The 144,179-nt window shown below is 39.2% G+C and overlaps 1 protein-coding gene and 2 long non-coding RNA genes across 4 annotated transcripts in view; 1 reads left to right on the plus strand and 2 right to left on the minus strand.

Moving 5' to 3' along the window:
* Nucleotides 1-12,666: 12,666 nt before the first annotated feature.
* Nucleotides 12,667-89,035, plus strand: ELMOD1 (ELMO domain containing 1). Of its 2 annotated transcripts, XM_054592543.1 has the most exons (12): nt 12,667-12,805; nt 38,392-38,492; nt 48,974-49,119; nt 49,257-49,285; nt 50,248-50,345; nt 53,391-53,520; nt 61,019-61,152; nt 63,982-64,050; nt 64,799-64,822; nt 67,788-67,838; nt 69,470-69,603; nt 87,547-89,035. In XM_054592543.1, exons 2-12 carry the CDS (start codon nt 38,476-38,478, stop codon nt 87,717-87,719), a joined length of 1,005 nt encoding a protein of 334 aa, XP_054448518.1. In that variant the 5' UTR covers nt 12,667-12,805; nt 38,392-38,475; the 3' UTR covers nt 87,720-89,035. The 2 variants fall into 2 exon arrangements, with proteins under 2 accessions (XP_054448518.1, XP_054448519.1); XM_054592544.1 differs by lacking the exon at nt 64,799-64,822.
* A 45,236-nt stretch (nt 89,036-134,271) lies between these two features.
* The window catches only part of LOC129086022 (uncharacterized), a 16,495-nt gene continuing 6,587 nt past the window's right edge, over nt 134,272-144,179 (minus strand). The window contains exon 2 of the long non-coding RNA XR_008530778.1: nt 134,272-134,883. This is a non-coding gene — a long non-coding RNA (uncharacterized LOC129086022). The remainder of the gene's footprint in view (nt 134,884-144,179) is intronic.
* Nucleotides 143,333-144,179, minus strand: part of LOC129086021 (uncharacterized) — a 7,216-nt gene continuing 6,369 nt past the window's right edge. Inside the window, exon 4 of the long non-coding RNA XR_008530777.1 lies at nt 143,333-144,034. This is a non-coding gene — a long non-coding RNA (uncharacterized LOC129086021). The remainder of the gene's footprint in view (nt 144,035-144,179) is intronic.

Raw genomic sequence — 144,179 nt, forward strand, 5'->3', positions numbered from 1 at the left:
CGCACCAAACTGTTGATTCTTAAATTGTGTCCCTTTGAGCCATAGGGTTTCTTAGAGTTGTCTCAGGTAGTCATCACAACGCACAGTGGGAGTGGGGAGAGGAGACGGACACTGGCCGTGACCGCTTTATTGAGAGCACATCTGCCTTTGTTGGTTTTACATCTTGGGGTTCACAGTTAAAAGTCATTTATAGAGGTTCAGTGGCTAAAATTTTAAAAAATTACCTGACTCATTTATTTCAAAGCACCCTTTCATTCTAACATGACATGGTTTTATAATTCCATTTTAAATCCTTCCCCCCCCGCCCACATAATAATGTATATTTTATTTTTTTATTTTTCAGTTACAGCTGGCACTCAATATTATATTCATTTCAGATATGCAGCTTAGTGGTTAGACACTGATTTTATAATTCCATTGACATTTACACGGGATAAATGTCTTATTAAGTAGTGCTCCCTCCTGGTTTAAAAACTGGGTGACCTTTTATCCTTACCAGCTTCTGATGACATCTCCCACTCGGGCAAAGAGGAAATAAAGATAGCTGTGTTGTTTGTGTCTAACTGCCTACCTCTTTCCTATTTCTCAGCTCAGTCATTTCAAATGTATAGCCACCTCCCTTTCTTTCAGTTTCCTCTGAACCTAATTCGTGTCCTAATTGTTAGGAGAGCCTCCTGAGGCATCCCTCCCTCCCCGCAGCTTGGATACATCCCTAGCTTTTTTTTTCCCCACCTCATAGCATTCTTACTTCATAGTTCTTACCATTCCTTCTTTGCCTGGCATAATGTTTGGCTTTTTTCTCCCCTCTGTCTACACCTGAGGTTTCCCAAGGACACTAAGAAATTTTTCTGTAGATGATGTCTGTAGACCTAAGCAATGAAGAAGGAAAAGTGATGTGGAAGAAGAAAGGGAAAAGATAAAAGGAGGGAAGGAGAGCAATAGGAGAGAGGAGGGAGGTGTGTATGGTCTCTTGGCATATCTACTCCCCTTGCCCCTTTTCTAAAATACATCCAAATTGCCACTCTGCATGAGGCTGCTTTTTACTAACAATCAATTAAAAAAAATAAATAAAACTTGCACTCTTTATTCCTTCTCACCAAACAGCAGCCAATTACTATAACTTTAAGACACAATATCACGTAGCAGTCAAACGTGGGCTCTGCCATTGGACTGCATGGAACCTTGAGAGCTTTGTGACCATCATTACTATCTTTGTGGCCTTGACCTCTCTGTGGCAGGTTTCTCATCTTTAATGTGGAAATAATAGTAGAACTCACCTTTAGGGTTGTTACGAGGATGAAATGAGATAACGCAAGCAAAGTGTTCAACAGACAGCCTGGCACCATATAAGGCTCTGTAAATGTTGGCTGTGTTCTTTTAAAAAATATTTTGCTTTAAGGCCTTACTTACCCTCATCACTGCCTGCTTCATCTTGCTCCTTTGTAAAGGAATTGGCCCAGTCTCTTGTGGCCTTACCATATCTACCACAGCCTTGTAAATGTTAGTGGCAAACACTGTTTCTCTCTGTGGAGTGCCTATTAAATGCTCTTGCTGTTGGGCTCATAAAGAACTAGTTTCACTTAGGCAAAGAAAGGAAATAACCACATTGCAGTCTATTCACAATAGTCCTGTTTAGAAGGTCCAGCCTAAGGTAACATACAAATTTTATTGCAAGAGTATAATAGAACATGAAACAAATGAGCTGCAGTTGATGTTTTTATAGAACTTGGCTTACCTCCTGGGTTTGTGGTTTTTAATTAGCTGTGCACGTTAGAATCACCTGGGAGAGTTTTCAGAAAACATATACGTATATGGGCCCCATCCCCCAAGGATTCTGATTCACTAGACATAGGTGATGTTTTGGCAAGTTTATTTGGAAAATGTTTACCCAAGTAATTCTTATGAAAAACTACTGTTCCAAGTATTTCTGACCCTATTCCTCCTATTCAATGAAAATCAGTTTCAACTAGAATGTAAAGACCATCCACAATTTTGAAGACACTCTCCATATAACTAGGTATACTAGAAATTTCTTCTTATTCTCCACTTGCAGAATTTTTATTTTTCTCCTGAATGCTTTCCCTCCTACTTTCCTATTTTAGAATACTTGTCTACTTTAATATATGATAGGTGTCCCAATCACTCAGCACTTACCAGTAAATATAAAGACAAGAGCAGAACAGGGACAGAAAAATATATAATTGAATCACTTACTGTTTAACTAAAGCGTGCTTTTCTAGTTTCATAAAAGGATAGATGTGATAAATAAAAAAGACATTGGTTCACCTCTTGTGGCTCTGAGCCTCAAAAGTTCCCCCAATTATTATTGACTACTTCTCTGTCTTTACCATTTGTTGATAATTCTGCCGTCTGTAACAGCTCCTTCTGTATTGGTTCTAAGGGAAAACTGGCTCAAGTGATCTAACAAATAAGAAGGGGATTTTAAAAGAGGACTTTATTCCCTCACACATTTAAACACAATTTCTCGTCTTACTTATTCCTAAGTTCAAAGAAATCAGTGAAATCAGAGACTTGTGAGAGCCCCCATGTTGTTTTAGTTGAGTTAATATGTAAAGTGTTTACAATAATGCCTGGCACATAATGAGAGCAATGTGCAGGTATTAGTTATTTTTATCATTATCTTTATGATTGTCAGGTGTTATTACCCTTGAGCTACAACTAATTTTTAGGATGTAAATATGTGGATTCTCCCCTATAAACTATGGGTCTTACTTATAGTAGACTCTCAAGAAATTCTTGTTGAAGTGAAGGAAATTAATGGATTGTGAATATAGAAATGTTTTTGCCTTTTCAAGATGCTTCATAGAAGAAATGCCTTTCTTACAATAACAAAAGAAAGAACAGGTACTTAAGCCTGGCTGTTATGTGGAATTGTAAGAGCTGAAAAGTCAAACTTTCAAAGGCACATCACTCCAGGCTGTTCTATGTTGTAACTATGTGATACACTTTAACACATGGTGCCATAAAATGTCATGCAACAGACCTTTACGTGACATGCATGCCTGTCGATGCATGCATGAGTAACAGGGCACTGCACTGACATGCCCCTGAGCCAAGAGGACACATCCTCTTCAGTGGAGTATTTCTATTGTGTGTAGGAAATTCCTGGGCATACTAAAGAAGGGTATGTCACAGACAGTCTTTCTAGTGGGCTCCCATCAGAAATCTATTTATATCTCTAGGATTCTTGCATTAAATTTACCTATTTTCATGACCTTTTCTGCTAATAGCCAGTGGGCTTTTTGAGGACAGACTCCACATCACTTACCTTTATACCGTCATTGCTCACCAGAAGCTAGTACATAGCATTCAGTGAGTGCTGCATAAAGACAGGATGTTATGGTAATCTTCATCTTTTTTTGGTTTGCATATTAAATTAGTAGGTGAAGTGTCTCCATATATATGGCAACATATTTTCAGGGGAAAAAAACTGACACATTATATGAAACACAATTTGGTAATGAGAGTAAATATTTGAAATGTGGATAGTCTCAGAAAATTCAGGACCAATAAATGCTCTATCCATGTTATTTGTTCATCATCCTTTCCTCCCCTCCATCTATTCACTCATAAATCCATTCATCTTCTTATTTATTCAAAGTACACTACCAACTCATACTTCCAAACCAGGAGGGAAATGTGTTGCTTTTTTCTTATTAAAATAAATGCATAGTCACAGATTACTTTTTTTCCTAGTGATGAAAACTATCCCTTTTTCTGGGAGTGGAGACTTCTATCCCCAGTGTATTAGAAAAAAAGAACACCTTTGCCTTGCTGGCCACAGCCTTCCTGACTACATCCTTTAAGTCAATGCCAGAAATGACAAGGAGGTGAATATTGTTGAGTATGTTCTGAGACTCCAAGACAGTAATTCCTTCAAGTCTGACCCTCCAAGCCATGAGTTCTAGTTTTCAGCAGCCTCTGATGCTGCCAGTTAACAATGACAGGAAATCTCATTATTCCACCTAAAACAATGTTGAGAATGGTTTCAACCTTAGGATCAGCCACAATCAATTTAAACATTTACTACACCTGAGCTTCCCTTATACCATTAGCGAGATCCAAAAAAACATGGTACGTTTGGACCATTAAGGGAACATATGTCACATGGAGTCATGTCTAATCCAGCACCATTCACAAAGCAAGTGGTATTCTCATTTAGTTTTATGTATTTGAGGTCATATCTGGTGACTTCATTTTCAACTGATGCATTTTTTTATTTGTTGTTCATAGAAAATATCTCTTTTTATAGTTATCTTGAATTGTCCTCAAAGTGTATCTTGGTATCCAAACAGATAACTTGTCCTTCCAAAGTTTCACCAAAGCCTTTCTCTTCAACCTAAATAACATAGATTTCCAGGTAGGAATTACACAGCCTCTTAGTTTGGTTCAGAGCCTGATTTTTATAGACTCACAGAAGCCTAAATTTTCTTCCATCTACTAAACATGACTGTTCTTCAACACTGCATTCAAAATTGTAAAACTTGCTCCTTAAAAAATACATTCTGTTATAGTAGCTGCCACCCATTAAATGTCAGTACCAACCCCTCACCCTCGACCTTGAGACTTCCCATCAGTAAAGGCCATTGCAGGATGGGCTCATTAAAATTTTGAACTTCTACCTTGATGTCTGAGATCACTTTCTTGCTCTTGGATTGTTGCAGAATCACACATGTTTTGGAGATTACTAAAACTCCCTTGGTTAAGCTGACAGAAGTGGGGTCCTGAGCACCAGAACTCACAGATGATTCTGGCCCACACTGTCATGGGAAAATGACATCTTAAAAACCAGGCACATAGAAATCAGACTGGGCGATTGAGGTGGAAAGAGGAGACTTCATACAGATTTAATTCTATAATGGAAACAAACCTGGAGAAAAAGACCACAGTGTGTGTGAATGTTTGCTCCTCCATCTAGATATGAGTTTCTCAAGATCATGGACAGCTTTTTATTCATCTTTGTAACCCTAGTATTTAGCATAGTGCAGTATCTATACTAGTTGCTCAATAAATGCCTATTAGATGCATCGCATTTTGGACCAGTCTAAGTCACTGGAAAACCCTCTCTAGGTCATGTTTTGAGATTACTGCCACACCTGCATGTCTGAGTCTTAGTTTATTTGTTTTGGTTTAGTTCTCTAGCATGATGATTAACTCTTGCATAATCCAGTCATAATTGCATCAACATAGATATTAATAGACATATTGGATTCAACCACCACTTCAGTTCTGTACACAGAACTCCATAGGCCTATAAAATTCATCCTGTTGGAAACAGGGTGGCCTTGTATTAATTTTTAAACTTTATACAACAATTAAGCAAAATTAGACAAGGCCCTAATATACGTTTTAGGCCCTGAGGTTTCTTTTCCAGTTTCATTATAAAACCAATACATACATCTCCTGCTACCAAAGCTTTAGGCCAGACACTTAAGACCAGATTAAAAATAACTAAATGGGCCATGACTTCTACCCCACCCACAAAATGATCTAGGCAGGAAATTCCTACCTGCTTGTTGCTCAATCTAACCTTGCAAAAGAAAGAAACCTCTGGGTGGGGAAGTTTTTATTCAAATAAATTCCTAGGGATGATATTCAATGACAGATCTCTTCAGCAAAGCATCACATCCATATGTCTGGAAAAGACCCAAAACCTGTGTCACTTGTAATGGGCCGTGAGGATTGCCAGTAGATAGAGAGACAGCATCTCCTAGGTCTTTCCCTCCTCCTCAGCTCCACTGCTGTAATTGGGCAGAACTTAGAGGTACAACTTATTCCTCTGTGGATTCTCCACTCATTACTTTTAAATGCTATATCAGGTGATCTCAGTTTCTTAACTACCCCATCTCTTGATCTCACAGTATTCTGTTAAACAGGCTTTTTATCAAGAAATATGCATCTGGCTTCATGGCTAACATTTATTGAGCACTATGGGCCAGGCACTATGCTAAGTATTTTCAAAATCATTACTAATTTAATCGAGCCAGCAGCACTGTGAGGTAAATATTTCTATTATTATCTCTGCTTTAGAGATAAAACTGAAAGAGGTTAAGCCCAGCTCCCTGAATTTACAGATTGGTGCTTTCACAGTATGTAACATTGCTCTAGCAAATGTCACCAAAAACTTTATTTCCCTCATTCAAACAACTAATTGTTCTGAAATATTAGTTTCAAGCTGGATTCCTGCCCGTTTGGGAGCCTGTGAGGACTTCCTGGATTATTTCAAAAATATACTAGTCTCAGGCTTCTGATCAAGATGGTAGCCTAGGCAGACATGGCTCACCTCTTTGCACAACCACATTAAAATTACAGCTAAAATACAGAACAACTATGTCTCAGAACCATCAGAAATCGAGTTGAATGAAAGTCTGACAACTACGGAATTAAAAAACCACATCATTCCAGACTGGTAGGAGGGGCACAGATGGGGAATGGGCTGGTCCCTCACCCACATGTGGTGGATAAAAATTCAGGAGGGATATCTCAGGAGTGAGCAGTCCCAGCCTCACAGCAGGCCCCAAGCCCAAGGTTCCAGTGACAGGAAAATAAGTCCCCACAACTTCTGGCTGCAAAATCCAGCAGGAATTGAGTCAGTGGAAGAAACTTCTGGAGCCCCAAGCAGTTCCTCTTGAAGAACCCACACACTCGCCCTGGCTGGTGTGACTCAGTGGACTGAGCACCAGCCTACAAACTGAAAGGTCGTTGGTTCAATTCCCAGTCAGGGCACATGCCTGGGTTGCGGGCCAGGTCCCCAGTTGGGGGCATGCAAGAAGCAACCAATCAATGTTTCTCTCCCTCTCTTTCTGCTTCCCTTCCTCTTTCTCTATAAATAAATAAATACATAAATAAATAAAATATTGAAAAAATAAAATAAATAACCCACACACAGACTCACTTACTCAAACTCACTCCTTCTAAGCTCCAGCACCGCAGTGACAGCTTGAAAGGCGCGAGTGGTGTTCAGGGAGAAACTGAAGTGTCTGGCATCAAGGCGAGCAGAGACCACTGTCCCTTTTCTAAACTCTTCCCGCACAGAGCTGGCAAGCTGGTGCCATATCTGAGACTCCATCAACCTGGCTAATACTGTTTGGCTTACCTCGGAGATCCCCAGAGACTCAGCCCACCCAACTGACAGGCCCACCGAAGCTTCTTTTCCAAATGAATGACGGGCCATGGCTCATGCTTCACAACTTCTTAAATCCTATCAAACAAGAAACAGCCAGCCTGAGTGAGCCCCAGGCCCGGCATTAGCAGGAGGCAGCCTAGTGTCACAGCTTGGCTTTACCTGGGACTCTCCAAGCCCCGAACAAGTAGTAGCCATTTCAAATTGCTTTATAGCTCAGGAAAGTTGGCCCCAGCAAAACACAGGTAGGCCTTGGCCTGCACCACCCAGGATACCTCAGGGCCAGTGAACACATGAGACAGCCACAGGTCACAGTGGAGCACCGCCACCCTGGCCCTGCACAGCTGATCCTCCACCGACCATGGCGTTTGGTGGTCAGTGGTCATAGCCAGTCCTTGCAGCTCACTGGCCTGGGTAACTACCTCCCATTCACCTGCCAACAGCAACCTAGGCTCACCTACTCAGCCCACATGAAAGACGCACCTCAAGTACCCCACTTGGGTGATAGGGGAGGCTGTGCCACTGGACCCTACAGGACACCTACTACATTAGGTCACACTACTAAGACACAGAGTAAAAGCAGCTCTACTTAGTATATAGAAACAAGCACAGAGAAGCTGCCAAAATGAGGAGACAAAGAAACATAGCCCAAATGAAAGAACAAATTAAAACTCCAGAAAAAGAACTAAACAAAGTGGAGATAAGCAATCTATCAGATGCAGAGTTCAAAACACTGATTATAAAGATGTGCAAGGAACTTAGTGAGGACCTCAGCAGCAAAGAAAAGGTCCAGTCAGCAACAAAGGATACACTAATTGAAATAAAGAACAATTTACAGGGGAACAGCAGTAGAATGGATGAAGCCAAGAATCAAACCAATGATTTGGAATATAAGGAAACAAAAAACAACCAATCAGAACAACGGGGGAAAAAAAGAATCCAAAAAAACGAGGATACTATAAGCAGCCTCTGGGACAACTTTAAGAGGTCCAACATTTGCATTATAGGGGATCCAGAAGGAGAAGAGAAAGAGCAAGATATTGGAAATCTATTTGAAAAAAAATAATGAAAGAAAACTTCCTTAATTTGGTGAAGGAAATAAGCATGCAAGTCCTAGGAGCACAGAGTCACAAACAAGATGTATGCAAAGAGGCCCACTCCAAGACACATCATAATTAAAATGCCAAAGGTTAAGGATAAATAGAGAATCTTAAAAACAGCAAAAGAAAAGAAATTAGTACCTACAGGGGAGTTCCCATAAGACTGTCAGCTGATTTCTCAAAAGAAGCTTTGCAGGCAAGAAGGAACTGGCAAGAAATATTTAAAGTCATGAAAAGCAGGGACCTACAGCCAAGACTGCTCTACTTAACAAAGCTATCACTTAGAATCGAAGGACAGATAAATAGTGTCCCACACAAGAAAAAAAACTAAAGGAGTTCATCATTACGGAACCATTATTATAGGAAATGTTACAGGGACTCATTTAAGAAAAAGAAGATCAAAACTACAAACAGTAAAATGGCAATAAAAACAAATCTATCAACAATTGAATGTAAAAAACAAACTAAGCAAACAAGAACAGAGACAGAATAATGGAAATGGAGAGCATTTTGATGGTTGCCGGATGGGAGGATGGTGTGGTGGAATGGGTGGAGAGGTGAGAGGATTAAGAAGTACAAATAGGTAGTTACAGAATTTTATGTAAAGTACAGTATAGGAAATGGAGTAGCCAAAGAACTTATACGCATGACCAATGGACGTGAATAAGTGACTGAGGGAGCGGGGGTTGCTGGGTTGGGGCGGGGCAAAGCGAGACAAATTAGAACAAGTGTAACACCATAATCAATGTAATATAATTTAAAAAAACAAAACAAAGATATATTAGTCTCCAATAAATCTATTAACTGATATTTTAAAACCTCTCTGTATGCCATCCTACTAGATTGTCTATTAGTTGTATTTTTCCAGTGTTTATTAACTAATGAGAAATGTCTATTTGTTTGCTGGTGACAAAGGTGCATATCATAGCTTTTCTTTAACAGTACGTAGTACTCTGAAAGTTAAAAGATGTTAGATCATGGGGATATTTAGGAAAGGCACTTCAGGTTAGTAGACTGTATTTATTAGAAGACGGAAGGTGGTTGGGAGAGAGAGAGAAAAGAAATGTTGGTGATAGCCAGAAGAGAGGGTCTTAAGATGGACAAGAATAGTTTATTGGAATAAAGAGAATTAACTACTCTGCTGACACTAATAATAAAGAGGAAGGAAAAAGGAGAATATATTTATAATAATGAGCTAATTCCTAGGGTGATGGTACTCGATTATCTCTTCTCTGGTGCAGTAGTGAGAGCCAGATGTACATTGTTAAAAGCATGGTGGGTGGGAGAGATGGAAAAGAAAAAAAAAATGAAGATAGTTCATTGTGGATTGGAGAAAGCAATAGTGACACTGATTTATAGATGATACAATGTGTCTTCAGATGAAACTCAAATTTGTAATGGATTATGGCTAAGATTTTCTTCCACAGTGGTCCCTGACATGTAGAAATCTGTGGATTTGTAGCTATAGGGAAATTAGCGGGTTAGGAAAGGACAAAACTGAGACAATCCTAGGGTTAGCAGGAGGACCAATCAGAAAATAACTATGGTCTGATTAAGCAAGAAAGGTTGAGAACCTGTATACATTCATTCATTCATTCATTCATTCACTTTTCAATCTTTTATTGAGAATCTATTGCTTACTGGTTGTCGCTGAGTTCTGTAATACAAGAATGAATGAGAATCTGCCCTGGACTTAAACATTAAACAGCAGCAAGGTTGTCACTAATTGCTATGGAATACCTGTTTACAAATATATTTTGGAAAAGCAAGTTCTAAGTGGTGCCGAGTCTGTCTCACACTTAAGCAATAAGAGAAATAGAAAAGATTAAGTTTTTCAGACAGTAGGTAGACACAAACTCTCAAATGATACAGCAGAGAATAACTATTGACATAAATAAAGGCCAAAGGTTGTAAAAGAGTGAGGGTTTGGGAGTGGTACATGATTCTCGAAGAGATGTTTGGGATGGGAGGATATGAGAGTCCAGGTTGAATCTGACCATTGGAGAAATTGCTATTCCTTGAGGTTAGAGAAAGGTTATCATTTAGTGTGGGGAATAAACTCTAGAGCCTTCTCCCATCAGCTTACATTCATCATATGGACTGCGGGTACTACCTAGAGGAGTCAAATGAGCTGAGGGAGTAAAACAAAATGATTAATACCATTGGTTCAGCAACAAACTGGCAGGAACTCAAATCCATGTAGTTTGGTTGTCCTAGGACCACTAGTAATATTTTTATTAATATTTTTGGAAAGATGAATCAAGGTCATCTAGATTAACTTGATGAACTACACAAAGACCAAAAAGAAATACCTGACTTGTGTTCTTGGTGATTATTTAGTGTTTATGTGTTCATTGCCTATCTTTTTCAAATTAGGTTCTAAGTTCCATGAGGGCAGGGACCCTGCCTATCTTGTTCCTTGTTGTTTCCCAGTACCTACAACAGCACCTGCACATAATAGCTGCTCAGTAAGTTGTTTTATATTGCTTAAATGATAGCAATGGGCTGTATTAAGTGCTGTGACAGCAATATTTATTAGTGGTATGGCAGTAGAGCACAAACTCTGCCTTGGGGTTTGGGGATGCCTTTAGAAAGACAGTGGCATTTGAGCTTGGAGAGTGGGTAGGACTTTGTGAGATAGAATGGAAGGATAACAGAGTATTTCAGAAAGGGCATAACACCATAAATAAAGGTGATGCATTATGAAGGGCATGGTGTGTTTGGCAGACAGTGAGAAGTTCATTTTTTGAACATTGAACATTTTTGAGCACTTTAATATGTGGGTGGTATTAGTGGAAAGTGGGTTTCCTTACTTACAAGCATACCTTACTTTTGTAATTGTTGTGAAACAAGGACCACAGGGGAATGCACATGAATTAAGTTACTTTTGAAAGACTACAGAGTGAAATTGTTTTGTCATGTGGATAAAATTGCCCAGAGAGCATCTCTCCTGAAAATCTTTTCCCTCCAAAGAGGACAGACATATGGTCTTGGTCTAGCTTTTTCCAAGAGATTTATTCAAGGAAGGAAGTATGAAGAAACTGGTGAGTTGAAAGAAAAGGTAATAGTGGCCAATGCTTTTAACAATGACAAAAAATTAGATCAAGGGTTTAAGGTATTTAATGCAAGGCAGGAATGTGATAAATGTTCACTATTTAAGGATTATCACTAACCAAACTTTTATAAAAACAGAATAGTGGAGATGGAACCTGCAGAGACTTTTATTTAGTGAATATCTACTATGTAACAGGTGCTTTGCAGACATTGCCTCACTTAATCCTTACAACCTCCCAGAGAGACAGATAACCACCCTCCATTTTACAGAAGAGGCAACAGAGGTGCAGAACAGCTAGGTAACCTGCTGGGGTGGTAGATCAAGGCTGAAATGAAGGCTGACCTCTAAGCTCACCCACTTTCTCCAGCCCTATGCCTCGTAACATAAGAGGGTTGGTTTTTGTTTTTTTAAATTAGATGTAGGGAAAACGTTCTTCATCAAACATGAAATGCGATGCCAGAGAAAGGCACAAGTCTGTGTGTGTGAGTGTGTGAAAATACGTGAGTTCTGGGCCAGGCCTATTGCACTGTGAAGCAATGTTTCCCAAATGGCCCCCACCACGCCGTTTATAATTCATCCATTATAATTAACCCCGGGGTTAAGGTATTGTTTCTGAAGCCCTAGTTGAAATGCAGATATGTGACCTGAGAGGACTGACACGATCTCTCAATTACACCTAATTAAAGAGCTGGCTCTTTGAGAACTTAACCCGACTGGTCCAGGCATCGGTCAAGGCGGGGGCTGCCTGGGCACCCTCGCAGGGGAGGTCCCCAGGCATCGGAAAGCAGGTGATGGGTGGGTGTCTGTACTGGGGAGATCACTCTGTGAGTCTGCAGAGGTTGAGACTAAACCAAAAGCAAACTTTGACTTTCATACAATTCTCTGAGGAAGGAGCGAGGAACACCCCTTGCCCTCTTTTTCCGGGACTCTTCTGGAATCCCATTGGCGAGTCCCCTGAGGGTCACCCTCTTCGGTCCCCCGCGGCTCCGGGGGGATCAACTCAGGAGCAATTAAACTGGGCCACTGCAGCCAAATCCCGGCTCTCCGCCCTCAGCAGCCGGGTCCGCAGATTTAACCCTTTCCCCACAGACTCCCGCGCGGGGAACCGCGCTCCCTCCGCAGCACCGCGCCCGCCTCCCGGCTCGGGGACTGGGCATGCTCAGTCGCTGCCCGCGTCGTGCTCCTGGGGAAACCTCAGCGCGCTCTCCCTCCCCCGGCGGGCCGCGGTCGCCTCCTCGTCGACAGACGTCCCGAGTGCATCCCGGCCTGCTCCGCTCCACGCGACCCAGATTCCTGCCCCGCCCCCGCCCCCGCCCCCGCCCCTCCCGCGCCTGCAGCCTGTGCAGCAGCGGCGGCGGACACCCCTGTCCAGCCTCCGCGCCGGGGACCGACCGCGTCGACCGCCGCTGCGGAGCGCGCAGCCGGAGCGCCTGGGGAAGGCGGAGATGGAGACCCTTCTGCCGCGTGCCAAGACCTGCTGATCTTCCTGCTGCCGCCGGGGTCCAGGTGAGTAGTGGAGCCTGGGACCGACTCCAGAGGAGCCGAGGGGCGAGGGGAGAATGCCCTTGGGGGAGGAGAGAGGTGGCGGCGAGGACGCGAGGCGCCGTGCGAGCTGCGCTGCTTCTGGGGCGAAGCCGAAATGCAAGGTTGTGGACAGTGAGACTTGGATGAAAGTGCACACTCTCTTAGAGCAGGGGCTTTGGGGTCACCTAGGACCGTAATACCGCCATCCTGTACCCAAAACTAACACCCGCGGAGCGGCAGGTTGGCGCGAGAGGACGTTTGCCTCTCGGCCCCCCGGAGCGGGTCACCTAGCAACTGAACGCCGAGGGCTGTGAAGAAGGCATTCTCGGTACAGGCCAAAATGGGAGGCAGGGACGTAGGGCAGCCTGGTCCAGGTCCTGGGGTGCCCCTGCCTCGTGGCCCTTGGGGCAGTGCGGGCTGCGTGTTGGCGAGCAGGGGGCTGCCGGTCATCCGCGCTGCCAGCCCGGAGGAGCTGTCGGAGGGGCCGGCACGCGGTTCCTGCTGCAACTGCTGGGGAACTCCTCACTGCTCCGAGCATCTGTCTTTCCTGGGCAGGTAGAATTGTACAGGCGAATGGGGAGCGACTGCCTAAGAGCTGTTAAAAGCGGAATAGTGGAGTGAGGTTGTGGGGTGTGCTGTTGTGAGTGCCTTCCCCCCCCCCCCCCCCGAGTGTGGGTGCGGGCTGCTCCTCCTCACTGTGTCTCTGCTCTACCTCTAAGTGGCGAGTCCGGTAACACACCTTATGAATATTTCAGGGAAGACCTCGCAGGCTCGCTAGCTTCAGATCAAGTTTAAGGAATATGTTTGTCAGCCTTTCTCTTCTACACAGGCAGGTGGAAGCGCCATGCTTTGAGCTTTCCAAATTTCATCCCTTTCCCACACCAACTAGGCAAAGACGCTCCTAGCCCCCAGTGAGTTTTAGATTGGAAACAAACTGAGTGTCACTGGAGAGACCAGTTTCGGGCAGACATCCAGACATTGTTCTGCATCTCTGCAGTGTGTGCGTGTGTGCGGTAGCTTGACAACCGTCCTTAACTGGAGCTGCCAATATGGTGGCAGGCAGGTAGTGTGCTTGTGTTGGGATAAACGCCTTAATCCATTACCGTCTTAGGATATCAAGAAGTTACAGAGGACTTAGTCATTCTTTCCCCAAAATTCGTCGGAGACCCGTCTAGTTGAGGTATTTATTTCTCCTTGATTCTTTCATGGGAACGAGAAATGAATGTCTTTTCTGTAACCACTGTAAATTGCACTGAAAGAAAAATGCATTAATGTAGGGAACTTTCAGGATTGGAACTAGTTGTAGGGCATGTTTCCCTCCGCTCTCGGTTATAACTTCCATTGCACCATCACTATCACCATTAATCAAGTAAACCGGCATACAACAATTTTTACTCTAAAATGGTACTCCTTTGCAGAAGAAACCTGCTTTTTTCTCCATTACTGAGACAGGTATGTCTCTAAACAACCTGTGAGGAATTCCTCTGCTGACCAAAATTTCAAGCCTCCAAAATTGACAAGATTTTAAAGGAGGCAACTCTTTCCTATTGCCAGCCCATACATGGTAAAGCTGAAGCGTTTGGATTTACAGATGTTTCAGATTTAGGAAAGGCTTTTTCCAACAAAGAATGATTGCGGTTACATCACAGGCTCCACCTCCAACAGTCAGGCAGCTTCTCCCCAGGCTGTTAGTGTGGACTGCATGTCTCCCTCTGCTTGATTAAGGAAGAAAGGAAATTTCAAAATGAAACACTTATTTATTTCCCTTACTGTGTTTTGCTGGTTTAATTAAAAATATGAAATTTTCAAAAAACGGTTAATTATTAGTACATGTAGCTAGGACTTAACGCATGCATAATAATAACTCTATGAGAATACCAGCTTTCCAAGAGATCATCTTTTTGCGAAAATTATTAGGTGTTAGAAGACAATTTTTATGAAAGAGCAAAATAAATGGAAATTTAGTATAATAAACAGCTTTTCCTAAAAGATGTGACTGAGATGCTCAGAGGGATGCCCAGCTGCATTCACAGGCATAACACCTGGCCAGGGGAGAAGTTTGCAGAGCTTGGATACAAACCTCCAGGAGCTCTAAAGCAGTATTCTCTGAGTTCTCTGAGAATTTTTAGAGTTGCTGGCAGAGTTGAGAAATTTAGCAAATAAAAAATACAGGTTGCCAGTTAAATTTGAATTTCAGAAAACAATAAATAATTGTTTTTAGTATAAGTATGTCACATGCATTATTTGATACTTGCTTATACTAAAAAAAATTATTTGTTGTTTATCTAAAATTCAATTTTTACTGGGTAGCCTATATTTTACCTGGCAACTCTAGTCACTGGAAATTCCTCATTCTTCTTCTTTGGGTCACTTAAGGGTTGAAAAATAAAGTGGAGCAGAAATGATATGCTGTTTTGCAATCTGGGGCAAGCTCAGTTCTGGTTCAAGCTATTGAAAATAGCTCATGCTTAAAAGTAAGTAGTTTCAGCTCAACACATTATTCTTGAGTGCCTCTGCTTGCTAGGCTTGGTGAAAGGTGCCAAAGATACAAAGATGAGTAGAAAAAGGGAGGGTCTGTATCGTAAGATGTGAGACTTGCTATGCCAAGTATCTGTGGGTCCACAGGAGTCTGGGAAGGACATTGAATTCTGCTGGGCAGCTTGTGACAGGTCTGGTCTTGAATAACAAAGTAAGGTTTTATCCTGGAAGGAAGGGAGGAGGAAAAAACCCCATGGATTTAGTCTTCATGATGTGGAGCTGGAAGTTGAAGGATGTTCCTGATGGCCTCAGTTAGAGGGCAGAGTGGCCTGCTGAGAATGAGGGAAGTGAGAAGGGGATTCTAAAACAAAGGCTTTAAATAATTGCTGGTGGAAGTGGAAGAGAGAACTGAAAAGGAACAAGGGCAGGGGTTGGTGAATGGTACTTGAATGGATGCATCTCATTGCATTTTAAAAAGCAGCTGTTCTGCCCTTTGACTGATACCCAAAGTGTTCGTTTATGGCTTTGCTACCATCCTGGCTTCCTCAGGTAAAAGGTCAAAGAATACTGGAAAACAGTATTTTAAAATCTTACGATTTTTAAATTAAAGTAGATAGTTAAATGTAATATTTGAGATGCTGATCAATATTCAGTTGCCTGTGGCACAAATTTCCAAAATAATTTAATCAGATGTTTTGGTTTTAGCAAACCTACTACTTCAAGTAGAAAAAGATATTAAATTTCAATCACCTGATTTGGTCCAGCTGTCCCTAAGGAAGCAGCTTCTGATGATGGAAGGAATGTAGATTTTATAGGAATAGCACTGTGTAAAAATGACCATATGCTTGTAGCACCAGCGAGTACCTATTGAGAATGTTCCAAATGCAATTATATTTTTAAAAATTGCATGCCGGTTACATTTGTGTCTTTGAAGACCCAGCAGATCCTTTCACTACTAATTAGCATAGGAAGTTTCCAGGGAAGTTGAAAATCAAACCAGTGCAGTCCATGTAGAGAACAGCTCCTCATTTCTTGAAGATTCCAGTTTGCCAATCTCAAGCAAATGACGATTGAATGCCATTATAGACTGCACTTCTGCCAACAAATCTCATTATTTTAGGGATCATCTATAGAAGAGCCATACATATGTATGTATGGTGAAATTTCTACTTCATATTTACAAGTTCTTTTAAAAAAAAGATTTTATTTGTTTTTAGAGAGAGGGAAAGGAAGAGAGGAAGAGAAACATCAATGTGTGGTTGCCTCTTGTGCACCCCCTACTGAGTACCTGGCCCGCAACCCAGGTATGTTCCCTGACTGGGAATTGAACCAGCGACCCTTTGGTTAGCAGGCTGGCACTCAATCCACTGAGCCACACCAGCCAGGGCCATATTTTACAAGTTCTTAAAATCATGAAAATTACTCTGTAATAAAATGTATAATGAAGTAGTTAATTGGGAACTCTCTTAGCAAATGATTATCCTTTAAAATACAGCAGAAAACAGTTTTTTACAAAAGATTTATTTATTTATTCTTAGAGGGAGGAAAGTGGGCAGAAAGAGAGGGAGAGAAACACCAGTGTGTACCTGCCTCTGGTGCGCCCCTACTGGGGTTGTGGCCCGCAACCCAGGTATGTGCCCTGACTGGGAATGAAACCTGTGACCCTTTGGTTCAGAGCCTGACACTCAATCCACTGAGCCCCACCAGCCAGGACAGAAAACAGTTCTATTTCAGGTATTTGCACTGTTCTTCCTTATAGTTTCTACCAAACATGTCCTGCTTTATACCTCTGGTAGTATATGAGAAAAAATAATGATCAAGGACATATTGACATTGCTAAAATTTCAAGGCAATTAGACTATAGGTTTTATTTTCAGTGAGATTCACCTGGATATGGTTTGTTAAAGAAAGGCTTACTGCAGTGATCTTTAATAACAGCTTATAGACTATCACCCAGAGAGAGCTTTAACCAAAATTGTGTGCTCAATTCACATTCTAAATCCTCAGTAAATACTCTGAATTTAAAGAATCTAAAGACAGTATGTTCTTGCATCTCAGGAGCTTTTAACCCTTCAGCTCGCTTATACTAACTACGAGCAAGTTTCATTATACATCAGTTTCTGTGCTTTAAAATGGAAGACATGCACATCTTAAAAAAGAATATTGTGCCAACAACTCCAATCCTCTATGTCCATAATTTAAACTTTAGTTGTTACTACTATTCTAAGGGATAAATAACTTCTTCGCAATGTAATTAGACAATTTGTGTATTGTCTGTGTACTCTCTATGATGTTTCAGATGCCATAAGAATAAATCACAATTTGTTGTGTTTGATTTTTTTTTTTTTTTTGCTTTTTTAGTGCAAAGCAAGATGATTGTTGTAAATGCTTAAGGAGAGCTTGTTAAGTCCCTTTAAAAAATCAGTCTCAAGCAAGCTAATTAATACCTGTAGATTCAGAGGTCTTTACATAACTTTTAAACATAGTTTCCATTTTAGTTATTGGAATTAGGACTTGGTTAATTAGAATGCTTTGTATAAAAGCTTATTTCAGATATTGTAACTCTCCTTCCTATTTCCCTTGTACAAGTACCTGGTGGAAAGCAACCATGTGTTTTGAAGGTCTCATTCATGATGAAACTATAATGTATTTATCCCTCAGCTGCTTTTTGGTTTAGAAAATATCATCAGTGACATCATAACTCTGTTCCCTAATTTATTTTTATATCTCCAGTTGACATAATAAATACTTTAAGTGTGAATCAATCACTGGAATGGATTTACTATGCAAGTACATCTCTTCCTTTTCTCTTTAGAAATTGAATAAATGTTTTACCCTTCAGAATTTGGAAGGCAGATTTCCTGAAGATTCTATATTCCAATAGAACATTTAGATTTTAATTTCAGATTTTCTTTGGTCTTAGGATCCATTTAAATTAGAAAGTTAAAACAATTGTTTCTAATCAAAAAGTTTAATCATACATATTCTTAAAATGGTAAACATTTATCAAAGCTGCTCTAATTAAAATGTACATCATGTAAATCATTAGTCATAATTTTTAAAGCTAATATTAAAATACCTAGTATAGAACTTTTATTTTCGTACTCTGTCTTATGTGTAGTGTATATAGCCCAATATGTGAACCCAATATAAGAAAGTCAAGACTTACAAAACAGAAGGATTGGATTATGGTATTTGCTTCACTAAAGAGTTCTGTGTTGTAGCAAGAATTTCTCCTACTATTCCTTTAAATTGTAGATAACCTAGGTTATTTAAAATAGGCCAGACATCAATGTGTGGCTGCCTCTCGCACGTCCCCTGGGCTCGCATGTGCCTAGGCTGGGACTCGAACCAGCGACCCTTCGGTTCGCAGGCCGGTGCGCAGTATACTGAGCCACACCAGCCAGGGCTTAAAATAGGCCAGACAAATCAAGTTTTTACATCTACACAATTCTTCTGGTACACAGTTGTCAACGAGGCTCTTGAGTAATATTTGTGGGCGACATGCAGCAATGAGGTCTGGGATGTGCTCTAATAGCTGGGTTGATCAGCGGTACCCAAAGGATGTTCAAAGGTGTGGAAGCCAATATTGAAGGTGGTTTCTCTTGGCCTGTGTCATAGCTCTTCCCTTGACCCTAACATTTCTACAATTTTATTAACAATTCACATACACTTAGCTCATACATGTATCAGATTTGTTGATATTGCAAAGCTCAAAGCACTAGTGAATGTGGATGGCAATCGTGATTAAATTTGATATCCCTTATCCCAAAGCAAGGGCTAAAACTAAGATTATATTTTAAAAAGAATAGATGTTGACTTCATTTAGATCCACTCCCAAGGACAGGGAGTGGACATACTTGCTTAACAGCAGTTGGGGCTGTAAAAATAATTTTATTTCCTTGAATGTTAACCAACAGTACAGAAGAAACTAATGCTATATTTGGTTGGATTCATAGATGAATAGAATCCATATCAAAAAGGTCAGAAACAAACAATATAACAAACTGTACTGAACATGATGCCTTTTGGGCCACCTGTCAGGAATATAAAAAGAGGGAGCGCTTTTACTGGGTAGGAAGTTGGCTCACATGCCCTTAAAAATACCTCCTAAATCTTATTATGCAGTTTAAATTGAGCTCCTAGGCTTATACTCACCTCTGCCAATGTCTAATTCAGCTTAGTAACATTTATGAAACATACAACTATTTTACATCCTTTTCTTTATTTCCTTCATGATTATTCCCTAGATAATTAATCAGTCATCAACTAAAATAAATGCATTGACTCTGTGAGCATCACTGGGTTAAATTAAACAAGGTATTTTCCAGTTATTCTTTAACTCTCTCAGATCATACTTTAAATTAGTTCAAAACTACATGTATTTTTGAATAGCCATAAAATAGGCAGGTATCCAGGTTCTAAAATAAAATTGCATAGTACACTACACTAATTTGATTTGTCTAGTCAAATTAGACAAGGATGAAAGGCAAATGTACTCTGAACTCTGTGTGTACTCTATTCCCTCATTACTCTGCATTGTATTTCGGCTTTCAAATGTATTTGTTTATAGTATTGAACAGACACTTGTCATTCCTTTTAAACATTGCCCTCTGAACTCCTTTCACACGTTGGGGGCTCTCCCACATTATGGGGTAGAGCTCACTGCCCACTATAGGAGCTAAAACTGCCAGATGCTTTCTTTCCCAGATATCCTTGCATCATAGCCATAAGCCCATGACCCAGACTCTGCCCCAGATATTCCAGCCAGCAATGCCCCATGACCAGTGCTGAGGGCAGGGGGGTAAGCAGTGGGTCCAGCTTCAGAGTGTGGACCTGGAGGCAGCAGGAGAGGTGTCTATACTGGACCAGCTCTGTGTCATTGTTCCAAGAGTAATTTTTGGTTATATAACCTCTAAACCCAGTTCTCTAACCCTCCTGCAGATTCTGTGGGTTACCTTTAGAACAGTCTGTTCTGCTTAAATAGGCAGAGCTAGTTTCTGGTTTCTTTGTTGTTGTTGTTGTTTTTTGTAGTTATAAACCCTGACTAGTATAGGGTGCAAGTCCATGCTCATGTTGGCATGTTACTCAATGGGAACTATTGAGCACAAGGCACTCTGAAAGGCATAAAAGGAAATGTTTATACATTCTCTGAGTATATCTGGGACAAGTCACTCTGCCTGGCATTACAGAGGGTGAGGCACACAAATCTGGTATTTTCAAATTAGTGCTATGGAGACAAGGAGGAGGAGGTGGGAATGGTGAGAATACAGCTGGTAAACTAAGATGTAGGCATACATCTTTATGTGGATCTCCTGATATAGTGTAGGGATGAAGGGTTGTGATAAGAAACGATACTCTTCTGGTCAAGATGGTAGCATAGGTAAACACGGTTTGCCTCCTTGCACAACTACATCTAAATTAAAACTAAAATATAGAATGACCATCACTTGGAACAATCAGAAATCGAGTTGGATGGAAGTCATTCTACAGAATTAAAGAAACCACACCCATCCAGGCTGGTAGGAGGGCTGGAGGTGCAGAACAGGTTGGACATACATTCACCATATATGTGGTAGATAAAAATTTGGGATATCTCAGGCATGAGGAGTCCCAGCCCCACACCAGACCTCTAGCCCAGGGTTCTAGTGTCAGGAAGATAAGTCCCCATAAACATATAGCTGTAAAAACCAGCAAGGACTGGATCGGTAGGAGACACTGCTTAAGTCCCAAGCAGTTCCTCCTAAAGAACCTACATATGGACTTACTCAGACTCTCTCCCTCTGATCTCCAGCACTGGAGTAGCAGCTTGAAAGGCACTGGTGGCATACAGAAAAGAACTAAAGTGTCTTTCATTAAGATGAGAGCTGGGAAACAGCTTTCTCCCAGGCAGAAAGGCAGAAAGAGGCCATTGCCCCTTTTCTGAACCTTCCCCCAACAGAACCACAGAGACAGCAGGCAGGTGCAATATCTGAGACTCCATCAACCTAGCTAACAGTGTTTTCCCATCCTAGAGATCCTCTGAGGCTCCCTCCTACTCAAATTACAGGTGTTACAGTGGCTTTTCCATATGACTGGCTGGCCTTGGGTCATGCTTCGCAACATCCTAAATCCTTTCAAACAAGAAACAGCTGGCCTCAGTGAGTCCGCAACCCCCTTGCCTCTTGTTAAGTGGCCCAGGCCCGGCACTAGCAGCAGCCAGCCAAGATTCACAGTTTGGCTTTGCCTGGGAATCTCTAAGCTACTGGGATGGAAGCTACTTCGGCTGGGAAGCACAAGTAGCGGCCATCTCAGATTGCTTTATAGCTCAGGCAGGGGGAGCTTGGGCAAAACACAGATAGAGGCTTACCTTGGCCTGCACCTCCCAGGAAACCCCATGGCCAATGCACACATTAGACAGCTACAGACCACAGTGGAGCATCACCACTCTGCCTCTGCACAGCTGATGCTCCACAGAGGGAAGAGGTTGGCCTTCAGTAGTCATAGCCAATCCTTGCAGCTGACTGACCTAGGTAAATCCTTCCCGTTGACCTGCCAACAGCAACCTAGGCTCAGCTACAAAAGGAGGGTGTACTCAGACCAAACAAAGGGTGCACCTCAAGTATCCAGCTTGGGTGATGGGGCAGCTGTGCCACTGGACCCTACAGGATACCTGCTATCTTAGGCCACACTACTAAGAAATGAGTCAAAGCAGCTCTACCTAATACATAGATACAAACACAGGGCAGCTACCAAAGTGAGGAGACAAAGAAACATGGCTCAAATAAAAAAAAATTAAAAAAAAAACAGATCAAAACTCCAGAGAAAGAGCTAAATAAAATGGAGTTAAGCAGTCTATCAGATGCAGAATTGAAAACACTGGCTATAAGGATGCTCAAGGAATTTAGTGAGGACCTCAACAGCATAAAAAAAATCCAGTCAGAAATGAATGATACACTAGTTGAAATAAAGAACACTTTGCAGGGAAACAATAGTAGAGTGAATGAAGCTGAGACTCTAACTAATGATATAGAACATAAGAAAGCAAAAAACAACCAATCAGAACAACAAGAGACACAAAGAACCCCCCAAAACAGGGACCATGTAAGTAGCCTCTGGGACAACTTCAAGTTTTCCAACATTTGCATCTTAGGGGTGCCAGAATGAGAACAGAAAGAGCAAGAAATTGGAAATCTACTTGAAAAAATAAGAAAACTTCCCTAATTTGGTGAAGGACATAGACATGCAAGTTGAGGAAGCACAAAGAGCCCCAAACAAGATGGATACAAAGAGGCCCATTCCAAGGTACATCATATTTAAAATGCCAAAGTTTATAGGTAAAGAATCTTAAAAGCAGCAAGAGTAAAGCAGTTAGTTACCTACAAGGGAGTTCCTTAAGACTGTCAGTTGATTTCTCAAAAGAAGCTTTGCAGGATAGGAGGGATTGGCAAGAAATATTTAAAGTCATGAAAAGCAGGGACCTACAGCCAAGACTGCTCTACCTAACAAAGCTATCATTTAGAATTGAAGGACAGATAAATAGTGTCCCAGGCAAGAAAAAAAACTAAAGGAGTTCATCATCATGAAACTATTATTATATGAAATGTTACAGGGACTTATTTAAGAAAAAGAAGATCAAAACTATGAACAGTAAAATGGCAATAAACACAAATCTACCAACAATTGAATTTAAAAAACAAACTAAGCAAACAAGAAAAACAGAGACAGAATAATGGATATCGAGACCATTTTGATGGTGCCAGATGGGAGGAGGGTATGAGGGAAGGGGTGAAGAGGTGATGGGATTGAAAAATACAAATAGGTAGTGACAGAATAGCCATGGGGATGTAACGTGCAGTATAGGAAATGGAGGAGCCAAAGAACTCATACACGTGACCCATGGACATGAACAATGGTGTGGGGAGTGCCTGAGGGAGTGGGGGCAGAGTGAGAAAAATTGGGACAACTGTAATAGCATAATCAATAAAATATAATTTAAAAAAATTTTTTAATTAAAAAATGTTATACAAACCTAACATGTAAATAACCTTAAAAATAAAAAATATACTGCCATTCATCCATTTCAAGAGGCAAATATTTTTCTTCATCTTAACATTTATGAAATTAGAGCACACTGTTAGAGTGTGTTATGTTCTTTAAAAAAAAAAATGTTTAGACAGAGGGGAAGGGAGGGAGAAAGAGAGGGAGAGATACATCAATTGGTTGCCTCTCCAGGACCCAACCCACATCCTAGGCATGTGCCCTGATCTGGCATCGAACCAGAGACCTTTTGCTTTGTGGGATGATGCCCAACCAACTGAGCTACCCTGGCCAGGGCAGAGTGTGTATTGTTTCGGTTGTCACTTTTTTCTCCTCATCCCATCAACCATAGTTTACCAAATCTATGATGTCACTGATAGACACCATTATATATTTTTTATCAGTAAAAAAAAAGCTTGGAAAGTAAGTATTTAAAAAATGATGATACCTAACATCATATTGGGGGCTTTAGAGTAGAGAACTTAAAAAAACTGTAAGAGATCTAAGTCAGTCATGCAAATGCTGTGGATTAAATACCAAATACCTTTCCATTGTTGTTAAACATCAAAGCTATTAAACAGTAATAGATTTACCTCTAACTTCTGTTATGAACAAATTCAGATGCTAATCGCTGTGGCCTTGCTTGGCTATAAAGATGGCTTGGTATGCTTACAGTGATTATCAAATTTGTGGATGGCACCTTTTTTTGGTAACTTCTTTTTTTGAAAAATTTCAAATATACACGTAAGTAGACAGAATAGTATAATGGATCCTAATATTCAATAGTCATGTACTCATGACCAGTGCTGTTTTGATTTCTAATCCTACTGTCTATTCACCCCTATTTTATTTTGGGACAAATCCTAGAAATGCGTACTACAGTTTGTAGGTATTTAGTATGTAATGCTAAAATATAGTGATTTTTCAAAGATGTAATCACAATATCACTTTCCTGAAAAAATGTCTATAACTTGTGGCACCTTTTTTAAAGAAATAAATTTTGTATTCATTGTAATTAGGCATTTGGAGGTTTTTAAAAAGAAAATCAATTTCTGTCCACTCCAATGTCCACTGATTTTAATAATTTTATATGATGCTGGTAGGTATATCACAGCTCTGTAATATCTATCTTAATTTTCCATTTTATAGATTTCTTTAGATTATGTTCTCTAGCTACAGATTTGCATAAAGAATAAACTACTGTTCTTGCCATTTCCAAATCAATCTTCAGAAAAGTCATATATATTCCTTTATTATTTTTGTTCACAAAGGGAGGATTCATAATTACATTATTGTTTGATTTGGGCATTCTGTTAGATAATGAGCACATATCACATTGAACTATGTCAACATTTGCTAACTCAAACTGTTGCACTTTCCTATTAAAAATATTCCCAGTGCATCTTCATCTACGTCAAATTCACACACAACCTGCAATGCGTGGCTTGGCCCGTTACTGTTCGAAAAGTAGATGAGCTTTTCAAATCTATCCACTTGTCACCACCATGATTCTCTGGCTCCCTGAGCCTTAGTTTCTTTCCCCCCCCCGCCTTTTTTTTTAAGTGTGGGTTCACAGTGTTTAAGGGTACTGGAATTCAGGAGGTTGAAGGTGCCACCCTGCCTGTGTCATCTATTTTAAATTTAGGTTTTTGTTTTTAGCAAGGTAATACTTACACATCATATAAGACAGCATCCAGCTAAAAAACATTATAATGAAAAATAGCAGTCCTCTTGCTTTAGTCCATCTCCATTCCAGATTTGTTTCTGAGAACACCCACTTTAACTCTTTTACCTGATTCTTCTGGTGTTTTTTTTACCTTCCTTCTAACTAATCTGCTTATGCTGCTATTTCCCAATATTTTTAACTATCAGATCCATTGATTTTTTTCTACTATATAAGTGAAAATTTAACTTCTATACCTTATCTTTCTCCCTATACACATATACTTCTATTTCCTCAATTCTCCTAATATCACTCTTTGTGATTAAATATTCGATGTTTAATTTGACAATGTAAATTTTATTTACTATTGATTATATTTTTGTACAATTTTTGTCTTCCCAATAATTAGTAATTGATCTGTTTGTATTTGCTTATTTTTCTATTATGTGTGTCACAAAATTATCCCCAAACCAATAAAACTGTAAATATTTTCTCTATGGGTTCATGTATGACAAATAATACCAGTGCCTGTCTTTTTCATGGAGACATTTTTTTTCTTAAGCATTATTCACCATCATTCTGAGAATTTCTTTCACCTTTTTCCAATATGGAAACTTCTGATTCCTGGGTCCAATGTCTTTCTCATTTTCCACCTTCATTTTGGTGGAATACTTCTCGCACAAGATCCTGAAAAGGTATGCTTGGAAGGAATATGGAAGGCTTTGTATGTCTGAAATGTTCATCATTCTCCCCTTACACTTGGTATTTTGGCTGTGTATGGAAATCTAAATTCAAAAGAATTTTTCTCAGAGTTTTTATTCTTGCCTCCATGTTCCTTTTGACAAATTGGATGCTTCTGGTTCTTAGCCCTTTGTATATAACGTCTTTGTTTTCTTTTCCTTTCTGGAAACTTCTACATTGTGAAATTTCTTTATGACATACTTTGATGAGGATCTTTTGTTATTTAAGGAGCCGGGTATCTATGGGACCTTTAGATCTAAAGACTCATGTTCTTTAGTTCTTGGAGAGTTTCTTGTATAACATAATCATATGACCTTCTTAGCAAAATATTTCATCTAACACATACTACTATAAATAATATGTACCCCCAGTTGTAAAAGATAGAGATGAAGAGTTTCATACAATCAATAATCAAAATTTTGTTACAAATCTGTGAAGAATCCACAAAACTGTGACATGTTGGTTAGGAACTCTTGCCTTACAGTATAGTCTGGTTCTGTGGGACATGGTTGAAATTTGTTTTCATTTGAGACAGCTCAGACTTTCTACACTGGCTTCAGAATGGCACTAGATTCCATGTATTAGATCTGCAAGCTTTCCCACTCCTTAAGAGCAAAGACTATGTCTTACTTATTTTGTGTCTCCAGTGCCTAGAAAGAACTGAACATAGTAAGTACACAATAAATGTTTATTGACTAGAATTAAGAGCTGAGGTCTTTTCCTACCAAGTCTGTCTAGCCTTGGACAAGTCATCTGTTGGAAAAGGTTGAGCTAGACAGCCCCAAGAGAGAAGTTCACTTAGGAGAGCTGTAGAGGAAGAAAAGGGTCAAGAATGGAACATTGGTAAATGACCACACTCGAAAAGCAGGAAGAGGAGGAGTAGGAGGTAGATGGAAAACCAGGAGAACATGGCATCATGGAAGACAAAAATGGGCCTTTCCAGAAGCAGCATCATATGAAATCATGTCAAATAAGATAAGGACAGGGCCCTGGCCAAGTAGTTCAGTTGGTTAGAGCACTGTCCCATACACCAAAAAGGTTGTGGGTTCCATCCCTGGCCAGGATGTATACAGGAAGCAACCAATCTGTCCATGTTTCTCTCTCCCCCGCCCCCGCTCTTTAAAAATCAATAAACATATCCTCAGATGGAGATTAAAGATAAGGACAGGAAAATGCAGCTTGGACTAGACCATACTACACCTTACACCAGCATTTACATACTCATTCTTTGTGTAATAACGAGTACTTACCACTCCTGAAATGCTTACTGTTAGAGCTGTCTTTTTAGTGTAAGGAAATTGTCTTGAATCCTGTGTATATGTGAGAATGTGTATGAATGAGAATTGTGTATGTTGTGTGTATAATGGAGACATTGTGATAGGGGAAGGAAACCAGAGTCCAGAGACTATGCAGTAAGTGGTTGGGAGGATCTCCAGTGAGACTAAGAAGGACATGAGTTGCTAATATATAATCAACCTATAACATATCATGGAATTACTTAATTAACCTGGTTTAACGTGAATGTTTGAGTCAGGGAAGAAGAATCTTCTAGTGTGACTTGCTTCAGGCTTTCAGTTCTCTTTGTCATCAACCATTGGATTCTTCTGCAGAAACTTTATAGCCTGGAATTTGGAAATGAGTAGGCTTCAGTCTTATTACATTTCATAAATTCTAAGGTGCTTTTTTTAAATATCACCGAAACAATATACATCATAGTTTAATTAATCATCATTTTATTCTTCTTTAAGGGCACATGACATAATGGTGCATTTTACCACGATGACACTGGTGGAATGCCATTTGAAAGAATAAAATAATTTTCACTTAGTTTAAAACTATTTTTTTTTGTTTTACAGTATAAGTTATTGTAGAAGCCCAACTAAATGGTCTGCTTCTCATAATAGCATGCCTCGCATGCTATTGTCTTATCTGCGAGGTCAGGGTCAGCAGTTACCTTATGGGCAGGGTGTCATGCTTGCTTCCGGGCCCTGGAAATGCGCCCGTTTGCTTGGATTTTCCTGTCAGATGTTTTTAGGTAGATTGCCCTTACTGTGCTCTGATTCTATGAAAATGAAAATTTTGCAGAAAGAATCAGCTTAGATTGGTAAAACCATGTTCATTTAATGTTTGTGCAAACGTAAGTTTACCATTTTTTAAACTAAAATTTATAATTTAGAATATACAGCATCTAGATTGAGTATTTTTGTGGAAAAGCACTAATATTTAGATTTTTGAAATTTCCCTATTCTTTTATAAAGATGAGTTTCATTAATCCTACTCTCCCCGCCTTTGCTCCCTCCATGAAAACAGTACATTCATGCAGGTGAACACAGTGAAAGCCAGAAAATCACTGCACTTTTAAAGCAGATCATAAGTACATTTGCAGGCAGCCCTGAGTCCTGTGGCTGGTGTGGACCTCCATTGCTATAAATCACAAAAACAAACCCTGGATGAGTATTTTATTCCTGAAGAAGGGGGGTAAAAACCCTTCTTGGTTGTCATTTTGGTGAGTGTCAAGAATATTGTTCAAACTAATCACCAGCGAAGGAAGAAAGGAGAGTTCTGGAGCGTGGCCTCAGGGAGATTGTTATACATGAGCATTATACCTCTAATATGATATTCTGGATAGCTGGTGTGAAATGTAAATGCACAATTTGAAAGATTTTTCATTTCTCTGGAATGGTAGATTTACATATTGCTTGTTCTCTCCCCTCATGTGCATACATTTATAACAGCAATTTTCAATCTTTTTCATCTCATGCCACACATAAACTAATTAGTAAAAATTCTGCAGCACACCAAAAAATATATTTTTGGCCGATCTAAAAAAAAGGTATAATTTTGATTCATTTATACACGATGGCTATTGTGCTCGCTATTGTCAGTTTTTTATTTGACAATCTAAGGGAAAAGAGGTCAGTGACCCTGACTAGTGAGGTATTGCATGTTTTAAAATTTTTTGCCACACATTGGTTGGAAATCGCTGCTGTATAAAATAAAAAATTATATTTTATGCATGTTTCAAATGCCCACAAAAGTCCTTAGAAATATTTCTTTCCCCTCTATTCCTTCCCCACCCGTTCCCTCCTATTCACTTCTTGTTTCATGGGGTAAGTCTGATTGTAAATGTTCTTTGAAGACTGAGTCCCTCATCTGTTTAGGCTTCCCTTGCACTAACACTGTGCTCCTTAGGACTTGACAAAATATGAAGCATGATGCACAGTTAACCAGTATCTGAATTTGCTAATTCAAATTTACTTATTTTTCTATTTTGAACCTGATATGCGGTCCACCTGATTTAAAAAGACCGAGCTCTTTCTGTTATCTTGTGGGACAAGTCAGCCAAAGCCCAGCCCCTTACATGGCAGGTGGCTGACTAGCTACTCCTTACCCACAAGCCACCTGTGCCGTTGCCTGGTGTTCCCAGTGACACGCTTCCTGATGAGAGCTCAGGCTCATCCTAGAGAACTTTCTCTAACTTCTTGAAAACCATCCACAGGCATGCTTACATGCAGAGGACAATAGCGAATTAATGGGAGCTGTAAACTGATTTAATCACATCTTAAATCATCTTGGCTCCCGCTATCAGTAAGTTTTGGCCTTTGTCAGGATAGTTGCCCTCCTCCTCCATTTTACCTTCTCCACCTACATACAGCCATGGCTGAACACAGGGTGGAAAATGAGAGGCATCTATCAAGTTTTTTCAAGTCCCAAATCTCTACCTGACTGACTGAGGGATGTTACTATTACGACTCCGTTAGACTCTAGCAGAGCACAAGTGTATACAGTGAGATCATTTGAAAAGAAAACTGAAATTTCCACATAAGTTAAGAAAATTTACTTGGCGCTTATTATTGACATCAGGAAATTTTTTCAATTGCCTTTATAAAGTATTTAAAGTGTTATAGTAACCACACACAATAAATGGAATCAAACCAAATTAGCCGCAAGCTTCCTTCTGATACCCAAGGAAGCTTTGGATCAATCTGATTTTTAGGGGAGAAAACTATAAAAACTATTATTTATGGATCTTATTGTTCCACATATCATTGTTTTCTTTTTTTTCCGCCTGAAATGAGACTAGCCCAAACTGAGAAAATTAAATCAATGGCAAATAATTTGATATTGCTGATCTTGAATTCATTATCTGCAGAGTAAAGTTGTGTGTGCCTCCTTCCCAGAACTGCTAAATGAAATTTTCTTGTTTCACTACTGCTAAAAAATGCTGCCCCAACTTTTTCTTTTTAATCTAGATTCAGGGGAAGGAGAGTGGAAAGTGTTTTCATCTTCTGATTATTATTAATTACACTACGTTATATTTTGAAGTTGACCCATTTGATTGAATTTTTCTCTCCTTGTGGGGTTGTATCATGAAAAGAAACCAATAACAAGAAGGAATTAGGGAAATCAAAGAGAAAATGGAACTTATTTTGCTTTTCAATGAATTCAAGACAACTCATTCAAGTTAGTTTATGTCTTCTAAGTAGATTTGGAATATTTTTCCAACCAGTAGATATATTTTATATTTGCTTTAAAAAAGTAAGCAAAAATTTTTATCTACAAAGGAAAAGATATAATGTATTATGACAACTGAAACATAGAGGTAAAGTGAGAGAAAAATAAGGGAAAATGCTCATTTGAAGACCCTATCGCTCTGACCTATGATTCAGGGTAATTTGGGGAGAATGAAAGCATCACACAAAGAGCAGAGTGGACCAGGAGCTTGAGTTTCATTAGATTCTCTGAATCCAAGGGAGCACTAGATTCACATGGGGCAGGGGCATAATATTTTCACTATTAGTTACTTCAGAATTACACTGTCAAGGATTCTTATCACCTTGGAAATAGACTCTGTTATATACCTTCTTCCCATGAAATTTTATTGTTTAGAAAATTTCAGATCTTCTAGTCCATTTGCTTTGGGAAAAGAAAGAGGTTAATTTTTCAGTAACCCAGTAACCCTTGTTAGACAAGAGTCCTCCAGCTACCTCCCAGAAGAGCACTCCTAGGTTTTGAAGGACAGGGATATATCCAGGCCCTGATTATTCCCGGCACTGCAGTTTAGTTTGAATTGAATACACAGTTTATGCCTTTTGTTCTTAAGTTAATTCCAAGTTTTATCTCTGTGGTTTCCAGAGGCGGCAGAGGAGAGTAAATGGTAGCACTACCTCAGGAGCCAGGCTTCGAGGATGAGAATCCCTGCCCAGCCGAGCACTAGCTATGTGGCCTTGGAAGCTTTCTCAGTTTTCTCAGCTACAAAATGGAGATAACTTTTATTCACTTCATAGGATGACTGTTAAGTGAGCTATAGATAAAACCCATAGAATATTGCCTGGCACATAGTAAGCACTTTGTAAATATTAGCTATTATTTTAAAACCTTATGCCAAGATTAATTTTTAAATTTTAGTTTTAAATATGTTCCATAAACATTTTTTAAAACAGGGATAATCTCAAGTAAGGCAAGATTTTAAAATGGAATAGAATTTACTTCATGGGTTGTCTTTTATTTATGTATTAACAGTATGAGTCCACAAGCATTTTGCTTATTAAACGGGAAGTAGTCATTTAGAATTTGCAAGGGCTACATAGGAAATAATTTTTCTCATCTCCTGTCAGGATTAAGACTTTAAAGAAAGCAGTTCTGTCCTCTCTAATTCACTCCCAGGGATGCTCAAAAGATAGATCACCTTCTAAGACACAGGGTCACCCTGTGGTACTTTATAAAAGAGCTGCAGGGAACCTCTTGCTCAAAGGAGGCAGGGCAACTCCTTGATGCCAGGCAGAGGACGTTTTCAGAAGGAGCAGACCACTCCCTGCTGCCCCTTTCCTCCCACACACAGCACGGAAGTGTCCATTGATCTCTGGAGGTGTCTGATCCATCAAGCACAATCATTTGATCCTTCCTTTGGGAATAGGTCAGGGCATTGTCCCCATACGCATAGAGAGAAATTAGTGCAGATAGGCTGAAAGTGTCAGGAAACCCAGGTTTATTTACAATCAGACTCTTTATTTTGGTTAAAAGGGAGATCTCCATGTTTTTGGGTTTTTTTCCCTTTCAGTGGGGAGATTTTTAGTTGGCTTGATTAGTGCTGTTAAAGAAGTGCATTTCTCTCAAAGTGTGCAGAGTTCATTTCAACAAATCTAAATTGAGCCCTGGGTGTGCTGGACATTATGTAAGTCCCTGGGGCTTCCCTGGTGCCTTGCAGAGCTTGCAGTGCAGAGAGGAAAGAAACATGAAATAGATCACTTTAGAACAGTAGGAGAGATTTTAGATACAGCAGGTAATCCCGATGTCCGCACAGTTACAGACCCCTGGAGAAAGGCAGTTACAGGGGAGCAACAGCACTCAGTGTCTTCATGTTCTCCTTGCATGCTGTGAAACAGGTGGCGTTAAAGTTCATTTCTGACCACAGCAGAGCTAAACTTTATGAAAATAATACCTCAATGAATCTAAATTAAACCCAAAGTTAATATCTACATTTTTCAATTAGTGAGACAGATATAAACAAGGCAAGTAACTTACATTTAATCCAGTTAATGTCAAATGGCTCTGTGTAAAATACTTGAGCATTCTATCAAGGCTACTGCTTTGTTAGAGCATTGGGCAGGCAAGAAGCAAACTCACATTTTCCCTGAACTTAGGCACTGCCCAGCCACTTAAGAAATGCTGCTTTGGCTACAGATGAGGTCTAATACAAAGAGTAGATGAACTCAGCACCACTCATGGAGAAACAACTCAAAGGACATTTCTTATCAGTAGTGAGTGGCTCAGAGTACTATTCATTGCACACCAACTGTGATTTGTTGCATGTTCCTGCCTTTTACCATCTACTTAGCAGTAAATAGGACATTAACAAGTGTGCCTCTTTTTATTTTTATTTTTTTATCCTCACCTGAGAACAATTTTTCATTGCTTTTAGAGAGAGAGGAAGGGAGAGAGGGAGAGGGAGGAAGGGGGAGAGAGGAAAAAACATCAATGTGAGAGAGTAACATCGATCAGCTGCCTTCTTGTATGTGCCTTGACCAGGGAGGGAACCCACAACCTGGACATGTGCCCCCGACTGGGAATGGAACCTGCAGCCCTTCAGTTACGGGGTGATACTCCGAACAACGGAGCCACACCGGCTGGGGCATAGTGTGCCTCTTTTAAAACAAAGCTATATTTTAAAAATAAAGTAAGCAGTACTTCTTTTTGTTTTTTATATAGAAAACATTTAGAGAAGTTATTTAATACCCAGTGAGCAGTAAGTTAAATAGTAATTGCACAGGCTTTTGTCTACCACCCAAAGCCATTTTTGGTGTGTCCTATTTGGGGGACCATTAGAGCTAATTATTGTCTTTGTTTCCTGTTTGGGGGACACTAAATTGGAGCTAATTGTTATTTTCTTTCCCTTCAGTTTTTCCATCCAATCAGTAAGTCCAAGTGATTCTACTTTCCAAATATTTTCCACCTCTGTTCACTTCTCTCCATCACCACTGTCATTATCCCAGTTTAAGTCACAACTTGCTGGAATTTATTTTAACAGTTTTCTAAGTGATTCTTCACTTAACAAAATGACCTTTTACTTTAGAGGAGGATATAGTAAGAATGGCAAAATAATAAACTAATAATGAGTACCAGTTATTGAATGTGTATTACTTACCTGTAACTCTTTGAGCAACCCTACAAGGTGGTTATAATTGCCGTACTCCCCATTTAACAAGGACAAAACGAAACCCTAGGGAGGTTAAGCAGGTTGTCTAAAGCCACTCGGCTAGTACTGGATCCCAGATGTGAACTCTCTCTCTCCAAAGCTTGTGCTCCTAACCACCATGCATGCTTTCTGCCACATTTGCCCAATTTTCTTAAATTGTAAGGCTCCTCTGTGGTATTAAACTGTGTTGCATCACCCAGCATAATGCTGTGCACATAAGCAGTCAAGAAAAATTTTTTTTTAAGTATAGTCTCAGGAATCTCTATATAGAGGGCAAAAAGCTGAAGTATTATATTACTTAATTTACCCCACATCACTATGAAATGAGTTTTTTTTTTTTAGGTAAAGCAGTTTTATATTGAACTAAAATTAAATCACTTAAAGATTTTTCTTAAAATATTGGTAAAATCTTCCTGAAATGCATTCCATTCTTTATTGCCTTCATAGTATGACAATTCTAATTTAATATTATCCTAATGACAAAGAACTAGGGTTATGAACAACAAGTGTTATATATATGCTACTTCTTGAGTACTTCCTTCTGGGCTGTGTTTTTTTCCCTCTGCTTTATTTTTTTCTTGTTTACTCTATTACAGCTGTACCAATTATTTTTTTTCTTTTTGCCCCCCTCCACCCAGCCCACCCCTGGCTCCCATGGTCAGTCCCCCCTCTGTTGACCATGTCCATGAGTCATTCATACATGTTCTTTTGATTAATCCCTTCCCCTTCCTTCTACCATTCCCCACCCTCAACCCCTCCTACAGCTATCAGTCTGTTCCTTGTTTCCATGTCTCTGGTTCTATTTTTCTCATTAGTTTATTTTGTTCATTAGATTCTAGTTATAAATGAGGCCATATGGTATTTGTCTTTCACCAACTGGCTTATTTCACTTAGCATAATACTTTCCAGTTCCATCCATGCTCTCACCAAGGGTTGGACTTCTTTCTTTCTGCTGTGTAATATTCCATTGTGTAAATGTACCACAGGTTTTTAATCCACTCATCTACTGATGGACACTTGGACTGTTTCCAACACTTGGCTATTGTAAATAGCACTACTATGAATATAGGGATACATAAGTTATTTTGAATTGGTGTTTTGGGATTTTTAGGGTATAACCCCAGCAGTGGAATCTCTGGGTCATGAAACAGATCCATTTTTAGTTTTTTGAAGAGATTCCAAATTGTTTTCCACAGTGGCTGCACCAGTCTGCATTCCCACCAACCGTGCGCTAGGGTTTTCTTTCTCTGCAACCTCACCAGTACTTGTTTGTTGATTTGTTAATGATGGCCATTCTGACAGGTATAAGATAGTATCACATTGTGGTTTTAATTTGCGTCTCTCTGACTGATGTTGAGCATCTTTTCATATGCCTATGGGCCATCTGTATGTCCTCCTTGGAGAAGTGCCTGTTCGGGTTCTTTGTCCATTTTTTAATTGGGTTGTCTTCCTGGTGTTAAGTCACATGAGTTCTTTACATATTTTTGAGATTAAACCCTTGTCCAACATATCCTTGGCAAGTATGTTCTCCCATACAAGTGAGTTCTCTTTCATTTTGATGATGGTTTCTTTAGCTGTGCAGAAACTTTTTAATTTTGTGTCGTCCTACTTGTTTGTTTTTTCCTTTATTTCCTAGGGCTATGGTTTTAATCACCATCTATATGATAATGAAGCTCAAATCTTTGTCTCCCATGGGAATTTCTTTCCTAACCATACTACCACTTGACCCTGCAAATTCAAGATGCTCCCAAAGACCCCCAAATACACCCAAACCCCAATTCTGCTCCTCCAGAATTCTGTGTTTTAGTGAAAGAGCCAACTGTCTCACTCATCTTGTGGCAGCCATAAACATGGGCATAACGCTGGACTCTTCCTCTATTTTCACTAACCCATTCCCCAATCAATCCTCCAAAGTCCTATTGATTTTATTTCTAAATAGCTCTAAATCCCGTCACACTTCTGTCTCTGTAAATTGCCTTATCCTGCATTACTATGTTTGCCTAGACTATTATAACAACCTTCTAAATGGTATCCCTTCCAATAATTTTACCACAATCCAATTTATTCTCCATACTACAATCAGAGTGCATTCTTTAAATCCTCACCCAAGGATATGTTTACTGATTTTAGAGAGAGACGAAGGAAGAGAAAGGGAGGGAGGAAGAGAGAAATATCAATCAATGTGAGAGAGAAACATTGATCGCTTGCCTCCCACACATGCGCCGCCCAGGGATGGAACCGCAGCCTAGGCAAGTGCCCTGACTGGGAATCGCATCCAAAACCTGTTGGTGTGCGGGATGACACTCCACCCAACTGAGCCACCTGGCCAAGGCAGAGTGTGTTTTTAAAACTATTGGATCATCTCACATCTCAGTTTGAAAACTTACCATAGTTTCTCACTGTTCAAACTTCTTTACTATTGCTTACAAAGCTTTTTATAATCTAACCATCCCTTGCTTTTCCAGGCCGTGCCATCCCCGTTTTCACGTGTCCCTCTAACCAAACACGAGGTTACTAGGTCATGTTGAACATTTTTCATTCTACACGTTCTGTATTCTCTTGCTTCTAGGACTTTGCATGTACAAGGAGACCCCCGACCCCTATTTCTAAGATAAGCATCTCTTATATGCACTCTCACAGCACCCATTTCCACTTGTAAAACTGTGTTTAAGTACCTATTTGTTTTTCTATATCATCTTCTCTATAATCCTTCCTCAAGACTTTTGGGTCTGGAAAGTGGAACTAATGCCTCTCTTATTCACCCTGTATCCCTAATGTCTAACTTTGTGTCTAGAGTATAGTAGGCATTAACATATTAGAATAAATTTTTAACTTTAAAATAGCTTTAGATTTACAGAAAAGTTAAAAGAGTGCAGTGTTTCTTTATTGACATGCAGTTTTTTTGTGTTAATATGATACATTTGTCACAACTTAGGACCAATATTTATATGTAATTAAAATCCATACTTATTCAGATTTTTTAGTTTTTATCTAATTTTTTCCTGCTCCAGGATCCCATCCAGGATACCACATTATATTTAGTAGTCATATCTCCTTAGGCATCTCTTGTCTGTGATAGTTTCTGAGACCGTTCTTTTTTTTTTATGATCTTGAGAATTTTGAAGAGTACTAAGTAGGTATCTCATGGAGTATCCCTCAATAGAAGTTTGTCTGATGTTTTTATCATGATTAGACTGGGGTAACAAGTTTGGAGGGCAAAGACCACAGAGGTAAAGCACCATTTTCATCACAGCATGCGAGGAATACATTCTGCCACCATGACTTATCACTTTGTTATACTTATCACCTAACTGAGATAGTACTTGTCCGGTTTCTGTACTATAAAGTTACTCATTTCCCTCCCTTCTTCCATACTGTATTCAGAAAGTCACTATGTCCCGACTCCACTTACGGGATTAAGAATTATGTTCCACTTCCCTGAGGGCAGAGTATTTACACTATTTGGAAGTCTTTTGTACAGGAGATTTATACCCAATATATTCTCCATTTATTTATTCGGACATTTATTTATATTAATATGGAATCATAGATACTTATTTTATACTTTGAGTCATAATCCACTACTACTTTATTTGGAACTCAGATTGTTCCAGCTTTGGCCACTAGGAGTTCTTTCCGTTGGCTCCCCAGTTGATTTGGCACATCCTCCACTGCTTGTTCTTTGAGCACTTCCTTACTTCTGGCACAAAAAGACACTATAGGATCACCTTGTATGTTCTCTGCCCTTTTCCTATAATCAGTCATTTCTCCAAGGAGCTCTAGTTCCCTGTCTTTCAGAATATTTTAGAAACTATAACCTGGGCTTTGGGTAGACACTAACAGTTACACTTTTTAGTTAAAATTTGATTTATCTTTAAAAACCACAAAAGTACAAAGAACAATATATATTCCCACCACTGAAAATGAACAAATGTTTTCCCCCTTTATTTTGCTTAATATATATTTTAAGAAATAAAACTTACCAAGTTGAAGGCCAGTTTTCCCTTTCCCAATCTTAAACCTCTCCCTGCCCCCAAGAAGCAACTACAATCTTAAATGGATGTGTACACTTTTTTTTTCCAAGCATGCATGGAATATTTACAGAAACAAAAATATGTTAAAGAAAAGGCTGACTTCTGGGTTGAGCGGCCAACATTTTCTGGGCTGTTCTAGAGTTGTGTCTCTTCCCTCAGTAATTTGTCCATATACTCAGTCCCTTGCATTGTCATTGCAACTGGTGTTCCATTTATCACTTCTCTCCTGTGGTAACTTCTCTCGGCTATTGTTTCCAGCCTCTTTCTTCTCTATTCTGTTTCATCCCAGCTTTGAAGGCAGCTTCTGCTGTCCTCCTCATCAAAAGGGAGAAGAAAAATAACCTGGTATTACAGATTGTGAAAGCAAATTGTAAACTGGAAAGTGCTAGACAAATACAAAATCTCACTGTTGTATTCACAGTACAAAAAAAAGACGGTGGGGGGAAGGGGACAGAGCATATTCATTTCTTTGGAGTAGCTGGCTTTTTACCAGCTGTATTTACCTTAAAGACATTAGCAGCTGCTTGTAGGTATTTGGGGGTTGTACTTCTGAAAGGTTGGGGCTGCCAGATTTAAGACCATTTGGTATCTGGAAACTGGGATTGTTAATGTCACGGTTTGTCATTTTTATTTTATTTTTTAAATAAATACTGTTCTTTCAAATTTAGGAATACCCAAAATAGAGAAAAAGCTTACTATTGAAGAGCTTGCTCATGAAACTAATAATTTCTCCAGTAGGTGACTTAAAATGAAAGGCAAATTGTTTAATATGAAGTGAAAGGCTTTAGCTCTAATCTCCATTCATATAACTGAGTTTGCTTCGTGGGCAGTTTGGTCGATGCTGTAACATTGTCCACCTACTGAGGTAAACAGAAATTTGCCGTTGGGATTTCCAGCCCCCTTAATAGTAAATACATCTATTTTTTTTCCCCCACAGCTTGCATTTATTTTGACAAAAACAAACTTGAAAGTAATTACTTGAGGACAGTTGGATAACATCTGGATAATCAAAACAGGCACAATGAAGCACTTCCTGAGGTAAGTGTTTCTAGTTCCCTGGACAAGACCTCTAAAATGGAGGATCTTCCTTGCCAATTAGGATAATATTTCTGTTCACCATCTGTGATCCAATAACCAAGTCTTACATTGTATTTTGGCTAAGAATAATTTGGTCAGGAGGTTCCTCTGCTAACTCTGTGTGCACACTGATGCTAAAAGAGAACACTTACAAGTGATAGATCACAGGCAATCACAAAAGTGTATGAGCACAAAAGAGCGGGGCAGGGAGTACTTCAGACCACCTTGATGTTATCTGAAGAGTGGTATGAGTGGTATGCTGCTGGCCTTAAAGTTGAGGTCTGAGGATTAGTCACAGAATCAATATAACTGGTGTAGAATCATTTTCCTGAAATAAGTAATTTTAAACATCCCTCAATTTAGATTTTAGGTTGGCTGGCCAATTCATACAGGTATTTTCAAGTGTTCCTTTTTGGTATAAATAGATATTCCAAGCCTCTGCTCTTCCTGCCTCAGCGATGTCCCTGAAAGGTGCATTAATTGCTGACTCCCTGAAGACTCTGCTGTGTAGAGTACTGTGTATGTTGGTACATGTTGGGGTGATCTTGTTTTGCTCTGAAAGCCATTTGGTTAGACCTGTAATTTTAATTATTTCAAGAGTATTGACCACCATTCACAATGTATTAATGAAATTGTTGAAGAAACTTTACATCATATTAAAATATGACAAAAATAAAGTTAGTCTGGCCTGGAAAATTAGGGGGAAAAAACACACTTTCCAGAATATTGAATTTCTTTCCCTCAATATGGTGGCCTACCTCTATTACACATTCTTTTCCCTTGCTGTGGCTTGTTTTTCCTGAGCAAATAATTCATGGGCTTGCTTGTTTTAGGCAATGTTTTAATTCTTTCAGCGGCTGCAATTTAAGATTTTCTTTTCCCCCCTGGTTTTGTTAGCACCATTGTTCCTGGAGCCGCCTAGATCAAATTGTGTGGGATTCACTATGTTTTGATGCAGCTGCTGATGTTTACTGGGTCTTCCAATTGTGAAAACCTCCCTGGAGGTCGCTATTAAACTGTTTACAGGCATTAGCATTTATAAGCATATTCTTCAGCCTGTTTTTCTCGGCTGAGTAAAGAATAGCCTTTGAAAAATCACTAGGAGATTTGCCAGCAAGGTATTTGATCTGATATGCTTTTGGTTGCCATGGTAATAAACCCATCTGTTTACACATTCATGAAAAATTGGTATGTATGAATCCCTCCTGCATATGAACGTGGTGTCTTTTATTCGTAAAATCATGTTAACTGAAAGCTTTGGTGTTAGATGAAGCTTGAACATCAGGAGCTCTTTTGTGAAAGGGGAGATGGTAGTGGTCAGGTTTGTGCCAACACGTGTGCTACTGGATTTCTTCAGCGTCTTACTGGGTTTTAGAAAATTTGAGCAGCCTCAAAACCAGCCATTTTGGAAGGAATAGGAGCATTTTTTCTGTTAGTTCTTTGTTAAGTTGAATAGGTGTAACATTGTCTTTGATGCAGATGTTGGCATTTTAAAATTAAGTTGTATTTGATGATTTCGAACTGGTGTGGGGAAAATCTTCCACTGTAATTTCACACAGACTAGCATCAAGGATAATGGAGCTAACACATTTGTCAGTTATGTGTTCTGATGCAAATTTTTCTCTTTTAACTTGGTTCATACATTTTATAAGTGTTACTTGATCTTGATTGTTTGTGTGAAAGTAGGGTAGTAATTACACATCAAGAAAGAAACTTGAGGATTTTTATTGAGCATTGGTTTTGATAATAAAAGGAAGCTCGATCGTTGCTCCTTCTTAGTTGATTATTACTTTTGGCTTTGGTTTCTCTTTTTAATGCTTTTCATTAAGTTATAATGTGTGTGTATTCATTGTACATTATATGGAATTTGAAAGGTTAAGAGGACAAGGAGTAATGATCCTGCATTACAAGTTGTATCAGATCATTTAAATTGCCTTTTATCCCCTGTAGTCCATTCCCCCAGATATTGCACAATTTGGCAGTCTTTTCATTTGAACCAAAGAGGTTATGCAAACATAGCCTGGATAAATATCAGGTGTTAATTCCTGAACTCAGCAAATATATTTTGTACAATAAGAAATTGACTTTCACTGAGAAAAACTGAGCATTATTTAAAAGCCTACAGAGTGATTAATCTGTCAGCTTCTAAGTTGCTCAAGAATGAAATGCTCCATGTATAGCCACAGAAGAAATGAGGTTGATCACAAAGAATCCAGGTTGTGGGAACGAATGGATTTCAACCTATATTTGCGATACATGGTATCCACACTCAGCTCTCTCCAGTTTACTGTTACCATCAACTGTATTAATGGCCGTGGACTTAACTGCCTATTTTTCTTCCTGAGGCAGAAGAGAGGAAAGGCAAGTGTCTGCTAAACTTAAACCTCCATGGAAGACAGTTTGAGCAATACAGCAGACTTGTAACCATGTTCTGGCTGTGAAGCAATCGAGAGGAAAAAAGTATTTTACTATTATAATTAGGTAAATAAAGGTTTCCAATGAGCAAAAATATCTGTAAATTGGGTTTTCTAAATCATTCACCCTGGATTAATATCTTGGTTCACTGACTCAGTAAGCATTTACTGCTAACAATTGTAGTACTATGCCACATTTTTAATTATTATTGTCTATCAATAACAATTATAAGAAAGCAGGAATTAATATCCCATCTTACAATGCAGGGCACAAAGGTTTAGCAAAGTTAAGTTACTGACCCGAGGACACACTAGTGTTTGAATGCAGGACTGTCTGACTTCAAAGCTGTTTCTCTTTTTTTCCGCATTGCCTTACTTCCTCAGTGTGTGTGTGTGCCTACTGTGAGCTCTAGTGGGCGAAACAAAAGTGAATATGTGGTGGTCTCTGCTCCAAAATAACATACCACCCAGTAAGGCACACATGAGCAAAACTAAGATACAAAAAGGACTGGGATTAGTGACAGTCTACAGGCATTTTGTGACAGGAATATTCAGGGCTTTGCTGAGGTGATATTGAGGAAAAAGGAGGATTAGGATGTTCATATTTTTAAATAAGGATAGAGGGTTTGGGAGGTGGAGAAGATGCTGTGAACAAAGCCTGAGAAAGTGTGACTAGCTGCCCCAAGCAGCAAATGGTCCAGGTTTGTTGACTGCAGATCCTGTTAGTGCGAGTAGAAGATAAGATGCAAAGATTAAGTTGGGGCAGTTCTTGGAGACCTTCATAAGCACAGCAAACCTAATGGAGACCTTTAAGAGAAGGGAGAGTCACATAAAAAAATCTTTTTCTCTTGCAACCTATATCTAGCCTTTCCCCAGAGCTAGAAATCTAGTCCATTCCCTTCACCTTGCAAATGGGAATGCAGAGGTCCAGAGAAGCAAAGTAGCTTATCCAAACTCATACGGCTCATAGTGGCAAATTGACACTAGTCTTAAAGTCAGACTTCCAGACACCTCCCTTTTTAGTTAGGCAGTATTTCCAGTCAGTGCCCACCAATTCCATTACTTTTGAGGAGCAGAAGGTTCAGGGTCTTATCGTTGTTCCAGAATTTTATTAGCATTGCTTGAGGCTTTGACTGAGCTTGTGAGATATAGAGTCTAAATCCGGAAAAGGGGTTTATGGTCCCAACATCCAAATACCACTTTCACTCTAGGCTGATGCATTTAGCCATAACCTTTCCTTTTTAGGACACACACACACATATCATGTACATGTAGGTATATACACATATAAGTATATGTGTATACACACAATTATATGTATATGTGTACACACACAATTACACATATTTGTATTTTAACTTATTTTGTTCCCTGCATTTAAACAAAAACTTTGCACATTCTTGTTGACATATGTTAACCTCAATAGTTTCCTAGGCAATATTCGGTAGGCGACCTCACCGCAGCCTGCCCATTGCCATCCGGCTGCCATCAGAGACTGATCCATTTAGAGCTTGATCTTCGGCACCCTAGTTCTTCTGCTCCTGGGTTTTCTCTGAGCTCTTTAGGGGCAACCCCTTGACACTTTATTGATCATTCAGCCTCTCCTATAGAGCATGAGATAAGTGAAAACCCTGGACACTCAGTAAAGGTTAATTTGAACTTCATACATTTAACTACTGCATTTTTCACTTTTGTGCTGAGGCATGCTGATTTTCCTTACCTCCTTGTCAGGATAATCAAGGATTGGCTTTACTGTCCAGTCTCAAAGGAAAGCACTCTCTCCTCTGCCTCTCTAGCACTCTAAGCAATTTCCTTTATAGAATTATCACGGTATTTCTATTTTTTTGTTTTTATTGTCATTTTCCATACTAGACTATAAGTTCCTTTGGACAGAGATGGCATATGGTTGCAGTAAAACTAAGTTCTTGACTAATGTTTACTTTTTTCCCCTCGCCATAGTCCCCACACTTTTTCCTCCTATATGACACAGCCAGTCTTCTCATTTTGTATTTGTTCAGTTTAGTGAAGGAATGAGTAAAATATTTTTCAATGATCACATTTAATTTTTTCCCCAGTGCATGGGAGGGGGATATAAGGTGACTGAATGGGAATGGAAAAAATATAGTGAAGATTAAAATCTACTTTAATTCAACAGAAATTAATTTATTCATAATACTGAGAATATCCCCTAAACTGGTATGTGTGTGTTTGTGTGTCTGTATGTGTATAAATTATAGTATGTAGTGTATCTATAATACTAGAAGGCCCATTCGTTATCCCCTATAGAGATTTTGGGGCTCGTTATGGATGATTACTTTCTTTTTTTTTTAAAGATTCATTTAATGTTCGTTCTTTTAAAACTATTTTGATTTACAATAAAAGTTTATATTTCAGATTACATTTAAATACTTTTTAAATGTCTAAATGTAATGCATTTGCTGCTTCCTTTATAAATCAGTTAATAAAAATATTATCCAAATACCAAAAAACTTATTTTAAAAAATAAAACTTGTAAAATGTGTGTATTTAAGCATCAAATTTTTAATTGAATTGTAATGTAATTAATAAATTAAGATAAACCTGTGCTTCCTTTTCTTTGAAAGAAAAAAGATAAGCCATTAATTAGATTTTTAGTCGTGCTGCAGTCAGCTAATGCTAATTCCTCAGATAAAATTTGCATGGAATGTAAAAACAGTGCCCTTTGCTAAAGCAATAGAATTTGGAATTGTGCCCATGATAGATTTACACCCACCACTTTTCAAAGCCAGTGTGGTCTCTTCAGATAAAGAATGATGTAAAAGACTGCAGGGCCCCCACATGCCTGGGCACAGTGGAAAAAATATACTCCTCCTTCCAGGGACCCACAGTTTCTCTGCGTGATTTCACAATTCTAGTTCATGTATCAAGTCTTCTGCAGCTTCTCTTTCTAGTAGGAAGCTCATTACAGAGAGGGTCCCATTTAGTAGGCCAATTGGCAAGTAAATTTCCACTTGAAGGCCAGTGCCCCTGATTAGAAATTTCAATAGAGCAACTGAAATTTTTTTAAATAAAATATTGATATATTTGACCACAAAACAAAATTGGGCTCTCATCAAAAGCAACTGAAATTTTTTAAAATGTCACTTTAAAAAGTGAATGTAATGCTGGAAATGTTGAGCAGTTTGCTGTTGTTCTTCATGGCCATTTGGATGAAAAGTGTTTTGTTTAGGAAACTGTGGTTTGAACAAAGAACTGTGATTATTTTGTACGTTTCCTTCCTCACCAATAGTGCATTTTTATTTATTACAGGATTTCTTCAAGCAAGAATTAACTTTCATTAGCAAATTCATTGAAACTGTTCAAAATAAACCACTTTTCTCTTATTATTCCAAAAGAAGATATCAGAGTCACAAATTTAAGATGATGGAGTAGTGTTTCATGACAGGTATTCACAACCCTTCACCCCACAGGCAGGAGGCGGTATGATTCTAGGTGCATCTCCTGTTTCAGAGGCTCCATCCCTGCTGAGTGTATTCTAACAAAGCATAAGACAGGGACTCATTTCTTATTTGGTAGCGGAGATGTGATCCATTTTGAATAATTTACATTGGGTGACTATTCTGGTTCAAGCTAGAGAATGAAAGTTAAATAATAAAAGTGATCATATTGTCTGAAAGAAGCATACTGCTGTGAACTCAGCCAAAAACTTCACTCTGCAGCATGCTAGTAAATGGCAGTAAGAGAAAACATTGAAAGTAGAAAATGTATAAATAGCTCTTATTATTCAATCAGATTCTCCCAATGCTGAAGCAAGTCATTCAATTTACTGTCATTTCCTTTACTAGACTATAAGTTCCTCTGGCAGTAACTCCTTTTGGGACACTGTCCAAAAAAAAAACCAAACTATGATTAAAAGAAACTGAAACAAATACAAAAAACTTCTGTCTATGCATGTAGTAATTAAAAATAGGAGATGGTGATCATATTTTCCGCTCATAGTATTGAAAATTTGAGTATTTAATTCTTACCAAATATAGCACATCTTTTCAGTAGTGAGTTGAGAATCTGCCATCAGAACTAAGAAAACTAAGTCTAGTGTTACAAAGAAAAAAAGCAAAATATTCCCCTAATTAAAACTAAGCTTATTGGTTTGATGATCCAGGACAGGAGTTAAAAACAAGCAGAGCTACAAAGCCCCTAAACATAGGATTCAGACGCTGTAGAGAATGTGGCTGTAATTCTTATCTTGAGAGTAGGAAGGGAATGGGCAAGTCAAGGAACATATAGCAAGGACTCATGGACAAAGCCAAAGTGGGGAAGGACTGAGTGGGGGAGGGGGCAGGGGAAAATGGTGGGGGGAAGGCAGAGACAAATGTATTTGAAAAAATAAATTAATTAATTTAAAAAAAAAGTAGGAACAGAAGGATAAGATTAAAGCAAATGAGATCTGCCTCATAGGTACATTTGAGGTGCCTCCCCTCAAGGCATCCCAAAATAAGACAAAAGAAATTCAGAGGAAAGGTACTATAAATCCAAAAGCTTTTAAACTCAGATGAGAAACAGGCCTGCCCTCCCTACCCCTCCTCCTTCCCTCCCTCCCTCCCTTCTTTCCTTCCTTTCTTTTCTTTTTTCTCAACCAACCACCAATTAGCTTAAGAGGATTTAAAGATCCATTTCTCAATTTCTTCCTTTTCAGGGTAGACCTGCCAAACCAATTTAACATTCTCACAAAATATTTAATTACATTTACTGCTCTCCTCTGGACGGACCTTCAGCAGTTTTTCCATAAGCTTTACAATGTAGGGACTTAAATAGATGCAAAAACTTAAAAAGTGAGCTCCTGCCAGCACTTGATGGCGGAGAACAGACATTCTGAGGCACTCATATGGAGGTTTTGCCGCTCTGGTCCCTTCATGAGGAAGCAAGCTAGGTACTGTTTCTGTCATCAAAATAAGACTTTTAAAGAAAGCAGGGAGTGCTGGTATTTTCACCTCTGACCATGCCTTAGGTTTATAATCTAAATACAAAATAAATTATATCTGTCAAAACATTGCTTGATCTGATAATCTCGCTCAAAAAAATATAGTTCCTAGCATAGCATGAAAATACAGTGCCTGGCATAGCAAGCTGGCCTTTAAATGAAATATTTGTGGGTATGTTGGCCCATTGGAAAAACAAGGAAAAAAACAAAAATATATCCTTGATAATAAATAGCATTATAAGGACTACTGGCCCAGAAATTACAAAAGGGTAAGGAAGCAGTCAGTGTGTAAATGTCACTCATAATTGAAATGGCATTTCTCTCTCATGATTTGTGATGTTTATGTGACTATATGAGAGGGATGTGAGATATACCTCACAGAGTGATGAGTCCTGAGAAATGGCTGTAGCATCTCTAACCCCTCACTGTAGATTTCTACCGGGTTTCCCTGTCTTTAACAATTTGAACATACTCAGGGGAGCTGGAAAAAAAAGATAAAAACAAACAGAATATGATGTCTTTTCTCTCCTTTTATGTAAGGCTGTCTTGATGCAAAACAGTCCCCCAGGCATTTTTTTTTCCTCATATACAAGGAGGCCAGTGGGAGAAATTACAGATGGGCTCCAAGTCATTACATCTGGACACTTTCTGCCACCTAGGATGACACATCCAGGTCTCAAGCCACATCTTTGTATAGATCTGATGGAAAAGTTGTATGGGGAAAGCTTTCTGTAGTTTAATTTAAGCTAAAACGGGGTCTAGTGGTTTGAACCCTTAGTAGGATAAGTATAAGAATTTGCCTTAAATATTAATCAGAACCATCTTCTCTTGGAAGAGTATAGAACCTAATTACACAAGAACCTAATTATCATGGAATCCTGACAGGCTTAAAAGAGGCTTCATTTGTGGAGCTGGCCCACATGTCAGGCAAAGTTAACTGGAAATTGCACAACACCACAAAGATGGATATCATGGAACACTTTTTATCCTAGACTTAATAATAGGAATAATGCCAAACAGTAATTAACATCATTGCTATTTGGTTGGTGACCAGTTCAGAGATAGTGCTCAATTGTTTTCTCTGGCAGAGCTACCCAATAGTTGGAAAAATGGAAAACTTTTCCCAAGAAAACCAGTTCAAGTTTTATAAAAATTTCTCACTCAACTAATTAAAATGTTCCACTAAATTTATTTTTACAATTACATTGTTTTGGAAACTGATAACCTAAATCCTAATTGATCTTGAAACATATTTGACTAAAATGGTAGAATTTCAGACTTTACAATATAGTAAATTTGTCTTTCAGCAGAATCTAACTGACTGCACATAGATATTGTATATACACTTTTATAATGGCTTGGTGATCACTTTATACACCTTAATTGTTGTAATTTTCTTTTTTAAAAATAAAATAGCATATACTTATTATAGAAAAATTAAAATATACTTAACCAAAAGAAGAAAATAAACATTACTTATAATTTTATTACCCCAAAATACCACTGTTAACATTTTTTGGTGCATCCTGCCATTCTTTTTTTTCTTGTTTATACATCACCATTTAAATTTTTTGTTTAATTTTTAAAGAAAATATAGATCATTCCATATTAATTTCTTTCTAATTTCTTTTTATTTTCTAAGCATCATATGGACATGTTCTCATGTTATTACATATTCTAGAACATAATTTTATTGCCTGAAAAGGATTCCATTGTGTTATCTTAGAGTAGCAGTTTGTTTACTTATACTCTTTGCTCTATCCCCTTTACATTTATTTGATACAGAGCCTATGCTTTTGTTCAAGTTAGCCTTTGAGAATTTTTATTTTTAACACAGGCTGTTCAAGGTATTGGAGCCAGAGCAATTTGAACGAAGGATCAAGGTGTTCGTTCATATTCAGGGATGGATCACATCGTTGAGGCTATTGATTAACTACGCTAATTCACCTGAATGACCCTGGATCACCTTATGTTAGAGCTGGAGGAAATTAGTGAATATTTCAGAAGAAGAAACGTTTTTTAGAAATGGCACCAATAGGAAGTAATATAAATAATTCTGCCTACTAGGAATGTAAAATGTTAAGAGAAGATGGGTTAAATATAACTTTTTGGCTATTAAGTCTTCTTTATTTCTATAGCTTGAGTCATTTTGAGACTTTGAACAGTACCATGAAGTAGTAGGCACTGACATATTAAAAATAAAAATCAACATAAAACCCAAATTCACATGCCAGAGACATTGTGAAAATATGTGTGATTAGTGATTATATACTCCATAGTCTGCTGAGGTATTGTTGGAGTGAGATAATGTGCAATTAAGAAAACTTTGTTTAGCAAGAGCCAAGAACAAACTTGTGAAAAGGTGGAATTCAGGGAAGGTTTAAGTTAGAGGATATTGAAGAACCAACGCGTTTGTCCAGTGAACTGATGAGAAGGCCTCTTGCAAGTCCAAGAAGTGCTGGGATTGGTCAGCAGAGAAGACAGGTAGCCACACAGCCAAGTCCTCAAGGAGAACAACTGTACCTAAAGGAGGGCAGAGGGAAGGAGGAGGGAATGGAAATAGGAGAGAAATAAAATAATGGCCAAAAGGCGAGCACTAAGGATGGTCTGGAAAGCAACCAAGGTGAGCTAAGAGGCTATCCACAGAGGCAGAAAGAGGGCAGTTGCTGTGGCATGTTCTTTCCCAATTTGTAATGGAGCAACAGCTTCTAGATACTATTTTAAAGCTACTGATTTATTTTTAAATTGTTTTTAGGCAAAGATAGGAAAGGAAAGGATTCCTGTGCTTTGTGCTCAGTTTGTTGGAATACCATATTTACTAGAATAGGGCATTCTGGAGTTGCTTGCAGTCATAGTAAATGTGTCCTCACAATCCTGGGCTTCCCTCCCAGTGACGGGTTTGTAGCTACCTCAGATAAAATAACATGGGATTAGACTAATGAAATAAGTGTGTAAACCGGAAGTCTAATGGCTGATTTTCTTCTGGGCTTCTTTTCTTGCTGGTGGTGGCTGCTTTCTGTTCTCTTCCAGAGTTCTAGTGGAAGCGTGCTATCTTTTTTTTTTGACAGAATGTTGATCCAGGTGTGCCTGTATTTTTACTGTAAATTTTTGTGGCGCTGCCTGAAATTTGTAATGAGGAAGCTGACTGGAAGATGTGAACTGCAGCGGATCTGTTACAATACCAAGCCTGGAGCTTCTAGAACAATGAAGATCGGTAAGCATAAAACAAGGAAGTAAGCAAAATGTAGGCTTGGTGGCACTGAGGATACAGTGTTTTAGTTCAGTATAGTAATTTTAAGCCACATGTAAAGGATAATTTTTGAATGACTTTTAAAACTATCTCTTTTATAGAAACATCACTGAGGGATTCAAAAAGTAAGGTAAGTAAAATTGATTCTGTATTTTTTCGGCAACTTTTCACTTGGAAGCTCACCTCCATCATCAAAAAGTAAAAATTTCAAGAAACAATATACACCATTGACTATAAAAACTAATTAAAACTGAGGTGGCTTTCCCTATATAGTATACCCATGCCCTTCGCTATCCCCCTTCTCTCCCCTGGGTGCTCTCTCTCTCTCTCTCTCTCTCTTTCCCTCTTCCTCCCTCCCTCTCTCCTTCCTAAGAGAAAAAAAAATTGAAAGAAAGAATTGCCATTGCTTTTAACATGGAAACAGTCCTATATGTGAATTTGTAGAGAGATGTAAGGTGCACTTATTACTCCCCTTGAATCATCCTTTTTTATACCTTTTCCCAAATCATAAAATAAATATTCCTTGAAAATAAGAGCAACATTAACCCTCAATATCTAAATCATTTAACTTTATACTCAAGATTTTCCAAGAAAATCAAAGAAGCCACCATTCTAGTTTTTATAGCACACAGTTAAGCATCCACGTAAGAGAGAAAATGTTTTTTTCAAGAGTCTTGAATGTTATTTAATTTTGGCATCCTTAAGACTATGCCCCCCACATACTTCACTCAGTCATAGACAAAATGCTCAATAACAATGGAAAGCAGGTATGTTGAGAGAGAAAAATAAAATCTAGTGTTTTAATATAAGTAGTTTAAAACAGATGAAAATGGCAAAAAAGACTTATTATTTCTATTTTATCTTAATTACCTTAATCAGGAAAATTGCACTCCCGTACCATCATTATGAAAATGTCAAATTTACTAGAATTAAAATACCAAATCAATTTTTGCTCTTAGTTTAGTTTAGTATAGTATCTTCATAGAGAAGCTTTAAACATATACTTGAAGCCCCTATCTAAATAGACCCTGAATAGACCCCTCTTAAGCCACTAGTGTTCATGACAAGGAAAATGATTGAAATGTTTTCCAGCTGTTACAGACTTCAGTGAGTGTTCACCCTGATGCTATTGAAAAAACTATAGAAGACATCATGGAACTGAAAAAAATTAATCCTGACATAAATCCTCAGTAAGTATTATTTTCATTATTTTGTAAATATAGAACACAAGTCATGGCTCTGTATTTATTATTTATATAATGCGCTTGCTGTCTCTCTCAGTCTGTCTCTCTCTCAATCTGTCTCTCTCTCAATCTCTCCACCTCCCCAATGCCAAATCATCTGCAATGTTTTGACTTTCAGATGAAGAATAAAGAAAAAGGGTGCCTTTTTCGTGTATGTAAATAGCAGCAGCCTTGTACTTTATTGTGATTTATGCTTTGCTTTGCTTTTGCTTTGATATGCAATGAATGTAAGAAATATAATGGATGCCTCTGGTATCATATGAACTAAAGGGAGTCTATTTCATCAGCAGTCACTTCATGCAATGCCTTCATTTTACTTTACAGTAAAAGTTCAAATTGTAGATGTGCCCAGGCTGATTCTGCTCCATCAGTTGATGACAGGCTGAAAATCTTGGAGACAGCTCCTACCTGCCTGTCAAGATGTCAGGCACGTGTGGGAGGGAAAGACTGTTTTTATATCAAGACTTTAGAACTTTGTACTTTATTCATCTCATCTTGGAAGTATTAAAATGCACTTGGCAATGTATGTGACATTTAAAACTAGCTTTATATTTTCCCTTGGGAAGAGGAATTTTTCAGTAAAAAATAAGGTAAGGATATTGGGTAGAATAAATTCTGCATGCAGATATATTTGGAGGCAACTTAGGTAGGTAATAATCAAACTGTCTTTTAGACATGCATGAGAACTTCAGATGTTGTCACTGAGAAAGGCTTTTAATTGCCAAAGACTGGGAGCTGTAGCTGAAGGGAATTTCACAGTTCACTTTGCATATGTCTGTCTCTTGGAAGGAATCTAGGTACTTGCTAATTAGGGCTTATCACAAAACTCCATTTCTACATGGTCTCCATAGCATTCGTCTGCAGACACCAGCTAATTAACTGCCTTTTTCTTATTCAGCCATTAAAGGTGATTTAATTATGCAGTAAGTGTCTTTTTGAAACCTTTTGACATATATTTTATTTCTCTGGGAAGGTGATAATAAGACAATTTATTTTAAATTAAGTTGAACAAAAAATTTAAGACTACCATCAGACATGAAGGACATATTAGACCTATAATCACATTTAGAGATTGGATTAGATTTAATAGGAAATCTTTTCTGTCCCTTCTATGAACATTATATGTTTCATTCAAGAGCATTTCCTTGCCATATATTCTTTTGACTTCCTTTGGCAGGGGTGGAGGGGGAACTTCATAGGTAGTAGATTGTGTTTTGGTACCTTTTTTTTTCCATACTGACATTGACAAAATGTGATTCTTAAAATTTAAACCATTTTCTGGAAAAGGTCAAGAAATAGGGAGGGCATGAGGAAATATTTTACAATTTATCAAGCCATTGCTACTATTAACCTCACTTTAATTACTTTTTTTTTTCAAGTGCTGCTTATGCTGCTGATAAGAATTACTAGAGTGAAAATTGAATTGGATTCTCTTGTTCCCTCTTCTTTCATTTTTCCACTCTCTTCTTTGCCCTCAAAATTAACCCTTTTCAGTCCTGCACTGGTTTCCTGGGTAACCAGTGCCACTGTTCACTTTTCCTATATTAAAACATCCAATTTAGTTTTGGGTGCTATGGCAACAAGTAATGATAAGGGTCATTTAATTCAACACTCAGTTTTATTTAAGTTTAGTATTCTGGGTTATCTGACACTGTCCTCTACATCCTAAGACATAATTTTCTATTGCCCCTAACTTTAGTCTTAATTTTCTATACACCCAATTCCCCTTTCCCCCAGAAAAGATGATGACACTGTCATCGTGATTATGATGACCATTCTGACAGCAAAAATGTTCAAATTTAATGAGCGAATTAGGGATGAGAGTATATGGGAGAGTAACGCTTGGGTTAAATCATATGAAATTGCCAGTGTTCTCCTATTTTGAACCACAGAAGCTAATGACTGTAAAGAATTTAGCAGGAACAAATAAATGTAAAATGCTACCTTTAGATTTAAAAATGCCAGCAAATGAATGTAGGAGAATAATTTATGTGACACAGTTTATATGAAAAAAAGAACCTTGGTGATTAGTTAGCCATCTGTTTAGTAAACCTGTTACGTGACTGCTGAAAGACACCCTATTTTACCTTCTAAGTTATAGGCAAGAAACAGCATTTAGACCACGAGAGTTAATGATCCTCTCTGTGTCACGCTTGCCAGATTGTTTTCTGTTCCGGTCAAATATTGGAATGGGACTGTTAAACATTGTACATTCAGAGAAGATTGAGAAAGATAGTAAAACATCTCAAAACCATGTTGCATGAGAAGGAATTGAAGGAAGAGGATTTTTTTTTAACCCTGGAGATGAAACAAGAAGAAAGAATCACTATCCTAAAATAAGTAGACATGGGAAATGTGGAAAAACATTTGCTCAGAGAACAGAATTGGAACCACTTGGTGATAAGAAAAGCAGATTTTGTTTCAGCCTAAAAAAAGTGTTCAGACAACTAGAGAAGTTGGAATGGAATGGGAAATCTTGTAAAATAGTGAGTTCTTTCTCTTGGCAGGACCTCATCTGTTCAGGAATGCTCCCAGAGGTGTTTTTGTTGTTGTTTTGAACATTTTTTTTACTCCTAAGCCCCTGAGGGCTACTTCCTCCCTCCATCGCTGTCTCTAAAACACACACACCCCCTCTTCTAAAGTATTCTCACATACCCATCTAGTGAGGTCTACATGATCCCTAAGAACTCATTATCACCTTTATTTTCTACATCTCACTTGCAAGTCACCTGCATAAAAAGCTCCCTTGTTTTTCAAACCACATTGTTGCACATGGCTTAAGAAAAAGCCAGAATGAGAGGGAAGTTTTAGCCAAGCTCTACAACTGTCTATGAGCTTCAGTAAGAAATCATGCTTCTATTAGATCCTAGTTGGGTAATTTCCTAAGTGTTAGATGAACAGGAAAAGTCCTGTTGTGCATACTGAAAAAATGCCAAAGCATGTTTGGGGTTTTTTTTTTCATGTGTGTTTCTTCTTTTTTGAACACCTTAGGTTGGGAATCTCTCTTCAGGCTTGCCTTCTGCAGATCGTTGGGTACAGAAATCTCATTGCAGATGTGGAAAAACTGCGCAGAGAACCCTATGATTCTGATAATCCCCAACATGAGGAAATGCTTTTGAAGGTTAGTCTTCAAACACATTCCAGGCCTTCGCTTAGGTCAGCTAATGTCTGCCAAGCACCTTCTATAGGATAGGCACTCCATCCTAAAAAGCATCTATTTTCAGAAGTGAATTTAGAAAACACTTTAGATTACTAGTCTAGTTCTAAAGTTTGATTTAAATTTTTTGTCTTAATTTTTTAATTCAAAATTCGCTGCTTTGAAGTAATGTTATATTAACGTTTCATAATATATCATCAGATTGTATAAGATTCTTAAGGTCTTGTTTTGATAGCCAGAAGGAGTATTTATAATTGCATATTAGTCTTCCAACGGTTTTAATACTCCAGATATAAACCTTCACCTCTTCTTCTAATACTCTCCAAGTTACATGAATAAATAATCATCATTAAGGTCTTAGGTAATTTCCCAAGAGAGCTATTGCTGAAGCAGAAACCAACTTCATCTCCTCTGATGTTTATTAAAAGTCATAAATGGAAATCCCAGGTCACCCTTTGAAAAATGCTGTTTCTCCTATGACTTCCAGCACAGTTAAACAATCTAAACTTGTGCCAAATGTGAAAGCCCACAGAAATCACCTCTGATGCTTTCTCAGATTACAAAAGAAAATCGGCTTTGCGTCTAAAGTCTCACATGAATTTTCTAATGAAAACTTTACCTCCAACATCTGAAACAGCAAGAAAAGTAGCCTTTACCAACTATTTCATTACCTGTGTCTTAGTCACCATTGTGACCCCGTGTACAGAGGAGTGCCTAAAATTTTTCTCCTTACTTTTCTCTTCTGCATAATTTTAGCTAAGCCACTAACTGAGCTTCATCTCCTTTTATTGCCTTATTTTTCCATTTCTAATACAGGTAGTTGAGTTCAATAAAATAATATCAAGGTGGGAATTAAGAGGTGAATTCAGTTGGTTGGGTGTCAGCCCACAAAGTGAAAGGTCCACTGTTCAATTCCTGGTCAGAACAAATGTCTGGGTTGCAAGTTCAGTCCCCATTTGGGGTATGTGCAAGAGGCAACCAATTGATGTTTCTCTCTCACATCGGTGTTTCTCCCCCTCACTTTTTCCCTCCCTTCCCCTCTCTAAAAATAAATAAAGAATACATTTTTTTTTTAATGAAAGAAAAAGAAGGTGGTATAATTAACAGACTAACCACAAGCACCTGAAGAATTTGTTAGAATGACTGAGATGCCTACTGAATCAATGACATTTGGTACTTGCTATGTACCATCTTAGTTGATCTGTTGTATGTGTGCTGGCACATAGTAGGTTTTTAACAAGTATGGATGAATGCATGAATTATTGTGGTTCATTAGATATATGTCAAGAACTTTTGTGATATGACTCATCTGTTGTCATGATTTGAGTATGTATGTGTGATCATTTTTATTGTCACCAATAAGATGTAGGGAAAGTGATGGTTTTCATCTGTACTTCAGAGGTGAGCAAACAATGATCATTTTAGTCCAGGCTTTGATTTACACAGCAGATGATAAGCCAGGACTGACCTCCTCTGCATTAGGCACTTTGAGAAAAGGCATCTTTTCTACCCTTAGGTGGTTTGCAATCTACTTAGGGAGATACAGCGCATTTACAAAAATCACTAAAGCTTACTATAGATCACCCCCCAAATACCTCTTGAATATTTTCCATGCCAACTGCCTTATTCTAGCCATTGTCTCCAACGTGGGCCACTGATGCTTCCTTCCTCCTGGCTCCTTAAACACTGCTGGAGAGATTATCTAGCCATGTCATTGGTTAAAAACTTCTAGGTTAAAAACTGTCAGATACCCTGTGTCTAAAGAGTAGAAAGTCCACGCATCTTAACATACCTTTTGGACCCTTTCCAGTTTATTTTTTTAAGATATTTTCCCTGCATCTGCATCACGTATAGCACATTTCCACCATGCTCTGTCGTTCACCCTGGCCCAAAATAGGTCGTGTCGTCCCCTGTGCCCAGGAATTTGTTCATGCTGTTGCCTCTGTTACCCATTATTTTCACAGCAGAAGCTGCTCCATATTTTGAGTCCTTATTTATTGAATTTAGAAATCTTTTCTATCCTCCCCAAGCAAATTAGTAGTAGGATCGCTATTCTCTTCTTCAGTTTATCTAAATCACAAGTATAATAACAAAATCAATAATAATAAAACATTCACTGAGTGTTTAGGATGTGCCAGTCATATCAGTAAGTGTCATAGTAGTCTTATGGTGAGATATTGGTATTAACCCCATTTGTAGGTGAGGAAACTAAGGCTTGGCAGTTATGTGACTACCCAAGCTCACACAGTTAGGAAGGGTTCTGTGCCACTCTACTGCACTACCTCTTGAGGAAGACACGATGTCTTGTTCATATTTGTATTTCCAGAGTCTGGCCCGTGCTGTGTGTTGAGCTGTCTGAGCTTAGAATTCTTCATCTTAAAATGGCTAGTAATATCCTTGTTGCTTACTTGATAAAATGGTTCAGAGCAAGGGTCAGCAATTAAAGTCTGTGGGCCAGCCCTGGCTGGGTGGCTTAGTTGGTTGGAGCGTTGTCTTGTGCACCGGAGGGCTGCGAGTTCGATCCCCAAGGTGCATATGGGAGGCAGCTGGTAAATGTTTCTCTCTATCAGTGTTTTCTCGCTCACTGTCTCCACACCCACACCTTCATCTCTCCCTAAAAAATCAATGAACACATCCTTGGTTGAGGATTTAAAAAAATAAAGTCCGTGGGCCAAATCTGGCCAGCCTCCCATTTTTGTAAATAAAGCTTTGTTGGAACACATCCATTCATTCATGTAGTGTCTGTGGCCACTTTTGTGACCATATGGCCACCAAAGCCAAAAGTATTTACTGTCTGACCCTTTACAAAGTTTGCCAACTCCTGGTTTAGAAGCTTTCATATATTGCTATAATGTTTAAGTGCTTTGATTTGTAAACATAGGAGACCATTATCAGTGTTTCTTCTTAAAGGATAAAAAAAATTGGACTTTATGATCATTTAAACATTGGCTGGAATGAAACTGAATATCACTTTATATTCATGTAGCACTATCCATATGAATTACTCAAATGGATACCTCTATTAAATATTTCTAACAAAATTGATAATAAAAGAAAATTTTTATGGGGATTCTATGACATAATAGGAAAAATATAACCCAGAATTAAAAGATGTTCTCCTAACGGGAAGAGGTAGTGTCCTGGAGACTTCAGTGAAAAGCTGCTTTTGAATGATTGCATGGGTGAATGGCCCTGCCTTTCTGTTCTGCAGCAGACCCGACCGAGACTAGGCAGAAGTGTTCAAATAAGTTTGCAGTAAAGGCTCAGTGCAAAGGGAACAGAATTAAACAGAGCATGGGCCGTGATGGATAATAGTGTGATTCAGCATGCTGCCTGAACTTTGTAGCTTGTCATCTGCCACAGGAATCGCCCTTTCCAGCTCTGGTCTCCTGCACTTGGCAGGTGGCTTTGTAATAACTCTGCTGCCATAGCACAGTCTTAGATGGCTGACTTCTCAGAGGCCCCGATCAGACACTCACCAATGAAGTTCAATTTCCAGTCAGCTTCCAACGTGCAAGAAATCACCTCACACTTCAGGGGCACCTTGCCTCTTACCCTTAATTTTTTCAGGGACTGGCCTATCTTTCGGAAGAGAATCCAGTTATTCAAGCATTCTTATAGGAAATATATACCTGGTAGCACTTCGTATGAGTATTTTAGCATAATCAACTTCCACTTATCAAGAAAGTGACCCTTATTAAAGCAGTTAGAATTAAGAACTTAATAAAGGACACTTTTTAGTCAGTAGTCTAGTATGTCTTGGTACATGGAATTATTAAAATGAAATTTCTTTTAAAAGCATTTTATTATTTAATCTTTTCACTCCCCCAAACTAAATATCCTCCCAAAGAACTTACCTGTAGGAATAAAATGCTTGCTTTTGCTCTTTTATTTCACTCACTTGATGAAACCAGATATGTTTTACTATGTAGGGCTCTGAGGTTACTTCAAATTCTTATCCACGTGAATGTGATGGGATTTACAATCTGTTTCCTTTTCTTTTTATTTATTTTTTTTATTGTGGCATTATCCAAATTAGTTCATAAAGGAATTTTTAAAAGAAACCTTTTCTCTCATTTTTTTTAGTACTTTTCTGATGAACTAAGAGATATTTTCTGTTTTGATGAATGCAGAGCACTGGCAAATTCTTACATGGATAATATAAAAAGAGATTTCTTATGCCCATGTTTCACATTTTTCTTTCAAGTATGACATAATTTACTCTGAAATTTTCCTCTCACTCTTAAGATTGAATTTACTGGTTGTGCTACTAAGATAAAATACTGTATCATGTGAATATTGGATTAGTACCTAAATCAGTACCTAATTTTGGATTAGTACCTAAAATAACTTTGATGAATTACAGCTCTTTTTTGTTAGTATTTCTTGTCATTGAACACTGTTTTATATTGTTTCAGATATGTGACAGTTCATTATAAAGCAAGGTGTTTATATATTTCTGTTGTGCTTAAATTTTAAAATCTACATAACATAGAACAAGCAATTTAGAAGTTGAACTATGTTGAAATAGTAATAGGGAAATTTTACTTTCATTTTTGTCTCTGTAGTGAAAATATAATATAAAATATTATTAATAGTCTTAAAGGGAAATTTGTTTGCATGCTCATCTCTGTTTATTAGAAATAACTAATGAAGCATTACATATTTATACAGTTGTTATTGTCTCACTTTCTCAAGTAATAATATGCATTAAATGTATGTTTCTACAGAAAACTTAGAAAAATAGAACCAATTTCTTTTTTATAAATATTTTTAATATATATTTTATTGATTATGCTATTACAATTGTTCAATTTTTTTCTCCCCTATATTCCCCTCCACCCTGCACCACACTACCCCCAAGCATTCCCCCCCCTCCTTAGTTCATGTCCATGGATCATACATGTAAGTTCTTTGGTTTTTCCATTTCCTATACTATTCTTAACCTCCCCCTGTCTGTTTTCTACCTATTTATGCTGCTTATTCCCTGTACCTTTTCCCCCATTCTTCCCCCTCCTCTTCCCCTCTGACCTCCATTTCTATGATTCTGTTCCTGTTCTAGTTGTTTGCGTAGTTTGTTTTTGTTTTTGTTTTTAGGTTCTGTTGCTGATAGTTGTGAGTTTGTTGTCATTTTACTGTTCATAGTTTTGATCTTTTTATTAGGTAAGCCCCTTTAATGTTTCATATAATATGGGCTTGGTGATGATGAGCTCCTTTAGCTTTACCTCATCTGGGAAGCACATTATCTGTCCTTCAATTCTAAATGATAGCTTTGCTGGATAGAGTAATTCTGGATGTAGGTCCTTGTCCTTCAAGACTTTGAATACTTCTTGCCAGCAAGGTTTCTTTTGAGAAATCAACTGATAGTCTTACAAGAACTCCTTTGTAGGTAACCGTCTTCTTTTCTCTTGATGCTTTTAAGATGCTCTCCTTATCTTTAACCTTGGAAAACTTAATTATGATGTGCCTTGGTGTGTGCTTCCTTGGGTCCAACTTCTTTGGGACACTCTGAGCTCTCTGGATCTTCTGAAAGTCTACTTCCTTTGCCAGATTGGGGAAGTTCTCCATTATTTTTTCAAATCAATTTTCAATTCCTTGCTCCTTCTCTTCTCCTTCTGACACCCCTATGATTTGGATGTTGGAATGTTTAAAGTCGTCCCAGAGGTTCCTAAGCCTCTCTTCATTTTTTTGAATTCTTGTTTCTTCATTTTTTTTCTGGTTGAATGTTTATCTCTTTCTTCTGCTCCTAATTGTTTATTTGAGTCCCAGTTTTCTTCCCTTTACTGTTGGTTCCCTGCATATTTTTCTTTATTTCACTTTGCATAACCTTCACTTTTTCCTCCATTTTGCGACCATACTCCACCGATTCAGTGAGCATCCAGATTACCAGTGTTTTGAACTGTGCACCTGATAGGTTGGCTGTCTGTTCACCACTTAGTTCTATTTTTGGAGCTCTGATCTATTCTTTCATTTGGGCCATATTTCTTTGTCTCGGCGAACCTTGGAAATTGTTGGAAGGGATGGAGCCTTAGGTATTCACCAGGCGAGGCAACCCAGGTCACTGGGTTGTGATGCTGTATATGGAGGAGGGGTCCGAGAGGGAACAAAGGTGCTTGCTCGACTCTTTGCTGGCTTTTAGTCACTTCCCCTGATACCCACAAGCAAATTAGGCCCTTCTAGTGCTGATTCCCGGGTCGGTGGGTTTGTGTACTATGTTCTAGGACCCTGTGGGTCTCTCCAATGGACCCTCCTGTGAGGCTAGGAGTTTCTCCTGTTTCGGCAACCCCCATAGGTTTTTACCTCCAGAGGTTTTGAAGCTTTCTTTTCCAGCACTGAAACCCTGGAGTGTGTGTTCTGTCTCACTCTCCACCTGTTCCTCATGGTTTATCCACCTGCAAATGTGGGACTGCCTAGTCTTCCAGCTGCCTCCTTGCCTCATGTCCTCTCTGTCCTTGCTGCCTGTCTCTGTCCCTCCAGCTGTGCTGGATGAATGTTTCTTTGTTAGCTCCTTGGTTGTTGGACTTCCATATAGTTTGATTTTCTGGCAGTTCTGGTTATTTTTTTGTTTTTAAATTCGTTGTTGTCCTTCTTTCAATATGCAAAGAGGCGAAGTGTATCTATCTATACCTCCATCTTGACCAGAAGTCTATATAGAACCAATTTCTTAAGCTGTGAAGAATATGGTGCTTTGAATTTATATTTGTCCATTAATCTAAAGTCGATTATAATTAAAACATTTTTAAGTAAGTCTTAAAGATAATAATATATTTTGAGGTTATTCATGACCATTACTGATCTTTTATTTAGCTATGTGATGTTTACTCTCGCCTCAGTATAGATGAGCCCTAAGAAATAAAACCCAAGTCTGTCCATTTTTTTTTGTTGTTAGTAATGCTGCTAAAAGTTTTGCTATAAAGTAAGATAAACATTTTCTAAGGATTTGAATCATACATGGCTTCAAATTTTTCTCTGTTCTCTCCTTCCCTTTATTCTTTTATATATTTTTGGAGGACTCCAAACAGCTTTTGTGAGAGATACATTATTTTCTGAAATAATGTATTAGAAATTAAACAGAAATATTTAAAACACTAAAATACGAGAGAACATGTTCCATTTCTTTCAGAGGGGTGATGTCTCCACATGCCATGCAGCCTCTGGGAAATCCCACTGTATACTCATAAGAAGATGAGAATGAAAAAACACATAACCTATTAGTTATGAAATAGTTTTTATGTGCCAGACCCTCTGAAAAGGTCATGGTATCCCTCCAAGAGTGTTCAGACAATACTTTGAGAACTGCTGTTATAGAAACTTGAAAGATGATCATATCTTTAGTTGTAATATATTTGTATGTATTCAGCTTTTGCAAAACTTCTCCTACTGATATCATTTATAAAATCTGAGCCAATAAGAAATATTTTTGTGTGCATATCAGCAGGCAAATTTTCTTTCTTGTCTCCAGTTATGGAAATTCTTGAAGCCCAATACTCCACTGGAATCTCGGATTTCTAAGCAGTGGTGTGAAATTGGTTTCCAAGGTGATGATCCTAAAACAGATTTTCGAGGAATGGGACTTCTGGGACTGTACAATTTGCAGTAAGTATAATGAAGAATAGGTAAGTACTAAAGAGATGTCTCCTCATATTGAAATGACAAAATTGAGTTATTAGTTCCAAAAGCCACTTCCAAGTAGACTCCAAGAAAACATTCGAGTCCTCTGAGAGATAACTCTGGTGCGGAAAATTTAAAAAGCTACTGCCATCTTACTTTTATCTGGCAAACTTCATAGATCATTTTAAGCAAATCTCAAGTTTATTTATTTTTTATTATGAAAAAATTTAAGTATATCCAAAAAGCAGAAAGAAGATTATTAAAGAACTCCCCTTTTACTAATCGCCAAGACTCAGTAATTATCAGGGTTTTGAAAAACTTGTTTGTGTTTTGGGAGGTAGAAGTGTGTTAATAAAAATCTTATGCTGTTTTTCATTTTGCCCTTAAACTGTAAAAAACATCAATATTATGCTACATTGACCCAAATGCCATCACACCTAACAAAATTAACAATATTCCTTGGCGTCCTCTGTATTCAGTCCACGTTAAAATTACGGTTCTCCCAAAACCTCTTTTTGTAGCTGGTTTGTTCTAATCCAGTTTTAAACAAGATCTCCAAATTGTACTTACTTATTATGTCTCTCAGTCTTTTTTTAATTCAAGCAATTTTTCTCCCTCTGTCCCCTCTGCACCCTCTGCCCTGTTGTTATCTTGTTCAAGATTCCCAGTCAATTGTCTTGTAAAATGTCCCATGGTCTAGACATGTCTATTTGCATTTATACCCATCCCTTGTATGTCCTGGAAATAGCAGGTGTTCAGGAAGGCTTGAGTCAGGTTGGCATCACAGTGAGAGACCTGCCTTGCCCCCACTCTCATTCCTCGGTGAGATGGATCAGAGACATCGCAGTCTGGTGTCTGCATTGTAAAGGCCGCATTAGCCCTTTAACTAATCATTTCCTCCTTCAGTGGTCTTCACACAACCAATTACCTAATCATGCAAAAACTGTTTTTTGTAAGTCTGTTGTTTGTCCCATAGTTTTTGGCTGGAATTCTGTCAAGATTCAATTTCCTTTATCAACTATGGTTATTTGGTTTCTCCAAAAAATCGGCAGGACAGATATTCACTGAATAAGTTGTGATTTTTTAGCATGAGGACTTGGTGCCCTAGTTTCCATGTTAGTAATAGAAAAACTTTTTTAGGCTTTATCTCTCTATGTTTTAAATATTATTTTTAATCCTGGTTCTTATATGTTTATTGTGATTCAACTAACTTCACTCATTACTTTTTCATGCTTAAATTGAGTAATTTGTGGTCATTATTTTTCAAGCCAAAGGGAGTCCTTTTAGGTCGGTTCTTATATCCTTTGACACACCCTATTAGTGAGAGCAGTGATGTTATTTTTTAAAAGATATTAAGCCTTAGTCATTTTTGATGGCACCCTATTTCCCCTTAGATCTTTGCTTTTATTTTTTAAGAAGTTTTATAACCATTCATTATTTTATGAAATCTTTTAAATGCTACACTATTAGAGCCCTTGCCATGTAACTCAGTTGGTTGGCTCGTTGTCCCATACACTATAATATTGCAGGTTCAGTCACGGGTCAGAGCACATACCTAGGTTTCAGGTTAGGTCCCCAATTGGGGTGCTTATGGGAGGCAACCAATTAATGTTTCTCTCTCTCCACCACTTCCTCTGTCTCTAAAATCAATAAACATATCCTTGGCTGCGGAAATAAATAAATGTTACATTGTTATGTAATATAAATAAAACAGTATTGATAAATTTTTATTACAAAGGCGATGTTACAAATTAATGGGTAAAAGATGACTTTTGAATAACTAGAGCTAGAACATTTGGCCTTCCATTTGGAAAAAATAAAATTAAATCTCTACCTTACCTCTGTGACAAACTATAAAAGAAAAATCAATAAATCAATAAACTTCACACATTAAAATTGAAAACTTCCGTAAGACAAGCTACCATAAATAAAGTGAAAAGACAAGCCAAGACTGACACTCATATAAATGACAAAGGACCCATTTCCAGGACTACATTATTCTCTACAGGGGACTACATTTATCTTTACTTGGGGACATTTTTAGATATATAGGACCAAGAAATATGAAGAGACAAGACATGAAAGAAGAAACCTAGATGACTAACGAAAGTATGAAAAGAGACTCAGTTTCATTAATAGTCATGGCCGTGTGTGTATTATATATGCTGACTTCGGTTTGAAAATTTCTGAGACAGAATTCAAGAGCTTATTTTACTGTTTAGATTTTTACAGAAAATATATTCCCATCAAATCAAATAACATGCTATAGTTTTATTTTCTAGGAAACTTCTTTTCTCCCTTCTCCCCAGAATAAAATTTTATTTATAACATTTCTAAGCTCTATATTTTCCATTTTTTCAGGATTCTAATACCCCATGAATAATCTCCAAGAAAAATGCATTTGAAACACGCGTCTGTCCTCTAGCCCCCTCTCCGTGCCCTTGGCTATCACAGCCCCTCTCCATGGCCCTTCATCCATTATTTTCTGCCTTCTGAGGAGCCTCTTTCTGCCCCCTCACTCATAACTCCTCTTAATGATGATATCATTGGCTCTTTGGGGAACGGCAAAGTTCATAATTAAATTTTCAAACCTACTGGAATCATTCCTAAATCTATATGAGGTTTACAACTACCCTATTCTACTGTCATTATACTTGGAAAATTCTATTACGGAGAGCTGTTCTCTGACAGAGCTGGAACACATGATAATCTTATGCTAGTGTCCATCTTTGAATCCAAATGGCCCCAAAATGGATTAAAATGAATATATTCAACAGGTATGGAGTTATGGGGTTTTTTTCCCTCCAACTGCAGGTATTTTGCGGAAAGGGACACTACAGCAGCTCAGCAGGTCCTCTCTGACTCTCTTCATCCAAAATGCAGGTAATTGTTGAAAATAAAAGGTGGATTAGGCTTTGTGAATGAGGTAGAATTAACTTCACCTTCTACATGGGTCTGTTGATGAGATTCTTGGGAGTCAACCCACCAAAAGTGAGGCTTAAAGTTCTTACAAACAAACCCTCTGACAAATTCGGAATAGGACAGTTAAAACTTCAGGTACTTATTTGCATTGGCTATATACGCAAAGGATTGTTCGTTTAGCTAGCATGAGGTAAAGTTCTGCCTTGCAAATACTATAGAATGACTTGCATTTTTAAAATATATTTGCACATTTACACATTATGCTATACGGTTGCCTTAGGGTTCTCTGCCCAGACTTTTTTGCAGCTATTAAATGGGACCCTAGGCCTGAAACATGCTGTTCTTTGTGAACTAAACTTATATAACCTACAAATAAGAAGCTTCAGGTACTTAATGGGATTGAGGATATAAAATGGAGCTATTAGAGTGAGATACATATTTAAAGGGACTGATAACATCACTGGTGTCCAGGAAGACTGAGGAGGTAGGTGGGCATAGAAGAAGGAGAAAGTAGAGTCTGGAAGAAAAAGTTCAGAGCCAATGGAGCATGACGGAGAAATAGAGCGGAGAATGCAAGTCAAGAAGTCATGGACTCACTGAAAAAGTCTGGAGTTGCTAAGGCTTATTTAAAAATAAAATTCTAGATTCTAAATTATTTGCATTTTTATTTACTTTTCTACATTTTTTTTCTTTAACTCATTACATGAAGGGATATCACTAAAGAGGAAATAAGGTATTTTTTCTTTGCTTTTGTGTTTTGTTGCTTTTATTTTCTTTAGAAATATGTATGGCCAAGAATTTTTAAGGAAATAAGAATTTGTGAAAATTTTTTCAAAAGCAAGCATTTCCTGTCTTTTAATTTAATATAGTTTATTATATTTGGGCTCTGTTTTAGGGAGAGAAAAACCAGGTTAGACCAACCTGACAGACGATGTCAAAAACCTTTTCTACAGCCATAGCTGTGCCTGGTTGGAGAAATGTTTTGGACACTTCATCTGAAGGCTCTCCACACCTCCGCACATGCTCTTACGCTGTCTGTTCCCCAGAGAGGGACATTTTATTTGGGAACTATGTTCCACAGAGCAAATTTGCTCTTCTATTAATGTAGTTCTCATTTCCTTATTATATAAAATAGTTATATATGCTTCAGTCTTTCTTATTATAAGGAGTTCTGCTATTTTGCAATCATGGTTTTGTATCACTTTTTTCTCCTCAGTATGACAAGTTCCTTGTGAGTGTTCATGTTTTCTAAATAAGTGCCAAGTTTTATTATACCATTCTCAAAATACAGAAGCAGATCGCCCTTGGGGCCTCCCGCCCACCTTACTGTTATACTTACTCTAGCTTCTGTTGGTTAAAACTCATTTAATTATACTATACTTCTCAAATTTATATTTATAATGTTTCATAAGATTAAATTATTTTCTTTATCTTTTATTTACTCTGGAAAAACACTAAAATCGCTTCGCTCTTTCTTGATTACATTATATGGTGAAAGTCAAGCTTTTTTAATTTTTAACTGGGTTTTCTGAATTGCATGTTTCTGTAATGCAGAGACTGTGAACTCCCTCTAATTAAAACTGACCACGGGGTCTGTGTGCACTATCAGGTGGCATTTCCTGGAGGAGCATTGGCCAGGACTCCTCCGTGGTCCTTGGGAAGAAACCATAAGCTTAAAATATTTTTGATTAAGCATTGGAGGGGGATTAATTCTGTCTATCAGGCATTCTCAAGAAAGGCCTTATAGTTTATCTCCTGTGTCGGCCATCAGAGAGAAAGTATTTGACAGTTTGTGTGATTGCTCCTATTTAAGAAGAAACTTACGTTTGCGTGTGTGTGTGTGCACACATGCAAGCCATGTAGATTAAACTACCATGCTTTGTCCCTCAAGCTAGAATAAAATTGATTAGATGGAGTTCAAGTATTGATCACTTCAAATTGATGGTAAATGTTACTGAATACAAGTCAGAATGTTTTGTAAAGGTTACTGCCCTTCACTGACCTCTGAAAGAAGTATATATTGACTGATTGTGATATAAACATAGATTCTGTCAGGCCCTGACTATTTCAGGCATTCAACAGGGAGAAGCCTATATATACTAAGGAAAAATCTTTCCTATCTGTCCTTCAGCAAGCATTACATATTATTATTGCTCTTGTGAATATCCATCCATTGAGTCCTGAAGTAACTTGAGGGATAAAAGTAGGTTCAAGTTTAAAAGGAGAATTTTGACTGTTAGGTTTTTTGTTTGTTTGTATATGTGTGTGTTTCCTGAAGAGAAGGATTTATTCTTTTGGGGCCAGGATATTGTCTGGGTAATCAAATGAGGGGAGGTCGTTCGGCCTTTTCTTATGCTTTCAATACAGAGAGAGATTTAACAAATATGGAGAAATTATCTATTTACAAATCTTTGTTGAAGAGAAAATAGGTGCTTATAAATTCATTTATATAAAGTTTCTTAAATTTCACACACAACTCATTTTAATTTAAATGTGAGTCTTTTAAGGTAAAAAACTCCTGATGCTTCTTTGGCTGGTTGGTTGGTTTGTTGGTTTGACAGTTACGCTTTAAAAAGAGGTGGCATGTTTTAACATGAATTAAAGACAGTTACTTTGAATTATTGGTAATCATTTACAGAGTAGAAAATACACGTAGTTAAATAAAAGCTTTGTATTTTGTTTTTGTGGTCTTGTGCTGTGTGTTTACATGTTTGTCTTTTAAAGTACTGTTTGCAGTGTGCTGTAAAAAATTATCTCTTGTCTGGATAGAAGCTAAATGTTCATAATAACTCTAGTTTTAAATTTTTATTTAGTTCAAATGATAACCACACTTTTTAGTCTGGTTACACTGAATGAAGGTCCCATTAGCCACAAGAAAGAGTGGAGCATGGTTTCTGCCTACAAGATGTTAGCAGTGCAGAGAGGGACGAGAATGGGGGATGAGCAAGGACACATAGTAATAAAATGCAAGGCAATATTATTGCTTCTATGATACAATGATACAATGCTTTCTATGATACAACGCTTTCTTCAGTCTTATTCGGAAGCTCAAATTATAAAATGGAATAAAAGTGGAACTGCTGTGGTTTAACTGTCCTAGCTTAACCAGAGTAAATGCCATAGCACTTGTAGAAACAGAATTTTTTAAACCTATGTAGTATTCCTCCCTCCCTCCTTCTTCCCTTCCTTCCTCCCTTCTTTCATTCCTTCCTTTTCTTCACTAACTCATTATTCATTTATCAATAAATATTTATTTGGCATCTACGGTATGCCAGACATCACAAACAAGGCTGAGTAGGATAAATGCTATGAGATAAAAACCGAGCACGGGCAATCAGGGGAGTGAGGTGGCACCTAGTTAGAGGGAAAGGTGCCAGAAAAGGTTTCATGGAAGCAATGTTGTTTGGTAATTAATGATAGTATAAAAGAATATCTTAATGTTTGGCCTTGAGGGCAGTCTCCCACAGTTAAACTAAGGGGAATAGAGGATAAGTAGCATGGCTTTAAATAATTCCATTTCTGAGCTCCATATAAACTGTATTGTAGCTTTTTAATTGATAACATTTTTCATTGGTTTGTGTTTGATAACTGAGTTACAAACATCCCTGCATCTAGTCAGCATTTTAACATGAACATTAAAAGGGAATAAATACCAATTAGAGATTAAATCTTACTTATTTTTTTATTCATTCTTTCAGTAAATTCAGCAGAGCAGAATGGGAGCAGAAAAGGGTGGACACAGCAATTGGGTGAGTGTGGGATTTCATAATGAAGATTGTCAGTTCGAGCCGGGACAGAGGTGTCCCAAGAGCACCGTGAAGGATGACGAAGATGAAAATATACTTGTCCTGATGAAAATATGCAATCCGATTAAATTTTTAAAAGGACACATTTATGTTTATGGATCTCTTTGTATTTGTATGATTACATATAACTACTTTGCCTGTCACCAACTGCAATGTTTAGAAAATTATAGCTACATGGAAATCATTTTTGGAAATTGTCATTTAGAATTGTATTTGGTAGTTTGTTTTATTATGGATATAAGCATCAGGCTATTCCATAAAAATTTACTTTAGAAGTTTTTTATTTTTATTTTTTAAATTATTTTATTTTATTTTTTAAATTAATTTATGTTTCCAAATACTTGTCTCTGCACAGGGGAAAGTGGTGGGGGGAGGGCAGAGGTAAATTATTTTATTTATTTGTTTTTAGAGAGGGGGATTGGAGGGAGAGAGGGAAACATCAAAGTGTGGTTGTCTTTCGAGCACCCCCTACTGGAGACCTGACCTGCAACCCAGGTATATGCCCTGACTAGGGATCAAACTGGCAACTCTTTGGTTCACAGACTGGCACTCAATTCACTGAGCCACACCAGCCAGGATTAGAAGTTTTATTTTTTTTTTCCATAATGCCTGTTTCATCTAAAAATATTTTGAAGAGAGCACTCCTTTTTTTTTAATGTACTAGATGTATATTACCATATATATACTACCATGATAGGCATGTAGAAAAGGGACTAGAAAATATACCCTGATCATTAAGATACTTGTTTATATTTTTCCTTATTTTAACAGTAATATATGATTCACGCCTTGACCGGTATGGGTGACATTGTCCTGTAAAGCAAAAGATCATCAGTTCTATTCCCAATCAGGGCACATGCCTGAGTTGCAGGTTCAGTTCCCAGTCAGAGTGTACAAGAGGCAACCAATCAATGTTTCTCTCTCACATTGATGTTTCTCTCCCTCTCTTTGTCCCTCTCTGCCCCCCTCTCTATGAATAAATAAATAAAATCTAAAAGTGCTGTATAATTTATTATAGCTACTTTAGAAAATATAGGAAAGTAAAAAAAATCACCCCTTGTTACTATAACATACTCACATTAATATTTTATGGCATTTCATTCTAGCTTACTTTCTGTGCACATTTGTGTGTACATATAATAAAACTTGGTTGGTTCAATACATAATATGTTATATTCTGCTTAGTCTTTATGAATATAGTTTTATTGGCTAAATATGTTACATGAGATTACCATAATTTATTTCACCAATCACATTTTTTAGGATATTTGAATAGTCTCTATGTCTTTGCCATTATTAATAATGCTGTAATGAATATCCTTGCATATGAAGCTCTGTCAAGTATTTACTTTTTTTCTCTCATATATTTGGAAACAGAATTACCAAGTCAAAATATATGAACCCTCAATTCTCTTTCTGGTAATTACAAAATTCAGAGTTTAAATAAGGTGGAGAGGGAGGGGAAACCTGCCACTCTAATCATTTAGTAATAATTTAAAAATCAGATTAGTGTATTTTTAAATCTTGTTTCCCATATGTGACACAAAATTGTTTTTGCGGCTTACACTTTACAGGTACTCCTTTGCAATCGTGGGCATCAATATAACTGATCTGACATATAATCTGCTGGTGAGCGGAGCTCTAAAAACTCATTTCTATAACATCGCCCCAGAAGCTCCAACGTTGTCGCACTTCCAACAAACATTCTGTAAGTGTCCCGTTGCTTAATTATAAATGTAATTTTCTATAGAACACTGTAGACAGAGGTTGAAGCTGAGATATCTTTGTGATTTAGCTGCTTTGGGGACTTAAATTTCCTCTTACGGTTTTGATTTTTGTTGTTTTTCTCATTTTAAAACCTACACTTACATTTTCAGGCATTGTGGATTTGTCATCATCCCCAGCCCTTGAATGATATCCAATGTATCTGTTTCTGGTCAGACTTAAAGACATCATGGGTGTCTCTCTCCCTTTGATCCAGCATGGCCTAGCACTTGAGCGCAGATTTTGAAGAAACTTGAATTGGCTCCCAGGTTAATGTTTACTAACCTTTCTAAGCCTCAGTTATCTCATCTATGAAATGAGTCTTTTTCTTACAGAACTGCTATGAAGATAAAATGAGATGATGGATAAAATATTTTTATTAGCTAGCCCCATAGTTAGTGCTCAGTGAATATTAGAAAGAGTAGGTATTGACTTAGTGGGTGATACCGGCTCTGGTCTCCCCAATAATATTGTCCAGCAATAACCCTCTACAGTTATGCTCATAGTCACCAACTCCTATCTATGTGCTCAGAGCTCCCCAATCAGCTTTTAGTCCACCTAGCTTTTTATTCAGTCAAAAACATCTACAGACAAAAAGGATTATCAGATGTCTGAGTGTGATGGTTAAACACATATCCTCAAATTTTTTGACACTCCTCCCACTAAGAAGTAAGGTTTATTTGTCCCTCTCACTCCTTGAATCTGGGCTGACTTGTCAGTTGACCAGTAGCATATAGCAGAACTGACACTATACGACTACTGAGTCTAGATCAGAAAAAGCTTTTGCCTGGTTCTCTGGGACCGAGCTGCCTTTGGAGGCATGAACCACTATGTAAGGGATCTGATTCCTCTTGTCATGAGGAAGTCCAGGACACATGGAGCAGCATATGTAGGTCATCTGACTGACGGCGTCAGAGGAGGTCCCAACTGCTGATATCCAGCATCTGTCACCAGACATGTGAATAAACATGCCTCAAAACAGTTCCTGCCACCTGCTGTTAAGTCACCCCAAGTGTTCAAGTCTTCCCAGTTGAGACTCCGAACTTTGTGGAACCATCCCTCTGATGCCCTCTCTGAATTCCTAACTCACTCAATTCATTAAAATGATATTTTAATGGTTGTTTTAAACCATTATTAAAATGGTTGTTTTAAACCGTTGGGTTTTGAAATTCTTAAGCAGCCCTTGAAAACAAGAACAGTAAGGAAAACGTCAAGCATGAAAGGGAGTGCAAAACAAGCAGGAATAAAGCCACTAGGAGGAAATAGAAACTATACAGGGAGGGGAAAAAGGCAAAAATCTGTATAATTAATATCCCCAAAGTGATAAGACATTGCAACTATGAAACAAGATTCTATAAGAAAGAACAGTCCAAGAACAAAAGAATATACTTAGAAACTAAAAATCATGAGATTTCCTGTCAAGGTGGTGGAGTAGGCGGACATGTCTTGCATCCTCCCACAACCACATCAAAATTAACTAAAATATAGACCAACCATTGCTCAGAACCATCAGACATCGAGTTTTCTGAATGGAAGTCTGACAACTATGGAATTAAAGAAACCACATCCACCCAGATGGGCATGAGGGACACAGTGGTGGAACGGGCTGGTCCCACACCCACATGTGGATAAAAATACATGAGGGATATCTTGGAAGCAAGAGTCCAAGCCCCACACCAGGCCCCCCAGCCCACGGTTCGAGTGCCAGGAAGATAAGTCCCCACAACTTGAGCCAGTGGAAGAAACTTCTGGAACCCCAAGGAGTTCCTCTTAAAGAACCCATATATGGACTCACCTACTCAGACTAACTCCCTCTGAGCTACAGCACCATAGTAGTAGAACAAAAGGCACCAGTAGCACACAGGGAGAAACTCAAGTATCTGGCATTAAGGCGAGCAGATACCACTATCCGTTTTCTGAACCCTCCCCCACAGAGCTGGCAAGCTAGTGCCATATCTGAGACTCCATCAACCTGGCTAACACTGTTTGACCAGCTTTGGAGATCCCCAGAGACTCTGCCCCACCCAATTTACAAGCCCACCCAAGCTGCTTTTCCATATGAATGGCTGGTCTTGGCTCCTGCGTCACAATGTCCTACATCCTCTCAAACAAGCAACAGCTGGCCTCAGTGAGTCCCAGGCATGGTGCTCGCAGCAGCCAGCCTAGATTCACAGCTTAGCTTCAGCTGGGAATTTCGAAGCCCAGCACAAGCAGCAACCATTTCAGATTGCTTTATAGCTCAGGCAGGGTGGCCCTGGGAAGAATATAGGTGGAGACTGAACTTGCCCCGCGCCATCCAAGAAATTCCAGAGCCTGCACACCCAATAGGCAGCTACAGGCCATGTCAGAGCACCACCACCCTGCCCCCGCACAGCTTATACTCCACGGAGGGTGGTCAGTGGTCACAGTCAGTCCTTGTAGCTCACTGGCATTGGTAAATCCCTCCCATTCACCTGCCCACAGCAGTTAAGGCTCAACTACATGAGAAGGGTGTACTCATCCCACACAAAGGGTGCACCTCGAGTATCCAGCTTGGGTGATGGGACAGCTGTGCCACTGGACCCTACAGGATACCTACTACATTAGGCAACACTACCCAAACTCTGAGTCAAAGCAGCTCTACCTAATGCATAGAAAAGATCCAGTCAGAAACAAAGGATACATTAATTGAAATAAAGAACAATTTACAGAGAAACAACAGTAGAGCAGATGAAGCCGTGAATCAAATCAATGATTTGAAATAAAAAGAAGCAAAAAACAACCAATCAGAACAACAAGAAGAAAAAAGAATCCAAAAAAGGAGCATAGTATAAGCAGCCTCTGGGACAACTTCAAGCAATCCAACATTCACATCATAGGGATGCCAGAAGGAGAAGAGAAAGAGCAAGAAATTGGAAATCTATTTGAAAAAATAATGAGAGAAAACTTGCCTAATTCAGTGGAGTAAATAGACATGCAAGTCCAGAAAGCACAGAGAGTCACAAACAAGATGGATGTAAAGATGCGCACTCTAAGGCACATCATAATTAAAATGCCAGAGGTTAAAGACAAAGAGAGAATCTTAAAAGCAGCAAGAGAAAAGAAGTTAGTTACCTACTGGAGAGTTCCCATAAGACTGTCAGCTGATTCCTCAAAAGAATCTTTGCAGGCTAGAAGGGATTGGCAAGAAATATTCAAAGTCATGAAAAGCAGGGACCTACAGCCAAGATTGCTCTACCCAGCAAAGCTATCATGTAGAATGAAGAGCAGATCAAGAGCTTTCCAGACAAGAAAAAACTAAAGGAGTTATCATTACCAAACCATTATTATATGAAATGTTGAGGGGACTTATTTAAGAAAAGGATCAAAATATGAAGAATAAAATGGCAATAAATACTTAACTGTCAACAATTGAATCTAAAAAACAAACTAAGCAAACAAGAACAGAGTCAGAATCATGGATACAGTGAGTGTTTTGATGGTTGCCAGATGGGAAGGAACGTAGGGGAATGGTAAAGAGGTGAGGGGATTAAAAAGTACAAATAGGTAGTTACGGAATATCCATGGGGATGTAAAAGTGCAGTATAGGACACAGAGTAGCCAAAGAACTTATACACATGACCCATGGACATGAACAATCGTGGGGGGATTGACTGAGTGAGTGGCATTGGTGGAACATTTAAAGTTGTCCCAGAGGTTCCTAAGCCTCTCTTCATATTTTTGAATTCTTGTTTCTTCATTCTGTTCTGGTTGAATGTTTATCTCTTTCTTCTGCTCCTAATTGTTTTTTTGAGTCCCAGTTTCCTTCCCTTTACTGTTGGTTCCCTGAATATTTTTCTTTATTTCACTTTGCATAGCCTTCACTTTTTCCTCTATTTTGCGACCATACTCCACCGATTCAGTGAGCATCCAGATTACCAGTGTTTTGAACTGTGCATCTGATAGGTTGGCTGTCTGTTCACCACTTAGTTCTATTTTTGGAGCTCTGATCTATTCTTTCATTTGGGCCATATTTCTTTGTCTCGGCGCACCTTGGAAATTGTTGGAAGGGATGGGGCCTTAAGTATTTGCCAGGGCGGGCAAACCCAGGTCACTGGGTTGTGATGCTGTATATGGAGGAGGGGTCCGAGAGGGAACAAGGCCGCTTGCTTGACTCTTGGCTGGCTTTTAGTCACTTCTCCCATGACCTACAAGCAAATTGGGCCCTTCTAGTGCTGATTCCCGGGTGGGTGGGTTTGTGTACATTCCGGAACCCTGTGAGTCTCTCCAATGGACCCTCCTGTGAGGCTGGGAGTTTCTCCTGCTGGCACAACCCCCACAGAGGGTTTTTACCTCCAGAGGTTCTGAGGCTTTCTTTTCCAGCACTGGAACACGAGATTGTACAGTCTGTCTCGTTCCCCAGCTGTTCCTCAGGGTTTATCCCCATGCAAATGTAGGACTGCCTGGTCTGCCAGCCGCTGCCTTGCCGCATGTCCTCTCCATGCTGGATGCCTGTCTCCGACCTTCCTACTGGTCTAGATGAATGGTTCTCTGTTAGCTCCTTGGTTGTCAGACTTCCATACATTTCAATTTTCTGGCAGTTCTGGTTATATTTTGTTTTTAAATTTGTTGTCGTCCTTCATGTTGTGAGGGGAGGCAAAGTGTATCTACCTACGACTCCATCTTGGCCGGAAGTCCCCCTAAGAAACTCTTTTTCAAAACCTAAGGGAATATGATTTCCAATTTAGAATTCTACACCCAGTCTAACTTATCAATTAAGTATAGGAGTATAATGAAGACATATTTTTAATGCAAGGTCTTAAAACATTTTACCTCCTTGTAACTTGTAACTAAAATGTTTCCACAAAGTAGAAGTATAATCCTAAAAGAAATTAAATAGATCCAGGCAGCATAAAATGTCATAGAAAAGAAGTGAAGAGAATCTTCAGGATGAAGGTGAAGGAAAAGCCCAAGATGATAGCTATGCAATAGTCTGAGAATAATAAATCCAGATCTTAGCAGGTCAGCAGTCTCTGGGAGAGTCTCTTTGAAGAATATGACATTGATAGAATATCTACCAAGTTTGAACACGTTGAGAGGGCACTGACATACTTAAGGGATAGCTTAGGGTTAAATTAAGTAAACGGAAACTAAGCAAATAAACAAAGAGGGCAGTTATTAATACTAGGTAAGAAAGTTGTTAGAAAATATGTGGTAATGTGGTTGGAATGGGTAAAAAGGAGCTAAATCTTCATCTTTTAAATGGAAGTAACAAATGCCAAACAACAGAAAGTATGTTACTTAGAGCTATGGAGATGAAAAATCAAAACAGTCACCTGAGAGGTGAGACATTGCTTTAGGGAAGAAGGAATTAGAGCATGACGTACAGCAGGTATTCTATTTTTTTGTAACAGGACTTATTAAACCATGTGCATGAGTATCTTAAATAAAAATACAAAACAAATTTTAATATATATACACTTTATGACATTTTAACAGAAAACAAAAGTCCCCTACATATGTGATTACAGTTCCTACTCTGACAACTAGATGGTTATACTTACTCCTGTAACAACTCTGACTGTTTTCAGCAAATATTGAATTTTCACTACAGATCAGGTTCTGACTGAGGAAGACAGGCATGTAAACATATAATGAAAACATACTACAAAGAGTTTTGTGGTTGGAGAAGTAAAGATAATGTTTTTAAAATTTTTTTCCATTTTAAAAATTTTTTTTAAATACATTTGTCTCTGCCTTCCCTCCACCACTTTCCCCTGCCCCATCCCCCCTCCCTCCATCAATCCTTCCCCTTTGGTTTTGTCCCTGAGTCCTTGCTACACATTCCGTGACCCTCCCCTTCCCTTCCTTTTCCCCCGGCCCCGCCTACATCCATCCCTCTTGTCTCTGTTCGTTTCTTTTCCTTCCAGTGTTGCTGGCCTTATTTTCCTTGCATCTTTGTTTTGTTGGTTAGGTTCCACTTACAGGTGAGATAATATGGTATTTGTCTTTCGCCCCCTGGCTTATTTCACTTAGTATAATGCTCTCCAGTTCCATCCATGCTGTCACGAAGTTTAGTAGTTCTTTTATTCTTTCTACTGCGTAGTATTCCATTGTGTAAATGTCCCATAGTTTTTTGATCCAATCATCTACTGATGGGCATTTAGGTTGCTTCCAACACTTGGCTATTGTAAATTGTGCTGCTATGAACATTGGGGTGCATAGGTTCTTTTGAATTGGCGTTTTGGAATTCTTAGGGCATAGTCCCAGCAGGGGAATCGCTGGATCAAAAGGCAGTTCCGTTTTCAGCTTTTTGAGGAAATTCCACACTGCTTTCCACAGTGTTTGCCCCAGTCTGCATTCCCACCAACAGTGTACTAGTGTTCCCTTTTCTCCACAGCCTCGCGAGCACCTGTTGTTTGTTGATCTGTTTCTGATGGCCATTCTGACCTGTGTGAGGTGGTATCTCATGGTGATTTTGATCTGCATTTCTCTGATGGCTAGTGATGCCGAGCATCCTTTCAAATGTGTCTGGGCCCTCTGTATCTCTTCCTTGGAAAAGCATCTGCCCAGGTCCTTTGCCCATTTTTTGGTTGGATCATTTGTCTTCTTGGAGTAGAGTCGAGTGAGTTCTTTATATATCTTGGAGATCAATCCTCTATCTGATGTATCATCAGCAAATATATTTTCCCATACGGTTGGCTCCCTTTTCATTTTGCTGCTGTTTTCTTTAGCCATGCAGAAGCTTCTTATTTTGATGAGGTCCCACTTGTTTATTCTTTCCTTTATGTCCCTTGCTTTAGGAGACATATTGGTGAAAAAATTGCTGTGTGGGGTATCTGAGAGTTTCCTGCCAATGTTCTCCTCTAGGGCTTTTATGGTGTTGTGACATATATTTAAGACTTTGATCCATCTTGAGTTTATTGTTGTGTATGGTGTGAGCTGATAATAACATTTCAGTTTTTTGCATGTAGCCATCCAGCTCTCCCAACAGCATTTGTTGAAGAGGCTATTATTGCTCCATTTTATGCTTCCACCCCTTTGTCAAATATTAGTTGCCCATATAGACCTGGGCTTATTTCTGGGCTTTCTGTTCTGTTCCACTGGTCTATGCGTCTGTTCTTGTGCCACTACCAGATTGTTTTGAGTATAGTGGCTTTGTAGTAGAGTTTGATGTCCGGTCTTGTGATCCCTCCTACTTTGTTCTTCTTTCTCAAAATTGCTGCAGGTATTCGGGGTCGTTTATGGTTCCCTATAAATTTTTGAAATGCCTGTTCTATTTCTGTGAAATATGTCCTTGGTATCTTAATAGGGATTGCATTGAATCTATAAACTGCTTTGGGTGGTATGGACATTTTGATGATATTAATTATTCCAGTCCATGAGCATGGTATATGCTTCCATTTATTTGTGTCTTCCTTAATTTCTTCAATGTTGTATAGTTTTCTGCATACAGGTCTTTTACCTCCTTGGTTAAATTTATTCCTAGGTACTTTATTTTTCTTGTTGCTATATCGAATGGTATTTTTTTTTTCTGATTTCTTCTTCTATTTCATTGCTGGTGTACGAAAATGCCTTTGATTTCTGAATATTGACTTTGTACCCCACTGTTTTGCTAAATTCACTTACTAGGTTGAGTAGTTTTTTAGTGGAGTCTACAGGGTTTCCTATGTACACTATCATGTCATCTGCAAACAATGATAGTTTTGCTTTCTCCTTTCCTATTTGGATGCCTTTTATTTCTTTTTCATGTCTGACCGCTGTGGCCAGGACTTCCAATACTATATTGAATAGAAGTGGTGAAAGTGGACGTCGTTCCCGATCTTAGTGGGAAAGCTTTTAGTTTTTGCCCGTTGAGAATGATGTTGGCTGTAGGTTTTTCATATATGGTCTTTATTACATTGAGGTATGCCCCATTTATTCCCATTTTGCTGAGTGTTTTGATCATAAATGGGTATTGTACCTTATCAAATGCTTTTTCTGCATCTATCGAGATGATCATGTGGTTTTTGTCTTTTCTTTTATTTATGTGATGTATTATGTTTATTGACTTGCGTATATTGAACCATCCCTGCATGCCTGGGATGAATCCCACTTGATCGTGGTGGGATAACCTTTTGAAGGTATTGCTGGCTGCGGTTTGCCAATATTTTGTTGAGGATTTTAGCATCTATGTTCATCAGCGACATTGGCCTGTAGTTTTCTTTCTTTGTAGGGTCTTTATCTGGTTTTGGGATTAGGGTGATGCTGGCTTCATAAAAAGAGTCTGGGAGTCTTCCCTCCTCTTGGATTTTTTGGAATAGCCTGAGAAGGACAGGGGTTAGATCTTCCTTAAATGTTTTGTAAAATTCTCCTGTGAAACCGTCTGACCCAGGGCTTCTGTGTGTCGGGAGTTTCTTGATTCAATTTCCCCAGCTGTTATCGGTCTGTCCAAGCTTTCTGTTTCTTCCTCCTTCAGCGTTGGAAGATTATACTTTTCTAGAAATCTGTCCATTTCATCGAGGTTTTCAAACTTCTTGGCATATAATTGTTCATAGTAGTTTCTAACAATCCTTTGTACTTCTGTGGTATCAGTTGTTATTTCTCCTCTTTCATTTCTGATATTATTAATTTGGGTCCTCTCCCTTTTTTTGTTGATGAGTCTGCTTAAAGCCTTGTCGATTTTATTTATCTTTTCAAAGAACCAGCTCCTGGACTGGTTGATCCTTTGAATTGTTCTTTTTGTCTCTATGTCATTCAGTTCTGCTCTAATCTTGACTATTTCCTTCCTTCTACTTGCTCTGGGATTTTTGTTGTTGTTTCTCCAGTTCTTGAAGTTGTAGTGTTAGGTCTTTTATTTGAAATGTTTCTATCTTTTTTGGGTAAGCCTGTATTGCTATGAACTTCCCTCTCAGGACCGCCTTTGCTGTGTCCCATAGGTTTTGGACTGTTGTCTGTTCATTTTCGTCTGTTTCCAGAAACTTTTTGGTTTCTTCTCTTATCTCATTATTGACCCATTCATTGTTTCATAGTGTACTGTTCGGTCTCCATGAGTTTGCAAGTTTTTGAGGTTTCTCTTTGAGGTTGATTTCCAGTTTCAAGCCCTTGTGGTCCGAGAAAAAGCTTGGTATTATTTCAATTTTCCTGAATTTGCTGAGGCTTGCTTTGTGTCCTATCATGTAGTCTATCTTTGAAAAAGTTCCATGCACGTTTGAAAAGAATATGTATTTTTCTTCTTTGGGATGTAAGGTTCTATATGTGTCAGTTAAGTCCATCTGATTTAATGCCTCATTCACCCACAATATCCTTATTGATGTTTTGTTTGGAAAATCTGTCCATTTTTGACAGTGGGATGTTGAAATCCCCTACTGTGTGTTGCTGTCTATATCTTTTTTGAAATCGCCCAAGATTTTCCTTATATATTTGGGTGCTCCTATGTTGGGTGCATATAAGCTTACAATGTTTATGTCTTCTTGATAGATTCTTCCTTTAAGTATTATAAAGTGTCCTTCCGGGTCTCATTTTATGGCCTTTGTTTTGAAATCTATTTGGTCTGATATAAGTATTGCAACTCCTGCCTTCTTCTCTTGCCCGTTTGCTTGGCACATTTTTCCATCCCTTTACTTTCAATTTGTGGAGGTCTTTTGCTCTGAGGTGTGTCTCCTGTAGGCAGCATATTTGTGGGTCATGTATTCTGAGCCATTCAGCTACCCTGTGTCTTTTTATTGGGGCATTTAGTCCATTTACATTGAGAGTTATTACTGATAGAAACCTATTCATTTTTTCTTTTTGTACCTATGTTTTTCTCTTTCTCACTATTTTCCTTCATCTTATTAAACCAGTCCCTTTAGCATATCTTGTAGTGCTCATTTGGTAGAGATGTATTCTTTTAGCCTCTTTGTCTGGGAAACTTCTTATTTCCCCTTCTATTTTAATTGAGAGCCTTGCTGGGAAGAGCAGTCTTGGTTGTAGGCCCTTGCTTTTCATGACTTGGAATATTTGTTGCCATTCCCTTCTGGCTTGCAGTGTTTTGTTGAGAAGTCAGCTCCTAGCCATATCGGGGCCCCCTTGTATGTTACTTTCTCCTTCTCCCTTGCTGCCTTGAGGATTCTCTCTTTGTCTTTGATAGTTGCCATTTTAATGATGATATGTCTTGGAGTGGACCTTCTTGGGTCCCTCTTGAGTGGGGCCCTCTGTGCCTCCTGTATCCACGAGACCTTTTCTCTCCTCAAATTGGGGAAATTTCCCATCATTACATTTTCAAACAGGTTCTCTATCCCTTCCTCTTCTTCTCCTTCTAGTATCCCTATTATGCAGATATTATTGTGTTTCAGGTTGCCCTACATTTCCCTAAATGCCTCTTCATTCTTTTTGAGTCTTTTTTCCATTTCTCGTACTTTCTGGGAGTTTTTTTCTACCTTATCCTCCGTTTCACTGATTCAATCCTCGGCTTCATCCAGCCTGCTGCTTTTGATTCCTTCTACTGTGTTCTTCAATTCAAAAATGGTATTCTTCATATCCTCTTGTGTCTTCTTGATAGTTTCTATGTAGTTTTCCAGCTTGATAGAGTTTTCTGTAAGATCCTGATAGTTTCCCTGCAGTTTCTCATAGTTCTCTTTGAGCTGGCTGAACTCATTGAGCTTCCTTAGAGCCATTGTTCTGAATTCAATAGCTCATAGTTCCTTTGCCTCTATTTCATTTAGTTCCCTCTGCGGGGAGTCCCCTTTTCCACTCATTTGGGGGAACTTCTTTTTCTTCCCATTTTTGTGAGAAGCTATTAAGTAATTTATTTATTTATTTATTTATTTTTGCTTCTGCTTCAATTGATCCATCTAGATTTCATGACTTTGTGGATTAAACTTCTATAGTAGTAGGCGGGTCTTTTTATTTATTTATTTATTTATTTTTCTTTTCTTTCTGTGCCTGCCTCTAATGATGTCAGTTGTTGACCCTATATGATCTTGGGTTGTTTGAGCCTTCCAGGAGTCTACTCTCTGTGTCTGACTCCTGCTTTGGGCAGCTCTATGACCCCTTTGGCCAGGGATCCACTATTTCTGTGGATCGCTCTGCACTCTCAAGCCGGCTCCTTGAGTGTGCTCCCCACCTGGCAGGATCCCCAGACCGCCTGGGCTCGCGCGTGCTTGCCCCAGCCCAGGGGGCTTATTCGCGACTTCGCGCCTTCGTCTGGCCCACCAGCCCGGCGGGCACCCCAGCACTGGTCAGTTTAGGGTCTTCTATTGTGTGCTTTCCCTGCTTTTGGCTGTTTGGGTGCGTCGCCTGTCTGCGTAAAATGGAGACTAGGGAAATGGGAGGAAGTCAGCTCTGGGACTCTCCGGTTAATCCTGTCTCCAGTCTCTCCTCCAGGGCCTCTGGGCAGCTCTGTGACCCCTTTGGCTCAGGATGCACTATTTCTGGGGACTGCTCTGCACTCGCGGGCCGCACGGGTTTATTTACACCTGCGCTCACCGATCTGCGGGAGCCCTCACCAGCCCACGCGGGTCCACACACACGATCACCAACCCTCGGTGGCCACTCGGCGTGTGTGTGCACGCCTGCACTGGGTGGTTTTGGGCTGTCTGTTGTGTGCTTCTCAGCTTTTGGCTCTTTGGGGGTGTGGCCTGTTCCCACACAATGGAGACCACAGAAAGGAGAAGGAGTCGGGATTCCCTGGTTCCTCCTTCCGTTCTTTCCCCAACGCCTCCATCTCCAGTCTCTCCTCAGGGGTCTCTGGGTAGTTCTGTGACCCCTTCAGCCAGGGATCCACTATGTCTTCCAGCTTGTCGGCACCTTGCCCCCCAGCTCACATGCGCACAAGCTGTGTGTGGAGCTCAAAAAAGGCAGGTTAATTGATTCCCTTATGCCTGAGCGAGATAGTAGCTGCAGAGTGGGAGGTGAGTTATCACCGGGGCTTCGCCGGCCACCATCTCAGTTCTCTTCACAATGTTTTCCTCACAAACCTTTTCCCAGGCACCAGCCCACTCTGCTGCCGCCTCTACACAGAGATCAAGGAGGGCGGCTGCCACTGCAAATTTTTGCGTTGGCCCTTTAAATGTCTCTTTGCCTCTCCAGCCACCTGTCTCTGGCAGAGAGCATCCCTAAGCTTTTCGGGGTTGCGTTTTGTCTGTGTATTTTCCTGGTTTTAGCTGCTGTAGTCTAGGGGTCCCTGTTTATGGTTCAGACCCTGTTCTTCTCGGGGGGATCCAACTGGCTGTTTCAATGTCCTTCTGGTGCTGGTGCCCGTGGGCACCCAGCCCACCCTCTCGAGCCTCCACCGCACTTCTCACCCGTTGAGATGCGTGAGAGTTGAATCCACTGTCTATCCGCAGCTCCAAGGCTCCTCTCCCTCTATCATTCCATTGTTTTCCAGGTGATTTCTCCACTATTTGGTCATAATTCCAGTTTGGTCTTGGGAGGAGGAGGTCAGCGTGACTCCCATTCACTCCTCTGCCATCTTCCTTCCTGAAATCTGTTTTTAAAATTTTAAAAGACTGACATAGCTCACTCAGTCTGGTAATCAGGGAAGGCTCCCTAAAGCAAATGCAACTTTCCATGAGACCTGAAGGATGAGTGGCAGGAAATAAAGCAACACTGGCTGAGCGGCGCGGGCAAAGGCTGCAAGGCAAGACAGTATGGTAGGTTCAAGGAAGAGAGCATTGGATTTGCAAGGGGCGACTAGAGATGACAATAGTAAGAGCAAGAATGGAGGGGCACATATCTTGAAGAACTTTTAAGCCATTTGAAAGAGCATAAACATGTACACAAGCAAGAACCCTTGCTTAGTTTCCTTACCCCTTGTACTTGCCCTGTTCTGTTTACTATGCTCTTTAGGTAAGCAGCTCTGAGAGATAATGGACTGGGTTTGGTTTTAGGCATACCAGGAGTGAGCTCTTTTTGAGAAATCCACATGTAGCTGCATAGTGGGCGTTCTAGTGTACAGCTCTGGGGCTCTGAAGAATCACAAAGGTGGGTTTGAGATTCATCACCAGAGCCACACAGTGGGGAACTCTTAAAGGAGAGAATTAAAGTTAGAATTAGAGCAATTGACATTTAAGGAAATATTTGCTTTGTTCACTGCTGTATCCTCAACCCAGGGCCTGCTATAGAGTAGGTCCTCAGTAAGATTTGTTGGATGGGTAGGTAGATGGATGGATGGATGGACTGATGGATGGGCGGCTAAAATATTGGGTGATGATGTTCTTTGTGGGAGAAAATGGGTCTAATTTCTCTGGAAAAATTCAACCTTGGCTTGAATTGATATGCTTCCAAGAGAACCCTAGCACAGATAAGTAAGTGTGCAAAAACATTACTTTTCCCAAGACCCTCATCAGGTTTTAGAAAGAAGAAATCCCCCTATAGATTAGGATGGAGGCAGAGGGACTCAGGCCTTTGCAGAAGAAGAAAGCAGTGCTCCGAATTCATTGTTTCTCCATCGGACATCATCAGTTCTACCCATTTCTTCTGTAATATTCTTGCAATTACCTGTGTCCTTGCATATGTCTCTGCTGTCTAGTAACTGAATGCAGTGAAGCAAAACCAAGACACACGCAAGCAATAATAAATATGCTGCAGGCTTGGATTGGAAAGCCAAATTAGTATTCAAAACAGGTATTTTATCGAGGTGAAAAAATGTAAGAAGATAATAGCTCTATTAGTCTGCCTTTATAGTTATTCAGTGAACACTCTATTGCCAAGGCAGTGCTCTGCAAAAATTGCATTTAATCTAAAGCTCTGCTGAACACACAGCTCCACTGAAATGAAGTAAGGCCAGTTGTAATGAGCAGAAGGAAAGTACAATGGCCAGAGAGGAAAAAGAATTATCTTTTCTCTGACCTTCAAAAGAAGTAACTATTCAGTAGGAATAAGAACCAGAGGAAGAGAATAAACTAGAAAGTCAGCTGATATCTGGTCCTGGTTCTCAGCCTCCAGATAAAACTGTGTAATTGTCCCCCATCCAAGTATTTTTTTTCCTAAGCCTTCATCTATAAAATGAAGATATACCAGCATTACCTACTCCATAAAACTGTTAAGAGAAATAAATAAGAGACTATAAACAATAGCCTTGCTTGTTTCCTCTTTCTACTTTCCACACTGTTTTGTTAGCTTCCTTAGCTAATCAATAATGATCTGAAATTGTCTACCTGGCTCCCTCTCTCCAAAAGAATTAGGATGCATAAGAATTGTACCTTGTTCTTATTCCTTTACATATTCATTGAAAGATGGGCCAATATGCAAATGACCAAACAGATTAATGAACACTCTGTAATGTTATATAAATGAGCGGAGGTTTATGATTATAGTATGTACCTTGGAAGCCATGCCACCATTTCTGCATTTAATTAAAATCATGTTATGCAGACTCTAATTATTTTCCTGACGGGGTAGAGAGAGTGCCAGGAAATCAATCTATAAGCTTTACAGCTTGACTTCTGTAGCCTGAAGAGGAAGGATCCTGAGAATGGCGTCAGATCATTAACTACCCTCACCGCTACTCTTATCTTCGTCTGTCTTTTAGACTTTTCAAGATGTTTTCCTGTATGTGTATTTTTGCATGTAAAGTAGGAAAACAGGCAAACCAAGTGGATCTGCATTTTTCTAAAACTCTGTGCTACACTAAATCACTTTTAGAGTGAGTTGCCAGTTTACCTGCACATTGTGGAAGAGTGGACATTTTTATGCACATTGTGAAAAAGTGAATTCTTCATTAAAAGATAACTTCGCACAGTGCTTGTTTATTATTGTCAATAGGAGTAGAACTCATGAGATACTGAGGAAATGCCTTTAATCCATCATGGATAACTTTAATTCGTAATGTTGGAAACCTGACTATACACAGAACAGCTCAGGTGTCTTTATCTGCTCAGGGGCCAGATCAGGAACATTATGTGTGTATTTTGTATAGCAAGGAAAGAAGAAATTACAAATGAGTATAGATTTCATTTAGAACCATAAAAATTATATTTATTTAAAAAGCCAAGGGAACTTTAAAAAAGAGTGTTTTTTAGACCAATGGTTCTCAAGACTTGAGTGACATGAATGATACTCATCTTACTGAACTGTGATGTCTGGTCGAATCTGGGAGGGCTTATATTTTTAAAAGGGACCCCCCACACTATTCTTGGGATACCTTTACAAGTTTGCCCAGTCTCTGAGATGGATGGATGATTGCATTGTTTGGGATAAATAAGATACTGAGATTAGAGGAAACGAGTTTCTTCTGCAGTGCACTGAAATACGCAGCATGGTAAACAGACACCAAGTTATGGCATGTGAGAAATGGTGAGGAGAAACAGAGGTGCTTAACCTGGAAAAGACGTAAGCTCAGGGCATAAAGGGCACTTCAACTACTTGAATTGGAGAAGCGTTGAATTTGTTCCAAGAAATACAAGGCAACATAGTTTGGCTTGGTGAAAAGAGCCTTTTAATAATCAGGTTCTTGGAATACTATTCAGCTGTAAAAAAAGAAGGAAATCTTACCTTTTATGACAGCGTGGATGGACCTGGAGAACATTATGCGAAGTGAAATAAGCCAGTCAGAGAAAGACAAGTACTATATGATTTCACTCATATGTGGAATCTAATGAACCAAATAAACTAACAAACAAAATAAAGACATACTCATAGAGAACAGACTGACAGCTATCAGAGGGGAGGGGTGTTGGGAGGCTGGGTGAATAAGTGAAGGGATTAAGAAAAAATTGAGACAATGCTATGGTGATTACCAGAGGAGAAAAAGGGACAGAAGAGGCAGAAGAGGGTATAGAGGAGGAAATGGTAATGGAAGGAGACCTGACTTGGGGTGATGAACACACAATACTATATACAGATGGTGTGTTATAGAATCGTCTACCTGAAACCTATGTAATTGTATTAACCAATGTCATCCTGATAAATTCAATAGGAAAAAAAGTGCCATCCTAGAGATCTCTGTGTAGGACACCTAGATGGAACTGGTAGGTTTCGAACAACTCCACTCCCATCTGAACTTTTTTTTCTGAAAATAAACTCATATCCATTGGGAAAAGAAAAAAGAATCAGGTTCTTCATCCATGAACAGACTACTGTCAGTGTTGCCACCAGAAGAGTTCAAAGCTGGATGGTGCCTCAGTGAATCCAAGCATCAGGTGGAGCAGAGGTGGATGGGGTGGGTCCTGGGGTCACCTCAGGACACCTCTGATTGGGGTCTTCTCAGGTGGCATCAGGTTCTCATGATGATGTTTTGTGCAGCCCAGAGGCATTTGGATGAGTGTGCAGAGGAGCCAAAGACAGTCTAATCCTAAAAGAAAAAGAGCAATCAACCCTCCCTGCAAAAAAGCAATATAAATTCACTTTCTCCTTAGTACCCTTCCTCCTATAGTTGTAGAGAGGCGATATACTTAAATACCATATGATCTCACCTATAAGCGGAACCTAACCAACAATACAAAGATGCAAGGAAAATAAGACCAGCAACACTGAAAGGAAAAGAAATCAACAGAGACAAGAGGGAAGGAGGGAGGGGTGGGCAGGGGAAAAGGAAGGGAAAGGGCAAGTCAAGGAACATATAGCAAGGACTCATGGACAAAACCGAAGGGGAAGAGCTGAGGGAGGGACTGAGGGAGGGGGCAAGGGAAAGTGGTGGGGGGGAGGCAGAGACAAATGTATTTGAAAAAATAAATTAAAATAAAGTTAAAAAAAAAAAGACATACAAAAACACCCAGCAATGTAATGAATGAATAATCAGGTGAGTTTGCGGATGTGGGCCAACATCTGGCAGTGAATGTTGGCATAAATGGGAGCAAAGGTCAATTCTAATTTTGTATTACAGTAAGACATAAATAAATATTTTTAAAATTCTACTTATGAAACTATGTTAAAGGTTTTCTTACAAGTAGATAGTTACCAGAAAAACAAAAGGTATTTATTTTTTTACAAATAAAATTGAATATGTGTGTTCCCAAATCCTCTTCACATGCCCCCTATCATCTCTGCCGATATGATATCTCCTTTCCCATGGAGGTGAAGAAGCTAGGATTCAAACCAGGTTTCTGGCTCCAGAGTCCTTGCTCTTACTTTCTTCTGCCTTCTAATGTTAACACAAGGAAAAGCTTGTGTAATGTTGCATTTTCTTGTTTTAACTAGGATTATTTCCCCAAATATTTTTTGTAATATATAGAGACACTTGAGCTTGCAATAGGTTTATTACATACAGATATTTATTATTATCTTTTTAAAGAGCTATTCACATATCCATTCTGAATGTGGTGGAGGGAGGGAACACAGTGGCGAAACACAACACAATGAACAGATTCTCATATCAAGCACTTAACATTTATTCCAAAAATTTCCCGATCCAGGTCATTCATAGATAACATTTATGAGACATAAAAGTATTTTGATTTGAAATTAGGCTTCAGAGCAAGGAAGTCTTATTAACAATTTCATGTAGGTTAATGACCAGTCTGTGTTCTTTAGAGTAGATTTACAATTTTTATTTTCTCATAATAGATTGTCAGAATGTATTTGTTTAATTTGTCAGGGTAATTTAAAACTTTACTCAAATCAAATATCAAGAGCAAAAAAAGGCTGAGTGGAGTAATTTTGAAAAATTAGACTATTATGTTAATGTAATCAGGAGGGGAAGGATGAAGTAGTCGCTGTCAGCCTTTCAGAATATGTTCCAGATGTGATTCATATTCAAGACATGCAGAATAGATTTGTATTTCTGCTTGAAAGGAATGAGAATAGTTCCAGGACTAATTGCAAAAATCTTGCAGATTAGTAGCTCCCATTGCCCTGGTTTTAAAGAATAATTTTTGAAGTAGTATTTGCAGTGAAATACTTTTATTTAAATGCTCTGATCTCCATGTTGCTGTTATTTGGTCTCACGTCTCCGAGCCATTCAGGGTAACTTTGAATGTGATTAAGAATTTTTTTTCCTTCTGCATTCTTATCACTGTTTTATCTCTAACAGGCTACTTGATGCACGAGTTTCATAAGTTCTGGATTGAAGAGGACCCCATAGACATAATGGAATTTAATCGCGTGCGGGAGAAATTCCGCAAGAGGATCGTAAAACAGCTGCAGAACCCAGACATGGCGTTATGCCCACACTTCGCTGCCTCGGAAGGTTTAATCAACATGTAGTCGCCCACGCTGATTTTGATGGATACCCCAGAACACTGCCTCATTGTCGTGTTAGCTCTCTGCTTTGTCCCAGCTCACATACCGAATGCACACGGTGATTGTATGCATGCCTTTTGGTACAGTATTTTCATCTCATGGTCATACTTACCAGATCCCCAGATGCCGCTCTTTCTGGCATATCTGTCATCCAGTGACTGCTCATATTGTGGCGTTATGCAGTGTTATATCCTGCCTTGACACCAGGTATGGAGAGAGTTTTCTATTTTTTTAGATTGCTTTCATCCCTCTCATAATTCAACACTGAAGAACTGTATTTCTGTAGCTGTATTTTGTATGTAAGAGATTTAGCTGAATCTTGTTCTGTAGAAGCCTTTTAATTTATTGATATGGTTCATGACCACTGCTGCTAGCTTTTAAAGCCAGGTTCATGCTTGGGACTCATTCCAATAAAGTTTAAGACTTTAAAATAATACGGACAGACAGACACGTGATAAGCCAAACTGTTTCTGCAAAAATAGCTGCGCTTCACGAAAATGTAACGAGGCTTACAAGGAGCAAATTTAGATAGGTGTTTTGTTTGTTTGTTTGTTTGAATTATATTGTAACTTACCGTCAAGTCTGTCATAGTCATTTAGCTATCAAATTATTTTATTCCCATAATTTCACAGGCTTGAATGCCTAAATACATTTATGATGCTTAAAGCATCAGAAAAGAAGAAGTATGCACACGGACTTCAAAAGCTGCAAAAGGACTTTCACTGCCTGCCTCATGCTAACAGAGTTATACCCTGGCACTGTTCTGATCCAAGCAACTTTGCTTGGGGAACTGAGTGCTGACTGGTTTGTTTTCTCTGTCAAGAGGCAATATTAAAAAACAATTTGTAAGAGAATGTGTTGCAAGAGAGGAATCTAAGCTATGCCATTCTGCAGTATCTCTTAGAAATAATGACCTTGTCTTTTACTGATAGAAGTAAGTTGCTTGGAAGAGGGGAAAGACCAAATCATTCCAAAACTGCTAAAATCATTTAAAAACCCATGATTTGTTTGGAATTATGATTGTAGTTTGTTGAATAGTATTTACCATGGCATTTCATACCCATGGTATTTTATACCTTCTATCAATTTTAGTATTATTAGACGTTTGTGTAATCACTTGCTTATTTAAATGAATTTTGAGTACTGCCTGTCAGTTATATGAATAAATTACATGTCATTCTACTGTTAATGTATAGTGGATTCCATTTTAATATCTTTGTGCTAATACAGCTTCTGAATATGCAAATATGTGAGTGGGTAGAATATCAAAGACAGGCAACCTGGGGCTGAATATAAATCATGCCATCATTCAGAGCAACCAGGAATAAATTAAAGTGTGTCATATCTGAGAGATTTCTTTTATTTAACTGATCTTGAGGCTTGGTGCTGCTTTAACAAAAGAATAATATCCACCTTTTTCGTGGTAGCTTCCTGTAAAGATTGGTTTGTCTACTGCTAGACAACGGACAAAGGGAACATTAATCTGCCTGCTGTTTCCTTGTCCATTCTGGTTCCTCTGGGATTTTGCTCTCCTTTCCCTCTCAGCTCTGTACCAGGTGACAGCATTTTGCATCACATCCATTACAGCCCTTTGCCCTTCCTCAGAATGGGGAAGCTCAGGGGTTGGTTAATGCATGATGTGCGCCATAAGTAATGACAAGAATATCTATTCCTCTCTAGAGGAGGCGAGAACTTGTGAACCAGGTAAATGGCCCGTCTTGGGAGCCCTGAATTTCTACTGCAGCTGCAGCTGCTGTGGAAGAAAGCATTATTCCACATGCAGCCCCGCTTCTGTCAGCCATATGTGCTTGCGTTGTTGCTTTCCGTGCACTGTCGCCCTGTATCATTGACATGGCTTGACAGTATGTGATGTTTACACCAGCACACGGCTCTCCTTTTCATGTAGACAGAGTTGATGGTAACAATGCTGGGAGTTTCGCCTTCCAGGTCCTTGAATGATTTCTCTCTGTTGTATCTGATCATGGCTGCACAATTATAGGATAAAAGAAAACTCTGCCAGTTCCTTCCAGTTCAGAGTATTATTAGATTTCTTATTCACACCTCTTTGTGGAATATGCATTCTACCCAGTAACATGAAGTGAGATGAGAAAAAGAAAAGCAGAAGGTTCAAAAAGCATTAAAAATGTGTCATGTGTTCCCCTTGAGCATTCTTAGCTTGCTTTTACTTATTCCACTAAACAACAGTTGACCACTCAAAATGTAAATGATATAGCAAGCCTCTTCCAAGTTTTCCAAAACACTACTTGCTATGATAAAAACACATTGCGGTTCATACACATTCCAGTTCACACTACAGAGAATAAAAAAAAAACCTCTTTGAAGCATCATTTCTAAAAATTACAACTTCAATCTGACTTTCCTTCTTAACGTTCTTGTTATTGTATTGAAAAAATATCATTTGCCCAATAACCCATCATCTTTTTTATTTGAAAAGAAGCTTAGATACAGGGTGGGCAAAAGCAGGTTTACAGTTGTGAGCACACAAAGCACAGTTTATTCTTGTACTATTAAATACTAATTATGGTATTATTTGTATTACAACTGTAAACCTGCTTTTGCCCACGCATGTATATGCCAATTCTAAATGATAGGATGATCTTTCAGTGTATCCTCCAGACCAGAACACTTTTGAAAGAGGAAGAGGATCTTATTAATATTTCTTTAGGACAATAGGATAAACCAGGACAGTTTGAGGAAACTGGGATGTTGGGTGATTAAGGGAGACCAAGAGACATAGGAGAGATAACCTTCCCACAGCTCAATTAGGGAAACACGGCCCAATTTCTTCACTTTCTAAGCTCTGCAGGAGAAGTACATACATCACAGGGACATAGACATTGTGATAACAAGAATACTACCCAAAATCGTTTTTAAATTTTTATTGTATTTTTCCATTCCATTTAGCCCCCTTATACCTCCCTGTGTCCCTCAGTCATCACACTGTTATCCATGTCTGTGAGTCCTTTTTCCTTTTAGCTCGGTCCCTCCACACCCTACCTTCTCTGTCTCTCTCTCTCTCTCTCTCTCCCCCCCCCCCCCCTCCACACACACACACACACACACCACACACACACCTGTCAGCCAGCTCTCTATCTATGAGTCTGTCTCTATTTTGCTTGTTAGTTCACTTTCCTCATTAGATTCCACATATGAGTGAGATCTTTATCTTTCTCTGACTGGCTTATATCACTTAACATAATGTTCTCCAGGTCCTTCCATGCTGTCACAAAGGGTTTTACGGCCAAGTAGTATGCCATTGCGTAAGTCTCCCATGGTTGTTTCACCACTCATCTGCTGATTGACACTGGGACTGCTTCCGTATCTTGGTGATTACAAATAACGCTGCAATGAACATAGTTGTGCTTATGTTCTTTCAAATTCGTTTTCTGGGCTTCTTCAGATATAATCCCAGAAGTGGGATTGCTGGGTCAAAAGGCAGATCCTTTTTTAATTTTTTTTGCGGTATCTCCATACTGCTCTCTACAGTGGCTGCACGAGTCTGCATTCCCACCAGCAGTGCACTAGGGTTCCCCTTTCTCCACAGCTTCACCAGTACTTGTTGTTTGTTGATTTATTAATCATTGCCATTCTAACCTGTGTGGGATGGTATCTCATTGTGGTTTCAATTTTCAATTTGCATTTCTCTGATAATTAGTGACATTGAGCATCTTTTCATTTGTCTATTGGCCATCTATATGTCCTCTTTGGAAAAGCCTCTATTCAGGTCCTTTGTCCATTTTTTTAAATTGGATTGTTGATTTTGTTTTGTTTCGTTTTGTGTTTTTAGCTTTGTAAGTTCTTTATAAATTTTGTATATTGACTCCTTATCAGATGTATCAGCAAATGTTCTCCCATGGGTTATCTCTTTATTTTGTTGACGTTTTCCTTTGCTGTGCAAAAACTTTTTAGTCTGATACAATACCATTCGTTTATTTTTCTCTTTTGTTTCCCTTGCCTGAGGAGACATTTCTGATAAAATATTACTACAAGCAATGTCTGAGATTTTACTGCCTATGTTTTCTTGTAGGACTTTTATGGTTTCAGGTCTAACATTTAAGTCTTTATTCCATTTTGAGTTTATTCTTGGGTGTGGCGTAAGAAGGTATCTCATTTTTCGTTTTTCTGCACATATCTGTCCAATTTTCCCAACACCATTTATTGAATAAGCTATATTTTAGCCCATTGTATGTGCTTGCTTCCTCTGTCAAATAGTAATTGACTATAAAGGTGTGGGTTTATTTCTGAGTTGTCTGGTCTGTTTCTTTAATCTATGGTTCTGCTTTTATGCCAGTACCATGCTGTTTTGATGACTATGGCCTTATAGCACAGTCTGATATTAGTGTGGTTTCTCCACTTTTATTCTTCTTTCTCAGGATCACGGTTGCTACGCAGGACCTTTTGTGGTTCCATATATATTTTTGGAATATTTGTTCTAATTCTCTGAAATATGTCATTGGAATCCTGATAGGAATTACATTGAATCTATAGATTGCTTTAGGTGCTATGGACATTTTAATGATGTTAATTTCTTCCTATCCAGGAACACTGTATGTGCTTCCGTGTGTTTGTATCTTCTTCAATTTCTTTCTTCAGTGTCTTATAATTTTCTTTTACATCCTTGATAAGATTTATTCCTAGGTATTTTAGCCGTTTTGAAGCAATCGTGAATGGTATTTTTTTCTTAATTTCCCTTTCTATTAGTTCATTATTGGCATATAAAAATGCAACTGATTTCTGGATATTAATTTTGTATCCTGCTACTTTGATGAATTCATTTATCACTTCTGGTAATTTCTTGGTGGAATCTTCAGGGTTCTTTATATACAGTATCATGTCTTCTGCAAATAAAGATTGTTTTACTTCTTCCTTTCCAATTTGAATGCCTTTTATATCTTCTTTTTGTCTGATTGCTATGGCTAGGTTGTTCAGTACTGTGTTGAGTAAGAGACATGAAATCAGACATCCCTGTCTTGTTCCCGATCTTAAGGGGAATGCTTGTAGTGTTTGCCCATTGAGTATAATGCTGGCAGTGGGTTTGTCATATATGGCCTTTATTATGTTTAATTATGTTCCCTTTATTCCCACATAGCTGAGAGTTTTTATCATAAGTGAGTGCTGGATTTTATCAAATGCTTTTTCTATATCTATTGGTATGATCATATGAGATTTTTTTTTAATTTTTTTAAAAGATTTTATTTATTTTTTAGAGAGGGAACGGGAAGGAGAGAGGGACAGAAACATCAATGTGTAGTTGCCCCTCTAGCACATCCTACTGGGGACCTGGCCTGCAACCCAGGCATGTGCCCTGACTGGGAATTGAACCAGCAACCCTTTGGTTTGCAGTCTGGCGCTCAGTCCCCTGAGGCACACCAGACAGGGCTGATCATGTGGTTTTTATCCTTCATTTTGTTTATGTGGTGAATCACATTTTTTGATTTGTGAATGTTGTATCAGACTTGAATTCCCGGAATAAATACCATTTGGTCATGGTATATGATCTTTTTGATGTATTGCTGTAATCTGTTTGCAAATATTTTGAGAATTTTTGCATCCATGTTCATCAAGGATATTGGCCTATAATTTTCTTTTTTTGTATTTTCTATATCTGTTTTTGGAATTAGGATAATGCTGGCCTCATAAAATGAACTTGGTAGTCTTCCCTCCTCTTGAATATGTTGAAAACTTTGAGAAGGAGAGGTGTTAGTTCTCCTGGGATTGTTCAGTAAAATTCTCCTATGAAGCCATCCAGTCCAGAGCTTTTGTTTGTTGGGAGTGTTTTGATTACTGCTTCAATTTCACTAGGTGTAATCTGTCTGCGCAGATTCTCTGATTCTTCCAGATTTAGTTTTGGAAGATTGTAAGATTCTAGTAATTTATCCAAGTTATTGACATATAGTTGTTCATAATATTTTCTTACAATCGTTTGTATTTCTTTGGTGTCAATTGTTATTTCTCCTCTTTCATTTCTGATTTTATTTATTTGGGCACTCTCTCTTTTTCTCTTGATGAGTCTGATTAAAGGTCTGTCAGTCTTGTTTATCTTTTCAAAGAACCAGCTCTTGGATTCATTGATCTTTTCTATCATTTTTTAGATTCTATTTCGTTTATTTCTTCTCTGGTCTTTATTATTTCCTTCCTTCTTACTCACTTTGTGCTTTGTTTGTTTTTAAGTTCCTTTAAGTGCAAAGTTAGATTCCTTATTTGACCTTTAGCTTGTTTCTTGAGATACGCCTGTAATGCTATGAATTTCCCTCTCGGGATTGCTTTCCCAGTGTCCCACAGATTTTTGGATTGTTGTGTCCTCATTTTCATTTGTTTAAAGATATCTTTTGATTTCTTCCTTGATCTTGTTGTTGACTCATTCATTGTTTAATAACATGTTATTTAGCTTCCATGTTTTTGTGTATTTTTCAGTGTTTTTGTGATTGATTTCTAGTTTCATAGCATTGTGGTTGAGAAGGTGCTTGATATGATTTCAGTCTTCTTAAATTTATTAGGCTTTAAATTTATTGTTTTGTGTACTAACATGTGGTTTATCCTAGAAAATATTCCATATGCACTTGAAAAGTATGTATATTCTGCTGCTTTGGGGTGAAATGCTCTGAAGATAACAATTAAATCCATTTGATCTAGAGTGTCATTTAAGGCCACTGTTTCCTTGTTGATTTTCTGTCTGGAAGATCTATCCATTGAAGTCAATGGAGTGTTAAAATCCTCAACTATGACTGTATTTCTGGTGATCTCTCCCTTTATGTCCATCAAGATTTGCTTCACATATTTAGGTGCTCCTATGTTGGGCGCATAAATATTTACTAGAGTTATGTCCTCTTGTTGGATTATTCCCTTTATCATTATGTAATGTCCTTTTTTGTCCCTTACTATAGCCTTGGTTTTAAAGTCTGTTTTGTCAGATGTAAGTATTGCTACCCCAGCCTTTTTTCCTTTTCATTTGCATGAAGTATCTTTTTCCATCCCTTTGCTATTAGTCTGTGTGTATATTTTGATCTGAGGTAGGTCTCTTGGAGAGAACATATATATGGGTCTTGTTTTCTTATCTATTTAGCTACTCTCTGTTTTTTTGGTCGGAGCACTTCAGCTATCACATTTAAGCTCATTATTGATAGATACGTATATTGACATTTTATTTTTAAACTATTTTCCTCTTTTTTTCTGTTTTTTTCTTCTTCTTAAAGCAAGTCCTCTAACATTTGTTGCAATACCGGTTTGGTGGCAACAGACTCCTGTAGCTTTTTCTTGTCTAGGATCCCCTTATTTCTCCTTCAATTTTAAATGATAGTTTTGCTGGGTAAAGTAGCCTTGGTTATATGTCCTTGCTTTTCATCACCTTGAATATTTCATGCACTCCCTTCAGGCCTGAAATGTTTCTGTTGAGAAATCAGATGACACTCTAATTGAAGCTCACTTGTAAGTAACTACCTGCTTTTCTCATGGGACTTTCAGGAATCTCTCCTTGTCTTTAAGCTTTGCCGTTTTAATTATGATGTGCATTGGAGTAAGCCTCTTTGTGTCCATCTTGTTTGGTACTCTCTGTGCTTCCTGGATTTGTATGTCTTTTTCCTTCACCAGACTAGTGAAGTTTTTGGTCATTATTTCTTCGGTTAAGTTATAAGCCCCTTGTTCACTCTCTTCGCCTTCTGGTATTCCCATGATGCAGATGTTGTTATGCTTCATGTTGTCCCAAAGGTTTCTTAAGCTCTCCTCATTTTTTTTTTTATTCTCTTTTCTTTTTGCTGTTCTGCATGGGTGTATTTTTTCTCCCTTGTCTTCCAAATTGCTGATTCAGTCCTTTGCTGCATATAACCTACTGTTTATTCCTTCCAGTGTATTATTTGTTTCAAGTATTGCTTTCTATATTTCTGACTCATCCTTTTTTATCGTTTCTGTGTCTTTTTTCATGCTGTTGAGTATCCTTATAATCATTACTCTAAACTCTAATCAGTTGCTTGCTTCCATTTCATTTGGTTCTTCTGGAGGATTCTCTCTCTCTTTTTTTTTTTTTTTTTAATGTGGGGCCTGTTTCTCTGTCTTCCCATTTTGGCTGCCTCTTTATGTTCATTTCCATGTATTAGGTAGATCTGCAAAGACTGTGCTGCAAACCTATGGGAGACGCTGCCTGTGACTGGCCCTATGCAATCTGTTTGGAGCGATTAATGATCCACCTCTTGCGGCTGCCTCTGCTGGGCCTCAGTGTGTGCAGAAACAACCGGGTGGTGCACCAAGGCTGGCTTTTACCAGCACTGGACCTGGGACCGGGTCAGCTAAAGTCTCAGAGCTCGCAGAGATTCCACCTTTGCCTGAAAGCTTTCTGTTAGTCTTTGTCTCTGAAACAGCCTCCAGCTCTACTCTTTAAAAACCAGGCTTAAGCTCTTCAAGGTGGGGCAAGAGTGTGGACGGCGCTATCGCTTCCCCTCAGCCTGATGCCACATAGAGAGGAGTGCTCTGCCTGAGAAAGATGGCTCCTGCAGTGTGGGGAATGACTCAGCGCAGGGATTCTGGTGGCTGACCCTTCAGCTCTCTCCCCAGAGTCACCAACCCCAGACTCTCCTCACGTATCTCTAGTCCACTCTGACCTCCCTCTGCTAGAGCCCAGGGTAAGTGGCTGCAAACAAGAGTTTGTGCATTAGCCCTTTAAGAGGCTCCCTGAATCTCTAGCCTTCTGTCTGTGGTTGACAAACCCTGCTGCTTTTCACAGCCCAGGGTTATTTGGGTTCCTTTCCCAGTACTGGCGCTGTCGGCTGGGGAGCCCAGCTTGGGGTTCAGACCCCACACTTAGAGGGAGCTCCCCAGCAGTTGAAATACCCCCCCAGAATTAAGCCGCAGCCCATAGGAGCCCAACCAGCCCTCTTGTACCTCCTCTGCACTCCCTGCCAGTCTTGTAATGATGTGTTTTCTTCCATCTGTCCTTGGTTATAAGGCTTGTCTCCAGCAAGTGTTCAGTTGGTTATTCAGGATGATTTTTTCTTTAATTTAGTTGTAATTCCAGTTTGGTCCTGGGAGAAGGTCAGCATCATTTTCACTTCCTCCTCCACCATCTTAAAAAATCCCCCAAAATCTTAAAGGCCCATCAGAGAGTGAGGCTTGGTCTGAGTGGGAAGGTCAGCTGAAATGGCTGGGCTCATAGCAAGTCAGCAATGGGGAAATAAAACCTGGCAATCAAATTTCATGGCTACAAGTTATCTTGATCTGTAAACATATGGGGCCATATCCAAACAAAATGGGAATGAGGAGGGGACCAGAGTTGGTGGAGTGTGAGGCCAGGGGATGGGAGATAGAAAGAAGAAAAGAGGAACAGAAAAAAAGGATGTGTCAGCTAGGTCCGTAGCCACAGCCAGGACACTCTGAGCCATGTGCTCTATCACAGCAATGCCTGGGACTCTTATGAGCACTTAAAAGAAATAACTGTTATAATCTAGAAATAAAATGACTAAAAATCAGAAGCAAGTATAACATCAAGAGGCAAGATATTCTAATATGGATTGCATTTCAAGAGCTAACGTTTAGTGTGTTTTGACACTATTTGCCAGGGTTGTGCTAGTCCTTTATTTCATCTCCTCAACAACATACAAAGTAAGATTGTTTGCTTGCTTGTCATTCTAGACAAACAGGATTAGAGAATTTAAATACTTTACTAAAGGTGCCAAGAGAAAAAAAATCACAAACTGCAATGAGATATCACTTTATACCCATTAGAATGGCTATTTCCACAAAAGCAAGAAACAACAAGTGCTGGCAAGGCTGTGGAGAAAAGAGAACCCAGTGCACTGTTGGAGGAAAGCAGACTGGTGCAGCTGCTGTGGAAAACAGTATGGAGGCTCCCTAAAAAAAAAATTAAAAATAGATTCTGGGTATTTATTCAAAGGAAAATAAAAACACTAACTTGAAAAGATATCTACACCCTTATGTTCATTGCATTATTATTTACAATAGCCGAGTGTCCAATTTTGGATGAATTGATAAAGATAATGTGATATATGTGATGGAATATTATTCAGCCATAAAGATAAGAAAATCTTGCTATTTGCAACAGTATAAATGGAGCTTGAGGGCATTAAGCTAAGTGAAATAAATCAGAGGAAGACAAATACCCTATGGTCTTACTTATACATAGAATCTTTTTTTAAAAAAACACTAATTCATAGATACAGAGAACAGATTGGTGGTTGACAGAGATGGGGGAGCACGTGAAATGGTTTTAAATGGTCAAAACATACCCCACCAAAATTATATGGCATACCTCGACCTTGAACCCAGGTTCTTAAGCCCAGACTTTTAATCGTTATGTTACCTCATCTAATGAGAATTATTCTATCCCATACAGGAAACTGATGGATTATAAACACACATACACCTCCAACCCCCTAGGGAAAATATATATATATGTGAATAACATTTCTTGCTCAGATTACTACTGTAGGATAAATTTATGCCTGCAGATCACAAATGCTACCATATTGTCCCTCAGGACTTCCCACATATTTGGTCACGTTTTTCCCTTGATAGACAAAGAACAATTCTGACAGAACTAAGAGCTCCTTCTCCTGACCCTTGCCTTTCCCAGAAGCACTGGAAGCCTGCCTTCCCCCTTCCAGCTGGCTTACGAGAAACCTCAAGGTGGTAGGTTTAAAGCCTGCTTGGAGTTCTGTTCAGGCCAGAAGCTTTAGTGCATTTCAGTGGAAAGAGAAACATATTGACTTTGGACACATGAACTCTTCACAAATAAAACATTCCTTTCACGGTTGAGGTTCTTGAGCCCATCGGCCTGACTGAGCCTCCAGGACGCTGCCACTCACAGACACACCAACAGGCATGATGTCCCCATTAACAAGCCTCAAAGCTCCACAGAAACCCCGGATAAATGGTTAGAAGGGGGGTCAGGACCGGGTTACAGAAAATAAAATATTGACTCGGTTCCCTTCTGTTATTTTACCTCTTACGTATTTCATCTCCTACGTGGTCTGCCTTAGGAATCAGGCCACAGCAGAAAAGTTTGTGGCAACTAGGACAGGGTGGCAATAAGAAGAGAACGCTAAAGTTAAACTTGTAAAACCACAGCTAAACCCCCTCTGTCATACAAGGTGAGTCATGGCAGGTCCCTTCAGGATTGCCACCTGCCACACAAGGGCCCGGGTGAATCCCACAGCATCATAAGGTATGGGTTTGGGAATAGACTTTACTAGGGAAATTCCTAAAGCAAAGATCAGCAAGAGAAAAGAAGGTACAAATGCATGTCCTTGTCCCAAGGCACGCCAGGGCCTGTGTGTAGGTTGGCATTCAGGTGGAGAGCCCTGGCCCACTACTCTTCTCCCCTCTTCTAGGGCAAGCCTCGAAGAAAACCTAGCAGAGCAGTGACGATCTGATGGGTCCACTCTGGAGCCAGGCCATCTGGACCCGGCTGCCTGCCGCTTGGGAGCCACGTGGGAGCTCCCACTGCCCTGCCCCTGCACACCTTGGGGTCTGAGGGATGTTGCCATGGGGGTGGAAATCCCTGGTCCTAAGGGAATCTGAACTTGGATGTGACCCTTTTGCTGGGAAAGAGACGAACCTTCAGAAGCAGGTGGCTTGTCCCAGCAGCCCAGAGAAAGCTTGTGAGGTACTTTTGGCAAATTTCATATCACACCCTTACACTTACATTTTAAATGTAGTAGCTTTTCTGTGACGAGTGTGTAGCGATTACAGAGGAATAGGCACAGCAACAGCCTCAAGCTACAGGATGCAAAGTTACATAATCCACTTTTGTCGAGTTATTACGGCTTCTTTAAAGGACAGCAGGAAGGAGCTAGCAGTCTGATGGCACCTGCTCCAGGGTGCGTGCTGCTAGTGTTCCTTAGGGCAATGACAACTTCTCTAACTTTGCTTTTACCATCCCTAACAGAGGAATAATAATGACAGCTCCTCTTCGGAGGATAAAGAGTAAAAATCAAATTAGCAATCATTAATTAAAGCGCTTAGGAAACTCCGGAGTACTAGATAAACACGTTTGATTATGATTTTTTTTTATCCATTTGGTGTTTGGCTATGATCTTACTCTAATAGAAAATTCAGCTACAAAATTTGTCCTTGTAGCCTGTGTCCTTGTAGCCCTCATCAATTCAATTCAGCAAATATTTATTGAGAGTTATTTTGTGCTAGGCATCATGCCATGTCTGGGGATGAAATGGGGAAGAAGACAGTGTCCTTTCGTCCTGGACCTCATAGTGTAAATGTGCCTTGCTTTTCAAAATCTGGTCTTTGTCTACTGACTGTTAGAAATGAATCACTGCAGCCCCTACCCCCAGACCTGCTGAAGGAGAATCTTCATTTCAACATTCTCCCTAGATCATTCGTGTGCACATTAGAGTTTGAGAAGCAGAGCTCTACTGGGTACTGATCTGGTCACTCTCCACTGAAACCTGATAAGGTTTAGTCTCAGCTGTCAATGGTTTAGAAAGACATCAAATATTGTTTTCCCTTAACTTACTTTGTCAGTATAACTTGACCCTGTCACCATTTCCAGCATGTTCTGTTTTCACCCACCCAGAGGGGCGAACAAAAGTTAGAGGGCTATTAATGGGACTGGATATTAGTGACCCCAAAAATCATATGTTGAGATCCTACCCCCCAATTTGGTGGTCATTCGGAGATGGGGCCTTTGAGGGTGATCGGGTGATGAGGGTAGAACCCTCATGAATGGGTTTAGAGCCCTTGTTAAAAAAAGACGAGAGGTGATCCAGGTCTCTGTTATACAGCCCTGTGCTATATCCTGCCAGTTCAGTACTTAAATTCTATATTTTTCAGAAAAGAAACTAAAAGAAAATATACCAAAATGGTCATACTTGGGTAGCAGAATTATGTTATTTTTATTTTATACATTCCTTTGTTTTCTAGATTTTCTCCCATGAGGATGCATGATATCTACTGTATAACCTGCATAAAATAATGAATGTTTTATTTAAATAATAAAATAAAATTTAAAAAATAAATAATATTATCTGGTTAAATAATAAAATATGAGACAGAAAAAATGGCCTTGGGAATCTAAATGCATGGGTGTTTTGTGGCAGAACAGACGACACTGTCTCGAATAATCGGGCCTGGCTGCCACCAGGAGCAAGAGCCAGCCCTCGCTGTGTCCCCAGCGAAGGTCTTGTCAGGGAGCGGCTCCCTGGGCTGGTGCTGGCCGCGACCCTCCTTTTACATGGCCATTACCTTAGTTTCTCATCCTCTCACTGGTTCTCAGAAACCACTAGTTTTGTTGCTTTTTCTTTTTATAAAAATTTTTATCAGTAATAATTTCAGGCACTGAAGCAAAAATGCCAGATGGCACATCCTCTGCCAACACTTCACAACTCTGAATAATGGCACCATGAATATTTATGTCTTATTATCACTGCTGTGAGGAATGACAGTTCCAGCATAAGCGACCACATTCATTTCCTTCTCACTGCTCAACCCTGAATGTGCCGTTTATGTTTCTTCCAACTCAGCAGCTCCATATACCCTGCAGCAGATTTGCTTATGGTCCTGTTACAAAGGTGGAATACCCCTAAAAACCATGTTCATTTTCCTTTCCTGTGCAATCAGAGGGCTAGAGAATCATGCATTCACTCATCCACTCATCAGCAAATATTCACCGACACCCTGCTATTCATTGTGCTATGTGCCAGGATACAAAGAAGAATAAGACACGCTCGTTGCCCGCAAGTCTCGTCAGGAGGAAGGCACATAAATGGCCTACCTCCTGACAGTAAGGTGAGTTTGACAGCTGGCACTAAGCCTTAGGTGCCATGGGAGATACCACGAACAAACCACATGAATGAAGGGGAAAAGAGCTGTCTGGGCAGAGCATCACAAGCAGCTCAGTGTTGTCAGAGAGCAGTGGGCAAGGGAGAACGGCCGTGAGGGCTTTATTAAAGAGCTGGGACGTAAGGGTGAGCTTGAGAAGTCAAACGTAGGACAGCAAGATTACCGGGAGACTGGTAGTGCGGTCCAGGTAATACAATTGGGGGAACCAAGATGGAATTGTGGGGGTGGGTATGTAGAAGAGAAAACAGATTCAGAAATTGTAGCAAACACTAAATAAAAAGGGGTCTGTACCTGATTACAGGGGGAAGAGAGGATCATTTGGAAAAGGTGGGATCGGAGTGTCAGAGCATGGGAACGGGAGAAGACGGAGCCAATAAATTGAAAAATTTGTAGATTATGTTATGGAAATTTTATCTCTTTAAAATGTGAAATCTTCCCATCCAGGTTCTTGTTGTCTCTGTTCAAATATTCAAACCTTTTTCTCAATAGCATTTTGTTATTTCCTTCATATGGGTCTCACTTATTTCTTACTAAGTGTATACATAAAGATTTGTTTTCTATTTCCCTGTTGCTACTGTAAATTGGCTTTCTTTACATGATATTTTCTCATTGGTTGCATTAGTGAAGTTTTATTTGTTTGCAAATGACAAAAAGTCAAACTCAAACTTTCATAAACAAATAATAGTAGCATATATTTCGTGCTTGTTATTACTAGATGTTGATCTAAGCACTTTATAAGAATTAATCTTTTAATACATTTAAAAGATTTATTGGCTCACGAATATGAGAAAATGAGTCATGTATCTGGCTTCAGCTACAGATGGATCCAGCAGCTCAGAAGTCATGGCTGGGGTCGAGTTTGTCTGCATCTCTTGGCTCCACAGTGGCCATGACGGAAACAGCTCCCACACTGTGTGCTTTCAGAGTCAGGACCTAACGAGGAGCTTAGCAGGGACCCTGCTCCAAATAAAGACCAGATACTGAGTCTCTAACTAGCCCAACTTGAGACATGTGTCTATCATTGCCAGTAGGGGAAGTGGTGTTTGATGCACTAAACATGGAGATGAGCCTCTCTCCCAAAACTGCATATGCAGGAAACGGGGGAGGAGGCCCTCACTCCTGAAGAAATCAGGTATTTCTGCAAGGAGGAGAAGTGGGCATGGAGGCAGGGTGTTCGCTCTATTGGTTACTATTCTGTTGATTACTATTATTATCTTGGATTAAAACTACACACACCCCTCCGTATATCTGCATACATATATAAATGTACATTTATATATATAACAACCTAAATATACATATCTCCACCAACCAAAATGGATGGTTTCAAAGTTACTTTAACTTGGATGTTGTCCCAGGTTGATTGTATTCGGAGCCCCAATTTTCCTACTTCTCTGAATCTGATCTATCTACCCTCCCCATTGACACTGGCCTTGGCCTGTGCCTTGCTTTAGCCAATGAAAAAATATCAAACTTGACACAAACAGAGGCTTGAGAAAGAACCTTTGGATCGCCTCCTGCTCACTTCCCACTTAGCCACCATCATGACAACAAGCTGGGCTATCCTGCTGGAGGACCAAAGACCATGTGGAAGAACGTCAAGATGTCCCAGGTAAAGCTGTCCTAGACCAGCCAGCCCCAGGTGATCAGCCAGGTGGCAGCAGATGCATGAGCAAGCCTGGACAAGTTAGCCAGATCAGCAAAACAATCTAGCCATGGATTTGTGAGAAATAATAAATGGTGGTTGTTTTAATCCACTAAGTTTTGTGTGGTTTATAATGCAGCAATAGGTATCTAAAATAGTCTAAATTAGTGTTCCTTGACCCAATTACAAGCTAGGTGGGGAGTTCACCCGACACCAACAATTCTTGGACACAATTTTGACACTATCTGCCCAGAGATAGCATCAGATTCCACAGATTAAGGGTTCAGTCCTACAAGACTGCCCTCCTCGAACACACACACACACACACACACACACACACACACTCTCTCTCTCTCTCTCTCTCTCTCTCTCTCTCTCTCTTCAGATGCCAGTTGCGAAACCAGGGTAGCTTTATGTCTGATCAGCTGGCTATAAATCAGAGATCCCCACAGCTTGGGCTTGATTAATTTGCTAGAAAGGCTCACAGAATTCTGAGAAACATATCACTTACTAGATCACTGGTTTATTGTTAAAGGATATAACTCAAGAACAGCCTGATGGAAAAGGAGCATAGGGCAAGGCATGGGGAACGGGGCGCAGAGTTTCTATATCCTGTCCAGGTGCACCACTCTCCCCACATCTTCGCCAGTCTGGAAGCTCTCTGAAACCTGTCCTTTTAGGTTTTTATGGAGACTCCATTACATAGTCTTGATTGATTGAATCATTGGCACTGGCAATTGATTCAATCTCCAGCCCCTCAACCCTCCCCAAGGGTAAGGAGTGGGACTGAACTTTAACCACAGGGTTGGTTCCACTGGCAGCCAGCTCTCATCCTTAGGTGCTTTCCAAAAGTCGCCTTATTAACATAACAAAAGACACCTTTTTCACTCTTAGCACTTAGAAAATTCCAAGACTGTCAAGAGCTGTGAGCCAGGAATTGTGGAGGAAAACAAAATATATATGAGAAGTATATTTTGATCACATAATAACCACATGTGTTTCTTATAAATCACAATGTCACACATGCTCCATTTGCATCTAATATGATAATCAAAGTTAACAAAGGCAACAAAGCCTAAGACACTAATGGGCTAATCTGAGTAGTTAGGAAGATAACAGGAAAGCGATGGATGCATGACTGTGGCCCAAGTAGGTTGCTACAGTGGGCACACTGGCAGCCTGAGGCCTTGGAAAGAGGAGGTAAGAAGTACTGAAAGGCAGGAGTTGCAAAAATCAGTGGTTGACAAATCAAACCAATCAACCTACAAGTTTCTTTCCACACATTTATTGAAATACTATTAGGTGGTACAATGGTCTGGACCCTTGGGCAAAGATAAAGTAGCTAAGGTGAGGAGACTTGTACTCATGAAATGAGCAGAGCATAATGATCCTTGTGATATGATCAAGTGCACACTGGCGAGATGCAGGAGATCAGCACAGTAGAAAATGGAGAAGGGAGACAGCACTAAGGTGCAGAAAAACTGAAGAAGAAAAACTGAGCCATTTATTCCATGAAATGAGAAAATATAATCCCCAGAAATTTAGAAGCCCAAATTTACATTGCAAAATTCCTGTTACATTGCAAACCATTTTTTAAAAGTCTAGAAAAATGATCTAATGGCTATGTTCTAGAAAAGAGAAGCAGAGAGCTGAGATTAGGGGACATGGGTTTTGCTTCTGCTTGATCTTGGGCAGGCCACAGAGTGTCTTTGCATCTAAGTTTCCTCATCCTTTATAAAATGAAGAAATTAGATAATCTCTAATATCTCCTTCTCTTCTAAAATTCTCCAACTCTATATGAGAGAAGAACCCAACTTAAAAACAGAATACTTCTCCAATACTTCATCTACCTTAATTTTGGTCCAAGAATCAGCTCTTCACCATGAAGCTAAAAGAGGAGAGAGAAAGCTAGCAAACAGTCATTTAAAACCTGAGAGTGATTCCAGCCAAGATGGAGGTGTAGGTAGATACACTTTGCCTCCTCGAGCAAACAAAAGAAGGACAACAACATATGTAAAAACAAAAAACAACAAGAACTGCCAGAAAATTGAACTGTATGGGAGTCCAACAACCAACAACCAATTGAACTGTATGGAAGTGAATTAAAGAAGAAATATTCATCCAGACCAGTAGGAGGGGTGGAGACAGGTAGCTGGGGTGGAAAGGACATGTAGCAAGGTGGTGGCTGGCAGACCAAGCAATCCCACATTTGCATGAAGATAAACTGTGGGAAACAGCTGGGGAGGGAGACAGATCGCGTAACTCAGGTGTGGGAAAAGAAAGCCTCAAAACCTCTGGCTATAAAAACCTGTGGGAGTTGTGGTGGGAGAAACTCCCAGTCTCACAGGAGTGTTCACTGGAGAGGCCCACAGGGTCCTAGGACATACACAAACCCACCCACCCAGGAATCAGCACCAGAAGGGCCCAATTTGCTTGTGGGTAGCAGAGGAAGTGACTGAAAGCCAGCCAGGAGCTGAGCAAGTGGCATTGTTCCCTCTTGGACCTCTCCCCCACATACAGCACCACAACACAGCGACATAAGGGTGCCCCCCACCCTGGCCTGGCAAATTCCTTAGGCTCTGCCCCTTACAATGTAAAAGTAGTACGGAGACAAAGAAATATGGCCCAAATGACAGAATAGATCAAAACTCCAAAATAGAACTAAGTGACAAGGGGATAGCCAACCTATCAGATGCACAGTTCAAAACACTGGTAATCAGGATGCTCACAGAAATGGTTGAGTATGGACATGAAAAAAAGAGAAAAAAGTGAAGGCTATGCAAGGTGAAATAAAGAAAAATATACAGGGAATCAACAGTGAAGGAAAGGAAACTGGGACTCAAATCAATGATTGGGAGCAGAAGGAAGAGATAAATATTTAACCAGAACAGAATGAAGAAACGAGAATTCAAAAAAATGAAGAGAGACTTAGGAACCTCTGGGACAACTTTAAATGTTCCAACATCCAAATCATAGGAATGCCAGAAGGAGAAGAAGAGCAAGGAATTGAAAACCGATTTGAAAAAATAATGAAAGAGAACTTCTCCAATCTGTCAAAGGAAATAGATTTCCAGGAAGTCCAGGAAGCTCAGACAGTCCCAAAGAAGTTGGATCCAAGGAGAAACACACCAAGATGCAGCATAATTCCATTACCCAAGATCGAAGATAAGGAGAGAATCTTGAAAGCAGCAAGAGAAAAGGATACAGTTACCTACAAAGGAGTTCCCATGAGACTGTCAGCTTATTTCTCAAAAGAAACCTTGCAGGCAAGAAGGGGCTGGCAAGAAGTATTCAAAGTCATGAAAGGCAAGGACCTCCATCCAATATTATTCTATCCAGCAAGGCTATCATTTAGAATTAGAATGGAATGGCAAATAAAGTGCTTCACAGAAAAGGTAAAGTTGAAGGAGTTTCAATCATTACCATATGAAATGTTAAAAGGACTTATCTAAGAAAAAGATCAAAACTATGAACAGTAAAATGACAAGAAATTCACAGCTATCAACAACTGAACCTAAAAAACAAAACAAAAACAAAAACAGCAACTAAAACAGGAACAGAATCAAAGAAATGGAGATCACATGAAGGGTTATCAGCAGTGTGGGAAAGGGGGAAGAATGGGGGAAAAGGTTCAGGGAATAAGAAGCATAAACAGTAGGCACAAAGCAGACGGGGGGATGGAAAGAGTAGCACAGGAAATGGAGAAGCCAAAGAACTTATATGTACGACCCATGGATGTGAATTAAGGGGGGGCGGGGTGTGCGGGAGGGCCGTGGATGTTGGTGGGTGGGAGATGCGGGGCAAAGGGGAATAAAGGGGAGAAAAAAATGGGACAACCGTAATAGTATAACCAATAAAATATACTTTTTAAAAAAGCTGAGAGTGAGGGAGAGATACATGTTAAGCTTCAAATGTAGGATGAAAAAAAGAATAATTTTTGGGCTATTATCTTTTTCCAGAAATGTTTTGAATCTCCCAAGTGTAATGAGGCCTCTGTCTACCTTTCTAATGCTGTGAAAATGATCAAACAGCTTTCTGTCCTTGGAACTCAAAGCCTCAGTGTTCAGATAAATATCTCAATGTTTGATGATGTAAGGAATGCTACCTTAATATCAACTGTCATTGTTCTCTTAACACATGTAATGGACCACATTATTTAGTTTCCAACACTCATCTGCAGCCCAAGAGCACCCCAATTTTCTAATGGGAAAATAACTCACCCACATCTAGTCTTGGAAAGAGGAAAATTCTTGGAAACCATTTCCCATAACAGATGATGAAGGACTCAGATTCTCCTTCCCCCTGGCCCTGGGGGTGACGCAAAGGCGGTGCAGGTTACTAAGCTGAGCCAATATGGCACTCTCTGAGGGCTTTGAATTTGAGTCAGAGGGGTGAGGGTAAGGTGTTACCCCTTCCAGGCGTTGCTCACCTAACTCTCCTTTCCCCGCATGCTTATTGAGGTTTCTGTGGTTTTTCATAGATTCTACATTTCCAAGCCAATTCTTCAGCCTCCCATCTACTATGTGAGTCCCTTGACATCCTCCTAATTAATTCCCTTTAGAGGAAGTTATTCTGAGTCAGTGTCTGTTTTCAGTAACTGAGAATCCTGACTGACACAATAAAATCTGACCAGAACCAGTCATAAGTCAGTGTTATGCCGTCTCTTACTTCCTGTCCTTTTACATACTGTTTCCTCTGTGTCACGTGCTCTTCCTTCTTGAATAGTAATTAACTATTTTTTGCATTTTTTAAGGGGAGTCTATAAGGTAGCAGTTTAAAGTACAGGTTAAAATTCCAGTCTATCCACTTATAAAGTATGTAACAAGCCAGTTGTTAACACTTTGGCTTCAGCTCCTTTGTTTGCAAAATGAATATAATGAAGCATCCACATCGTAGGGTTGTTATGGGGATTCAATGAGTTATATTGCCTGAGGACAATTACCTGAGAAATTCAATAATATATTGAATGAGAACAATGTCTAGTAAAAGCTATATAATTGTTTGCTACTGTCATTATATACCCAAGTACTTTAGAAAAAATTCTCTATGGCTTTCATGCCAATTTATCAAGTAGCCACAATCATTCCCATTTTATATATAAGGAAACTGAGGCTCAGAGAAGTTAATAGCTTTGCCCTGGGTTGCACTGTGGTAACGACGACAGAATCAGTTTTATGTCAGTATCTGACCAACTCTACTGCCTGCCTCACCTCAAGTTTTATCTCCTCCAAAAAACCCTGAAACCCCGTACCTGGGTTGTGGGGACTCCCTGGTGCTTCCACAGTTCAGTTCATGCCTTGTCCTGGGATCACGCTTTCACTGAATTGTAAGTGTGCCTTTGAATTTCAGGCTCGTTCAAGGCAGGAGCTGGGCTTTCTCACCTAGTCAGTACCCCACACAGTATCTACTATACAAGTTCTCTGGAAAATAGTTGAATCAATGAAAGGAAGTGTATGTAAAGAGTACAGAAAGAAAACTAAGTGATTTTCATCTTCACTTCAGCTTTGTCTAGAGTCAAGCCAGTATCTCCGTGATTCCACACAAAGGAATGCAGAGATTTGCAAGCAGTCAGCTTATTCTACGTGGGCAGCCGTCCCCAAAAAATCAAATCAGAAAGCCACTGAGCCCAAAACACATTTGTAACTTTGAACCATGTAACCCACCTTCTAGGAATCAGTCCCTAGGATATAATCTGGGGAAAAAAAAAAAAAAAAACCCAAGAAACAAAAAAAAAAAGGTTCATATAAGGAGATGTAAATATTAATGACAAAAATAATATTTATAGTTAAACTTAAGTACTTACACTGCAATATAGACTGTTCTATTCATTTTAAATGTATTAACTCAGCCCTCACAACAATGCTATGAGGGAAGTATCACCATTATCTTATTTCTACAACTGAAGCACGAGGTTGCCTAGGTTTGTTCACACAACCAGTATGAACAGTGAGAAAAATAGGTACTAACATAGGGAAGAAAAATTTTATACTATAATTTAAGTGAGAAAAGCACTTAAAGTATCTTTATTTAGTGATCAAAAGCTACTAAACACATAACATATATACAGACACTTACACACAGATAATAAGAGAAGGAGAAAGAGAAAGAGGGAGAAGGAGAGAGAAAGAGAATGAAGATACTCCCCGATTTTAAACTGGGCCAGGATGGAGGACCTGGGTGATTTTTTTCTTACTTTTCCCCTTCCTGTTCTGTATATAAGCTCTAAGAGGGCAGGAATTTGTTTCATTTTGTTTTGTACTATATCCCGAGTGCCTACAACAGTGACTAAGAGATACTCCTTAAATATTTGTTCAAGAAATGCATAGGAGCCCTGGCTGGGTGGCTCAGTTGTTTGGAGCATTGTCCCACACACCAGGACTTTGCAGGCTTAATCCCTGGTCAGGGCAGATATAGGTTGAGAGTTCAGTCCCTCTTCAGGGTGTGATAGATGTTCCTCTCTCACATTGATGTTCCTCTCTCCTCAACCCAGCTCTCTAAAATCAATAAACATAGACTCAGGTGAGGAACTTATAAAAAAACCAAACATATTTTCCATGATGACTAGTCTTTTAAAAACAATAAAATTTAATTTCTATAAAATATGATCTTGGAGATATAATGACTCAGATTGAAGACTGACATTAATCAATGAATTTACCTTTAACTCTTCCTCCCCCTTCTCCCACTCCCACACCCAGTTAGGCTCCAAGTTCCCTCCATTCAATCTAATCTTAGAAACATCCTGTAGATTGATTCCAGCCCCCACTCCCAGGGCCGGCCCCCTTCCGCCTGTCTAATTCAGGCTTTATGAATTCAGATATGAACTATTTCTATGGGTTCCAAATTGTTCCCCCACCACAACCTTCCCCCATCAATCAATCCTACTCTTCATTGTGAACTTTAACTTCCCCCAATGGACTCTATCATCATGTTTTTTGATTGCGTAAAAACCTTCCTGGTCCTTCACAACCCCTATTTCTTTTATGCAAAAAAAAAATTTATATGTATGTATATATATATATATATATATATATGAACTTTTAGACAATATTTTTATCTTCAAGGCATTTGGAACAATCATAGATTGAAGCTCTTGTTAGAGTGATAGAGAAGAAATTTAGAGATCATCTAAGCTAATTTATAAGCCCACGTATTTAAACTCAAATCTTTAAAACTCTAGGCAAAATGAATTGGTGAGAGCAGAGAATAAAAGAGGCAATCTTGATCTAACTTGGCAGACTAGAGTGAAGTAATATTGTAGTTTCTATTTAAACCCATATAATCTTAGACTGTTGCATTAGCTGCTTCATAGGCATCTTGGCTTTAATCTCTCCTTCCTCCAAACTTTGTGTCATACCAGTACCACAGATATCTTTCTAAAACCCAAATCTATGCCATGCCTCTGAAAGCTTTCCATCTTACAAAATAAAGTCCATACTTGGTATTCAGGTGGTGGTAACTTTTGTTATCTGACTTCCACTGCAATAGATTGAGTGCAAACATGTCTCTAATTCTCCCCTCTCTGTTTCCCCAGTTTTTGCAATTTGACTTTGCAGCTCCTCCCAGCAAAGGTAGAATATCTTTCCCCACCCTTTGAATTCAGACTGTCTTTGTGACTTTCTCTGATCAATAGACTGTAGCAGAAATACCAAGCCTAGGTCTCAAGAGGCCTTGCCTACTTCCACTCAGTCTCTTAGAATCCTGCCCCTGTCTCACGAACAAACTCAGGCTAGGCTGCTAAACAAGGAGAGACACATGACCCGATCACCTCTATCCACCCGGCCAGCATCCATCCAGCCACCATGTGTATGGATGAAGTCATTCTGGGCAAGCCATCCCCCAGCCTACCCCACAGGTCACTGCAGAGATAGGACCAAGCTGAGCTGAAATCAGCCAAGTCTGGCCCAGATCAGCAGCCTCCCGCAAATGGCCTGTACACTCACAAGCAACCATAAATACTTATTGTTTAAGCCACTTCATTTAGTGTGATTTGCTACACAGCAATAGCTAATTGAGACACCAACTTGCTCTTGAGCTTCTTCTCCTACTGCCTACCTTGCACCCCGATATTCTTTCATCCAAATTACTTGACATTGCCTGAGTATCTCACTGTCATGTTTCACTGCCTTTGTCATGCTATACCCTCTGCATAGAAGGCCCTTTTCTCTTTCCTGCCTTGTGAAAATCCACTCATCATTCAAGATTGAGCTCAAGTATCATTCTTTCATTCATGAGATGTTAATAGAAGCTAAGCACTGAGGTTTCAAAACTGAGCAAAACACAGTCCTCACTCAGTCAGCTCACACTTGAAGAGAAGGCAAACAAGTTAATAGCTAACGTCACTTTCTTATGTCATTCCCTAACTCCCTTAGAGAGAGTTAAGTCTTTTCTATTTCTTTCCAACCATAGTCTTTCCTCAGTTACAGCAGTTCTCACACCAGTCATAATAACAGTACCTAACATGAAGAAATCTTATGAAGAAAGATGAGATTATCAAGGAAAATCCTTAACATGGTGTGTGAAATACGGCCGATGGGAAATAAATATTAGTGGTTGTTACTTTGAGTTTGCACATAAAGTCCTCCCCCATACTTGACTGCATTAAGTTTCCTGAGAACAGGAACTGAGCCTAATTCATCATTATGCTTCAATTGCTTAACGCATATATGTGCCTAGCATATAGTAAGCACACACCAGATGTGTGTTGAACAGGTATCACCAGATGTGCAAGAACTGAGCACAAATCCAATAATCTCGGAGCAGGGGGAGGGGTCAGTGGCCTTGGGTTCTTATGTTGTACTGGAGCGCCCTCTGCTGTGTATGAGTCTGTTTGCACATCTGGGTGAAACAGTCCAAATAAAGCTAGAAAAGCTCATTCCAGGGTCCGCCTCCTTAACCAAGGGGTACTCCTCTTTTTCCCATTGCTATGTATGGGGTCATTTGTTTTATAGATGCCACCATCATGTTATTGTTTTCTGAAGAAACAATTTTGGCTCAGATTTTATACCTTGTTTAGATCATAAATATGTTTATAATAAAATAAGGAAGAATATTCATGACAATTATTCTATTTTTTTTTCAGAGTACTATTTTTCCTTTTAATTTTTTTATTGTGTCCTTGTTGCCTCTCACCCAAACCCCTAGACCCCAGCACACACATGCACTAATCAGTGAGACCTGATGAGACATTAAACTCTCAAAAGCTGAGCTTATAGAGAGAGACGGTGGTGCCCCATTCTAGTCATCAGGCTCAACCTAAAAATCATAATTGGAAGTTTTAATTTATCTAGAACCTACTATGTTTGGATACTTTATATGCACTAATCCTACTTTTTTCATTACCTTGTGAGGTAAGTAATATTAGCTCCTATTTTAGATTAGAAAAATGTGGTTCACAATGGAATACTACGCAGCAGAAAGAAAAAAAGAAGTACTAAACTTTGCGACAGCATGGATGGAACTGGAGAGCATCATGCTAAGCGAAATAAGCCAGAGGGCGAAAGACAAATACCATATGATCTCACCTATAAGCGGAACCTAACCAACAATGCAAAGATGCAAGGAAAATATGACCAGCAACACTGAAAGGAAAAGAAATCAACAGAGACAAGAGGGAAGGTGGGGGGCAGGGAAAGGGAAGGGAAGGGGAAAGTCAAGGAACATATAGCAAGGACTCATGGACAAAACCAAAGGGGAAGAGCTGAGGGAGGGAAGGTGGGAGGGGGCAAGGGAAAGAGGTGGGGGGAAGGCAGAGACAAATGTATTTAAAAAGTAAATAAATTAAAAAATAATAATAATAAATAAATAAATTGTATTCAACTTCAGTTAAAAAAAAAAAAGAAAAAGAAAAATGTGGTTCAAAGAGTTTACTTGTCATAGGTCAAACAGTTACCAAATGGCTGAGTCAGGATTAGATCTAATTGTTGCCAAAGCTAATGCTTTTTCCACTATGCCCTGTCACCTCTCTTCAGAGGAAGACGCTGTGGAAAGAATTCCTTTGGCACCTTTCAGGGAATAGGACACTGTGTCACTAGGAAGATTTTCTAGCCAAGATCTTTGTGCCTATGATGATTCGTATTTAGATCATATTCCTTGAGAGTAGGGAAAGATATTTGTAAGCAGCTGGTTTTAGCATCTGAGAGTTGTAAAGAAAATTCTCAGGGAAACTATCCAATGATATTGCAGGAAACCTCAGAGGTCATAAGTGCTATTTATTCCTCCCCACAGCTAAAATTTTAACCCTTGCTGTAATTGTCTTTCCCTTTGCAGCCTTAATGAAGGCTTAAGTCTTTACCATTAAATAACCATTAGAAAGATTCTGAGAGATTCCACAGACTTCTGATTCCAGCACTCCTGAACCCGCCACCCCGCCCCTGCAAATAACTGCACTATTAGAAAGCTGAATCTTATGCAGAGGGACCTGGACATGTACCCAAAATGAAGTGCCAGCACATTTTGCAGCCCATAGCAAGAGAAACCTGGACATGAGGAGCCACATAATCACACACTTTCAGTTGTATACATGTGAAATAAACTCTTCGGGCCACAGCCTAAAATAATTAGATTTTGCCCCTTTCTCCCCATCAGAGAGCTCGGCAGAGAGATTCCAGTAAAGGAATCCACTTATTCAGAGTTGCCAGTTTAAAAATGTTGGCATACCTAAACAGCCCCACGCTGGGGCGCGCTCACAAGTGGCCAGCAAGTGCGTGCTCAGGCAATACCCAGGTGGGCTGGCGAGTGAGGGAGCAGGCCAGCATGCAAGTGCAGAGTGGTCAGCAGATATAGTGGATCCCTGGCCAAAGGGGTCACAGAGCTGCCCAGAGACCCTGGAGGAGAGACTGGAGACAGAGATGTTGGGGAAAGAACTGGAGGAGTAACCGGGAGCCCCAGTGCTGAATCCTCCCCCAGTCCACGCTCTCCATCTTGCTCAGGTGGATTACTCCCCTGAGTGACAGCAGCCTGTAAGGACATGATAGTCCCGCCATCAGGCAGCACTGCTCCACCCTGTGGTGCTTCAGCCTGACAGATTAGGACAGAATGACCAGATTGACAATTACAGGAGACAGACACACACAGTAGATTCCTGGAAGGCTCAAACAAACTGCCCAAGGTCAGATAGGGTCAACAACTGACGTCATCAGAGACAGAGAAACAAAAGAAAAAATAAATAAATGAAAAGACCCGCCTACTACCTTAGAAGTTTAATCCACAAAGTCAGGAAATTCTAGATGGATCAATTGAAGCAGAAGCAAAAAACAAAAACAAAACAAACAAAAAAAAAAACCACCCTCACAAAAATGGAAAGAAAAAGAAGTTTCCCCCAAATGAGGGGAAAGTAAGAATCCCTACAGAGGGAGCTAAATGAAATAGAGGTAAGTGAACTATCAGATACTAAATTCAAAACAATGGCTCTAAGAAAGCTCAATGAGTTCAGCCAGCTCAAAGAGAACTATGAGAAACTGCAGGGAAACTATGAGGAACTTACGGCAAACTATATCAACCTGGAAAAGGACATAGAAACTATCAAGAAGACACAAGAGGATATGAAGAATACTATTTCTGAATTGAGGAACACAGTAGAAGGAATCAAAAGCAGGCTAGATGAAGCAGAGGATTGAATCAGCAAGCTGGAAGACAAGGTAGCAAAAAGGTCCCAGAAAGAACAAGAAATGGAAAAAAGACTGAAAAAGAATGAAGAGGCATTTAGGAAAATGTAGGGCAACCTGAAACACAATAATATCTGCATAATAAAGGATACTAGAAGGAGAAGAAGAGCAAGGGATAGAGAACCTGTTTGAAAATGTAATGATGGAAAATTTCCCCAATTTGAGGAGAGAAAAGGTCTCGTGGATACAGGAGGCACAGAGGGCCCCACTCAAGAGGGACCCAAGGAGGTCCACTCCAAGACATATCATCATTAAAATGGCAACTATCAAAGACAAAGAGAATCCTCAAGGCAGCAAGGGAGAAGGAGAAAGTAACGTACAAGGAGGCCCCGATACAGCTAGGAGCTGACTTTCCAACATAAACACTACAAGCCAGAAGGGAATGGCAACAAATATTCTAATAATGAAATCAAAGGCCTACAACCAAGGCTCCTCTACCTAGCAAGGCTCTCAATTAAAATAGAAGGGGAAATAAGGAGTTTCCCAGACAAAAGAAGGCTAAAAGAATACATCTCCACCAAACCAGCACTACAAGATATGCTAAAGGGACTTTAAGAAGATGAAGAAAAAGAGTGAGAAAGAGAAAAGCACAGATACAAAGGGGGAAAAATGAATATGTTTCTATCAATAATAACTCTCAATGTAAATGGACTAATGCACCGATCAAAGACACAGGATAGCTGAATGGATGAGAAAACATGACCCACACATATGCTGTCTGCAAGAGACCCACCTCAGAACAAAAGACCAACACAGATTGAAAGTAAAGGGATGGAAAAAATATGCCAAGCAAACGGGCAAGAGAAGAAGGCAGGAGTTGCAATACTTATATCAGACCAAATAGATTTCAAAACAAAGGCCATAAAAAGAGACCCAGAGGGACATTTTATAATACTTAAAGGAAGAATCTATCAAGGAGACATCAACATTGTAAATTTATATGCTCCCAATATAGGAGCACCCAAATATATAAGGAAAATCTTGGACAACTTCAAAAAAGATATAGACAGCAACACACTGATAGTAGGGATTTCAACACCCCACTGTCAAAAATGGACAGATTTTCCAAACAAAACATCAATAAGGATATTGTGGGTGAATGAGGCATTAAATCAGATGGACTTAACTGACACATATAGAACCTTACATCCCAAAGAAGAAAAATACACATTCTTTTCAAACGTGCATGGAACTTTTTCAAAGATAGACCACATGATAGGACACAAAGCAAGCCTCAGCAAATTCAGGAAAATTGAAATAATACCAAGCTTTTTCTCGGACCACAAGGGCTTGAAACTGGAAATCAACCTCAAAGAGAAACCTCAAAAACTTGCAAACTCATGGAGACTGAACAGTACACTATGAAACAATGAATGGGTCAATAATGAGATAAGAGAAGAAATCAAAAAGTTTCTGGAAACAAATGAAAATGAACAGACAACAGTCCAAAACCTATGGGACACAGCAAAAGCGGTCCTGAGAGGGAAGTTCATAGCAATACAGGCTTACCCAAAAAAGATAGAAACATTTCAAATAAAAGACCTAACACTACAACTTCAAGAACTGGAGAAACAACAACAAATAAATCCCAGAGCAAGTAGAAGGAAGGAAATAGTCAAGATTAGAACAGAACTGAATGACATAGAGACAAAAAGAACAATTTAAAGGATCAACCAGTCCAGGAGCTGGTTCTTTGAAAAGATAAATAAAATCGACAAGGCTTTAAGCAGACTCATCAAGAAAAAAAGGGAGAGGACCCAAATTAATAATATCAGAAATGAAAGAGGAGAAATAACAACTGATACCACAGAAGTACAAAGGATTGTCAGAAACTACTATGAACAATTATATGCCAAGAAATTTGAAAACCTCGATGAAATGGACAGATTTCTAGAAAAGTATAATCTTCCAACGCTGAAAGAGGAAGAAACAGAAAGCTTGGACAGACCGATAACAGCTGGGGAAATTGAATCAAGAAACTCCCGACACACAGAAGCCCTGGGTCAGACGATTTCACAGGAGAATTTTACAAAACATTTAAGGAAGATCTAACCCCTGTCCTTCTCAGGCTATTCCAAAAAATCCAAGAGGAGGGAAGACTCCCAGACTCTTTTTATGAAGCCAGCATCACCCTAATCCCAACACCAGATAAAGACCCTACAAAGAAAGAAAACTACAGGCCAATGTCGCTGATGAACATAGATGCTAAAATCCTCAACAAAATATTGGCAAACCGCAGCCAGCAATACCTTCAAAAGGTTATCTACCACGATCAAGTGGGATTCATCCCAGGCATGCAGGGATGGTTCAATATACACAAATCAATAAATGTAATACATCACATAAATAAAAGAAAAGACAAAAACCACATGATCATCTCAATAGATGCAGAAAAAGCATTTGATAAGGTACAACACCCATTTATGATCAAAACACTCAGCAAAATGGGAATAAATGGGCATTCCTCAACATAATAAAGGCCATATATGAAAAACCTACAGCCAACATCATTCTCAACGGGCAAAAACTAAAAGCTTTCCCACTAAGATCGGGAACACAAGGATGTCCACTTTCACCACTTCTATTCAATATAGTATTGGAAGTCCTGGCCACAGCGGTCAGACAAGAAAAAGAAATAAAAGGCATCCAAATAGGAAAGGAGGAAGCAAAACTATCGTTTGCAGATGACATGATAGTGTACATAGAAAACCCTGTAGACTCCACCAAAAAACTGCTCAACCTAGTAAGTGAATTTAGCAAAACAGCGGGGTACAAAGTCAATATTCAGAAATCAAAGGCATTTTTGTACACCAGTAATGAAATATAAGAAGAAATCAGAAAAAAAAAAAACCATTCGATATAGCAACAAGAAAAATAAAGTACCTAGGAATAAATTTAACCAAGGAGGTAAAAGACCTGTATGCAGAAAACTATACAACATTGAAGAAATTAAGGAAGACACAAATAAATGGAAGCATATACCGTGCTCATGGATTAGAAGAATTAATATCATCAAAATGTCCATATTACCCAAAGCAGTTTATAGATTCAATGCAATCCTTATTAAGATACCAATGACATATTTCACAGAAATAGAACAGGCATTTCAAAAATTTATAGGTAACCATAAACGACCCCGAATAGCTGCAGCAATTTTGAGAAAGAAGAACAAAGTAGGAGGGATCACAAGACTGGACATCAAACTCTACTACAAAGCCACTATACTCAAAACAATCTGGTAGTGGCACAAGAACAGACCCATAGACCAGTGGAACAGAACAGAAAGCCCAGAAATAAGCCCAGGTCTATATGGGCAACTAATATTTGACAAAGAGGGCAGAAGCATAAAGTGAGTAATAATAGCCTCTTCAACGAATGCTGTTGGGAGAGCTGGATGGCTACATGCAAAAAACTGAAATGTTATCATCAGCTGACACCATACACAAAAATAAACTCAAGATGGATCAAAGTCTTAAATATAAGTCGCAACACCATGAAAGTCCTAGAGGAGAACATTGGCAGGAAACTCTCAGATATCCCACGCAGCAATTTTTTCACCAATATGTCTCCTAAAGCAAGGGACATAAAGGAAAGAATAAACAAGTGGGACCTCATCAAAATAAGAAGCTTCTGCATGGCTAAAGAAAATAGCAGCAAAATGAAAAGGGAGCCAACCGTATGGGAAAATATATTCGCTAATGATGCATCAGATAGAGGTTTGATCTCCAAGATATATAAAGAACTCACTCGACTCTACTCCAAGAAGACAAATGATCCAACCAAAAAATGGGCAAAGGACCTGGGCAGATGCTTTTCCAAGGAAGAGATACAGAGGGCCCAGAGACATTTGAAAGGATGCTCAGCATCACTAGCCATCAGAGAAATGCAGATCAAAATCACCATGAGATACCACCTCACACCGGTCAGAATGGCCATCAGAAACAGATCAACAAACAACAGGTGCTGGCGAGGCTGTGGAGAAAAGGGAACACTAGTCCACTGTTGGTGGGAACGCAAACTGGTGCAACCGCTGTGGAAAGCAGTGTGGAATTTCCTCAAAAAGCTGAAAACGGAACTGCCTTTTGATCCAGCGATTCCCCTGCTGGGACTATGCCCTAAGAATTCCAAAACGCCAATTCAAAAGAACCTATGCACCCCAATATTCATAGCAGCACAATTTATAATAGCCAAGTGTTGGAAGCAACCTAAATGCCCATCAGTAGATGACTGGATCAAAAAACTATGGTACATATACACAATGGAATACTACGCAGCAGAAAGGAAAAAAAAGTACTAACCTTCGCGACAGCATGGATGGAACTAGAGAGCATTATGCTAAGTGAAATAAGCCAGAGGGCGAAGGACAAATACCATATGATCTCACCTATAAGTGGAACCTAACCAACAGTACAAAGATGCAAGGAAAATAAGACCAGCAACACTGAAAGAAAAAAGAAACCAACAGAGTCAAGAGGGAAGGAGGGAGGGGTGTGGGGGAAAAGGAAGGGAAGGGGCAAGTCAAGGAACATATAGCAAGGACTCAAGGACAAAGCCAAAGTGGGGAAGGATTGAGGGAGGGAGAGTTGGGAGGGGGGCAGGGGAAAGTGGTGGGGGGAAGGCAGAGACAAATGTATTTGAAAAAATTAATTAATTAAAAAATAAAATAAAAATAAAATTTTTTCTATTTTGAAAAAATATAACCTGTCTCTTAAGCCCAGAGTTACCACTAAAAATCATGAGTAGTTGCTTAACTTTTCTGAGCCTATCTCCCCTCTATAAAATTCCACTGTGAATCAAGTGTCTTTGAAGTCTTCTCTAGCTAAAACATTCCAGAAGCCTTATTGGAAGTCTGGTAGTGAAGAGACAATTACATCTTCCATTTGAAATCAGCTCCAAATTATTATAGGGCTCTCTCTCTCCTGCCTCTACAGCATATGGTCAAGTTTACGTACGACCCCTGGGTGCCATGCAATGCGAAGCTTTGATTTGAAAGGATTCTACATTTTCTCTGTCAAAGGTTTTCACCACATTAAAACCTATAGGCTGAACCCCTTCCCCTCTCTTTACGTGTATTACTCCATGAATCTTAACCACACAGATGTGGCCACAGAGGCCTTGATCTCAAATGTCCGTCACAAAATATTAAAACTAAAAGTTGTGAAATATGTCTGCATTAGTCAAGGTTTTCCAGAGTAACAGCACCAATCATTTATTCCTTACCATCCCCAAAAGAGAAGATAAAGCCCTCGAGTGTTACTCTTTTCTTTGATGTCCAGCAACTTAAATACTATGATGGAAAATAAATAATATACATACTTAAATACTATAATATAAAGTCAATATACCTTATGTTACATGATGAGGGAATAAGAAAGGGGAGAAAACAAAGATGATTTCATATATCTATGAAAACAAAGATTTTTATATACATATAAAGGTATATATATTTGTGCATATATATGTAATACTTTTCCTCCTTCTCTTATTCCCTCATCATGTAACATAAGATATATTTACTTTACATATCTCATACATACATATGGGGGGCAAAATTAGGTTTATGGTTATTCATATGGAAAATAAGACAATAATTAATAAATAATAATACAAGAATAAACTTTGTGTTTCTAGCGCTCACAACTGTAAACCTACTTTTGCCCCACCCTGTCCATATGGGTACAGCAGCCTTCTGTGTGTGTATCTGTGCATGTGCACTCAAACATTTTTATCACAAAATAAAGAGAAATATGAAAATTACAGTCTACAGTTCTGTAACTTGTCTCATGGTCGTAGCTGGTATTTGTGACTACCTTCTACTACCCATTCTATATTTTTTTGTTGATGAAAGAAGAAAAACAATGATTTCATTAACATGGTAGAACCTAATTTTGTTTTACCAGCAGATTCTAACTGCCTCAGGAAAACTCCAGCCAAACAAAATTTGAATAAATTTATCTCTTCAGAGAAAACATAAGACATTATAATACAGGGTTATAACCAGTTATAATTAAAGTGGTGTAATAACATAAAAATTCATAGTTTAGGGCTGAGTTCTTTTTTTATTGGTACTGAAATGGGAAAAAAATGTCTGGCATCCTTTTTCCAGTCATCATACCTAATATTCCAAAGAACACTTGCCAGTTTTGAATTGCAAATAAAAAAATAGTGTTTATCAAAATATATATCCTGCCTTCAGGGGCTATTACATTATTTTTTGCCAGCTGAGATACACCTTTGTTCTCATCTCCACAGATGAGTGGTCATGAGGTTTGTGCTGCGAGCTCTGCGGCGCTGGGCTTGCTTTACCTTTTTACTGTAGATAGAAAGAATATCCTTTTCTGTTGGGGGGATTAATTGTCAGATTAAATACAGCTTCAACTGAAAGTTTATATTAATCATTATGGTATCAGAATAAGCCTATTTGGGACACTAAAAATACCAGGAAAAGAGGAAAATGAGAACATGGAACTAAATACAGAGATCTTTAAGAAAAATATATTTTGCTATATGCATCTTTTTTCAAAAAGAGAGGCTTTATGGCTCAAAGACCAATCATCAATAATATTAAATGTCAGATATGATCTTTCATAAGTGGCATTCAAAACAAACGAGTCCAAAACCATCATTAAAATCAGTGACATACGGAGCAATGCATTATGTATCTCAGGTTGGCAGTCGCTCAAATTGCATATGGCTGTCTCTCGTCTTCAAAATCAAGGTTTGGTGGTATTAGCACGTGTGACGAAAACAAATCTCACAAGCTTAGCTTCCTGCCTCCTCTGCTAGTCCGTACACGACTGCGACCCAGTCATCCTGACAGGGTGGCGATGGGAGTGGTCGCCGGCCGCAGGCGCTGTGAATTCCACCGGATTCCAAGTGGAGCTCTTCCATGCACAAGGAATCTCAGAATTGATTTTAAGATACTCTGAAGGCCTTGTCATTCTCAATGAAGATGGAAAGTTCAATGAGGATGCAGCAAAGGACAGGAGCAGCTTTCACATTAAATTGTTAGATAATCACATGAAACCTCTGAGGAGCTGAAACGTTTGCCACTGCGAAGACAAATTAACTTTGGGACTTGGCAGGATGTATGTGTGTGTGGGTGGTGGGTACCGCGACGCATGTCATCATTGGAGACACAGCATGTGTTGAAAATAGACATTTTTTTTTCCTTCCATGGCCTTTTTGAGGCTGTGTCAGAGGAATCTAACGTGACTAATGGTTGGAAGAGAAGCTGTTCACAGCCGGATCCGGGTCAGACCGTATCGGCTGGAGCCTGGGGGCGCGGCTCGCGGACCGATATCACATCTTGCAGACCCTGGGGGAGAGACCGCTGCTCAGAAGACTCATTTTCACTTTGCCTTCCCAGGGAGAAAGTAGCTAAGTTTTGATTTTTTTTTTTTTTTATGAGATCTAAACTATAGATTGCTTTATGCCGATTTTCAATCTTGGGATGCAGTCTGAGTGCTAGGAAAAAGGTGAGGGTCAAATGGGAACATAATTTAGAAAGGCCTGTTAATATTTAATGCTTGTAAAGCCATTAAAATTTGAATGACAGTTCCAACATTTCCTTTGCAAATATATCAAAATAGAACTCTTAGATGTAAACTAGTAACACTATATAACCTCAGGTTTAAGAAAATTAGCTTTTATTAAGTGTAGCTACAGATAAGGCCTGAATCTGCTCGTATAAAGGAGCAAACCTGTTTGGGAGAGAATCTGTATGGATCCAGCGCGGGAACTGACCAGGAAGGGGGGTGGCGGGCGAGGGCAAGGAGGGCTTTCCCCAGTGAGATGGCGAAGTAGGAGAATGTAAATTTATGATTCAAGAGGACGGCGTGAGAATTCTGTGATCCCTCCGAGAAAGTGAAAATTATGTGAACTTAGTCCAACCTGTGTCAGAATCCTAGATAATGTTAGAAACACAAATCCTGGGCTGGCGTTGGAGGATGCTGCAGTTTAATGGTTCTCAAGCTTTAGTGAGTTGAAGAATCATCAGGAGAGCTAGGTTATAATGTAGCAAGCCAGACCCCACTCTTAGAGAGAGATTCCTTTTCATCAGCTTTGTGGTTGGTACAAGGACCTGCAACTGAATAAATGTTTTAAATGTTGTAATCCAAGTGGTCCTTGTATTTTGAGAAATACACTCTCCTCTTCCTTAGTAAAAGAATCTGAGATTCTTCTATCCCTTTCCTCTGCTTTCAAAAAAAAAGGGGGGCAAGGGGAATCTTCAGCTTACACAGTGTTTCATTTTCCCTCTTAAAAGAGATAGCATTGAAGTAGCAGCAGCAGCAGCATTACCTACCCACAATCTTTAACACTTTTTAGGACCTATTATGTTCCAAGCATTGTAGACTCTTTATTTATGTTACAATAATATTAACTACCATTTATTGAGTATTTACTAATTGCCAGACAATGTTATGTAATTAAACACAAGATATCTAAATAATATCTAATCTCTCTAAATTTCTTCCTACAAAGGAAGTATTATTATCTCTCTCTTTCTCTGTTTTAATCCTCACCTGAGGATATGTTTATTGATTTTAGAGAGGAAAGAGGAGAGAGAGAGAGAAAGAGAAAGAGATAGAGAGAGAGATTGATGTAATAAACATTGATCACTTGGTTGCCTCCCTTACGTGCCCTGACCAGGTGTCAAACTGATAACCTAGGTAATGTGCCCTGACTGGGAATCGAACCTTCAGCCTTTTGGTGAATGGGACAATGCCCCAACCAACTGAGCTACCTGGTCAGGGCATATTCCCTATTTGTATAGTGAATGAAATTGTGGTTCACAAAAATTTATTAACTTGTCTGAAGTTACATATTAATAAGGAAAATATAGTATGTGAATTCAAAGACTGTGATTTTTCAATGCTCTATTTTAAAATGGTCTAATAAACGTGAGATGAAAACATCTTTATGTGACAAATTCCTGCAAACGTGTATAACTAGCTAGCCAAAGCTGTAGATGGAACTGTCGCTTCCACTTAATCTCTCCCTTTAGATAATACTGACACACTGAAAACAGCTTAATTACCTTCAGTATCCTCATCCCTTCTTATCACTATTCAGTTGACTAACAAAGAAAAGATGATTCCAGGGCTTTGTTTCAAACTCCAGAGAAACAGAATTATGTAAGCTGCATACCCCATAAGATTGAGCCGTGGAGAATTTCAAGTATTTATTTGCCTGGGGACCTCTGATATAGACCATATCTTTGGCATTTTCTGCCCAGAGTAAAGGAACATTCTTCTGCCCTAGAATCACTTATCTACTAGCATAGAAGAGCTGCCTTGGTCACTGGAAAGAGCTCTGCCTGATCTGAGTTAGAAAGAACTGCATTCGCCTCTCAGCTCTGCCTCTCACTAGCTCTGTGTTTGGCACTGGTCATTTGTCTTTTCTGAGCCTTATTCCTCTTACTTTTAATGTATGGATAAAAATAAACACTTCAAAAGACAAAAGAGAATTACATAAAATAATTTTCTAACACACAGTTAAATGTGCAATAAGGTTTATTTAAATATTTTTTTAATTCTCACCTGAGGATATGTTTATTGATTTGAGAGAGAGAGAGAGAGAGAGAGAGAGAGAGAGAGAGACATCATTGGTTGCTCTCCCCCTCACATGCCCCAACTGGGAATCGAACCCGCAACTTAGGTATGTGCCCCAATCGAGAATTGAGCTCTCAACCTTTTGGGGTACACAACTCTCCAAACAACTGAGCAACCCAGCCAGGGCTTAAATAGTCTTTTTGTACATGAAATTTAACCCTAACTTTACACAGCTTGAAAAATGGAAATTTCTCCAGCATCACCTTGTTTATAAATGAACTAAATAATATGCTCAACACATTGGGCTTTGATGAGTCATTCATAAACATTGTCAGACTGTTCAAGTTGCTGATAGAGATAGATCAAAAGAAGTCAGCACCGTGGTGTGCATTTTATAAAGAAGCAAACTGCATTCAGGAAAGCTGTGTCTACTGCCTAGAGTTTACAAGGTTTGGTTTGCTTATTAACGTAATAAAACTTTTAGAACTACAGATTTCATGTCTCCTCTTCATTGCACTGTGGTAAGCACAGATCATGCACCTAATCAAAGAAATGAGTACATGTCACCCTGACCAGGTTGTTCAGTTGGTAGGAGTGTTTTCCTATGTTTCTCTATCACATGGTTTCTCCCTCTCTTTCTCTCTCTCTCTCTCCCTCCCTTCCTTACTCTCCCTCTTCTCAGATCAGTAAATATACATATTTGGGCAAGGATTCAAAAAAGAGAATCCTTTTTCTTCTTTTCTGAAGAAATGAGTACATGTCTATTCCAAACGTATACCTAGCCAAGCATTCATTGATGTGTTTAACAGATAATTATCTAAGGATGGACCAACTAGAGACTAAAATTTAGCATTGAAGGGAGTCCCGTAGACAAGAAGCAAACATGGGAGAGACACGCAAACCAACCATACAATGTAACAAGTGCCATCAACCTGTTAGCCATGAAGCTCAGAGAAGAGAATCATCTGGGGATAACTTTTAAGAGGTAATAAAACCCAATGGAAATCTTAACAAGTGAATTAGCCAGAAAAAGAGGGAGAGAAGTTTGGGCAAAGGGAATAGAAGTGCAAGGTCACAACATAGCACACCTGAAGATGTAAAATAGTAGGAAATGGTTGAAAAAGAGGAGTTGGGTAAGGCATGTGGGACAAGTAAACAGAAGAGAAGCTACAGGAAGACACGAATCAGCTAAGAAGGGTCTTCTGTGCCAAAATTATTTAAAAGACATTCTGAAAACATAAAAATAATAAATTATATCAAGGAGAATGATAGGTATAAATTAGGAGGAAAGGTATAAATTAATTTAAATAATTAATTTATTTTGCCCATAAATACTTTCCAGGTGGTATTTCAAGATGGTAACAGATACACTCTGCCTGCTGAGGAAGACTGGGACCCCATATAAGAATAGCACGGGTATGACCCAATGGTTGTCCAAATGGTTGTGGAAGGAGGTGAGAATGACAGAAAAAACTCTGTCTCAGTGGAACAAAAGGGACAGCTATGCAATAAGAAAATAATAGAAGCAAAAGAGGGATATCTCCTGAAAATGGCTTCTAGATTGATTGACAGTCCCAAGTTAAAAGAGAACAGTGGAAGCACCACCATTTTATGACAATTTTCACACACTCTTGTCTGGGCCAATGGAGCAAAAAGGGAAATGTGGTCATAGAAGCTGAGCAGGTGAAAGTCCTTTGGCATTCTTTTCTTAGAGTCATGGCTTGAGGGTGAATTATCTAGGTAATTTCTTATGCCTATGAGATCAACTATAGGGCGATCTCTGAGAGAGGAGTTGGTGACCAGATAGGGTGTTGGGACTACCAGAAACTGGCAAAATCTTGTGTGTTTTTTCAGTGTAAGAAAATAGATAAAAATAAGATTTTCCGAATGATGTCCAATTTAGTAGTGAGGTTAGGGAAGACAGGTAAAAAACCTAAGCAGGAACTACAGAATAACCTCTTTTTAAAATTTTAATGTTTCATTGGCATTGCAATATGAGCAGTTCAACTTTCAGATATGCTAGGATCTTGGCAGCCCAGGGCTTATGACAAAAAGAGACCATCACTCAACAGAGAGCTGCTCAAATGGTAACATGGTGAGTGGGGAGAATTGATCTGGCTGCCATGGATAAATGATGGGAAACGTCCTGTCTGGTTTCAGGGACTGGAGCCCCACCGACAGGCAAGAGGGCCCCAAGGCTGGAAATAATCAAGGAGGCCTTGGGAAAACATGACACTGAGGAGATGAAACCTGTCCGCCTGGCAGAGGCGCAGCCCCTGCCTCCCTCATGTCACCCTGCTTGGCCCTGTGATGATCAGTTCTTGATGACAGGTAAGTTCTCTCGCAAGGAGAGATGACCTAAGACAGACATTGGCCACTATGGGCAGCAGACAAGGACTTGGGGGACATGGAGAAAGGACAAAAGGCCTGCACCTCTCAGCTCAGCTTTGACATGGCCAAAGTCCTCGTTCTATCTGAAAGAAGTCTCCGTATCTCTTGGTGGCTCTGCCCCACCTGCCTGTCTCAGGCTTGAAACAATACTAAAGGCAGGTACAGCCTTAAACCGGACCGGGCAGTTCCCAGGGACAATCAGGCTTAGAAGTAAGTTCTTCTAAGCATGCTTTGTTCTTCTCTCAAAAGCCATGGTAACCGGCTCATACCGGGAAGGAGATTTACATTATTCATAGACCCTGACCTGAGGCAGATCTCTTGTGTTTCTTTAATTGTTATCTATGGTTTCTCTATTTGTTTTCTGTAAACGTAGCCTTTTGACATTGATTGATGAGTTTTGCATCCATAGCCCTGTGCATATGGTTCTCAATAAAAACCTTTGGACATGGGGGTCTGGAACCTTCTCCCCTAGAGGGAAGAGCCATGTCCCCTTTCCTGACAAACAGAGACATGTTTGCGATGACTCATGTTTATTCCCCACATCCATGACAACCCTGGGACAGGTTCTGCAGGATTCAGAGTCCCACTCCCTCCTCAGCTGGCTCCAGACAGTAACCCTCAGATCCAGGAGCACCTGTGCCATGCGCTCCCCACAATGTGTCGCCCCCTGTGACAGATAAAGATGGCCAGGTGTGCCAAGTCCCAGTGTCTAGGTTCTGTGAAAACTCAAACATCATTTGGACAGTTGTTGATGGCAGGAGGTCTCTTCCAGTGAGTGAGACATGATGATGAGGGATCCTAGAAGTGGTCCAACTAAGAAATCAGATGCAGCCAAAATCTTGACATCTGCCCTTGTGTGGCATAACTTCTGCCAGTGGCTGGAGAGGCACTCCAAGCCTCAGCTAGACAGATATTTTCAGTTTCCTGAGTCTGTCATGTTTTCTGACATTTGGATCTTTCTTCATGCTGTTCCCTGAGGCCCCAGGGAATGTTATACATAAAGGGAGATTTATAAGTCAGACCAGAATTTAGTTATCATGACTAGGACTCCTGAATGTAGAAAAAATTAAATATAATTGCTAGCCACACAACTGAGACTGCTAATGGGTGCCCTACCTGAACAGGTGGTCCATAACGTGGTCCGTAAATGGGTCCTAAAGGCAGATCCCATCACAAGAAGTGGAAAAAGAGAAGATGGAGGTATAGGTAGATTCACTTTGCCTCCTCGGGGAACCAAAAGAAGGACAGCCAATAAATTTAAAAACAAAAAATAACCGGACTGCCAGTAAATTGAACTGTATGGAAGTCCGACAACCAAGGAGCTAAAGAAGAAACATACATCCTGATTATTAGGAGGGGCAGAGATGGGCAGCCAGAGTGGAGAGGGTGTAGGACAAGGCAGCTGCTGGCGGTCTGGGTGATCCCATATTTGTGTGCTGATAAACTGTGAGTAACAGGTGAAGAACTAGACAGGCTGTGCAATGCAGGGCTCTGGGGTGTAAACCTCAAGCCATAAAAAAAACCTGTGGGGGTTGCAGAGGTGGGAGAAACTCCCAGCCCCACAGGAGAGTCTGCTGGAGAAACCCACAGTGTCTTAGGACATACACAAACCCACCTACCTGGGAATCAGGACCAGAAGTGTTTAATTTGCTTGAGGATAGTGGGGGAAGTGACCGAATGCCAGCAAAGAGCAGAGCAAGTGGCATTGTTCCCTCTCGGACCTTTCCCTCACATACAGTGCCACAATGTAGCGATGTGAGGGTGCCCCCACTCCCAGCGAATACCTTAGGGTCCACCCCTTACAACGTAAAACGAGTGTGAAGACAAAGAAATTTGGCCCAAATGAAAGAACAGGTCAAAGCTCCAAAAATAGAACTAAGTGATGAACAGATACCCAACCTATCAGATGCACAGTTCAAAACATGGGATGCTCACAGAAATGGTTGAATACGGATGCAAAATGGAGGAAAAAGCGAAGGCTATGCAAAGTGAAATAAACAAAAATACACAAGGAACCAACAGTGAAGGGAAGGAAACAGGGGCTGAAATCAATGATTGGGAGCAGAAGGAAGAGATAAACATTCAACCAGAACAGAATGAAGAAACAAGAATTCAAAAAAATGAAGAGAGGCTTAGGAACCTCTGGGACAACTTTAAATGTTCCAACATCCAAGCCTTAAGGGTGCCAAAGGAGAAGAGGAAGAGCAAGGAATTGAAATCCGATTTGAAAATATAATGAAGGAGAACTTCCCCAATCTGGCAAAGGAAACAGACTTCCAGGAAGTCCAGGACGCTCAGACAGTCCCAAAGAAGTTGGACTCAAGGAAGCACACACCCAAAGCACATCATAATTAAGTTACCCAAGATTAAAGATAAGGAGAGAATCTTGAAAGAGCAAGAGAAAAGGAGACAGTTACCTACAAAAGAGTTCCCATAAGACTATCAGCTTATTTCTCAAAAGAAACCTTGCAGGCAAGAAGGGGCAGGAAAGAAGTATTCAAAGTCTGAAAGGCAAGGACCTCCATCCAATATTACTCTATCTAGCAAAGCTATCATTTAGAATGGAAGGGCAGGTAAAGCGCTTTCTAGAAAAGGTAAAGTTAAAGGAGTTCATCATCACCATATGAAATGTTTAAGGGACTTATCTAAGAAAAAGAAGATCAAAACGATGAACAGTAAAATGACAAGAAATTCACAGCTATCAACAACTGAACCTAAAAAATGAAACAAAAACAAAAACAAACTAAGCAAACAACTAGAACAGGAACAGAATCAAAGAAATGAAGATCACATGGAGGGTTATCAGCAGGGTGGGAAAGGGAGAAGAATGGGGGAAAAGGTACAGGGAATAGGAAGCATAAATAGTAGGTACAAAATAGACAGGGAAGGTTAAGAATAGTATAAGAAATGGAGAAGGCAAAGAACTTATATGTATGACCCATGGTCACAAACTAATAGGCAGGGAGAGGGGGAATGATGGCGGAGTGCTGCAAGGCAGAGGGGAATAAAGTGGAGAAAAAATAACCCCACCCTCAGGAGGCACTCTGCTCCAACCTGTGGTGTCTAAACCTGACTGCTGAGTGCAGAATGACTAGATTAACAGCTGAAGGAAACAGCGACAGACAGTGTAATCCTGGAAGTCTCAAACAGACTGCCCAAGGTCAGACAGGATCAACATCTGACGTCATCAGAGGCAGATCCAGAAAGAAAAAACAGCAGTCTCCTAACATAAAAGTTCACGCCACAAAGTCAGGAAATCAAGACAGATCAATTTAAGAAGCAGAAGCAAAAAAAGAAGAGTCTCACAAATAATGGGAAAACATAGAAACACCCCCCAGTTGAAGGGAAAGGAGGAATCCCCAGAAAGAGAAAGAAATGAAATAGAGGCAAGTCAACTATCAGATATTGAGTTCAAAACAATGGTCCTAAGGAAGCTCAATGAGCTCAGTGAGCTCAGAGAGAATTACAAAGAACTACAGGAAAACTACAAAGAACTTACTGCAAACTATTTTGGCATGAAAAAGAATATAGAGACTATCAATAAGAGGCAAGAGAAAATGAAGAATGCAATTTCTAAATTGAAGAACATAGTAGAAGGAATAAAAAGCAGTCTAGATGAAGCAGAGGATTGAATCAGTGAGCTGGAGGATAAGGTAAAAAAAAGCTCCCAAAAAGAGCAAGACAAGGAAAAAATACTCAAAAAGAATGAAGAGGCATTGAGGGAAATGCAGGACAACCTGAAACACAATAATATCAGTATAATAGGGATACCAGAAGGAGAAGAGGATGAAGAAGGGATAGAGAACCTGTTTGAAAAAGTAATGATGGAAAACTTCCCAAATTGGAGGAGAGAAAAAGTCACACAAGTCCAGGAAGCACAGAGGGTCCCATTCAAGAGGAACCAAATGAGGCCCACTCCAAGACACGTCATCATTACAATGGCAAATATCAAAGACAAACAGAGAATCCTAAAGGCAGCAAGGGAGAAAGAGGTAGTAACATATAAGGGAGCCCTGGTATGCCTAGCAGCTGACTTCTCAACGGAAACTCTGTAAGCCAGAAGGGAACGGCAAGGAATATTCCAAGGAATGGAAAGCAAAGGCCTGCAACCAAGATTGCTCCACCCAGCAAGGCTCTCAAATGGAAGGCGAAATAAGGAGTTTCCCAGACAATAGAAGACTAAAAGAATACACCTCCACCAAACCAGCATTGCAAAATATGCTAAAGGGATTGCTTTAAGAAGATGAAGAAAAAGAGCCTATGAATACCCAGTTGCTTTCACAGTTGCCAATACTCGATATTACCAATATTTTTAATACTTATTAATCTGATTTTGACAATGGTGTATTTTAAGTGTTACTTTATCAGTTGTTGAAACCAAAACTATTTTTGTATATTTCTTGCCTATTTCTATTATTTTTAAAAATTTTTAAATGATTTTTTGTATTCTTTATCCATGTTTTGATTAAATGTTTGCAAATTTTTTTGCTAAAAAAAGCTATTAACCCTCTTTTAGATGTGTTGCAAATACTTTCCTATTCTATTACTTGTCCTTTAACTTCTTTTACATGTATATTTACTGCATAGCCTTAAATGTTTAATACAGTCATATTCTCAATATTTTACTTTAAAGCTTCTGGGTTTGAATATCTTACTCAGGGTAAAAAAAATATTATTTTGTACTTTTTCCTACATTTTACATATTGATTTTTAACTCAAGTGAATATTTTTTGTATAATGTGTGAAATACGGCTTTATGTTTGTTTTATTTCAAGTAATAGTTGTTCATTCACCTTATTTGTGGAATAAGCCTTATTTTCCCCATTGATTTGAAATACCAATTAATCATATATTACATTGTTAGACAGATATATACATTTGTTTCTAGAATACCCATTTTATTTCATTGATCTACTTGATCATTTCTGTGCTGGTGTGATGTTGTTTTAATTGCAGAGACTTAATAATGGATTTAAATTTTTTAATATTTTATCATGGATCTTGACATTTAAATAAATAAATAGAACCTGCATTTAAAAAAAAAGAAGACAGAAGGAACTCCTGCCTTTTGCGACAACATGGATGGAACTGGAGAATATTATGCTGAGTGAAATAAGCCAGTTGATGAAAGACCAATACCATATGATCTCAGCTATAAGTGGAATCTATTCAACAAAATAAACTAACAAACAAAATAAACCACAGGCATGGAAATGTGGAGCAGACTGAAAGTGTCCAGAGGGGATGAGAAGGAGGACAATGGTGGAAAGGAGGAGAAGGGACTAAACAAAGAACATGTATGAATGACCCATGGACAAGGACAACAGAGTGGGAATTGACTGTGGGAGAGGGGGGCGGGGTGGGATGGGTGGAAGAGGGCAAAGGGGGGGGGAATAGAGACAAGTGTAATAGAATAAACATGATTTAAAAATTAAAAAAATAAAGGGGAGAAAAATGAGACAACTCTAATAGCATAATCAATAAAATATATATTCACAAAAAGGAAGTTAGGAAGAGAAAGGCTGGAGAACGGAGGTGAGAAATGAAAAGCAAAGAGAAATTGTATAGAGAATTACAACTGTTACCTTTATCTAATCAGACTATCTTAGAATGATAAAGAATGTGAGGGTAAAAACTTCTAATCAGATGGTTTGGAGATCCCTAACAAAGCACAATTTTTATGCAGTCCCCAACAGAGATTAAGATGATGTTTTTATCATGCTAGCTTTACCACAGGTAAGTGAGGTTTATGGTCCTCAGTTCTCATAACTGCTAAATGTGTAATGTATAGAAAGTGCCTAGTACAGGACTTCATATACAATATTTTCAATAAATGATACTTGTAAATGATACTTGGCATGAGAACTCAGACATAGGTGAAAGAATGTCATTTGTTTTGTTCATTCCCTTCCCTACCATTATACCATATCTTCTCAAATATCAGTAGATTCTCTGAGAGCTTTTTTGTTTGTTTGCTTTGGGTTTTTTTGAGTGAGGAAAAGACTAGCACCATCTCCCACGGGACCTAGCACCACATGCCTATGTGTAGGTGTGCTGCACACGAAATCATTAACAATAGCACATCCATATGTGTGGTCTGACTCTGAAATTAGGAACAGGGCATTGAAGACCATATACTGCTAGTTCCCAACTTTGGCTGGAAACCTATAAAAATAATGACATTTTTCCTTTAGCTAAAGTATCAGGGTTCTTAATCCTGGCCACACATTACAGCCACCTGGAGTCCCCCCAAAAAAGAATAATGCTCAGATTCACACCCATACCAATTAAATTAGGAACTCTTGGGAACAGGGCTCAAGTTTGGGTTTCTAAAAGTTCCGAGTGACTCTAATGTGCTAATCCATGGGCAGACAGTGTACCACAGTGCCTGCATCACTTAGGAGCTTGTTCAAATCACAGACTCTCAGGCCCAGTGAGGACTGAATCAAATTCAGAATTGAATCAGAATCTGCTTAAAAGAGAGCTCCTAGTGGTTCATAGTCATATCAAAGTTTGAGAAGTACGGGTAGGTATTGGTGATTCTCAACTCTGGCTATACGATACAGTAGGCTAGAGGACTTTGGAAAAATGCAGATTCTTGGGCTCTATCCCCTAAGTTTTTATTGAAGTGGTCTGAATAGAACCTAGCATAAATACTTCGAGAAATCCCCCTTGAGTGCATAAACTATGCAACAGGGTTGAGAAACACAGTGCCTGGGAGGCAATGCCACAGTGGTAGGCTGCTTCTCAGCAAGGAATACCTTCAGGAGTGCGCTCCGACAGGTGAGGTTTACAAAATTGCCTTCCCCGTGGTCACCTCAGAATTGGCACAGAGAATAAATTTGGTCTGTTTATGTGAGGTGTTCTAGCAACATGTTTAAGAAATGTCTATTTCATATGTCTCTTATAAACATTCATGTAAATTTGTATTTTCTATTTTCCTTCCTGTTATAACTGTAGTTTATTAATGACCAGTTCTACTTGCATAACCAAATAATAACCAAAAGTGGAATAACCACACATGGAACATGACTATTATTCTTTTACTCAGTGGTAAATAATGTTAAATATTTGTATTAAAACAAACATGGAGCAATTATAGGATAGAATACATATTTTTGTGAATTTTAAAGATAATGCACAGACTTTAAAGAAATTTTGTTTTTAGTTGACACTTCAGGCTTCGCCCCTGGCCCCTTAGCAGAATGTATTCATTCTGCCCTTGAGGCTGTTCAGGAGGAAAGTTCAAAGAGCACTGAGCCAATGGAATTATTTGAAATGTGACACTCTGAATTGACTCAGTTTCAAATCCTCAGCAGTTGGAGCACCTTGGCTTAGCTCAAATGCTTGAAATATGGTAACATTTGTCACTTCAGTCCCAGCCAAGGGTCAAATGCGGTATCACAAATAAAAGCTAAAATAAATTCTAAGAGTCATTTTTGTGGTTGCTTTAACTTTATTCACATGATAGCTGTGACAGGGGCTGACAAAGACTTCCTCTAACATTTCTTTCCTCTGGCGGGATGATTTAAAGTTTGGTTGCAGACAGTGTGGGTTGAAGGGACATGTGGTGAGACAGATTACAGGCTTTGTGTAATTTTACATCATCATGAATCCAGTTTCGTTTTAACCCTGTGGCTTATCTAAATTGGGGAATAAATCTAATGTTCACTGGCAAACGCTTGGCAGCCCTTGAGAGCAGCATGTTTAGAGAACACACAATTGATCCTAACACTGGAGGCACCTCAGATACTGTGAGTGCAGGTCAGAAGTGCCGTGGGGTACCGAGAGAGGCATCCCATTACAGCAGTGGGAGCTCAGGGCACACAGCAGGCAGCTCTGGAGCGTTGCAGTCAATCCCAGGAGAGTGGCATGCTGTCTCACTGATAGGACCTCACAATGAGCCACATAAGGATAACCGTAATCAGGACAATGGTGAAGTTGAGACACAGCTCCCGGCCGGATCGCTCCATTCTCAGAGTGGCTCAGTGAGCACCAAAGGCGGACTTCCGAGGGCACACCAAAGGCCTCCTGCTTGTCCTTGCCTCCTAACAGAAAGTAACAAAGAAGACATGGGAAGATCAATGAGCATTTCCTCCTCAAAGGAAACAGAAGCACTGTGCAAGAGGACAATGTTATGGCCTGAATTATGTTCCCCCCAAAATCTGTATGTTGAAATCCTCACCCCCAGTATCTCAGAATGTGACCGTATTTGGAGACAGGGTCTTTCAAGAGGTAATTAAGTTAAGATGAGGTCGTTCAGATGGGCTCCAATCCAATATGATTTATATACTTACAAGAAGATGAGACTTAGGACACAGACATGTACAGAGGGAAGACCATGAAAAGACAGGGAGAAGACGGTCATCTGCAAGCCAAGGAGAGGCCCCAGAAGAAATCAACTCTTCAACACCTTGAGCTCAGAGTTTAGCTTCCAGACTATGTATCTGGACTAAAGCTATAACTCTTCCCTGGGTCTCCAGCCTGCCAGCCTACACTGCAGATTTTAGACTTGTCAGCCTTCACAATCACATGAGCTAATTATAAATAGATAGGTAGATAGATCGATAGGTAATCACACATCTTATTGGTTCTGCTCCTCTGAAGAATCCTGACTAATACAGACTGCCTTTTCTGATGTCAAAAAGACCAATATAGTCCTGATTTTTTTTTCTGTAATGATTGTATTGGTACTTTTGATAAAATACAAAATATTACATTTTTCTCTCTCCAACTTCAGTGTTTGTGTGTATATGCGTGCTTGCATTGCTGACTTAGAGTACCAGCCAGCAAAGTCACCAGGAAAAAAAAAATTATGTTTACTATTGTTCCATTGCTTTGAATTACATATAGAAGTAGGATATCATAATTTTTCAGGTTTCAGGTTGCTACAGGTCTCCATCTAACCCTGATGAAAGTATGAAGTAGTTTCAACATCTGTTTGGTCTTTTATAAGCACTGAGTTGGGCACAGAGCCTACTGGAGTCAAACCAAAATCCCTCACATAACAGGCACTCAGTCCAAAGAGCAAGTGTTAACCACATGGCTACTTCTATTTCAACAGGGCTTGTGCCAGCTATTTTTAGTCAGGTCTAGGATGTGCCTAGATTGTAAACACTTCAAAGAGCAGGATGGTATCTTTAAAGTTTGTACATATAATACTCTTAGGAGATCATACTTTGAGAATATATGTAACGCAGGCAAACAAAATATTGCCTTCAGTGATGTGGCATAATTGATACTTTGTGTATGCAAAGCAAATGAAATTAAAGATAAAAGATAATATTTCAGATACTTAGGACAAAAGTTGCCTATAGAGTAGAAAGTTTGGGAGAAGGGGTGTTTTTTAACTTGCCAATGTGGGAGTTCAGGGGGCAGAAAGTGTTCTTAGCTAGCTTTTAGCCTGACTAGTATTTTTAACCATCTAACCTGACTGAATTATTAATTGTAATTAATAATTTGATTATTAATATATTTGATGTATTGTAATTCAATCACATTATTAATTGTATAAACCAGCTGAATAATCATTTTTCATATTGTTTCACTGTTAGTATAACATACAAGTTGAAATCAGATAGATGGTGTCAACCAGTAAGTTGTTGAATCTTGGTTTAAAATGAGCCAGTGACGATTGCCTTATATTTCATTTTCCTTTTAATTCTTACCCATCTTTTGGCACTCCACATGAAGGATATAGTAAATTGCAAATGAAAATCTTTATACAAACACTTGCCTGAAGTAGGAAGTAAACAGAAGAAGTAAATAGATAAAGGAAGAAGAAAGAACGTATAAAAACGTGCACAAGAGCAGAGGGGAACAGGAAAGTGATGAATCCAGTTAGGGACCATGGAGGCACAGGCATGAGAATCAAAGACAGACTCTTCCTTATGAATTTATTAATAAAATCAAATCCTGGTCCAAACACCCACTTATTTGGGTAAGTTCTAAAGAAATACAGAGATACGCAAAAAATATGAGACTGTTTCTAAAGAGCAAAACAATTCAAGGAGGGCAACATAACCATCCCACCAAATCTGCTTTCGATTAAGCTCTTAAATAAAGGGAATCATGGAGAGTGTCCCAGCAGGAACGTACTGGGAAAATGTTACTGAAAGTCGTCTACCATTTTGGTCATATGACCTTCACAACAACTCAGGTGAGTATTATTGTGGTTTTTATCTTAAGATTACAGCTAAGAAACTGCCTTTTAGAGAGAGGTTGAATTGTGTAATGATGCACAGCAAGTTAGAGGCAGAGCTAGAACTAACTGGCAGACTAGAACTAGTTGCTAGAATTGTGATAACTCCATAGGAGTGATTACAAGAGTGAGTTATTAGTGAAATTAACTGCCCCGACTAAACAAAGTTCATGTAAATTTTCAACCACCTTGAGAAAACAATTGGACATTTTTTATCAAGGTCGATGCTCATTCCCTACTATCCTGTGATTTCACCTCTGCTCTAGAAACTCAAGCGCATATTTACGAGGATGCTTCCAGAAGGATGTTCCCAACAACGTTTTCATAATATCCCCAAGCTGGAAACAACCCAAATGTTTATCGACAGTAATTAAGGTATATTCATATACTTGAATGCTATAGAGTCAAGAAAATATATGAACTGTAACAATCCTCAACAAAATGGATAGATCTCAGAAATATAATTGTTGGGAAAAAGAAAAATTTACAAAAGAAGCATAGAATATGGTTCCATCTATACAAAGTCGGAAACAGGGAACTGAATCATATTGTTTAGGAATACAGAGGGAGATGACAAAAATACAAAGAGAAGCAGGGACAAGATTGTCGCAACGATCACGGGTGTGATTGCATACAGTGGGGCAGAAGGTGAGGGCGACCAGGATGGACTCCAGGGATGCTGACAACGATCTGCTTCTCGGTCTGCCTGATAGCGATACAACTGTTGCCTTACAATTATTGTCAAACTGTATGCTTTATACGCTCTTTACATTTTTTTCAGCAGTCTCTGAATTAAAAGCTGTCCATCACACTTCTGTATTTCTTGTGATTTACCCCATCCTCTTTCTTGCACTTTGATGGTGAACTTAAATATTTGTTATTTTATGCAGTTTAAATGAACATAACACAGAGTTGAGAATTCCTAATGAATCCAACGCAATCAACACATGCTCGTTGTAAGGGATGAACTTGACTTAACTTTCACACATTTATACCAGAATTAGGCAGAAATTCAGATCAGCAAACTTCATTTTTCTGCTGTGAAGCCACAAAGACAATTTTGGCTTTATTTTAAATTTTCCCTGGAGTCAAGATGACACCATACGATCCCAAGTGATTGCCATATGGGTGAAAGAGAAACCAAAAATACTCTGAATAAATTGCTTGACACTGACTTTCTTTGAATGGAGACTGAGAAGATAGAAGACAAATATTGCTCCATGGTATAAAAAATGTTCCTTAAAGAGGAAGGGAGAAAATGCATATCATGAGGTGAAAAAACAAAAACAGGAATCAATAATGGTCCCTTTGTATCTTAAGAAACACAGTGTACAATAAACATTGCCTATTTCCTTAAGAAACGTAAACATTCTCTGCCTCTCTCATTTGCAGCTTGTGCACATACACACACATACACACACCCCACTGTTCCCTGATTTGGGTCAAGAACATACCTTCTGTGGTAGGCTTCTCCTCTTTCCCTCTCTCTCTCTGTCTCTGTCTCTCTCTTTCTCTTTCTCTCTCTCTGACTCAGGCTCCAACTCCTGCTCGTCTCCTGGGCTGTGTGGTGTCCTGGACTCTGGGCAGGGCCTAAAGTAGCCCCAGGGAGGTGGCAATCACTGTGATGTCACTGATGAAACATCTCAAAGGAACAACCTCCAAAGGTTTTTGGGCTATTTGTGTTTAGGGGAACATAGAATACGTTGACTAAGACTCTGTTCCTTTGGCTGCCAATTTATATTAACATCCCAGGGACTTAAAATCTTTTCTTTCTAGTTAACTTTTGCTACAATGGATGCAGGTTTTAATTGTCTCTTTTATATCTTCATGAATATCTCTAACGTGTTTTTAAAACATCATAAACCAAGAGTGAGAGACTAATGTTAACAAACCAGGGCTGTAATTAGCTAACCTCTGTACTCGACATGTGAGGGTGTAAAATGGGGCTTCATTTCACTACCTACATCTTTAGCTATATGCAGTGTGAAGAGTTGTTGCCTTGCACACACACACACACACACACACACACACACACACCCCAAAATTCAACTGGCATCTTTAGCTCCTTCGAAACTGACTTTGGTCCAAGCAGTGAAAGTTATCTCCTTAGTCACCTGCTATGCACACCTTTCCAGCTAAGCTGTATGTTGCAAGTTTACACATTAATATACAGTTTCATCTAAACAGCTGTGGAAGCCATGGTTTATATATCACTGTCAGTAAATTAATACAGCAGCAAACCCATACAGCAAAACTGAGTCATTTGGATAGATTGGAGGTAGAAGGATACCTGGTCAAAACCAGTGAAAAACATGTTATATAGAATACATATCGGAAAGAAATAGAATTGTGTAACTCTCAAATATAAGCACTGACTAAAACTAAACTGCTGAGATGATTTGTAATCAGTATTCCAGATGTGTAGAGGTAAAAGGGCCTCTGAAATGTTTAACTAGACTTGAAAGCACATCAGTTAAGCACTTTAAACATGTCCGCCAAAACTGCGTTTGCTCAGCAAATCCCTTCTTTATAGTTAATAGAGCAAATCTCCCCTCTGAATTCCCAGTTTGGGTCAATCAAAATAATTCATTCCCAGAAGGCACAAACAAAATGTTCATACCTCAGAGGCATTACTGAAAGACTTTCCATTCCATTTCTTCATTTCAATATAATAAGTCCAATGATGGGTAATCTTAAAACAACATTCTGTTGCCACATGCCTTGTAAAAAGATAGCTTGCTGAAGTGACAAATAGTATATAGTAATCATAGCCAAATCGAACACTGGCAGTTACTTGTTGCCACCTGGCAAACTCCTTGAATGTAGTCAGATTTCTGTCTTTTGCATCCAAGCCCTTGCCAGATTGTTTCAAATGCTAAGAATGTTTTCCTAGTCACCAAACTACACCTGTCCCTTTTTTTAACACTCAAATTATTTTTGGCCCAATTAAAACGATAAGCTTATTGTAAAAAATTCAAAAATATAAAAGTATAAAGGAAATTTAAATTACCTTTACCTTCACCATCCAAGGGGGGGGGAAAACCTTTATGTTACATTTTTATTCATGTTGGAAGTTACATAGATACAATCTCAAATTCCCAAGATATCAATATTTTTGGTAAAGGAATTTGATACTTGAAAAACCCTTTTTTTAAATTCATGTAGAATCAAATTATTTATACTATATCATGTGTTGGTGTTGGATTTATAGGCCAAGCATTTATTTTGTACATGTAGGAATAGGAATTAGCTCTACAATACTGAAAACATTAACTACAATATGGAAATATTAACATATCACAAAACAATTCACCAATCTGTCAATTTAGTTGAATTGGTCAATTTCAATGGAGCTTGGAGGGAGTCTTATTGCTCATTCATGAGTCAGTTCAATTTGTCTATTTGGTTGTCCTGCTTAAGTTTACCCAACATTATACCAGGGGCTGTTGTGCCCAGTACACTGACAAATTCCCAGATGAAGACTTCAGAAGCTTCTGCATATTAGTGGTTTAGCCAGTGATGTACGAAGAGAGTGGAATTACACCAGTAATTTAGCTTGTCATTAATTTGACAGAACCCTCTCCAGAAAATTGTGCGAGCTACCCGGGGTCACCTGACAACTACTCAAAGGCCAAAGGGACAGTAAGCCTGAGGATTTACCGGTCCATTAAAAAAATATCAGGAGTGGAGGGATCAAGCAAAAAGAAGAAAGGACTCGTGGATGTGGACAACAGTGTGGTGATTGCAGGGGGAGGAGGGTGCTACAAGAGGGATAAACGATGATGGAAAAAATAGAATAAAAATAAAATAAAAACAAGTAACATTAAAATTTAAAAATATCAACATTGCTGTTTCTCATTTAAGAAACTGAGAATAACAAGATTTCAAACTTCAGTGCCAAAGCAAAATCATCCCTTTCAATTAACCTTACTTAATTGTGCTGATATTTCCCTTTCTGTGAGCAATTCCCATGGCTTAACAGCATTTCTTCCTTATCAACTTTCGTTCAAGGTGCTGTTCTGCCCATCATCAGGGCAGCATTCTAGGTAATGATCGACATTATCTCTATGTCTGTTAATCTGGAATTTGGCCAAGGGCCAAAAATATCAAGAAAACAATATTTACATGATGTTGGCATTGAAGCTCTAACTGGCATTTATCTCTTCCACCCCCCATCACCACCATATATACTCTTAGGTATAATTCTTTGGGAGGTGGGAAATGGAAAAAGTGAAGGCCTCATGTCAGTCCATGAATTCTATAAGTCTGTGACACAATGGGAGAATTCAGCAAGACCTCCGTGAAAGGTGATAAGCTCTTAGTGCAACACAGTAAATGAGTTTGATGATCAAGTTGCCTTCCTCAGCTTCACATCCACATATCCAGCTGGTCATGAAGCTGCTCAGAAAGAAAGGAACAGCTTTCTGCTGTTCTCCTTCATTATGCCAAATATGTGAGTACAAGCCCAGAGAAAGAAGAAACCCTATTTCTTGAAGTTCTCTTCCTGTCTTTGAAAAGTTAATGATTACCAGTATTATTGGTATCCTTAACCACTTGCAGCACAACTGTGATTTGTGTCTCACTAACTGGATTTTAATTTCAAAGGAGGGACAGTTTCCTGTATTTCTTTTGTTTTTCTAGCTGTACATCAAACCAGCAAAAAATCATAATAGTTGCCCTAGAGAGTATATAGCAGGGAGTTTGGCTTGAGCCTCCACCCTATCACATCACCTACAGAGATGTGGATAAGTCTGAGTGCGCCTGGCAAAAATGAGTTGGGGAAGTTGAGGCCAACATCAAATCTACTAATAAAAGGACCTAGAAACCACCAGGGAGAGAAAACTCAGAAGAGAAATGATCAAGAAGATATATGTGGTTCAGCAACAAGGAGAACAGATAGTCATTCCATAACACATACACAAATCCACTGTGTTAGTCCCGGTCCTGTGAGAAACAAATGCCAAGATGGGACTAAATGTGCAAAAAGAAAATGTGTTATTAGGGGAAACGCCTGTGAGGAAAATATAGGGAGAGAAGGGGGAAACAGAGAGAGTAGTTAAACAGCAAGAGAAAGAAAGAAAAGGATGATTGGGTAGAGACATCATAGACTACAGTTCAGTTCTAAGGAAAGTTTGAGAAGTCTGTTAGGAAACTTCAAGTCAGAGTCACCTGTCAGAGGTGTCCTATGTCTCCCAAGGATTGCGTCGCTCATGGAAAGCGTAGCCTCTGTTCAGATGTGATTATGATTTCAGAGCTCAGCAGCTGGGGCCCACCTCAGTTACTATGCAGTCAGATCTAAGAGACACACGTTTGTGGCCACCATACCCATATACCACCCTCCTACTTTTCTACAGTTTGCAGTCTGGACTCTAGGAGGAGAGAGCGCTATGGATAAAAATTCCATAACTCTTTTAACAATTAACCTCAATTAATAGGAGGTAATGCTGAGCAGGAGAGAGGGCTCCTTCCTCTCCCTGCGCCTTGTCATGGACCTCAGCGCATCCATGGAACCAGCAATGTAATGGCATTCTGTTGAAGTGTCACATAGTCTGGCAGAAGCAGCAATACTGATTAAGATTTATTTGACGTTTATATTAAGCTGCGCAACCCTTAACTAGCAGCAGAGAGGAGCTTGAGCTAAAGAGCAAGAAAATGGCAGGCACTGTGTGTTCTCCAGCCGTACTTGTGTGTGAGCACATGCATAGCACAGCCTGAAGTCTCGGGAAATAATCAGGAGGAACACAACAGGGGCATGCAGTTTTGCATAATAGGTGCAGCAAGAGCCAGAAAAATTCGTATGAGTCCTATTTATAATAATCCATTTTAGTCCTGGATTGGTGAGGTGACACCTGTTAACATCATTTGACTTAGAACCAATTTAATTCCTCTTCTCTGGAACACGTATATTCCTGTTCTATAATAAAGTTCTGCAAGCAAACAGCTTTCTCTTAGCACAATAAACAAAGCTACTGTGGGCTGGGGGCGGTGGGGGAGAAGCAGCCAAAAATATGTTTACTACTCGGCTAATACCATCTGCCCTCAAAACAATCTCAGATTTCAGATTGGCTTTATTTTTCTGATGGGAAATAATTCAGCCATCCTTTGATGTGTTGTTACCAAACCGTTCAGGGAGATTCTAGCTAGACACACCCACGTGAAATATTCTGTTCCTTAGTGAATTTAATCAAGGATATTTTCAATGAATCTCTCCTGAAAATCTGTCAGTCAGAATAATACCACTACAGTTTCAGCAAAAATATAAGAATCAGACAAAATTGCACATTGTTCTCTGTGGAGTTCATTTGGGTTTAGCCTTTGGCTATCAAAGCAGAAAGAACAGTGCCCTGAGGAACCATGAAAATCTATCTCTGCTCTCTGTGAAAGTAATGAGAGAACGGAAGTGCCTAGATGGAGCAATGTGGAAGATTAGCTGGATGCAAGCTACAGGCTAGGTTTCCTTTTCGATGAGAGATGTGCTATCTCTGAGGGCAACTGGACACTTGCTCTACAGCCTGGGGAGTAACCTAAGCTTTTACACTTTTACAGTAAGAGAATGTGGAGTTGCCAGGGCTAGTATTCATGGATTTGAGCACTGCATCTGGGAGAAGTCGTTCAGGACTACTCTCATTAGCTTGCCTTGTGCCGGTTCCTGCCCTCATTTGCCAGTGTAGAACTGAAGAAGAGGACCCCATACCTCAAGCCAATTATATCTATGTCATTTAGGGGGTACACCTTTTGTGCTAAGAAAAGTCCAACAAGCTAACATTTTCTTTCTCTCCTTGTATTTTATTCCTCTTTTGCTAGATGTCAAAGGACTCACCAGGCACTCAAATGTCAACCATTCCCTCTGAGTACCACCACAAGACATCCCTTCCCCTGCAGCCTCCTCTGCTGAGTACCACAGCTTCTTACCGTTGGGCATACCAAAGTTACACTTACCTCTGGAACAAACTAATGAGTGGAGGTGAGGAAGTATGCATCTGTCTGTGTGTTATACCCTGTTGAGGAGAACCAAAGAAATACTTCTTTTTATCATACCAGTGTGTACCCAGACTAGAGTTCATAGGGTAGTTGAGCAAGGGAATGAACAGAATTAATAGAATTAACTTTATCTCAATCCCACTTCTTCCCTTCCAACTCTAA

This window comes from Pteronotus mesoamericanus, unplaced genomic scaffold (assembly GCF_021234165.1).
Source record: "Pteronotus mesoamericanus isolate MK-2021 breed Mesoamerican mustached bat unplaced genomic scaffold, CSHL_Meso_final scaffold_36, whole genome shotgun sequence".
Classification (NCBI taxonomy): domain Eukaryota; kingdom Metazoa; phylum Chordata; class Mammalia; order Chiroptera; family Mormoopidae; genus Pteronotus; species Pteronotus mesoamericanus.

Coding starts and splice junctions, on each gene's coding strand:
- ELMOD1 (XM_054592543.1), top strand. Junction 49,120..49,256: donor TTCTAGAACAATGAAGATCG/GTAAGCATAAAA, acceptor TCTCTTTTATAG/AAACATCACTGAGGGATTCA. Junction 49,286..50,247: donor TGAGGGATTCAAAAAGTAAG/GTAAGTAAAATT, acceptor AATGTTTTCCAG/CTGTTACAGACTTCAGTGAG.